Below are 144,179 nucleotides of genomic sequence, written 5' to 3' on the forward strand. Positions count from 1 at the left end.
CAATCTGCTCACCTTACCTTTGGTACTCCAGGGGAAGCAAAAAACATTGGCTGCCCTGGTACATTCATCATTGTTCTTGACTCCTTCTTTCTTTTCCCAAGAATTGTACCAGGATAACAATATTACATATGGGGCAGAATTGCTTGACACTGTATTAATAACAACTCCACAAATTAATCCTGAGTGCAATTGCCTGATAAAAGTACTGGGACGAGGAAACAAACCACTTGGTTACTCTTAATGATAATTTTGTCAATCCTAATATGGCCACTGCTTCTTTGAATATTGTCTGCCAACCTCAAAAGGGCTGCTTACCGCTCTGCCGCCACACCCAATATGGCCACCACTGCTAAGGATATTGAACGCCAACCTCAGGATGGCCACCACTGCTGGGGACGTTGACTGTCAATCTCAAAATGGCAGCCACTTCCTTGAGTGCCAATCAAGTGTACAGGTGGGCGTAGCAATCTCTGACGGGCCCATGATATTCAGAGCTTGCCACCCGGCACCTTAAAACAAGATAGCCACAACATGGAGAGGATGGGGTGCGGGATTCACTTACTCCAACACCAATCAATAAGGACAAGTCAACGGTTTATCAAAGGGAAGTCCGTTTAATGACAAGTACAAAAAATGGGGAAACAAATGGTAATCAACAGTGATGTGATCGCCTGTCTCGCTTCAACTCCCAAATTCTTCATGCAAACAGTAACTTTTAAAGCAATTTTACGTCATCATTGACGTGTGAAACTCATAAGTTTGACATACAATTCTATTGGTTGGAAAAGGTAACTTAAGTATAGGTGCTATATCTGTATAAGGTAACAGAGCATAGGGATTGGATAACTGTTATCGGGTGGACGTCTATGCCCATCCCTCTACATCACTCATGATAGACGTCACTACAACTACAACGTATAATGGTTCTACAGCTATAGGACCCTAGATTATTTGGCCCATTGTGATTGGGTGAGTTACACCCCTAGGCATAAATCTCCACTTTAATTAGCAGATTGCAGAATAGACACCCAGGTGCCTTGTGCCCCACGATTCACCCTACCTCCCTTCTATCAATCAGCACATTAAGGCTATGTGTCAATTAGTTGGCTGAGGGTGGCCTCGAAATGGTAGCTTCTTATCTGGGAAAGTTATGGCATCCTCGGGTTCTGGGTGACATCAGACATTGGTACCTCTTTGCCCTTGGCTGGTCACGTTTCTGTTCACCGTGAATCTGCTTCATTTTCCTGTTATTCGTGTATTTGATTCTTCCATAGCCTCGCCACCTGCCTGGGGCCTCTTTATCTCGACCTTGACTGGCTGGCTGCTATGCTCTGGGAGTCTCGATTCTCTGGAGCTGCCGCTCTCCTCCCCTCTTGCAGTTGACCTCGAATTCCCAAGCATGAGCTACTTCTCACTAAGTTTCGATTCCGCTCTTCCCTTTGGCTTTGGCTGGAATATGAATCTTGGACTTGTTAGCCCTTTGCAGCCTGGGCTTAATTCTGCTTTTACAAAATGGAGTCGCACTTGTATAGTTTGCTTTATTGAGGTAGATATATAGTTGGCGCTTGCCGCTCTATTCTTCTAGTAAGCATTGCAAGCAGTAACGTTTACTTAGCATCTTGCGTTCCGAGCCTATTTACATGCATTCAGCCAGTTGCACAATTCGATCATGGTTACGTTCTTCGTGCTGCAACATTGTATCTTCTTATAAGTCTATTACATCAACATTCTTTGCATTTTCACCCTTGTGTGTTATCTTTCGATCGTCGTTTATGTTTATTTGCACGTCTGTCTGGCTCTGATGTCGTCATCAATTACCTTCCATTAAGGCTCTGTGTGCCTTTTCGGGGACCGTCTGTAAGTAGTATTCATTTCGTGTCAGCTGCTGGTATGGTTGTCTCAATGGATATTGTGCTGCCCACGGTTGTCTGGTGATTGGTGCTTCAATAGGTATACAGGTCCTTCTGATGGGTACTGGACAGAGCCCCACTCTGGCTCTCTGTTGGTTTGTTTGCTTCTTATACGTCACATACCTTGGCAAGTATGCTTCAGCCACCTCGAAATGGGGGGCTGGGGTGCAGGCCATATCTGGGACCTCCTCTACACTCCCCCCTCTGGTCGGTTCATCGACCACTTCTGCTTCTTCCTTTGGATTCGTCTTACATGGCTCTTCTGTATCTTGTTCATCATCTTCTGGGGTTGTACATGATGGTGTGAACATATTTATCTTTGGTGTCCATATTTTTATCACTCCATTCAAACTTCCTGCTGTTTTTACATGTGGGTCTTTGTTCCAGGTCATGAGCTGACATTGTCCTTTTGGGCTGCAATAGATCTACTTTCCTTCGTACCTTTGTCATTTTCTGGGATACACAAACTTTGTTCCTTCTGGCGCGAATTCGCTAGCCCTCACACAGTCTCTTATTTCTTCATCAGTCAGGTCTCTGGGCTTCCATCCTGGTTTGACATCGACCATGATTTTCATCCCAATAGCTTTCTTCACAGTTTTCTGGCATTGTGTGATGATTAACTTGATAGCACAAAATCCTAGTAGTATCATTACTAGCAGGGCTCCCAAAATTTTGAATATGTCTGCCATCCATTGTGGGACCCATGAGAATAGTGCTCCAAACCAGCTGTCATCATCCACTTCATCAGTTTCATCAGTCATCTGGTTCTGCAGGTTTGTCAGCATACTTATGGCTTCTGTTAAGTTTTCATTTTCTTCGTCATGCGAAGGTATAAATGTGCAACATGATTCTCCTATTTTTGCGCAAACACCTCCATCCATCGCAGTGATCATGCCGATGCCGATTACATATCTGTTCTGGAGGGTCATCAATCGGATTGCTCTCAATTCTTCTTTGATTGGGTTAAATCCTTTTATGGTGGTGTTGATGGTCTGCGGTAACTCCCATCTGGTTATCTGCAACCATTTCGTATTTACTCCAACTTGGATGTGTGGCAAGAGCATTGTTGTGAATACTGATGAGGTGAGGCTGAACAGCCTGTGTTCGTAAGGTATCACATAAAATGCCTCTGATTTTGCAGAAAAGTCATTTTGTCTCTTCATTTGGGCTACCAGTTCCACAGACCTCCTCTTCCTCATGTGAGCATCTGCTTTCGGGAAACTGTCCATACTCAGGTCGCTTTTCGGGATCACTAGTGGAGGAACATGGATGTTCACTATTGTGTATATGTCTCCCCAGTTTTTCGGCAGTCTTATGTATGCCTTGGATCCACACGCCCAGTAATGATGCATAATTACTCCGGTTCCGTGAGTCATACCTGGAGCTTCAAAGATGTGTCCGCAGTTCTGATTCTCTCCCACCTTCCTAGAACCATTGTTTCTGAAGCATAATTTTGGGCTTTCCAGTGGTACTATCTGTAGGGGTCCTCCTCTGTCCTTGACCCATGTTAGTAATTTCACCAACTTTGGCCATAGAGGTTTGCACAATTTTTGTGAGTTTTCTATTGCTTCCTTGCAGGCTCCAAGGACCATCCATGCTTGGCATATCACTACTCCTACTTCCCATCCGTCTGGGAATAGCACTGTTCCCCAAATCTGCATTTGGCCTCTATTCTTCCAATTTTGGGCTTCTTCTGTAGTTTTATCTTGGACATTCAGTCTCGGGTTAATTTCCCATCTAGTTCCTGCTCCTTTTCCTTCTGGTTTTGCATACCTGATCACGTGGTTCCTGGATATGAGCTCGGTTTCTTGTCTTAATGTCCTGGACATAATCATCTTTATCGGGATATGCTGTTACTGTTGCCCATATTAGGGAGGCATCTTTTCCCATGAACTGTCCTCTAGTGTTACACATTGCTACGTGCGACAAACAGTGTGCTGTTGGGACATCAATTTCCACAGCCACGAAGATCTTGGATTTTCCCATGCTGTACGGTAGGAGTGCACAGACGTAGCATTCTCCTTCAGCTTTTCTTCTTCCAACCTCTTTCATGTGTTGGTACCAAATGTTGTTTCCTAGATGTGCTGTGCTGTCCAGGTAATCGTTTAGTTCGCTGCTATCTTCGTGTGGGCTTCTCTTGATTCTTAGTGTCTTGTTGTAGTTAGCTATAACTATATCTCTAAATGTGTCGATGTGACTTTTCCTTGCTGGAGGATTCTCGACCATTCTGGTCTGTAAAGCAGGCTTCATTATCTGCATTGCTGTGGGAGGAGAAGGTTTTGCGATTCTTTTCCTTTCTTCTTGTGTTCTCTCATAAAGCTCCTTCAACCACCATCCGTTTGTCATCCACCCAACGTATGGCCGTATTGTGGGCCTGGTGCTTGTCATCTTTGTGGGAACTGGTGTGCTTGTCACTCTAATCACTATAGTTTTATTCTTCAGCTCCTCGTGTAGTTTCTTTGCGTTAGCTATAAATGGGAATAACTAGTCTATTGGCATTTGTGTCTTTGCAGTGAATTCTCTCATAGCCGTTTCTGTCTTCTCTAGGGCTTTTGCTATATCTTCTTTAGTTGGTCTTTCACTTGCTTCTTTTCGGTTACCTTAATTGTTTCCGGGGACTGGTTGTTTGGGGGGCAGTCTCGTAATTTCTGTTGCCATTGTTCGAGGTTCTGCAGCCATTGACACTTGCCCTTGTTCGTGTGCATTCAGTGTTTGTGCTTGTTTAGTGGTCATTGCTACATTTTCATTCATTCCGTGCTGACCCTGTCTCCAGCTTTTCTCTTCCTTCGTCACCTCATGTGTGAATGAATCACTTCTAATTACATTCAATTTTTGTTTGTTTACCTTACCATCAGATTTTCTTGGGACTGGGATTATTATATAGGGTCTAGGGGCTTTAGTAGGACTCATGCGTACCTTGTCTGGTAGGTGCACTGAAATTAGAACGCTTCGTGCACCAATAAAGAATGCAGCGGTAAGATGGTCCAGACCCTCATTATCCTAAATACACAGAGAAAAGAATGCTGCGGTAAGATGGTCCCGACTCTCATTATCCTGGCTACACAGAGAAAAGAATGCAGCGGTAAGATGGTCTCGACCCTCATTATCCTGGCTACACCGAGAAAAGAATGCGGCGGTAAGATGGTCCCTACCCTCATTATCCTGAATACACAGAGAATGCAGCGGTAACATAGTCCCGACCCTCATTATCCTGAATACACAGAGAAAAGAATGTGGCGGAAAGATCGTCCCGACCCTCATTATCCTGAATACACAGAGAAAAGAATGCGGCGGTAAAATAGTCCCGATCCTAATTACGTACAATTTAGCTTTACCTAGTGAATTGTTCTTTACTTTTATATGTTTTTATTTTTCTAGGCGAGTGAGTAATGACAATCATGAATGGCTATTGTGTACTTTGGCTAACGCAGGTGAATTTATGGTTTCATGGCATTTGTATCCAAAGTGGTTAAAGTTTTCATGTATAGACCATGAGAGAATTAGGTAATTTCGCATTTTCTTTTTTTGTGTTGATAACAAGTCAACTCTTCATTTCTGCCTCCTTTTGTGCTGTGGTAATTCCCTCCACAGAAGTGTCACCTACGCTGTGTTACTACCTGCAGTAATACTGCATGACCCCAATGGAGTCCTATGCGATCCCAACATGGGGAGTAACGGAAGGGTTTGCATGACGTGGATCCTTCCTGGTACTGCCTTCTTACTGCTGCTGTTGATTGTAACCAAGTCTGGATGTTCCTGTAGGAAATACCACCAAACTCGTAATGAGGCTGAAAGAAGGTCAGTTGTAGCTGCAGGATGGTGAACTCAGAGCTCTAAGTACACACTGTGCCTCACTACGGGTCCAGCTGTAACCGTGCCAGTGATACCGGCCGGTAGTCGCATAGGGCTCTATGGGAGTGCGGACCATGGAAACACTGGCACCGGTAATAACGGTGCCGGTGCTTCCAGGAAACTCTGCGGGTGGGTGCCAGTCTGTCCAGCAGGCCTGACCTGTCGAGCGGGACGGCATTCGTCCGCAGACTTGTAATATGCCGGTCCGGAAATGTTTCCAGACCAGCATAATTGGAATGAGGCCCACTGTGTTCAAATTGGAGAACACAAGGCTTAAATGAAGTAGCGCAAAATGTATCTTCTGAACATGACACAATTGGGAAATATAAAATTAGTTAATTGCGATGAGTAAAAGTAACACCTGTCATTTACAGCATTAAGAAACTACAGTAGTATTATAGAAAAACACATTTTTGTGAAGGTTAACAGCGGCATGAAACAGAAGGCTTTGGGGGTAATTACGGGTTTGCCGGTAACCTGCCTGTACAACCAGTGGTTTACTTGCAAACCCGCCTTACCGTTACTGCCGCCCGATATACCGGTGTTACTGGGATATTACGGGTGCAGGCAATGGTGGTAAGTTCCCATTCCATGGAGTCCTATAGGACTCCATGGAATGCTTTTTGCCTCAATCATCGGCACCAGTAGTACTGGTGCGGTTGATTGTGGCAATTATTTGCTGGAAGGGGCTTGAACTCTCGGGATGTCAGGCCTGTCGGTAGTTTCCTGCCCCTACCAGAAAATTCAGAGTGTGTCGGTCCGGTAAAAATGACAGAGACGGAATTACCAGCATTTATTTCTGGCATTTTTACCGGACCAGCACAACTGTAATGACCCCCTTTAATTAAAGGCCTTATATTTATGCATTTACATTTGTTGCACTATAGCAATACTATGTAATGTTTCAGACTCAGTACAACATAGTAAAGAACAACAAAAAGTGTTGACACAATCACAACATTGTTTCATCGGGGGTCGTTACAAGGTTGGCGGTAGCCGGAGTCAAGCTTTTTCTGGCACCCGGGAAAGGGCATTACAGCCCCGGCGGACCCGGTAATTGCCCATTACCGGGCGCCGGAAACTATTACTCCCCATTCCCATCTGAGTCCCATTGGGCTCAATGGGAATGGGGAGGACGGATGCACCGGCACCATTCATGAATGGTGTCGGTGCATCCATTAAGGTCTGCGAGCGGGTGCCGTTCCGCCCGCAAGGTGAGATCTGGCGGGCTGAAAGGCACCCACTCACAGAACTCGTAGTTTGCCGGTCTGGAAACAACGTACCGGCAATCTTACCGGTACCGTTGTTTCCGGACCGGCAAACTTGTAATGAGGCCCATCGTCTCTCTTCAGGAGTTGCAAAAGAACTGTGCTATGGCTTCCTCTTGGCTTTAACAACTGGCATACATTGATGCATTGATCCAGGCTTTATTTTCAGTCTAATTCTGAATAAGGCATATGCGGAAAACAAACAGAAAATGGCTTTCGGCGGTGTGCATCTGCGTCGGCCTCATTTGCATGCCGGTGGTGCATGAGGGTGTCTTGCATGATGCAGGAAACACCTGCGGTAAATGCCCATAAGGGTTTCTGCAAGAGGTTCACACATTTGACAGAAACTCTTCAGGCACTGGTGGGGCCATCGCATTGATACCTTTACACTGGTACATTCCCAAAGAACTGTGATAATTTTCCCTGCGTTAGCAAATGGCGTATTGGTGGATGTGGATGTTGTTTCGGGCAAGGAGGTGTATAGATTGATGTTCACTGGGGAGAGGATGGAACTCTGCGGGACTCCACAGGTGACAGGTAGCACTGGCGATTTAGAGGAGTCCATCTGAGCACACTGCTGGCGGTTGACAATGAATGACTTAAACCAGCATGGGACAAGTTGCTGAGCCGTATCACCAATGTATGGTGTCTGTAAGCACCTGGCTTGAGAGTAGCGCAAAAGTAGCCGAGAGGTTGAGTAGAACGAGAAGGCAGGGGTGGCCATCGTCAAGGAGGCTGAGAGCATCGTCGACCACCTGTATGCTTGCTGTCTCCATGCTGCATCTGGTTCTGAACCCGGATTGGGAGGTTTGGAGGAGATTATTGATGTCGATGTGTTGCTGCAGTTGTGCGCCTACTGCTTTCTCAATGATTTTACCTAAGAAGGGAAAATGGGTGATGGGGCGATAGTTAGCTAGTTGTTGGGATCCAGAGTGGGTTTCTTTAGTAGGGTGCTTCTGACCCATCTTCCTCCATGTGCACCACCAATGGCAGAGAGGTCAGGGAAAAGCTCACCCTTCTCCTGTAGTCAGTTCCTCTGCCTTTTGTCCCTGGGCATCATGGAATAAGGGCTGTTTATGACTCTTTGGGGAACCTGAGAAAGATGTTCTTCTGAAGTGTCCACAGCTAGTGAGACTGCCCGGTAAATTGGCAAGCTTTGTTTTAATCTCCCATCCATTAAAATGTTGATGTTCCACAGTACACTGTGCAAGCAGTTTGTTCATATCGTGGTGTTCTCTTCGGTTATATAAGGGGATTCTGTTCCAGCAACGTGATTGCCTTTTGTCCATTCACAAAGCAGATTTGGAATCCCAACTTCCAAGTCCTGTAGCTATATAGATGGGGCTGGCCCAGTTATTTTGTATATGTCTGGATTGAGCAAGTGATTGAGCATTTCAATCGGAAATGAAGACGGAAACAGAGTTGTGCACACACCATGCGCAAGTAAAGAGAGTAGCATAAACCCTATGCATGAATACAGATAGTAGCGCAACCCCTATGCATAAATACAGAGAGTAGCGCAAATCTTAGGCACAAGTACAGACAGTACCACAAACCCTATTCAAGAGTACAGAGAGTAGTACAATCCCTATGCACAAATACATATAGTAGCGCAACCCCTATGCATAAGTAGAGAGAGTAGAGCAAATACTAGGCACAAGTACAAGCAGTACCACAAACCCTATTGAAGAGTACAGAAAGTAATGCAATCCCTATGGACAAGTACAGAGAGTAGTACATTCCCTATGCACGAATAAAGCGAGTAATGCTATACATGTGCATAAATCCAGAGATTAGCGCAATCCCTCTGAACGAGTACAGAAAGTAATACCAACCCCATTCATGAATCCAGAGAGTAGTGCAATCCTTTCAGACAAGTATACACAGTAGCACAATCCATGTGCATGAATACAGAAGGTACCACAAACCGTATGCATGAGTACAGAGAGTAGTGCATTCACTTTGCACAAATGCACAGAGTAGCACAATCCAAATGAATGCGTGCAGATAGTAGCACAATCACAGGGATGATGAATAGAGAATAGATTACAATCCATATGCACAAATACAGAGAGAAGTGCAAACCCTATGCACCAGTACAGAGAGCAGTACATTCCCAATGCACAAATGCGGAGAGTAGCGTAATACGTATACATGTAATATAGATTTATTTATTTATTGTGTATTTGTAAGGCACTTATACGTCAAGATATTAGCATAATCCCTATGTACGAGTACAGAGAGAAGCACAAACCTTATGAACCAGTACAGTGAGTAGTAGATGCCCTATGCACAAATACAGAGAGTAGCACAATCCATATGCATGAATATACCTAGTAGCATAATCCCGCTCTGAAACACTTGTGTATGAGTGAGAAATAACTCAAATATCATATCATATGCATGAATACAGAGAGTAGCACAATCCATATGCATGAATGCAGAGAGTAGTGCAAAGCCTGTGTACGGATAGAGTATCACATACCCTAAGCACAAGTACAGAGACTAGCGCAATGCCCATGCAGCGGAATTGACACACTGTTATAGTGACCATTGGTGGAGGGGGAACATTGTAGCGAGAAGAACATGCATAGGCTGACGACATAAGCAATGTACAATATTTACATAGAATTAGATGTTCATATGACTAGGAAGCCCAGCACATTGGCTTCCATGGAAAAAGCTTCGATCGGCAACAGAATATGGTATGTAATTCGGCCCGCCGTCGGCTGCCGCTATAGTAAATAGAAAGACACTGTGATTGAGACCATCTTGTTTTTTTTCACTGGAAATTGGGCTTGCGTAATATGTTTAGAGCCCATCTCCAGTAAAACAATAAAAACTATTTGCAGAGGACCCCAGTCCGGGGAATAGCTATCACCTCTTTTTCGGGGCGTGCATGCATGGCCTGAACCCTTGCCGAGGCCATTGCTTTGCTCGGGCCTGCCTAGACCCGTGCTGACGGGCTGTTACCGGGCATGTACGCCCCCTCCGACATGAGGGTGATTGCTAGCATTGTAAACTGTCTGGAAAGACACTTCTTAAAGGGAGAGTCCAACCTAAGATACAAATGTGCCTGCTAACTGAAAACATAATTATATATAACTTATATTTTCTCTCTGTTCATTGGGGTCATTTTGATGTGATCTGTAAATTGCATTGAGGAGTGCTTATGAATTTATTTATTCAGATTTGTAGAGCGCACATCAGCCCTAGGGCATCGTGGCGCTTGTTACATACATGGCTTAGTTACATTACATGAGGATACATATAGTTACAACAAATCTGCTATTTTACGTATTTACATGTGATGTTTTACATATTTCCAGATACAGTTACAGAGTACTGTGCAAGGAGTTGGGTCTTGCGGAGTTGGGTCTTGAAACCATTTGCGTGTAAGCAGTCCCCTTCATTCACTTTTGATTGTAATTGTCAACAGGTGTTAATTATTCACGGAAAACGGGGTGGACCTAGTCTCCATATTCAAATTGCACATTTACAAAAACAATTGAAAATCCTACTGCCACTTTCGTACATGGCATACGGTAATAACGGGTAACCCAGTGGAGTTTCACATGTATTTCCAGGTGCAAACACCAGTGGAATTCCATTTTGAATCCAGACTCTCCGCCCGCATTCAAATAAATGCAGATGGAGATGCCTGGGCATATTCTGCACGCATCAGATGGGGAGGGTGGGGGGCAGCGGTGGACTGTGAACCAAAAACGGCCCTGGAAATAATGTTCAAAGTGGGCCCATATTACATAATTTCATCAAACCCAAGACTTTAGATATCCATGAGAAAAGGTTAGAAAGAACGTTGGTTACCACTAAAAAGAGGATAGGGGTGCAGTGGCCCACTGGGAAATCTCCCAGAGTTCCCTACAGGCTAGTCCACCCATTGGGGAGGGGGCAGATGCATATTTTACGTACTGCCCCAAGCTCTGTGGGCAATTGCCTGTTTCATAATCTATCGCCAAGTGCAGGCTCTTTACCATTAAATTGCAAACTGCGCCCCCCCCATTAGCATCCGAATGCCCCCAACTCACTCGTTGTTTTTGCTTTCCAACCATCATCACTCGTGATTCATATTGTTCGTTGCACATGCTGTTGTAAACAAACTGAAACAAGTTTTACAGAAACTAGCGACAAAGGCAGACAACACACACAGGCTTATTCTGATAACCCCACCAGAATGCCTGGGGTAGGGCCGAATTAAAGGGTGTCCTTTGCTTTTTACCACACTATTACTCAAAATGGTGTACTGATCCCTGGCCACAAGATGTGTGTCAAGATCTGTGGCACCACCCACAACACACCAACAGTTCCCCAAAACAAATTAGGGTTGCCATCTTTTTTTAAGGAAAAACGCGACTTGAAGCCCCACCCACTTTGTGGAAGCCCATCCCACTGGACACGCCCCTTGTATAGATTTTAAAACTGTAGTTCAATGGCAAGAGACGAGAAAAAAATCATGTGTGCAGCTATTGTTTTTACTACACCTATATTCTTTTTTAAAAATAGTATTCTGCAATATTATAATAAATAATTATGTAGGCTGAAATGGCATTTCACTAAATTATACGCCACACATTTTTTGATCTGGTAAAGATGACAAGCTAAGCTGGTTCTGACAAAAGTGGATCCAGTGGCTGGCAAGCTGGCAAGATTTTAACAAGATGTGCATTAACACACTTGACCATTTTGCCAGATCATTTAATTTGTGAAAATGTTATTAATTCTAAAAGCAGCTGTTAAAACATTCATGTAAGAACTGTTTTAAGCCTTGGAAGCCTGTGATTCCTTGGTAGAGCTCTGTGGGTTACGAACCTGTTGCAGAGCTTTAGCTTCAGGTCTCACACAAATCACTGCAGCGGGCACATTAACCCACCAAACAAACATTCCAAAATATTCTCTCTCCTGGGATTAAAATTGAGAATGTTTCTTTAACCCTTATACACCAATTACACAATGGTCTGTTGCAATTTATATCAAACTTTGCTATTATTTCCCAAACAAATTAATTTGATGTAAGCACGAAACTTTAACAGCTACTATAGGCAAATCCAGCATTAAGATGGTTCTGCACAATCACTACCAAGCCTCTGGACACAGAAGTCAAAAAATCCAGCCTGAAAATATTATTAGTTACCAAAGCACTATTGTACACAGAATTAGCATGATCGTGTGTAACATGACAAAATAGCAACTCGAAAGTAAACGCTTGACTTCAGACGTCAAGACAACCCCCTTGTATTTCAAAAATATTTTCCACCTGAATCGTATTCGTCTTGTCAGACGAGATAAGAGGCTGAGTTTACTGTTTACTGACTTCTCACAGTTCCTCCTAGCCTTTCAAAGATACTGGCCCATTAATAAATCTCCCCATTTTATCTTTGCTGTTCCACTTGTTAAGCATACAACAATATGATAGATATCTTGCTCCCTTACCCCATAATCAGAACATCCATCTTTTGGCGATTTTGCAATCAATTAAAATACTGCAAAATCAACATTTTGAAAAAACACCCGCAAAATCAGCCGTTTTTGAAAAAACACACAGAGATCAATTTTTGCAAAAATTCCCATTTTTTCCAAAAAAGAAGCAATGTGCATTTTTTAAATTAAAATCTAATCACCACATCACCAGTGGGCCAGAGGAGGAGTGGTGAGCCAGCGGGGGTGGGGAGGATTGGGCCAGAAAGCACAGAGAGCAGTTGGCCGGAGAGGTGGGCCATAGAGGCAATGGTGGGCCAGAGAGGTTGGAGCTGTGTGCCAGAAAGCAGAAATCAAGCAGTTGGCCAGAGGGGGAGCTGTTGGCCAGAGGGGGAGTGGAGGGCCACAGTGCAGGGAGAGGGGGCCAGCAGGTGAGTGCTGGGCCAAAAAGAGAGGGAGCGGTGGGCAAGAACGAGGGAGAAAGCTGCCAATTGCGAGAAAGGATGGGGGAAGAGCATGACAGACTGGTAGAAACGTTGCAAAGGAGTTAAAGAGAATGAAGGACTGTAGACTGCAGGAGGAACTGGAGCATGTCACGTGTGAGTTGGGAGCAGGATTGAGAGTATAGCAGGGACCAGTGTGCACAGGATTGGCAGAGTGAGTAGTTTGGGAGAGTAAGTTATGATGCAGATGCAGAACTGGTGGATGAGAGAGGTGTTGGTGAGTGGGGAGAGTATCAGTGCTTGGGGATTGGAGGACATGGAAGGGGATTATTGGCACCATTAGCAATGATAACGATCAATAACGCTATTAATATAAAAAAGGCTCATACAATAAACCATAGACGTAGGGCACAACAAACAATGTTCAGCCAAGCCAGGGACATATGGGACTCTATTCGCTTGATAGCAGAAACTACATACAAAAGGTGAAAATCATTACAATCTGGCTCTTTTGCAGCCTCACACACACTACCTCTTTTGCAATCTCGTTGTCTAGCACCTCCCCATCAACACAAAATGTGAAGCAAAATTACTGCAACAAATTCAAATTTGAAAACTAACTTTTTTATTTTATGTCATAAAATGTTCAATTTCAAGCCGAATAAGGCCTGGCGGTCATGAATGCTTCAACTCTCAGCAGAAATTGGTTAGCTAGATAGATCTGAGAGGGGACTGCATTAAAACATTATTTAAATACAGCCGAGTGGCCCCATAACATGTCTGACACCTCCCATCCAGCCCTGGCTGTTCATTCAACTGCAGTCTTCAGTCCAGCTTTCCACAAATGTGTTTACTGCAAAGCGAACATGGACCACTAGTCAGCTTCTTCCACTCCACTTCCTCCTTCCACTATATGGTGACTGTGAAGCAGAGAGGTATATTCCCTGTCTCCATGTTGGTCAGGTGTGAGTGATTCATCCTGTGCCGAGTGTTTCTCTGCATTCTGGCATTCGTAGTTTTGCTTTTCATTCTCCATTGCAGAGCCGTAAGTGGCAGAATGCAAGTAAAGGAGACAAGCTTGAAAGCCCTACTCACAAGTGACACTAGAAGAACTTCATGGGTCTCATTACAAGTTTGGCAGTAGCCTTGCCCATTTGCAGGTTGCCGGAAAAATGATGCTCCCCATTCCCATTCAGCCCGATAGGGAGGTCGGATGCCCCGGCACAGTTTTTAATGGTGCCGGTGCATCCGGCATGCTGTGCTCGCGGGTGCCTTTCTGCCCGCCAGGTCAAACCTGGCGGGCAGGAAGGCACACGCGAGTACTACTTGTAGTTCACCGGTACGGGAACTACCGTACCAGTGAAAGTAAGTGTCCCCCAATATGGCAGTTAACCCCCCTCAACGAGAGGCAATAAAGGACACACCCCAGGAGCGAATGAGACCAGGACCAAGTGTGGTTGAAATTAAAAGGTTTTATCTAAATCAATTAAGGGCATGCAAAGGACTCTGCAAACTCCGAGAGCGCTCTGTCTGACAATAGCAAAGACAGTCAGTTATATTACAAAAACATGTCATGCATGAGCTAAGCTATAGGGGCCACATAGTCTTGGGGATTGGATGGCGACGTCTAGCTACTATGTTATCTATATGGTCGGTGCTCCATGATTGGCGGGGATCCACGTGGTGGCATCACGAATTGCTTGAGTCAGCTGGGCTCGTCAGGGTGGAGCTCCAGGCCACTGGCTGTCAATGGAGATTCACCACTTTGGTCCTAAAAACTTACTCATACACATTCATCACACTCGTCTATGCCAAGTTGTTATGTAAAACCTTTAACACATCAATCTAATGCCAGGGTGGGGACACAGGGAAACAGTAAATGCTACAAGGCTTCCTTCATACATCATCGTAAAGTTGTCATTAACAGAGGGTCCAGTCTCACGGGTCCAGGTGTCTTATCAGGGGGCACGGGTCAAGCCACCTTCATCATTTTATTCCGTTAGTGATAATGTCGAATCCAATAATGTCGACAGTCAAAATGTCAAAAAAAAATGTCAAAAAAAATAATGTAGAAAAGCAATAATGTCGAATTTTTTCTATATTTTTTCGAATTTTTAGAAAAAAATAAATACATAATTAAAATGTGTTGAATATGAGGGGTGAGAGGGTGGTGGGGGGTGGCAGGGGGGTGTTTTGTGAGGGGGGTTGGAATAAATAAATAAATAAATATATGATTAAAATGTGTTGAGTATGAGGGGTGAGAGGGTGGTGGGTGGGTGGGGGGGTTGCAGGGGGGTGTTGGGTGAGGGGGGTTGGGGGGGAACCCCCCTAGTAAATGTTACTCTTCTTGTTTATTTATTTATTGAATAAATAAATAAATAAATATATATATATATAATTAAATTGTGTTGAGTATGAGGGGTGAGAGGGTGGTGGGGGGCTGGGGGGGTGGCAGGGGGGTGTTGGGTGAGGGGGGTTGGGGGGACTCTTCTTGTTTATGTATTTATTGATAGTGCTAAAGGACATTTTTTTTCGACATTTTTTTTCTAAAAATTGACTCTTTTCATTATATGTATGGGTTTTCGACATTATTGTTTTCGACATTTTTATTTCGACATTTTTGTAAGTCGACATTTTTTTTTCGACATTATCACTATGAACCGTAGTAAATGATGGCTCTGGGGGATGTTTGTGTCCTTTGTGGTCTGCTGAATTTAGAGTGAACTAAAATACCATTAGGTCAGTGGGGGCACATAGCTGGCACCTCAAAGGCGGCAGGATTAGGGACTGGGTGGCTCGTAATTCACTTGGCCTGGCCATGGCAGTACACAGTGGTTGTATGCCAGCCTCTGACAAGGGGGAGGTCAATCCTTGATGCGGGTCCAGCAGGAATGCAGGGAGGTGAAGCTGTGCTGTTCGAACACAAGCAAGCCCCGGCGGGCCTTGGCGGGAGGAGGGGAGGATGGCCTTGTAACTTGGTGCAAGTCTCTATTCACTGGGCTGTACAAATACTATTAGAGAGGACGGATTGCTAGGGCTGGGGGGCATTATGTAAAGCACGCATTTCTACCGTTCCCATGTGCTCACATTACTAGGTTCATAAAATGGAAATTTATCATTGGCACATACATTACATGACGTTAGTCAGTCTGATGCTTGCATCTCATGAGGAAGGTGAACATACACAAAAGCATGAGGTAGTACCAGGTTGGGTTATATATTCAGAAGCAAGGAAACAACGTGTTAATCTAACATTTTGATTACAACAAAAACTGGCTCAGTGCCCTAGGTGGCTCACATGCAGTATAACATTTTCTATCACATCATATGCAAGCATTTTATATATTGCTTTTTCGTTACCCTTTTTACAATAGCAGCAAACATTGGTCAGTACAAGGCGGATTCTCGAGTGGCCATGCGTTAGGCACCAGAACACGAGGGTGTCCTGGGGCGGGCGGGGGTCAACCCGTTTTTAATACGAGTAACTGGCATTATAAGTTTTAACACTTTTTAGCACACATCTTTCAGCAGCATGGATAAGACTGAGAGACTCGAGTGTTTAACATTCATGGTTAACACTTCATCTGGGGGAACTGGGCTGAGGGTCATGAGCACCATATATCACAAGTGCAGGGTTAGGCGCAGGGTCGGGGAATGCTTGATAGGGACGGCTTTTGTTCTTTCCCAGACGCCAACTACAAGTCCGGTCACTTCTAGGGCAATGATGTACTGCGGAAGGTAAATGATACAGTGTTTGTTCTGTTACTTGTTCGCGTCTAGTTGCTTGTGAGAACGGGCTTTCAGCGGATCTACCATGGGGTGGAGGCTGGGGGGAAGTGCAGGACTCTCTGTGCGCGGTCGAGTGGGGGCCGAGCTGCAGCTTTTGCACACAGGCTATTCTACTGAGGCATGGGTTCAGTATACTCAAAATGGAGTCTTGGTGTGTTACAAAATGGTGTCTATGTTATGCTACAAGGCGAGCCGTGCAGCCGTGCAGCCTCACGTGTCGATCCGCAGCCACCCTGTGTCCCCGACCCAGGTGCATGGGGGCTGCCGACGAGTCATGAGCATCAAGTAGGTGGGCAATGTATGGGAGGGGGGGTCCTAGAGACATGTACTCCCATACACTTACTTACCGATACCGTAGTTCCCGGACCGGCAAACTTATAATGAGGCCCCATGTCTCTGAATTCTGTTGTTGGTTGGTTGTAATATTAATAAACCTAGCTTTCATTATTGAAAACAGTCATCCACTATATTGTTGGGCATAGGTGTACATAAAATGTGCAGGCAACTTTGAGAATTTCTTTAAATAAGCAGTCTATTTACTTTTACAAAATTACTATGGTGAGGCTAGTTGTTTGGTCTTCCCTTTAAAATGCCTGTGGGTCATCAGAAGGCACATCCCTAACATTAGCACTTTGCTTAAGGAGTTGGAATTTGGCACATGAAAGGGGCAATAAAAATGAATCAGCCCGTGACTCATTATCCATTAATTGCTGCCTACTGTGCAACCCATATCCACTCTGCACAAAGTGGAAACGGGCTGAAAAGCCACAGAATGCCGGTATTGAAGGGCCTGGGATCTGGGGATCTGCATTACTTTCTGTGCAGATGACTACTATATGCAGTGATCCGCGGTGTGATTTCTGCCTTGCGCGTGCCCGGTCATCAGATTTTGGCGGCGGTACCCACCATAGCAAAAATGGCAACTTTTATTGCTCTGTTGATTTCAATGGAATGCACCAGAATGTAGCTGGTAATGTGACTTCTTAGAGATGTCAGAGATGTGAGGAGAGAAGGAGAGTGTGGAGTCGAAGTTGGGAGCAGGAAGAGGGCCAAGAGAGGCCGGCCAGAGAGTGACAGGAAAGGAGGGAGCGAGTATGCCGATGTGGAGAATCTCAGTCTTACTGGCATTAAGGCAGAGATCATTGGCGGCACACCAATCCTGGAGAGATGGAGAAGAGGTGGCCGAAGAAGCCTTAAAATGAGCTGAGTGTCATCGGCATAGCACTGAGAGTTGGGGGCAGAGAGCAGCAATGCAGTGAGCAAGAAGTGACAGGTATTGTTTGAACAGCCAGGGAGAGAGGTTAGACCCCTGGGGGACACCACAGGTAGAGATAGAGATAGAGGAGAGGAAGGACCCAAGTTGGACCTGGGAGGGTCGATCAGAGAGGAAAGAAGTCAGCCATGCCAGGGCCTGTCCGGTGATACCCAAATTATCACGGAGACGGATGAGCAGGATGGCATGGTTGACCATGTCAAATGCAGAAGAGAGATCGAGTAAGATGAGGACACAGAGGGTGTTGGAATTAAGGTTTGAGAGCAGGTCTTCACGGATGTTCAGGAGAGCAGTTTCCATGCTTCTGGAAGCTCTAAAGCCAGACTGATGGTCATGAAGACAACCAACAGATTCAGTGTGAAGATGAAGCTGGGAGATGGCCATCTTTTTCAGGAGTTTGCCCAGGAAGGGAGTGATGGAGATTGGGCAATGGTTAGTCTGGCAGGACGGGTCGGCAGAGGGTTTTTTAAGAAGAGGGTGCACTATGGAGTGCTTCAGGGGGATGGGAAGACTCCAATGGCGAAGGAATGGTTGCAGAAGTCGGCCAGAGGAGCCAAGGAGTCAATGTGGTCCGTGATGGTTTTGTAGGAACAGGGAAGAACCTGTTTTGATGAGACTTTATAGATCAGACTTGCCTAGAAACACTGTCTGGGGAGAACAGGGGAAAGGCAGAGAAGGAGGGAGGAGAAGTGGCCAAAGAAGGGCCAGAGGAAGAGCAGGTAGTAGAGGGGGAAGGGCGACAGGAAGAGAGAGAGGACAGGAATCCTGAGTTTTAGAGATGAAATGAAAAGCCAGAGTCATGCAGAGGGCCTTGGAAGGGACAGGAGAGGTAAAGACAGCAGCAGGTTTGGCCAGTTCCTTGCCGATTTTAAAGAGTTTGGCCGAGTTGTTAGATGCCACAGAGACGCAGGCTTGGATGTGAGCTCACTTCTTGGTGCGGGCAGGGAGCCGGTATTGCCTTTGGAGCACGCGGCAGGCCAGTTTGTCAGAGGTTCTACCAGAAGCATCTTAAGATTGATTCCATAAAGGACATCCATAGGCTCAAAACCTGTCTCTCGCTGATCCAGTCTTGGATGGCCAGTGCATACTTGAAGCTCAGCCCCTCCAAGAGTGAATTCCTACTACTCACCAACAACACTGAACACCCAGACATTCAGACCCGACTATCAACCATAAACTCTCAGGACTTCACACTGGAGCTCAACTCCTGTGCCAAGCGCCTCGGGTTCAACATCGACAAACACATCTGCTTCAAGACACATATAGCTAATACAACTCAGACAGCTTTGTATCAGCTCTGCCTTCTGCAGAAAGTCAAGCCCTTCCCCCCTGCTGACAGCTTTAGCTCCATCATTCAAACAATGGGCCTCTATCACATGGATGGGTGCAATGCACTCCTCGAAGGCCTCCTGTTGTCCTCCCTTGTCCCCTGAGAAGTTTCCTACATGCGGCTGCATGACTTATCAAGGGTCTACACAGATATGACCACATCACACCGGCCCTCATCGACCTTCACTGGCTCCCACTGCATGCAAGAATCGCCTTCAAGTCTTGCTGCATCATCTATAAGGCTGTCGCCCTGAATTCATCCAGCTACTTCGCGGAAAAAACTCAGCATCTCCGTTGAACAGCACGCCACAGAAGCCAGGGAACATGCTGACTTGAAATTCACAGCTGCAAAAAGGAAAGGACCAGAAAACAATCCTTCTCTGCCTATGTCCCAAGCCCAAGACTATGGAACCTCCTCCCTGTCAGAATCAGACTTGCCCCCATGCTCTTACAATTCAGAAAAGAATTCAAGACCCACCTCTTCAAGGAGTCTCTCCTCAACACCTAGGCCATTACGTCAGCCTCTGCGCCTACGGCCTCGCTAGACACTGCCCACCGATCTTCTCCCTCCCACCCGGTACAGCTGTACCCCTCAGTTGTGCCCCTCTGTATCCCACACCCTGCTATATATCTGTTCTGTTGCCTCTGAAAGGTGCTCTGTTATGCATCTGTACTGTTTTATACCTCTGTAAAGTGCTCTGTTGCTTCTCGAAGCTAGATCCGTACTCAATAAATGCAATAATAAGAATAGTTAGTTGAAGCTGGGGGTAGTTGACAGCGTGCCTAGTGATGTGGAGGGGGGCATTGAGCGGCAACAGAGTGTTCCTTTACCTTGCACGCTTCATCAACCCTGCTGCCTCCAGGTGCGAGGCGGGGTACAAGTCAGGGTAGGGGAAACACAGGAGAGGCTGCAGAGCAAGGCATGGATGAAAGAAACACCGCCCTTACCAGCTACTGCTTTTGCCAGCAGGAGTAGGGCATGGAACCCATGCACTGCTCCTGCGTTGCTGCCAAGTTCATCTGCCCGGGTCCCACTGGCTTTGAAAGTAGGGCAGTGGAAGCAGGTAGGCAGGAATGGAACTGCTGGGGCCTGGTTTAGAAGGGATGGAGGAGATTAGGCAAGCAGTGCCAGTCTGATGCTACTATCACTGTGAGTAGATTGTGAGGTGTATGACACCCCTACACTCCCAAGGCCCCACACTCCCGAGACCCCACACTGTATGTTAACATAGACAGATGCATGGAGACCTGTTGCCCTCTAACGCTCTTCCTTCTCAGTGAAATACCTCGCTCGTGAGCCCGACGCTCCACCCCAAGCAGATGCAAAACTAAACACTGAGGCCAGAGAAGGCTGCAAAGCAAGGTTTCAGCTACTGCAGTGGATGGCAACATTCAGAACACCGAGGCTACCTCCTCTTTCTCGCCCAGTCTCTCCTTCAGTACATTCTGTCTGGGCTGAAGCTTGGTGGGTCTTCCAGACAGAAAAGAAACCTCTCGTCCGTGGCTTCCTTCCACTAGGTGCTTTGATTCCTCAATCCATCTGTGTGGCCACTCTGCCCTCTAGCCCCAGTCAGCGCCACACTCGCGCGCCTGATGCAGTCACACTTTCCCGCTGCCTCCTGCTCACCGGAAGCAAACACATCCTTGGAGTGACACGTCATGGCCATGCTTCCTGCACAGGAAGCTTTAGCCGAATACAGAAGGCTGCCAGAATTGTCCTCAGCAGAATTTTCAAACCTCCCACATTCCCAAGAATAACGTTCATGCTCCCGGGACCTACGTGGATATTTATCATCAGAAGAATAGCTGATTAAAACATTTACAGAGATCAGTGTACACACAGCAAACCTCAACAAACAGGACAACCAGCGCACACATCCTCGAAAAAATTACTTTGCTGTGACACCGCCCTTGAAGGGCTAGTGCAAGAATTTCCACCACGTTAAGAAATGTGATTTAGTTTCTGCTCCCTTGTCCATAGCAGCAGACAGGGATGCACCTGGGCTAAAATGTCGGGGTGAGGAGGGAGCTAACATTTCAAATGTTGGGAGAGGGGCGGTGGAGGAGGGCAAACGTACTTGTGTGGAGGCATCTAACTTCTTTACACATACTAGCAAGACTATTTTGGTGCAGCTTCAATGTTACAAGCAATGTATGCACTAGAATGCAGGCGCCGGTCCGTTGTTTACAGTGCAGCAGTGGGCGCCGTTTCTTGTCTCTGTCCTGCGCTGTCCTGCCATGGCTCTCTAGGTGAGCCAGCCAGGTCAAGTCAAGTTAACCCAAAATGTCAGGGGCTAGCTAAATCTCGATCTGCCCAATACTCAGTGCGCCACTGCCAACGGGGTGCGTATCTGCTGTTTGTGGCCAGTGGCATGTCCAGACTCTTTTAGCTGGGGTGCACCAAGTGGGGCACTGCCTTATGCAGGGGTGGCATGACGTATGAATGCACACACACATAATGATCATAGTTTAGGATAATGGGGTGGCACCTGGAGTGGCCCATCAGATTCCAGGGGTATCACGTGCCACCCCAGGCCTGTCCCTGGACACACCTATGTTTGTGGGGTCAACCCTTTGCCCCTAAACTACTGCCACAGCAACACTCCTGAGTGTTCACCACTACAGTTTTTGGCATTTCATAGAACTGTGAAGTGGTCTGTGGGGGCATTAATGCCGACCTATGCACAGTAATATTTTGGTACCCCAAGCTTCTGCTGGCAATGGGGCTGGGTTTGCTAATTATACTCCCAATGTTTTAACTGCATATGGGTGGGACACACCTGATTTAGCTTCATAGTAGAGTGGCTCAAAACTACAGTTGCTACAATAACCCGGTTTATCAACATACTGGCATTGGAAGGAGTAAGACTGAGTTGAACTTGATGCAAGTCAATGAAATATCGTTGCGTTGCGCACATAACTCACTGAGCTATCTGACCAGCTACAGAGAAATCTAAGAAACATTTATAAGAGATGTTTATTGTAACCAAACTCAATAGTACTTTTGTATTGACCTCAGGAAAGAGGACGAACATTGTGAACCTTCTGGGATTCGAACCTGCGACCCTGAGGTAAAACAGATGCCACTGGAATGGTGTTTCGAGGCATACATGGTCTTTCCACTTGTTTTGCTGGAATGCCACAATCACACTGTGGACACATTGGACCTCATTATGAGCTTGCTGCTATCCTGGCGGAAAATATGGCAGGATACCAGCTAACGGTGTATTACCGGTACCTGCACTCGGTCCGGCGGAATTACAGCCGGATTACGAGTGCCAGTAAAAGTAGTCACTCCCCATTCCATCGAGTCCCAAAGGACTCAATGGGTTCCGAGCTGGAGGTGAATCCGCCCACTCCACTGGCAAAATTGGATTTTGCTAGTGTGGTATTGTGCCGGTAAACTGAATTACTGCCACTTTTTTACCACAACGGCAAACTCCTATTGTCTCTAGAGGAGAGATAAGCGGGGCGCTCATAGGCTCTACTGTGGGTGCTGGGATTCTGACTGACTCTGTAAGAAATCAGAAAACATAACTGTAGGGTCTACAATAGCATATTTTCTTTTATATTGTAGATCATTATTCGTGTTAATACTAATCAGTGACCAGCATGCACAATTTAATTTTGTCTTGGTGCTCACAGAAGAAGCAGATCATTGGTTTGCATCAGAGTATGCCCCTTTCCAAGAAGAAAGAACATTTTGAGAGCCCACAATGATGTGTATTTCCAGGGAAAAAAAGCAATTGAAAAAGGAAAATGATTTAACACTGTCTCTTTTTAATATTTTTACAGTGTACATTTTTAATGATCACTTCTAGTATGTACTGTAGTCGTAAAAGGAACATTACACTTGTCTCACACAGCCAGGCACATTTCTATAACCTAGAATATCCATATAAATATATAACGATATAATTATACATCCTGTCATTCCAAAATGCACAGTCTGTTACACTCTTATTGTAATCTTTTTTAAATACCCATGTGAGAAAAGGGAGGGGACACCAATAAGGTTTCCTGGCTTTAAGTAAAATCAAAAACCAGATTTTAGATTTGTCAGATATGTCTGTGGAAAAAATGATGCTTTCTTAAATCACTAAGTTTATAATGCACACTGGACTTGGTGCTTATTTTATTTTCACATCCTTTTTTTAATGTTAAAGTGTTTGTAGCCATGAACAATTCATATTCATTCGGGCATCCTTAGGATTTGGATGTGAGCCTATAATGGCAGTGACGTTTGTGATGGGCTCGGTCGATGCTGGGCCTGCAAAGTAGATAACAATGGCCTCCGAACATAGAAATTTTCTCATCCAAATCGTTGTGGTCGAAGGGCATTGTACCACCAGCACTGACCCTCCAAAACACTTATAAACCTTCAAAAAATTAGGCTCCTCGTTGACGCATAGAATATAAGACTGCTCTTCCATAGACTAAAATGGGATCAGAGAAATTATGCTGAGGACAGTGATTTGCTAAAACTCAAATGTGTTGCGCTGTGAGCTGCAGTGTGTTTTCACTTATCCTGGTGAAATTGACTGCCTGCTGGAGTCTTTCGACACTACAGGGTCTTTTTAATCTTTCTACATGTGAAGGCGGCAGTGGCAGTACAAGACTATAAAAGCCTCTGCGAGGCGCGGAGCGCAGCGGTGTGCTGCAGTGTGTTTTCGCTTATCCCGGTAAAATTGACTCCCTGCTGGAGTCTTTCAACACTACAGAGTCTTTTCACTCTTTCTACATGTGAAGGTGGCACTGGCAGTGCAAGACTATAAAAGCCTCAGCGAGGAGTGGAGCACCGCGGTGTGCTGCAGTGTGTTTTTGCTTATCCTGATGAAAATGAGTGCCTGTTGGAATTTGTCGACACTACAGTGTCTTTTTACTCTTTCTACATGTGAAGGTGCCAGTGGCAGTGCAAGACTATAAAAGCCTCAGTGAGGCGTGGAGCGGAGCGGTGTGCTGCAGTGTGGTTTCACTTTACCCATTGAAATTGACTGCCTGCTGGAGTCTTTCAACAATACAGAGTATTTTTACTCTTTTTACATGTGTAGGTGGCGCTGGCAGTACAAGACTATAAAAGCCTCAGCGAGGCGCCCAGCGGTGTGCTGCATTGTGTTTTCGTATTTTCACGTTGAAGCTGGAGTTGCGGTCACTCTGTGGCTACGCTGCCTGGAAGCAGAAGTTGTAGCTGGAGATGGGCTTTTAAAGAACTACGCGCCTTACTCCACATGTTTGGAATAAGAACTGCCATGAGGTAAGGAAATGGTTGTGGTGTCGGCTTGAGCCCCACTCTGTTGATTAGCCTACTTGATCTGACTTCGGATTGTTGCTACGAAAGTGTCTCTGACGTCTATTCCGCCCACGTAGGCATTCGGTTGCTGAGCATCTGCTTCGCAACGCGTGGGTGTTTGTATCTGCTTTTTCTTCCTACGTGTCCAGTACTTGACTCTTTGCCATAATAAGCAGTTTGATAAGTGTTATATGCGCCACGACCGATTCGTCTTAAAGGCTGATCACATTTCTATGCCTGAGCCCTAATACATCATTGTTTCATAGTGGGGCATCTACTTAAGTTGTACATCACAGCGTAATTATCTTCAGGAACTGCTGCTGTCATTGGGGCAATTGCATTGGCATTGAGTTGTGGCCTGCTAACAACAAGTCTACAGGAAGCAGAAGCCTACATCCTGCCTGAGGCGGGGCCTATGCAGTGAGATGACCCTAAAAGGAAAGCGTCTAAGGAGTCCACCCCAAACAAAAGGAATCAAAGATGGTGGGCCTACTGGATGCGTGGGTCAGGGGGAACAAGACAGGATTACAGGCTACTTTGCAGGGAATGGTAATCTTGTAGCCAGTTCTTCATTAACTATGGGTATCCATAGTAACGATCCAGGTGAAATAGTTACTACAAATCCCCCATGTCAGTCTCACGCTCGTATTAAGGCTGTTCATGATCCATTACTCTCGTGGTCGCAGCTCTCACTAGATAATAATGGCTTTTTGCTGAACGTGTGTCAAAACATAAGACGTAAATCCCTGGGGATGTAACATGCAGAGAGGAATATCCGTTCATCCTCTAACTTGTCAGCTAGACCAAATCTAGAGGCACTGGTATCCATCAGGGACACGTTAGGGGGAAAGTAGCCCCAATTATGTTCATTCCTCATCCCTCAGGGAACCTGAATCAGGGGGCAACCAATTCGAATTATTAACTGGGTTATTAGCGAAGGTTGCAGCTGTGTTTGCCTTTTGCTCAGTAGTTGCCTCAGATCAACGTATACTCCACACAATGATGTGCAGACTGCTGGAGCCCAACGGCCAGGCCCACACGCTTCGAAACGCATCTTTACCTGCTGCGTCTCTTCCATTGATGAGTTTGCAAACAAAAGAAGACGCCCAATGTAGAAGTGCCTTGTTAAGAGATGCAGAGAGGATTACCCCACCCTGCGGAGGTTAAGACTGTCGTGCCTGTAAATGTTTCAAAAGAAGCAATCGAGGTCTCCAATGGATTGGATGTCTCGTGGAGGTCTCAAGACCCTGTAAATATTGCTGCTGTATCTCAAGAGGAGCCCCTGGAAGCATTATGTGCAGACATCTCAATGCTGAAAGAATTTTCCTCGGAGCCTGAGCCCATCGATTGAGATAAGGCCTTACGACCTGGGGAAAGGATGGGCCCCAGTAGTCTCAGTCGGCCGATCTCTGAATTTAGAGGGTTGCCACCGACTGGTGCTATTTTGAAAACGACTGTGATTACTAAAATGCAAGGTGATGGTTCAAGCCGCACAGTGGCACTTCACGGTCTGCTTGAAAAGTGGGCCCGACCTGAAGCCATTAAAACCGATTCATTTTTTTATGCAGAGTCTCTGATAGCCATCCCAGTCCAGGTACAAAGGCGTAGGGCCCATGGTGAAATTGCATCGAGGCAGCCCAAGATCAACACCACTGTTGCCACTTCTTGGAGTACACAGAGTAAAGGGAAGAGAGTGGGCTATCGTAGTATGGATACCTTAATGAAACCACCGGGGTCTGTTGGTCGTGTGGCCGTAAGTTCTCTATCGGCCTCTAATTGGGTGGCCTTGGTTGGCCCCTTGACCACCAACATTGGAGCCACTAAGAATGCACCCAAGCCCAAGCCGAGTGGTCAAAGTGCACCCATAGGCAGCAGTACAGAGACTCAACTAAGATTGGGGGACTCGGTAAGGCTTGACGAGATTAATACCACAGATTTAACCACATTTTTAAACTGATCCGCCTTGCCGAGTCTCTGGGCGGCTGTGCCTTGGCTGGCTGCTATTAGTTAGTTGAAGATAAAGCTCCCCAAGTGGGGGAGTATGATGAACTGGGTGCTGATTGAATTTGCTACCACCTCTGCAGTGTCGCTATTATGTGCTAAGGTATTACTTACACTGGGTTTGAAAGTCACAGTTTGTCACCAGAAGAGGTCACCCAAATCTCAGTTTTACCAACCACCAGTATCGATTCATAGTACGGGTTCCTTAAGTAAAGAGGGGGCCCAGTGGAAGGTCCCATTCAGAGAGGTGCAATCAGCCAGCAGGGGCCACTGGGAGAGAGACGTGCCCTGAGTATGAAGCTAGTAGATGGGGTGGGCGTACTGTGGTGGTGACTCCTGAGCATTTAAGCGACAGGGTTCATTGACCGATTAATATTGCTATTTGGAACACACAAGGTTTTAGCCACCTATTATGTAAGAAAGGCTCTATGGCTACCCTGACACAATTTGACATATTTATGTTACAGGAAACCTGGCTGGATAGTGCCCTGCAAGTGGAGGGATATGATACCTACCAAACTATGGCTAAAAAAGGTTTAAAGGTTAGGCCATTTGGAGGTGTTGTAATTGGAATGAATAACTGCTTCCACTCCTGTCAGTGGTGGGCACCTTGGCTGAGGATAATGTGATGGCAGTCGAAGTGTGGCGTGAGGGAAGCGAGAGTGACTGGAAAATGTTGCTGATTAACCTATACATACCCCCTAGTATTAAAATACTGGATGATGTCCAAATCGCTCCTAAGGAGCTCTTACTACTTGGAGATGGGAATGATGCCGAAAATATGATTATACTGGGAGGAGACTTAAATACAAAGTGTACAGATGAAAACATCTGTCTGGCACATTCTACATTTTTTATAAAGTGTGCACTGACTCATGGTAGTGGTAATCGCAAGGGTAACGAGTGGGTCGCCTTTCTGCGATAATGGGTTCTGTTTATGTTAAATGGCAGATCCGATAGAGATATTCCTGGGAGTTACACCTGGAGGGGTAACGAGTGTGAGACCACATTAGATTATTACTGTGGAACCAATGCTTGTTTACTTGCGACAAACGAACTAAGGGGCATCCCTATAGAACATAGTGACCATAAGATTGTATCACTGAGTATTAATCTTCAACATACCGGGCAAATCGGAAGCAGGTGCATTAACGTCCAGACTCAGCATGCGAGTAAAGCACCTACAAAAAAGGCATTCTTGGTTATCCAAACTGAGGGATACAGACCTTAATGCTTTGGGATAGATGCAAAGTGACGAAACAGAGAAGTGGATTAGCATACTTTCTATTAGCAAACCACGCACACATTTGATGGTGCGATCAGAGATGCAAAGAGAGCCATGCGAAAAGAAATAAACCTGATACAGAATTCTGTCCCGGCAGCCCAGCTGCTGGCCAGGCGTGTTTATGCCATCAAGAAACAGTATCATGGTTGGCATAGGAGGTGAAAGCATTCTGTCCGTAATGCCAACTTGCAAGACATTTCTGTTGCTCTTAGTAGTGCTGACCATAGGAAAATATGGGATGTGCTAGTCAAAGGTAAAGGGGACCGGAGCAAACATTTAGTAAACCGGATATGTGTAAAAGACTGGGTGGGCCACATCCAAAAGCAAGGAGGTGAAACTATAGTGGCCTCCCATCCAGTACATATTGCTGGGGGGTGGCCTTTGAAATTTGATGAAGATGATATCCACCTGATTATTAGTAAACTTAAAGATTCTAGGGCGCCTGGCCCTAATGGACATGCCAATATAGTTTTAAAACAGACTCCCGATGTATGGGTTCACATACCTAGGATTTTATTTGACAAAGTGTGCCTGACACAAAACATCCCGGTGTTGTGGCAGCAGCACATTCTCTTACTAGTGTATGAGAATGGGAATCGGCTCATGCCTGGAAATTAAAGACTCCTCTCATTATTAGAGGCTACAGGGAAGACTTTCTCCACCTTACTCTTAAGCGAGCTCCAGACCTGGGCAGACGGGTTTAATATATTACAACCCCTATAGGCTGAGCTTCGACCTAGCTGTGGTACTATACATAATTTAAGAATTCTAGATTCACTGATATGAGGTACACTTGACTCGTAGGATGCACAAGGGCCTGATCACAACTTTGGCGCTAACGCCGGTGGTATTACCGCTGGCGGTATTAGCCATACCGCTGAACTCCCCGGAGCTAATAGCACCGGATCACGAGTTCTGCGGTAATGTAATTACCCATTCCCCATTGAGCCCATTCGGGAATGCCCCATTCCCCATTGGGCTCAATGGGGAACATTTGCGCTCTTACCGCCGGCGGAGTTCCCGCCGGCGTTAATAGCGCGAATTTTCGGAGGATTTCCCCCCAGCCAAGAGCTGGGGCGAAATCCGCCGAAGTCCTGATTTGGCGCCCCCTTAAATCCGGCGGTAATAGCGCGACCGCTGGATTTAAGGGTTACCGCCAAAGTCGTGATGAGGCCCATATGATGTTCAAGGACTTTAAAGCGCCCTTCCATGGAGTGAATAGAACAATGCTGTGGGATAAACTGCTTGACCATGGCTGTGCAAATTGGATTGTTAATGCATTAAGAGGGCTACATTTTTATTCTCAGGCTTGTATACGCATGAAGGAGGAGGGTGTCCTATCCATGTCAATTCAATTCCTATTAAGAAAGCGGTGAAGCAGGTCTGCACTTGGGCACCCTCACTGTATAATTTATTCACATCTGATCTCCCAACTCGACTTACAGCAAATAGGGGGTGTTGGCCCAAGGTTGGTGGCAGTATTGTCCCCTGCATGTTGTATGCCGATGATTTGGTAATGATGAATTACACCTACATGGGGGCCAAAGCGATATTTGACTCTTTGATTGATTATGCAGCTGTAAATGAGATGTTCATAAACCTGGGTAAGACAAAGATTTTGGCAGTCTCATCTAGAAAAGTGAGGTTTGTAAGGTTGAATATGTGGTATTTTATCCCTATTTGGGTTTAGATATGAGAGGCAGCAGGACCTATGAGTATATTGTGGCCACTAAGAAGATCAAGGCCCTTCAAATGACTCAATGAATCTGTAACTTTGCAAAAAATACTGCTGGGTTCTCAAAGGGGGGGAATTATTCCCCTCTATAAACAATGCTTCTGTCCCATGGTGCTTTATTCATTAGAGGTGTTGACTATGAGAGATTTACGATGGGTGTGTCACATCGGAGGAGCCTTTTGGAAACGAATATTGAGGGTGAGCAAATCTACCCCCCATGGAATATTTACGGTTAGCGCTGAGGCTGGTCTCACTTAAAAGTGAGTTGCTTATTAGAAGAGGTTTACTACATATCAAAATGTATTTGCATCCAAAATGTCAATTGCTCTCCCTACTGGTTTAAGCTCCAATCTCGTGTGTGATACGGGCCAATTTGATGCTTTGGCCACCAGCCTACATAAGGGTATTGGTTGGTACCCTGAATTTTCTAGAGGGACAAGTTATCAATGCCTGAAATGTATCTTTAAACCCAGAGTTAAACCGTGGGATTGGGTTAGCAACTATACCCATTTGGCTACGATTAGAAGCTATGAGTATGTATCCAGAGTGGTGCATAAATATTTGAAACCCCAGAGGTACCTGAGGCAATGCCCGAATGTATCGATTCAGAGCTTCCGATTAAGATGGGGAATGAATCAACTACCAACATTTGTTGTTGTAGGTGCATATTTGGGGATTCCCCTTAAAGACAGATGTTGCCGCCTGTGTTAAAAACCTGGGATACTAGAGACGGCAAAACAACTATTCACGGAATGTTCGACTTTGAGCACTGAATGCATGAATATACTCGGACATATGGTGCATTGCTACGATTTCATAAAGGATGATACATTCTGGGACTATTGTCTTAATACGGACACTGAAAGTATGCACTTTGCATTGTACCACTTGTGGATTATTATAAGCAAACGATTGTTAACCGATAAGAGTTACTTATCAGTTTTTAAACGCCTCTATTTATTAAGGGAATTCTTAGTTTTTAGAATTCGTTTTTTAAAAATGTTTAGTATTTATTCTTTTAATGTAATTTGCTACAAGATAAGCTGGCTGAGGCTATTAGGGTTAGGCTTAAAAATCGAAACCCTGACCCACTGTTTTTTGTAAAGAGCTAGAGCACCATGCGTGAAAAGTTACACAGTACCAGTATTATTACTCGCCTTACTCAAGTGGGGAACCTTTGAATTAGAGAATTGCATGTTAGAATCTGAGTTTCTTTTTTATTACTATATCTTCTCAGCTGCGGCTAAGAAAATTGGCTCCCGGCCTTTTGTTGTCAACGTGGAAGGAAGCCGCAAGGCCGGGAGCCAATTACTTAGCCGCAACTGCGAAGACCATATAGACTTGTCAAACACTATACACTTTAGGCAAACCGCCAAATTGAGCACACATGGTACAGATGAGCCTTTAAGCCTCAGAGGAAGAGCACGGCTCGAAACACGTGTTAGGCTGATTTTCAATTGAATAAATCATATGCAATTACGCATAGAACAATCACATAACTCACCTCACCGCTCTCCGTGGGATGTTACTACTTTTATATTTTGGGGTGTAAAAAAGGACTGGGAATTTTGGTTCCAATGCCTTTTTTTTTACACCATAAAAAGAAAATACGTTTTTATGCTGGAGACCAAGTGTATTTCAGCTGACAAAACAATGCATCCCTATGGATTCCCTGTCAACCCTTATGGATTTCCATGTACTTCGAACAAATGTGAAAGCAAGCTGAATCCCTCTGCACATGCATCAAAACTAGAAGCGATTGGAGATGCTGTTGACAAAGACAGACCAGATTTTCCACTCCTTGCCTCATCTCCATCCAAGCCCACTTGCAAAATGGCACAGATCGTGAGGTATGGTGCCTAACTTGAAACAAGGCTCAAATGTCCATCTTACAGCACAATTGTTGCAAAGAATTAGATGAAAAGCCGCGCAATTTATATTTGGTTCTGTCAAATAAGACATGTAAAAACTTCAATAGCTGGATGCGAGGTCACCAACAGTGCACAAGAGCACTGTACAACATTTTTATGATGTGTTGTTCACAATATATGCTGCCACTACACAGCATATATGCATAATGCGTGTGTTCACAAAATATATCAGCGTAGCCCTGCAAAACTAGTTTTCAGTCAGTCAGTCAAAATTTTTTTATTCGGTGGAACGCCATCAAAGAGACATAACAACAAAAATACACACATTTAAGATTTATCCATATGGCAATACGCTTTTAGAAAAAAGATAGATAAAAGAACCATTTTTTAAAAAAATTATTAAAATGCATCAGGATCTTAAGCAGAGATCATTGTCAAGCATCTTTCTACCAATCAAATAATTAATTATTTTAAAACGTTAAAAACGTAACAAGCATGATGTGCAATACGCAAATTAGTATATCTTTCTTGTAAGACCAACATTCAAAATTTGTTTTAATGCTGCTAGTTCTCAAATATATACCAATATATCTTCTCCAAACCACTTCCATGATGGTGTTCACAATGTATGCTCGGATTGCCACTGTAAAGCTCCTGCTTGTGATGCTTGCATCCACAATATGTCATCATGGATCTAAAACATGATGTAATGCTGCCTATGCCTGAATGTATGCCAGTATTACCACCCCACAAAATGTTCATGATGATGGCCACAATGCACGCCAGCACTGCCACTGTAAAGCACTTGTTTATGATGGTTCACACATGCTCTTATATCCACTCGAAAACATGTTCATGATAGTGTCCTCAATATATGCCAGAATGTTGGCTGTAAAGCACATGTTCAGTATTCCTCAGTCCAAAATAAAAGAATGCTAAGCCATGCACTACTACCTGGCCAAAAACAAACACACAGACGCACACATGCACACATACTCTCGTTTTTAATAAAACAATCCTGTTCCCACACATTCTGTCTTCTTGACAGTCAGATGGTCGCAAGGGCTTTTGAAAGGTAGTGCTGCCAAAGATGGAGGGATATATGTGGAGCCCGATGCCAGAGACCTTGGTTTTCCACTGGGCCCGCACTATTCGCTGCCAAACAGGACTTTGGTGGGTACAGCAGGAAATGGTTGAGTGGCTAAGGAGGGCAGCTGCCCAGGGACATCATTTAGGGGTCGCCAGAGGTCGCAAATGCGACCTCTGAGGTCTCCCTTGCGACCTCTGTCATTAAAAAAAACGAAAAAATCAAACTTTGTTTTGTATTATTTTTTTGGGTAATGCAAGCTCCTGGGCTGTGGCCAGCACCATGTGGTAAAAAAAATAAGAAAAATAAGAACAGGAGGGCCACAAGTCTAACACTTTCAGCACTTACCCTAAATAAGAAAGAATAGGAATACCAAATAATGTGTCTTTCTGGAATTCTATACTATAATTGCTAGACTCATCAAAGGTTTATTTCAGGCACACTTCAGAGGGCGAGTCACTAATTTAGTCTGTCCTTAAATGCCTCAACTCAGTCTTTCATCCTTCTGAGGTCAATAAATGAGTACCAACACAGGTTGGGTGATATTTGGTGTACATTATTTCTATATAAAGCAATTAAGCATAAGTGCTATATAATAACACATCATTATCATTTGGTCATGGACGTCTGCTTGCATTCACAGTAATTTAGTAATATGGGCCTATATACACTGATCTTAATGATACATATGGCGATCCATTCTTGTAAAAAATGTACATCACATTATAGTGATTTCGTAACCATATTTTTCTTTTTTGTGAACGGGTGAAAGGTCGTGTTCCATCGCTTCCCGCAATATCACTTCGGGGCGTGGCAAATGACATCACTTCCTGTGGCAGGGTGGGTTAGTGAGCGAAGAGGTATAGAATGGAAGTTGTGCTCTTCTGGTGATGCTTGTGGAACCAGAAGAAACTGGTGTCCATGAAAATAGGTTTTCTAAGTGAGTGTGCTTTGATTGTGTGCACTGGGTTGTTGTATCCAGAGCGGTAAGGTACAGTGTCAGGGCGTGTTCTCCTGCTTCCGGATGATCTCTTCACACAGCTGACTGCCCAGCAGGACTATGGCATGTCACCAGCCAGCTGCATATCAGCTATGTCCAGTACAGGTGCTGTTCGGCTTAAGCCCGGGTCCATGCAACAGATGCATTCTTTGCACAGCTCTGCATGTAAGGCTGTGCTTGTTGGGTTATGGAGAGACAGACTATAGTCATACAGTTTCACACAACCCACAACATAGAGGTTATGGCATTTGTGCGGGGCAATAGATCAAAGTATATGTGCTGTACCACCCACTAGTTCATCTACATTTACTTGCAAATGTATATAGGAGGGGTGGGTTTAGGAATTTAATTATGGTGGGGTGGATGTGGAGGGCATGTGTGGGGGGTCCACCCAACATTTTATTTGCGAGGAAATGTGTTACAATAAAAAGAAAGTAGGAACACATCTGCCTCGAGCAAATTACCACACACAAACAACGTAGAACCCTTTCATTTACAGGCAAGCAAACGCTGCCACGAGTGGCTGATGAGGTGCTGGGAGGTGGCAGCAAAAGAATGCATTATATCTCAAAAATTTAGAATGCAAACCATTTGGAAATACAATATTATTACCATAAGAGCTGTAGAAAAACCTTTTCTAACCTCGAATTTATACCAACACATCACAATATGCGTCGCAGCACTAGTCATAGAGTTTCACACCACCCACAGCAAAGAGGTTATGGCATTTCTGCAGGGCAGTAGATCAAAGTACATGTGCTGTACCACCCACTAGTTCCATCGAAATTATAAAAAATAAAATTGCCAAATTACTATTACTTTGTTAATATTAAAGGGTCATTCAGAAAGAAGACATTGGTGGTGGTGAGTGACCAAGAAGGCTGTCCTTTTTACCCACCGCAGAGATGCTGGTGGCACACCCGCAAGCCACAGCAATTTTGATGAAGTCAGTGAACCATTTTACCATTTATTGAGTGTCAAATAGAATGTGGGATGTGGAACGTAGAGGAAGAGATGCAGATTCTTATTCAGTTGAAAGAGAGCCATCGGTGTATCCAATGGGGTGTATTTGAAGCTCATAATAAAGGACTAACAATCACTTGTTGAGTGCATGCGTGCGGCAGACTGGAGCGCGCAGGGCGGACTGGAATGCATGAGTGCGTGGAGCGGACCGGAGTGTATGGAGTAGAGTCGGGTACATGGAGTGGATAGGAGTGCATGGAACGGACTGGAGCGCATAGAATTGCATGACGTATATAGTATGGTTTGGAATGCAGAGAACGTTTGAAAGAACATATAACCCATCATATCACACCACCATGCTTACTCTCTCCTTTACATCACCACTCAACAAGAACACAGAGATACTATGACACCATTCGGTATAATTGTTCTCATACCAACATCCGCCGCTCACTCCACATCATTCTAACTAACCACTGCTGGTTACACACCCCCCAGCCAGGCGTTCTCCTCAGGCCTAACGCAGCCACATCTGGTCTGGATAAATCCTGCCAGAACAAACACATACTCCTGATCTCTCAACCACCACACCTACCGCTAAGAAGCAGCTATTACACGAATGCCACACCAGCTGCACACATATCCGGTGCTCACACGCACCTTTGGACTCCCTCTACTCTCTCTACTGATCTGAACTTTGGTTCCCAAGGGCGTTCAACCTACCAGCGCATTCAGACCATACCAATGGTATATAAGGCGCTATATAAATGCAAAATAACATAACATAAAATAACATAACATAACTTACTAGCGTCCCAGATCCTCAGGCCTGAGCTGTGCTGGAGCTGTGCTGGACCAGTCATACTTGTCTCCATTGACAAGTATGACTGGTCCGATATCACAGCGAGTAGAGCGCTTGCTTCAGCCTGCTGAAGCAGGTTCGAATCCCGGCAGGGCCAAACTCAGCCTTTCACCCTTCCGAGGTCGATAAATGAGCACCACACACCGTGGGTAATGATAATAAGCAGCGCTCAGATGCCTGAGGGTTCGTAGCGCTATATAAATGCTAAATTATTATTATTATTATTATTATTTTGAGGTGGGACCAGACGAACCAATGAGGGCACAGGGGGGATAGGGTGGACTGGTACCGGTAACAATGCAGTCGAAGTGCAAGTGCCCACAGAATGCCCAGAAAAGGTTACCACTCCCCAAGGAAGCCCTGTTATACCATGTATCATTCATTCGGAGACAATCACACTTTAATGCAAAGGGAGAGTATGTTCGTCCTGATTTCCAGAAGATATCACCATAGGGAGGTGACTATAAGTATTGCCCGCTACCGCCGGTGTTAAGCTGGTAGCCTGGCCCTCCTCCTTAAACTCTGCTTGGCTTCCACTAGCACTGGAGACCCACCCCTTGTGTTAAACCAATTTACAACAATTATGACCAAACACCCTTCTATATGAACTTGTGCGTAGAGGCCAAAATATATTTTGGCAAACTTTCCTTAACTCTACAATCTCAAAATTAGTGATGAGAAAAGGCTATTTCACTGGAGGCTGAGGTATGAAAACAATGACTCCCTGATAAGTCGATTCCTGCCGCGTGCTGCCTTCATCGAATGCCTCTTTCTAGGCCAATCAAAAGTCATCATTGGTATAAAAAAAAAATGGTTTGTTGGGCATCGTTGTTCAGAACTGAGTATCAACTCCGTTGGGTGATATTGGATGTATATATGTTCTATGTAAAGCGCTTTGGCGCAAGCGCTATATAAATATGACATCATTATCATTAATTAGATCTTACTAGGGCCAGTGACATTGAGAACGTGCAAGTGCATGGGAGAGGGGGAGGGAAACAGTGCATGGGAGAGGGGGAGGGAAACAGTTCATGGAAGGGGGAGAGTGGAAAATGCGGAGCTGAGGAGAACAGATAAATAATAACAAATACAAACATAGTGGAGGCAATAAACTGTGGTAGTGCAGCCAGAAATGTCTCAGGGGTTATTTAGGTCGGCCATAAAGCTCAGCCACCCCTTTCCCATCAGAATTCCCACCAACAGACCCCAAATGACAGCTTCCCTTTCAATTACATTTTATTTTTTATTTTACATCTATTTGTATCTATGAGGGTGATGGGATTCAATAAAACAAAAGAAGCACTCCCTGAAATCACACACATTTCTAAAACGTTAAAGCCTTCCCAAGTGGGGTCCCACTTGGCGAAAGTGGAATTCCAATAATTGGGTGTTCCGTCAGGGGTGCAGTGGGTAGTTTTGGTTTGCCGCCTGTGCTCGTTGAGCTACGGTGGCCTCGAGGGGACGAGTAGGTCTTCCAGCATCTGTTTGTCGCCTTGTGAAGTCCTCAGTGACCGGCGCGGTGACTCAGAGCAAGCTGCCCTGAAGCGCTGATGCTGACCAGTCGCTCATGCACAGCAACTTTGTATCTGAAAGGACAACTGGCAATGTTGCGGGTAGGTGACATCACTCCCATTTCACAAGAGGCGAGTGGGAGAGAGAAGCCAGGCCCTTTCAAATTCCACTCCTTCTCTGTGCGAAAGTTCATGGATTGCAGAGGGCTTAAGTTATTGCTTGTAGGGTGGACATATTCGCTACAAAAATCCTTGCTTTTCTGCCTACAGTACTTTGCACTATACTGTTGCCATTTATCCATTTCAAAATTCCTGGACTGCAAGTACAACGCATCTAAGTGATGAGGGCAAACGAAACGTGACTGACATATCAGGCACGCTCCTATACATCGAACCAGGGGCCTTACATCTTTGGCTCCCCAGATGTGTCGGACTACATTTCCCTTGATCCCTTGCCCTTGACTATGCAGGCTAGAGAAGATTTATTTATTTATTTATTTATTTGGTATTTATAATGCGCCTATACAGAAAGTGGTGTTTCAAGTTGCAACAAGACAAAAGAGAGGTTGGGGAGGGAAGGGATGGAGAATAAACAAAAACCTTCCCACTAGGCCTTCGTTCAAGTGCAAGTGCAGTAACAAGAAGTGCAGGGGAGTGGGGCAGTGGGGGGAAGTGCTGGTCAGAGCGGAATACGCTAATGCTATGGAGGGAAAGGAAGTGCGGGTCGGAGTGGAGAGTGCACAAGTGCTGGAGTGTGGTGGGGGAGGAGGAAGCGGAGGTAGAGGGCCACTGGGCTAGGCGGATGCTCAGGGGAGACCAGGTGGACAAGTGCCAGGGGAACACAGAGAGTGCAGGGGAATGAAGGTCCACATGCTAAGTACGTGGACGGGGCTGGATGGGCTCAATGGGGGTGCATGCCCAGCCAGACTAGTGCAGAGGAGGGAGCCCGGTAGGGCAAGCGCAGGTTAGGGGGGTTCAGGGGTGACCGAAGTGTTGCGCTAGACTGGGAGAGGAGGGCCTGGTGCCATGTAAGAATCACAACGCACCAGTCAGCCAGTCAATACAGCAGATGGGAGTTGTAGTCCTAAACATCCGGAGAGACTAAAGTTAGTGACCCCTGAAATCTAGGCCATGGCCTTGGCTGCTGGTGGATGTTTACACAGATCTTCCAACCCTGCCTGTCTGTGCATAATACTGTATGCATTGCAGTACCCTGCCTGTGCATAATACTGTATGCATTGTAGTACCCTGCCTGTGCATAATACTGCATGCATTGCAGTACCCTGCTTGTCCACAACACTGCATGCATTGCAGTTCCCTGTCTGCATAATACGGCATGCATTGCAGTACCCTGCCTGTGCATAATGCTGCATGCATTGCAGTACCCTGCCTGTGCATAATGCTGTATGCATTGCAGTACCCTGCCTGTACATAATACTGCATGCATTGCAGTACCCTGCTTGTACATAATGCTGCATGCATTGCAGTACCCTGCCTGTGCATGATACTGTATGCATTGTAGTACCCTGCCTGTGCATAATACTGCATGCATTGCAGTACCCTGCTTGTCCATAACACTGCATGCATTGCAGTACCCTGCCTGTGCATAACGCTGCATGCATTGCAGTACCCTGCCTGTGCATAATGCTGCATGCATTGCAGTACCCTGCCTGTGCATAATACTGCTTGCATTGCAGTACCCTGCCTGTGCATAATACCGCTTGCATTGCAGTACTGCCGAGAAGCATGGTCTCTCTCTGGGAGACAGCTATTATCTCCGTGAAAAATAATGAACTGCAACCCACTACTCACTGTGCAATATATAACCTTTTAAGTATTTAGTTGCAGCAGGGACTCTGCTGTACTACTAAAGACGTGACATGCGCATCATTATCACTAGAAAGGTGAAACGCCGGCATCAACAGGGTCACGCTTAATGCAAGAAAAACAAGCAGTGGCAAAGACAATAGGCCCGGCTTTGTTAATGCAGAGGGTCAGATTTTTCTCTTAGCCCCCAACAGCGGAAGAATAGCGTTCCCTCCACAACTGCAAAGCCTGAGCCATTGGTCCGGCAATGCTTATTATTGTAGATGAGTCCTCGAAGGGAATACTCAATGCTCCCACCTCTTTTGGTGCACCCGACCTCCAGCCTCTCTGTTTTCTCTGGAGCCTTATCTGTGTTTGAACTATCATGCATGCCACAGTCTGCTCTCCTGTTCCTACCACTGCCCCCCAGTTTGGATCAGGCAATGCTGCTTTCCTCTTGTAAATCCCACAGTGGATTACATTTGGGGTGAGTGGAATTGAGGTTGAAAGTGTTGTGATAAGAAACAGTGCAATGAAGTGATATGAACTATAACCTCACCCCGTCACCCTCTCCCCCTCGTCAGCAGTTTTGTAAGATCTGGATGTACTGTTTGCCCAAGATCACAAGGCTTCAAGGTAATACATTCCTCCAGCTTCATTTCTAACTGCCGTGCTGACTGACTACTTTCTTACTCCTGGCTGGAATGCAAGAGTTTAGGATATGCTCTTTGCCAGTGATCCGCAAGCTCCCCTGCATTGGCTGTCTTTATCCTTGTATTGTTTTATATTATTTATTTATGCCCATTTCACTGCAGGAACATTTGCTGCAGGCACATTTGTCCACAAATTTGTAACACATTTCTTCGCAAATATATATGGGGGGAGGTAGTTTTCGGTATTTATGGTGGGATGGATTGTGGCAGTTTATTACGCGGTCAGACTCAATTCAGGGAGTGACTTTCCCCCCAATGGATGTGGCGCACAACAAATCACTATGATGTTATTTGGTTCACTTTGGTAAGGTCTCCAACCTGTCTCACCACTTTGGTAAAGCCGTCCCACACACAACCCCAACAAATACCCGGTGCCACAATGGACTAGGAACCAGGCCGGAGTATTGAAAATATATTTATTAATTAATTTAATGAAATCAAACCGATTACATCCACCACCAAGTGGCACCACAAGAACAAAATGACTTTATAGTGCCTACACAGAGATATGCAGTCCCAATCAATTGTTTCCTTTTAAATCCCCCACCAATACAGAAATGAACAGTTCAATCCATGCAGTGATCTCTGATTAAAAACTCAATGTGACCTTTCCTCCCAGCAACCCTCACCCTCCAATCATCAATTATGCTTGACTCCTTAGATTGGAAGGCAGTGGTAGGGAGTGGGAACACAATGGGAACATAGGCCTTTGAGTATTAAGCACCGAAACAACATGGGAGACAGAAAAGCAATGGCAAAATGTGTTTTGCTACACCTAACAAGAATACATAGAGCTTTGGGGTTTCTGTCAGAACAGAATGGCAAAATCGTTTTTTGGGTCGGAATCACAGATGCAATATGAGAAAGAAAATGCAAGTGGGAACATTCATTTTGCCACATCTACAAAGAACAGGTGGGGCTTATGGGGTTTTGGTCAGAGCACAATGGATATAAAGGGGCAATTTTGTTTTGCACCTGGCATATGCAAAGGCACTACCAGGCTTCACACTTCTGATTGAAAATGAATGGGATCAATGGGGAATCTCGTTTTGCACCATGCGCACGCACGTGAAAGCAGGGCTATGGGATTAACTCTTTGGGCAAATCTTTATGTCTATACCGGCTCACAGCACACTGGGAAGAGTTTGTTAGTTTCAAATGCCAACAAACACCACCCGTGATTTCTATAGGGGAATTCATTGATATACTTTGGTTAAATATGCTAGGGATCTACACAGATAAACAAGATATGTTCAATGGGGAAATAATTAAAACAATGCTTGAAAAATATAGGGCCTACACAATCTATGGCTTTGGGGTAGTTCTAATTACAGGAGAGGCCTGGAACTGGGCATCAGGGAGCATCAGGGCACCACTGGGACAGCAAGGTCATTAGTCAATGGGCTCCTATCTTTCCTCCAAGGGGTCACAGTGAGCTTCTATGTCTCCTGGATCCTGTCTCCACTGCAAGATTTAGGCCTCTCTGCTGCGATGTTTTTCGCCAGATTTTAGCAGCCTCTCGGAATTATTGGAAGAAGTCCCAGCTCTAATGGAAACTAATCTACTTATGGGACAAATTGTCATGCGCCACCCTTGGACGCTTTGGCATCAATGGAAATACTTGTAGTCCGGTTCCTGTTCACTGTTAGGAACGGTCTAGACTCCTTCCAACATGGCCACCGCCTCGATATAGGGTGGGCGGAGCTTCCTGATCCTTGCGTTGTATCCGTCACTCTATGACAGACGCTTGCAGGATCTCGGTTTGCTTCTATTCTGAGTTCCAGCGCTCCTTGTCAGCCTTCAGTCCTACCCTTCCCCGCTCCGGTCCCTTCCCGTAGCCTGTTTTTCTGGTGTTCCATCTCTGCTGTCCGATTTCACTTTCCTCGTGTGCTTGCCACCAATGCCTCGGTTCTCCCCAGGCTATTTACGGCTTCCAGGATACTTTCGTTTTCTGAACCTTTCCTTCTTGGGACTTCCTGATCTAGTCTGCGTTTCCGTTTCTTTACCGGAACGTATTATGATTATCCTGCACTCGTGGTTAAGGTTTCTTTCTGTCAGAGTTTCGTTGCATCTCTGTGACTCTCACTCTTGTTTTCTTGTTTCTACAGCGTCCTCGCTGCTCTCTTCTGATACTGCAAAGCTTGCCTTTCCTCATCTTTTTCTCAGCTGTCTCTATAATCACTCTGCCCTTTCAAGACTCTCTCACTTTCCGTACATTTGTGTAGTCCCTGTCTTTATCTGTCCTTGCCTTTTTTCTCTTTCTCCATAGCGCTCATTCCTGTGCTTAACCGCTAACTACCTGTCTGCAGTGGGGGTTGCAAGATACTCTGGTCTTCTGAGTCTCTGGGTCTTCTGTGAAGAACTCTCTGCTCCTTACCTTTGCCAGACCAGTCACTCTTGCCGGACCAGTCTCTCTCGTCACCCAGAGACTCTGTTCGGTCCTCTTCTACTTACCCTCCAGCCGGACCAGTATTTCTTATCACTCAGAGACTCTGAATAGTTCTCTGCCCCTCACCTTCCAGCAGGACCAGACTCTCCGATCAAGACCAGAGGAGGAGGACATTGAATGCTTACTATCCAGGCTTTTTTTTATGCCTAGGAGGCTTTTTCCCTGCAACTTTTAGGGGCTTGCTCCTCGGAGTTCCCCTGGGTTTCGGTAACTCTTCAGGCCACGTGGCCTCCGAGGGAGCTCACCCTTACCTTCATCAAAAGAAGGAAAAGATGGTCAAAGAAACTCGGAAACCTCGTAAGAAGAAGGAGATTGACGCCCAGGACAGCTCTGTGGAAGACACAGGTGAGGAGGAAGCACGGGAGGGATCTCCAGGGCGGGACACAAATGACATCACAATCTTGTCATGATTCTCACGAAAGGGATTGGTTGATTATCACTACCCACCTCCCACCAGTGTGCTGATAAGACAAGGTGATGGCAGAGTGATTTGGGAGAGCTGTGAGAGGAGAAAGCTTCACCATCCTACTTTGACAGATGGTCTTGGTATGCTTTAGGATACAGAAATCTCACAACATGGCAATTACCCTAAATTTGCACATCTTTACATGTATGAATATATTTTTAAGAACTACATTTTAAGGCAAATCAAATGAGGCTAGTCTGCAGTCTGCATATCCTTCCTGTGCAGAGATACCATTTTTCTTCATTTACTCAGGAGCCATATTAGTCAAAAATATGTCACTCTATAATCTTCATACTAATTATTATCGGCATGCTCTTGCCAACTTTCGCATCTCTTGGAATCACGGTAAGGCGGTAATCACATTTTCATTAATAACTTTAGTTGTGTGTATCCCACCAAGATCGTTTTAGCACGGTTAGAAGGGAGTGCCTGTCACCTTTAATAAAAGTCTGGAATGAACGTTGTGGCATGTACGCTGCCTATGTTATGCGATAAATGGTATTTCTCCCATTTTAATCAAACTGTAGTTTCATAAGTCTCCTCCACTCCTGCCCCCACCTTTTTTTTAAGTTTCAATTCTCTTCAGAGATGTGACTTGGCAGAGCAGCTCATGTTTAGGTTAGCTCACCCCTTCAAGGCATGTGAGGGCCTGATAGCCCCTAATGGACACTTTATGGGACTTGTGACCTCAAGGTCACTCCTGCTTAACAAACCTGACTTTATCTGGTCTTCACCAGTGTTCTATCTAAGCCATGTAATTCTTGCTTGCATTTTTAAGGAATGGTTCTGATTTATGATGACAAGCAGGCCTGTCTTCAGGACAGCAGAGGGGAGGGCCTCTAGGTTAGTTTCATATTGGGAGAAATAACCAGCAGCACATGCCCTTTAAACTCACCCACAATTTCAATGATAAATGACATCTTATAAGGCACAGAAAGGCACACAGTTTCAGCATATATGTGTCGCTTCTAAATTGTCAATGAGAACATCATAGTCACATTCTGAAAGTCTGGTGAGCAGTTCGCTTAGCGGATTGTCAATTTGGAGGAGGGGAAAATGAAACTGACATTCTTTTATTTAATTTACATGCAATGCTCCATTTCATTTTAGCTGCTTGGAGCCCAATCTGGTATTCCATTGAAAATGCTGTTTCTTATGTGTGACTGCAGCTCTCCATGGATTTGTCAAAACATCCTTGCCACATGTCTTTCTTTTGCTTACTAAAATGCATTGGGCACATTTTAGCACTTTTTAGATTCTGGCCCACTTTCTTTCCTTAGATTTTTGGGGCCCATTTTAGTTCCATAGGCATCAGGTCTGGCATCATTTCTGTGCTGTCCTTATATTTCGGAGTGCATCCTCAAATGACTCTGGCCTCTGTATTTCTGCCACCCGGGGGTTATATTTCACCCACAGGATGTGGGGGAGTTGTGGGGTGTCTCCTGCCACCTATCACTTGCAAGGAAATGTTACAAAAAATGAAAACAAATCTGCCTCAAGCAAATTGTCACAAACAATCAATTTAGAACCATTTTATTTACAGGCAGGCAAACGGTGCCACGAGTGGCTGATGAAATGCTGTTCAGGCACAGAAAATGCATTATATCTCAAACATTTGGAATCAAAACTATTTTGAAAAACAATGTTATTACAATAAAAGCTGGAAATAAAACCTTTTCTAACCTCCAATCTATAACAACACATTACACTATACTACTTGATTGAGTGAGTTAGTGCCATTGCTTGCATAGTGCACACTCTGGGTCAAACCTCTTGGCGTTTGTTGTTCACTGATAGGGTGCATAACCACTTAGGCTGCGAAAAGAAAGGTTTTTAGTGAAGGGTAAGCTTGAAGGAGTCGCCGGATGCATTTTGTTTCACAGTGGACCCAAAATGCTAAAGTGTTTTCATCCCCTGGAGATACAGTTAAATCTAATCACCACAAGAGGATATGGACCACTCGATCTAATTGATCACAAAGGGGTGCAAATTTGAATTTTGTCAGACATATGAAAAGGGGCTGTGTGCAGGGGTGCCACCGAGAGATGGCTAAGCATGTCACGCCCCCGCTGATAAAACTGCTGCTCCCTCCACCAGCCCGCCTGCCTTTTAGGTGTTTGTTTTGGTGTGCCACCCCAAGATTTCCCGTGACTTCATCAGGCCACCCCTATGAAAAATGTCTTGGGGTCGCCCCTGGCTGAGTGAAGAAGGCATATGTAAACTAGGCAGAGGGTTTGAAAGATTGTACAACCTTTCATAGGAAGTTAGTGCATGGAAGCGTGAGCAGCTGAGATGGGTTGTTTTTAGATAGTTGCATGTTTTGGCCATATATTGGGAAAGGTGGATGTTCAAGTTGAGGCCGGGAGTCCAGAATAGGGTCAATTGGCAGAGTCAATTTGAAATTGATGCGGGCCCCTACCACAATATGTTTAAAGACCTGCAGGATGAATGCTGCAATCCTTTTGAGGTTTGTAAGCTTATACATGCAAAACATGGCCCAATTTTTTAGTTTTAATTATTTGTATCAGCAGCAACATGCCAGGGCCCACACACAAGCCATGATTACAGGCTGAATGAATAGTGAATAGACTGCAGAGAGTAAGTAAGGAGAAGGAAAGGAGAAATATTGCAGAGGGTTTTGGGTGGGCCAAAGAAGCACATTTCTGTTTAGTCTTGGTTGCGTTGTAGCCAATTGTCAGCCATCAAGTTTTTTGGGGGGCTATCGAATGAATTATCCAAAATGATGGATTGGTTTGAAAAGTATTGCCTGCATGACTGATAGCGGTCATCAAAAATATTAATGACAGAGAAGGGGGCCTGGGTAAAAGTTGAATAATTAGATTAGGGAGAGAGGCGATCCATGTGGAATTCTACAAATTATTTTAAAAGGCCTCATCACAATAAGCCTAATAGGATGTAGGGGGATCTTTCCGAAGGAAAGACATTTAGAAAAATTCCAAGAATTAGAAAGATTTGGATCGCAAACAACCCTAGTAGAGAAAGGAAAGACAGCAGTCCATTGCCTCAATCACTAAACATATTGGTCCAAACAGTGAGGAGGTTCGATAGCTGATGTGGTAGGAAGGTAACCAGCTGGGAAAGTTTTTGGATAAGAATGCGGATGGTGATGTGTTCAAAAGAGGCTGGACAGATCCCTTTTTTAAAAGGTGTATTGAGGAAATTGTGCAGATAAGGAGTGATAATAGGAGCATATCCTCTAATCACAGAAGAGGGGATAGGATTGGCAGTGGAAGCAGCCAATATTCTGGACTGAAAGGGAAGCACCACCTCTTCTATGGGGAGAGGTCTGAAGGAGAACGGTGCACCCAGTGGGTCAGCAGATCTATCATGCTGAACACATAGCGAGTCTCTGGCACTGACGCCATCTCTACTCTCCGGACCCATCCACATGCCTGACCACATGGGCTGCTTCTCTACCAGAGCCTCTCCAGCCTGCTAATCCTTTTTTGCCCAATGCACACAGGCATCTTAATGACACTTCATGACCTCCAACACTCTGGACTTCGGTCCTCCGAGGAGTACCCACTAACACTGCATTGAAACTACAATAATGGTAGAATTGGCGCTATACAAATGACAAGTACAAAACAATACAATACAATTCTGGACAAGTCCTCCTGGTTAATAGTAGCCGAGAAGGCTGCCCTTATGGTAAGGACTTTGTCAATAAAGATGAGATGGTACAACAAAGAGCCTGTGATTGCAGGGAGGCAGAGTTTACAGAAATTAAAGGGAGGAATATGTCTAGTTGAGTCTTCAAAAGGAGTTTTGCGGTGGCATTTTGGGCACTGATTTTATCTGTGAAAAAACTTATTTGGATGGGAGAAAGGAGGAGAAGCTTTTGGGATATACAATGAAACTATTCAGATCAATAAGTCTTCTGCACACTATGTATTTCTCCCTTTCGATTTTACAGCTCTGGTTATGGATTTTAGTTTGTTTCCAAATTATATTAACTTTGAATGAATTACAGCGCGCAATACAGGTGGACAGTAGATACACTAGCTAGAAATGAAAAAGGCTACATTTACTAATGGCAGAGTATGCTTTACCGCATAGGACCATTCTGTAAAGCCCCCAACTCAGATAGAATAAATAAGAAACCTTCCGGTTAATCCAAGGAAAAGCAAATTGATACTTGAAAAATGTGTGCAATCCAGTGCAGCAATGTCATTGGGGAAGCGGGTGATGGTGCAGAACCATAACTATGCATCATGTACCTGAGCCTGGATGGTGGGCAGGGAGATGTGCTGACGGACATGCCTCATGAGCGCCTTCCACACTTGCTCCAACACTATCGGGAAATGCCATGCCGCATCCCAACAGTGTGCTGAAATGCATCCATGGCACAGAGGTGGTGGCCAGACAACAGCTTTGTGTGGGTGGGGTGGCAGTTGTGATGGCGCTCTGAAGATCAGCCTGGATCTGGGTCAGCAGATCTGCAATGGTGTGCCGGTCCAAGCGATACAGTGTGACAAATTGTCAATCAGTGTCCATAGGGATGGACGGTTTGGGCGGCCTCTGGAACACTCTTCTCTGCCTTTGTGGTGACTCTATCCTTCCCTGCTGTGGCCGTCCATGCTGCTGGAGCTCAATGAACAGTAGCAGGTTGTGGATACTGTAGTTCATGTCTGGCTGCTTGGAAGTGTGTTTAGGGAGGGTGTGGGCATTAAATACCATTTTGGTGCCAATTATTGTCACCTGTGGAATAATTTTCATCCCCTGGATGCTTTTACCTCTGGTTTTTAGGTGGCCAGTGTTTTTGTTCGAATTACCACCAATTGTTGGTGGTATTTTGGGCGATATTTCCACTTGTAAGGCGGCTTAATTATCATTTTTGTTTCTGGCGGTACCGGAGAACTAATTCTGACAGTTTTTGGTGCTAATACCTCCGTACTAATTCTGCCAGACCTAATTCCACCAGAGGTATTGGCGCCCATTTTCTGGCATGTTTAATTTGGTGGAGTGGTAAAGGTGGCAGTAGTTACGTTACCGCTACTTTTTTAATTTAGCTCCAAACTTATACTGAGGCCCTATATGAGGAAAGGTGGAAACAGAGTTATACATACAAAAGAGCAAATCACTGGCGTATAGTGCTACCTTATGTTGTGAGTGGTCTAGTTCCTTTCCCTGTGTGGTTGTGTTATAATGGACCTATTAGGCCTAACAGCTCCATAGACAGAGCAAATAACAAAGGGGACAGAGGACATCTTTATTGGCTCTCTCATGAAAGGGGTATCAGATGTGATAAAGGCCCATTCAATTTTATGCAGTTAGAAGAGTGAGCATAGTTAGCAAATGCATAAGAGATAGAATTGCTTCCAACGCTATAGCTCTGCACCACCCTACGTAAAAATGGCCAGCTAATGCGATCAAATTCCTTCTTGGCATATACAGATAAAAGGGCTAGGACCTTATTCCATTGATTCGCAAAATTTTATTTTGACCCGTTGTACATTAATGTATGTTTGGCGATCCGGAATACGTCGGGTCAGTGTGAATGAGGCCTGGGAGACGTGCTGTCAGACGATTCGCTAATATATTTGAGAATATTTATTTATTTTGACATTTATAAAGCGCACAAAACCCACGGGCATCATAATATGTGGGTCTATATGAGTCGCATTTTGTGGACTCTTTCCTCGGCTTTGCTTTCAATGCCTACGTTGATTCTCCCATTGATGATTCTCCCATTGAGGGCATAGTCGCCCCAGTAGTTAAACAGCTATTAAAAAGAGTAACTAAATGGGGTGCATGGAGAACTGCATTTCTTTATACAAATCACCAGAAGGCCCATCAGGGCTTGGTGCTTTATTAATGGGGAGACTTTTTATCACCTGAGAAACGTCTTGCAGGCAAAGGGGGCTCCTACGGTATATTATTCCTGAGAAGATAGCGCTGGAAGATTGAAGTCTTGAATGAACGACTCTTGTAATGTATCATCTAGATGATGGTCAGCAGAGAATAGATTGGAGTAATTTATTTTTTTATTTTTTTTAATTCAACTGTTTTCACAGTTTTTACAAATGGTGTGAACATGAAAAGACTGTTTTTATCTTCTCTTTTGCGCTTCACCGCCTGGTCAAGTGGAGATTTATTTTTTTTCCAGGTTGCTCTCAGATTGCGTCTTCTTTCTTCAGGTTTATGTTCTGAAAGAACTGACCGACTGCAGATACTGATTTTACATTTGCCCCTGACATCAAGATGTTCCACCAGTATTCTTCCTCCCCGCACCTGCTGTTTTTGGATAAATGGCCCATGTGTGTCATTCTTTTTGCGGCCAGTTCCGGGCATGACAGCAAAAGGTGCCTCAGGGTTTCTACTGTTTCAGGTTTGTTGCAGAATCTGCAGAGGTTGTTAGGAGCAGAACCCCTGATGAATAGGATTTCTTTCGTATGTAAAAGATTCAGCCTAGCCCTTAGGAATGTATTTCTGATTTGCTTACTAGGCCCTTGTAGTAAATAGCTCATGGGTTCGTTTTGTTTTTGGTGGTTCACTGGTAGGTCTGCAGTCAGTTTGTATTTAGCGGCCTCTTCCAGCGTTTTAATCCAGTCCATTTGTTTGAATTTTTTTGTTGTTTTGGTGGGGTTACTTTCCAATTCTTCCCATGAGCTTCCGGTTTCATCGAGGGTTTCCGTGTTTCTTTGCTCCCAAGAGGCTAGAGTGTTATTCTCTCCTTTTTTGAGTTCTTCATTTATTACCTTGAAGATCTTCTCAGAGGATAGCCTGATTTTCCGGCTCAGCATTAAGGTGTTTAGCTTGACTCTTCCTTTTAAAGAGATGACATTGATTTCTCTGCGAATAGAAGCCATCGGGGTAGAATTTGGAAGTATTAGAATTTTCCTCCAAAATAAGCCTTCCAGCTTCAGCCAGATTCGCTCAGGAATCATGGGCATCGCCTCTGCACCATAAGTGATGGCAGGTACTGCTTTCGCTGTGTAGAAGTTCAGCACTGGTTTTAATGAGAATTTTCCATATTTTTTGTCCATGAGTCGAGCTTGTGTCATCATAATTTTAGTCTTGGCGATCAAGGATTCCTGCATGGGAGTTTCAAAGCGGTTTGCATTAATCGTGACTCCCAGGTATCGGAATGATTTTACTTTCTCCAATCTCTCTCCCGCCAGAGACCATTTTGATTTTTCTTTTTGTGTTATGGTTTTTTCAAGAGTCATTATTTTTGTTTTTGATGAATTTAGAGTCAGGTCGTTAGCCTCAAGATATTCTGAAAGCGAGGTAAGTTTTCGTTGTAGCCCTATGGCGGTTTGGTCCAATAATAAAATATCGTCGGTGTAGAGTAGTCTGCCAACCTTTTCATCTCCAATTTTGGGGGGGAATGTTCTAACAGTGAGGTCCCAGTTTTGGTAGTCGCCAATGAACGCATTGTACAATGCGGGGGCCAGTGGGCACCCTTGTTTTACGCCTCTGTAAGTGTTGATCTCCTCTGAAAGTTGGCCGTTTCCATTGAGTCTGACCCTCATAGATGTTCCGGAGTACAGCTCGATGATTGGGTTCAGGATTGGTGTCGGACAGTTCCGTGTCCTCAGTTTTGTCCAAAGTCGCTCTCTATTGACCGTGTCAAATGCATGAGAGAGGTCTATAAAAGCCAGGTATATCTTTGGTCGTCCCTCTAACACCTTGGCTTTCAGTACACTCAGTAGCATTATGTTGGCCAGTGTTCTGATATTTTTTACAAATCCTGTCTGAAAGTCATTGTGTAATTCAGAGGTGGCTACCCAGATCTTGAATTTATCCAGAAGAAAAGCTCCGAACAGTTTCCCAATGGTGTCCAGTAAGGCGATTGGCCGATAGTTTGATGGATTGGCTTTATCGCCTTTCTTGAAAAATGGGACCACGTTTGCTAACTTCCAAGATTTCGGGATAGATTGAGTGTCGGCGCATTGTTGGAATATTCGGGCTATAAGTGCGCCCCATACTTCGGTATTGTTTTTGAGATCCACGTTGGAGATTCCGTCGGGTCCAGGTGCCCGGGAGTTGTTCAGTTTCCTTATTTTTTCGCAGATTTCCTTTTCGTCCTTTTCAATATCCCATCGATTTTTTTGGAGCTGTATGGTTTCTTGGGTGTTACCCTTTGGTAAGGCAAACATATCCGAGAAAAAAGATCTCCAATTGAGTTGGCTAAAGCATTATTTGAGTTGTTTCCTTTCGGGTCAATCAGGGCCCAGAAGGTTTTGGATTGTTTCCCACTTAGGGTCTTCAGCATGTTCTCAGAGTCTTCTTGGTACAGAATGGCACGGTGTGATTTAAGCCAGTTTTTGTAGGATTTTTTCGCGAATACTGCTGCCTCCTCTGTTTGTTTTGAGGGGCGAGATTTCGCTTTGCGTAAGATTCTTCTCAATTCTCTTCTTTTCTCCACCAATGGCTTATTATGCGTGTGGTGTGGCTTTTTGGCTGAGGCTAGAGCATTCCTTTGTTGGTGATAGGGGATCAACAGGGGGTAATAGTCAGGTGTGTTTGCTTCCCCTGGAGCAACAATAATTCTTTCGTAGGACCTTGTGATGGTTCTTATTGCTTCAGCGGTGAGTCTTAGTCTAGTCCCTGCGCCGTTAGTAAGAATTGACGAGGTCATTTCCTGTCTGTTTGCCTCCGACTTCCGTTCTGGGGATGACCATATGGCCATCAGGAGGTTGTGGTCACTGTTTTTAGTTCTTATGACTTCGAATGCAGATGTCTTTGCGAGCAGGTTTCTGGATACGTATATGTGATCCAGAGAAGCCTTACGAGAGCTTTGTTCCCAAGTTGGAATGCAGTTTGGTGTGTGAGAGGTCAAGTAATGAAGATTATGAAGATCAAGTGCATCCATAAGGAATTCCCATCCTTTACCTCTCAGATCAGAGTCTCGAATTGTCGAAGAGTCTTTGGGTACCAATGCGGAGTATAGATCACAGTTTGGTGTAGTTTGGCCAATGTTGGGTAGTGTCAAGTTTAAGTCTCCGCATATTATGATGTGGTCTAATGCCATCATGTTTAGGCAGGACTCTATCGTTTGGCCGATGATTTCAAGGAGTACTGCTTCCTTCACGACTTTTGGATTCCAGTATGTGTTTATCACTAGATACGATGTTGGTTTGTTCCCGTTCTCCAACTCTCCAGACTTCGGTTCTGATATCAAGGAAGCCAGGATTGACACATTCGATAGTATTGTTTGTTTAAGTTGTAGGCCACTGCAGATTCTGACTGCTGTCAAGAGGTCTGCGGTGGGCCTTCCCAATGTTCCTTGTGTAGCTGGAGAGAAGTCGATTTCGAAGCCGTCTATTGTTGGCTTCTTAAGGAGCCACGTCTCCTGTAGACAAAGAAGGTCGAATGACCCCAGTTGCACGTCTGATTTGAGTGTCAAGTGGGAGAATCCTCTTGTGTTCCACGACCCCATTTTTAATTTGCTTGCAGTCTGATGAAGGTTACCGGATTCTTCGTTGACTCCTTTCGTGGTCGATCGTGGCTATCTTCTTATTTCTGTTAAGAGTCTTTCCTGCGTCCTGGACCCTCTTTTTTTTTTTCCGAATCTTGCCGATAGGGTCGTGAATGATTGTATAGTTCGCTTGTACTATTTCTGGAGTGTACTCGGTCCTTTGGTGACTTCCAGTTCTGCAGGGATCCCTTCAGGTCACGATCTGAAACCGTGTTACTCTGTTTTTCGTTGTGTTCGCTCCTGGTCCCGCTCGGAGCACTTTTATGCCATTGTTGGGTTTTAATTGGAGTGAACTGCAATTCCCATCTGTCTCTGTAGTTGACAGTTCTTCTCGTCTCCCAATTAGGTGCCCTTCCGTGCTGTTTTCCGAGTGGACTCTTATCTTCATGGTTCCAGGTTCTAGTTTCCTCGTCGTTTTTATAAGGTCTATAATGTGAGACCCGATGTCGTGCGGGATCGTCTTGGTTGGCCTCAAATGGCTTCCTTTCGCTCCTGACTTGAGCTTTAGTTCCTGGGTGAAAATTGGGAGAAGCGTAATGTGAAGCTCGGTCTCTTGGGGAAATGTCTGTCTTATATGGGGGCACACAGCCTCTAGTGGATATGTGATCTCTATCCTTTAGTCCAATCGATGTGTGGCTAGGATTCGCCCTGTCTCTGTGTAATTCTTCCAAGTAGTAGCCTAGTTCTTTGAGGGCTTTGGCCTCCGCCTTGAGTTTAAGTCTTGTGCTAGCTGAAGATATGTGGATATATACGCTGTCTATGCTGTGGGGACCCGAGAATTCAATGACGTCTAGACAGTCAGATGTTACTGATCTGAGCGCCGGGATTTGATGAAATAGGTCCAATATTACGGTTCTATTTAGAACCTGATTATGCTTTGATTTAAGGCAGGGCTGCAGGAAGAAAGAGCGCGTGTCTGTTGTTCTGTTGTTTCTCGTTAAACAGGTGCGTTTCCATTCTCTTTCACGGATTTTCGGAGGGATCTGCCAGGATCTTTCCCTTTTTTGACTACGTTCTATGGAGTCTCTTTTTTGATTCGTGTGCACTCGAGTTTTCCACCTATTGGGAGTGTGCTTGTTTTTCCCGTTAATGACTTACTCCCGTTTTTTGGGGCTCGAATAATGTCTTTGTTTGGTCCCGGCCGAGGACGTTTGCTTCACGTCTTCCGCCCTGTGTGGTGCTGAGGATTTGGGCTCCAACTGTCTGATTTTCTTTGGAGGTGTGTCGTTGTCATGGCTTCATTCAAAAGACACTGTTTTTCTTTTAGCTCCCCGGTTATTATCCGGTTTTGGATCTTTGGCCCGCCATTGAGACGCGAGTTCCAAGGCGTCTTCCATTAGGTCGCTTTCGGTGCAAGAGGGAGATCTGTTGATGTTTTGACTAGGAATAGTTTGCTGGGTGGCTTTTGGAGTCGGCGGTTTAGGGCAAATTTTGATATATTTTCTGTCAGGCGATGATGAGGATTTTTTCGAGATCTGGGGATGAGCCATAGCCGATTTAGGTTGCACAGGTGGTCCGCTTTTTACTTTCTTTGTTGGGACCAGAAGCGTAGGTGGGTCAACCGAGGAGACTCTGAGATCTTGGTCTTTCTCATTGATGATGCAACCATTAGTTTTTTTTATAGTCTTGCTCGATGAGAGTTTTGAGAATTTAAGAGTGCTTTGGTTTCCACTGTTGTGGCCTTCCTGTGCTTTCTTTGTTGGCTCAAAGTTAAGACTTAGGAGAGGTGTTTTTATGCTCCATTTGCCCATGGTCGTGGGCACTGCTGGGATGTTGGCGTGAGCCTCCAAGCCAGAGTTGCTAGTCTTGTCATCAGTGCCTGCTTTAAAGTAGAATATTTTCTCCGAAGAGAAGTCAGTCTGGGACTGAACTGCTTTAGTTTCTCGATGTTGTTGGTCCATTGTTTGTGTGCTGGCGTGTTTTGAAGTCTTCCTATTTTCAATTTTTGAAGTGATGAATCCTCTAGAAACGTAAGTTTTGTTTGAGCCAGTGCCGCCAATGATGCTTGGTCCTTTACAGAATCGTTCAATGATTCGTATAGTTTTGTGAATGGAGCTAAGGCTACGGTGATAGCTGACATTATCATCATTAAGTCTGGTTTTTTGTTTGGTGTTTCTTTTGTTGAATTTCCCACAATTTCGCTTTGTCTCCTGTTCTTTAGCGGAGGAGTTGACATGCGCGGGTTAGGAATTTGAGTTTCCGATTGTCGACTGGTCGTGGGCGTTTTAAGCGTTATCAAGTGCTCCGGATGAGCATTGGCTTGTATTTGCTTACAAAGCAAGGGTTGCGATGTAGGTCTCATCGAGTTAGGATTTGTTAGGTCCAAGTTCCTGGTTGGCGAACTGAGACTATCTGATTTGGTCACTGTGGGTGTTGATTCTAACACCCCCCCGTGTAAGGAATTTTCTTTAGGCAGATTTGCCTTGTTGAAATTGTATGATGGAGCTAAGGTCTGTACGGGGATGTTTAAAGCTGTGAGTTCCATGGTCTTTGCCGGCGGTTTCCCAAAATGCCATCTTTTATTGGTGTGAGGCTGAGGACTCGAGGTATTGGGGTTTGGGGGGTGTACGTTGAAAGTAAGTCTCATTGGAATAGCAGGAGAGTTGAAGTGAGCTGATTCTTCTAGGGACCCCTCCAGAAGGTCTGCGTCTGAAATCTCACTTTTCTCGTTCTGGTTTCTTTTTCCTTGTTTGCTAAAGAATTTGTCCAGAGTGCCCGCTAGGGGCTTCGGGACCTCTTTGCTCCACTTTGTGGGAGCTGGCAGCTGGTAATTCTTTAGTATCTTGTGCGTAAGGGGGTTTGTTATGGTCGTTTTGCCTGAGGTGGTTTCTTCTTCCTTCTCCGTCGCTTGTTTGTACTCCCTTGGGATTAGGACTTTCTGCGACATTCTGTCGATAGTGGATGAGGGGTCCTTCTCGAAGAGCTCCGATGGCGCTGCCTTTAAGATGACTGGCAGAAGTGCTGGGTCTTGGTTTAGCGTGGGATCGTTTTCTGAATCCTCTATTGATGAGCAAGAACAGTCGTCCAACCAGACTGTTTCCAAGTTTCCCAAGCTGGAGGGAGGGCTAGCTAAGTCCTCTCTTGCTACTATTGGATGAATCTCAAATTCGATTTTAATTTTATTGGCCCCGTCATTGGGGGCATCTTTGTTAATCACGTTTTTGGGGTCGGAGCCCTTGTTGAGCTCAGGTGTAGTGGTGCACTCCAAGTTCTTGGATGGGTCTTGTGGCGCCGCTAGATCTGGCACAGCGCCCCTTCCCTCCCATCCAGGGCTCTGGAGTCCCTGGCCCGCCCCTGTTGAGCCGGCCCGCGCCGGGGAGCTCACGCCCGCTGACCCCTCACTGGCGACTCCTGGGTCAGAGGGTCCGCCCGTAGGGCGACTCGCCACACCGGGAGAAACTTCACCCTCGGCGACTGTCTCCTTGAAATGGACCCCGCCCCCGTGGCCTGCCAGCAGCGGAGGGATCTGCACACATCCCGCGGGTGGGACCAGCGTGACCGCCCCTGCGACGATCGGGGGAGGTCGAGCCGGCGCATCCAGACCAATAGGTAGGTATGGGTAGGGCTTTGGGGGTGGGCGATCCTCTCTGTCTTCCCTTTTACCAGACGCTGCGGTTGGCGGTCGAGCCAACGCTCCCAGACCGTCTGTTATGATTGTGGCGTCCTGCTGCGGCTGGGTTGCCTCCGCGATCTCCTTGCCCAGCTCGTTGTCTCCAGGCAGTCGAGCTGAAGCGACCAGACCGACCAGGGGAAGGCTATAAGCTGGTGCTGTAGAGTTCATACCCTCCCCGGCTCGGTTTTGATCCTCTGTCCTTAGCGCACGAACCGCCACTCCCTGTCCCATCGAGGCTTGTGGGAAGACCGTGTGGGAATTGAGGGTATCGTCCAGAGACCCCCCCTGAACCTCCGGTCCTGGAGGTCGAGCAGACGCTCCCAGACCAACCAGGAGTTGAGGGGAGGTCCCGGCCTGCCTGACTTTCTCTGTCAAAGCGACCCCCAGCACCGCCGGCACTGTGTAAATGGCGGGCCTTTCCCGCCCTTCCGAGTGAGGCTGAGTGGCTTGCGGGGGCGCTTGCGGGATCACAGGCAAGCGGTATGTCTCCGACTTGGGGTCCCCAGTTGGTCGCACCAGTGACCCCCATTCCCCTTGACTTTGGAGGTTTGTCGAGTGTTTATACATCTGTTGAGAGGGGATAGGCGGCCTCGTATCCTGTGTTTTCTTATTTCTTGGCAAATGTTTGTGAGGGCTACGGTGCTCAAGCCTGCTATCTTCACTGCGGGTTCTCTGACTTCTTAGCCAGTGTGCTTCTACTTCTGGTACGCGAACCGCATGATTCATCTTGTCTGGACGTGGGGACCGCCCCTGGCCTGACTCGGACTGCCACGGACTGCCTTGACTCTGCAGCCTTGACTCCGCGGCCCGCTCCGCGGTAAGGTTGATGTTTTGTAGACACGCCTTGCTGAAACAGCAACTGTAGAGAGACTGCCACGGACTGCCTTGACTCTGCAGCCTTGACTCCGCGGCCCGCTCCGCGGTAAGGTTGATGTTTTGTAGACACGCCTTGCTGAAACAGCAACTGTAGAGAGATTGGAGTAATATAGAGAGTATTTCGACTGAATAAAGAGGTTTCCTTCCCTGTCCTGCAGTTTAACTATCACAGTCCTTCGGCGAATATGCCAAATGCATTGTGGCTTCATTTGATGTCCTAACATGATACTTTCTAGTCTTTAACAATTTAAATCAAATTTCGGAAGCCCATAGTGCCTTTATCTCTGTTCTGGCAGTTTGCGGTGACCTATAGATTTTACGATAGCCGCTAAGTTTATATTGATTTTCAACTGAATTCAATCATTGCGCAACCTTGGTATGTTTGGCCATGACTACTTTTTTCCTATTAGAGGCTTCGATAGAGGTTTCCAGATCTGTATTTTCATAAAAAAATACTTTTCATTCTGGTAGCTAAGGAGGTTTGGATAGCCAGGTCACAAAGGAGGAAGCCATTGATCCACCATTGGAATATCCAATGGGTGTAGTGTCCCTCGATATTGAGGCGTTTTTTTTTTAGGCGCAATTGGTGCATGATCTGAAACAGTAGTGAGTTCAATTGTGCACATGGACATCGATGATGTTAACTATTGCAAGACTAGGAAATAATCAAGTCTAGAAAGGCATTGGTGTATGTGTGTAAAGTGGGTATAGTCTTCCATAGAAGGGCTACAACTACCTGGAGGTCCCATGCAATGATCCCCTCCTATTCCCAGAATTAGTTTATGCTAGGGAAATTTCTAGAGTAAAAATTAACTTGCTGTTGATTATGGCCATAAATCAAAAATATTGTTAATTCATTTTCCCCATAGCATATGTTGACCCCATACACATATTTCCTGATCATCCTTAGTCTCTGCATGCCACTTACAATTTATGTATTTATTTATTTATTTATTTATGTATGTATTTATTTATTTATTTATTTATTTATTTATGTGCCTAAACATGAAACGAGTTACAACATAAAAAGATACGGACAGGCCTAATCTGTTTAGGTACTCTACCTAAAAGTCAGGTTCATTACTTGAACAGGTATGTTTTTAAGCTCTTTCTGAAAGCCACGTAACTGAGTTCTAATCTCATGGCTAGAAAAAGACTATTCCATTCTTTTGCAGCCAGTACAGGGAAAGCCCTGCCTAGCCCTGTCACACGATTGTGAGTTGGTACTATGATCATACCTAGTGCCTCCGATCTCAGGGCTCGGTTGGGTGTATATCGAACGATTTTTCCTTCAGATATTCGGGTGCCCTACCATGCAACCACTTGTGGACCAAGGTTAGAGATGTAAATTGGATCCTGTCTTCGATCCTTAACCAATGGAGAGCTCTTCTATCCATGGTGTGTGTTCATTTTTCCTCTTTCTTCTTATTATGCGAACCGCGTTGTTTTCCATTGACCATTTAGTTAATGAAGATAGCTACTCCTGCTTTACTTGTCTCCTGATGAAGCGAGAAATTGATGTGGAAACCATTTTGGCATAAGACAGGGCCAGCCTGATCTGAGAAGGGTTCTTGTAAGAAAGCAATACCTGCCTCTTACTGCAAGCTTACTGAGTACTCATTTCCACTTCATAGTGGAGTTTAGCCCCTGCACATTCAAGGAGATGAGCTTACGGGTGGACATGTGTTTGGAGAGAGTACAGTAAGCCCCCAGGGATGAGATCTTGAAACACAGAGATGAGGGGGGAGGCCTGTTTAGATGAGTGTAGGTGGGTACTGGATCTTAACCAATGACCAAGGAATGGAGCGTTGATCCTACCTGCCAGCCTTGGCAATAAAGTCCTAGAGTTGTACATAGCGTAGCCACGGAAATAAAGCAGATCTTGAAAACTTGCATTAACTAGTCTAGCACTGTGGGAACTTCGGGGCTAGAACCCACGAAAGATATGCAAAATATCATGTGCCATGTCAGAATCTAATCACCTCTACAGGTTAATCCAAATTTCAAAAACTAGAGTGCCCTTTATATATCTTCCCTGATCAATTTAACCATTGTATTGAACTCAGAATTAGCTGGTGGGAAATTACTGAGAATGCCAACAGATAACCAACTCAATGATCAGAATGAAGTCTGTGCGGTGGATGTGCTTCATTCATATTTGTCCAGCAAGGGTCTCCAAAGGACGCTGGATTCGCTAGTTCAGGTAACTGTAACTGACTTCGAGGTATATTAACTGTATTCAAGATTTCATGAAGCAAAGCAAATTGGTGTTGAATGTCCTCATATGAAAAGATTATCTTTAAGAGGTATCCCCAACAGTAGAGGATATTCTTCTGCTGAAGCCACGCTGTGAGAGGTCTCATAAGAGGGCATTGTGTGATAGTGCTTGGAGCTAGATCCTGGAGAAGTTTAATCGTAGCCGCTTTAAAGGAGATAATGTTGTGCGACCTAGCTGACTGAAGAATGAGTTGCTTGGATTTTAAATAATGCAAGCTTGGAAGAACTTCTGGAAGCAAATCATTGCATTTTTGGATGTTTTCAATATCCATATGATTTTGGTCTACGGTCATATCAATTTTCTGATGGTTTTCCAACGACTGGAGTGAACAGTGCTTGGATAAATTGTTCCAGACCAGGATACCTCAATAGGAATCCCACTAAATCTGATGCTGTTCGACCGTGATATATATTTGCAGTGCTCCTGCTTTTCCTCATCCAGCAATGGCGGTCTTCCAGCTCAAGGACTCTCTTCTCCAGGGTGGCTTGATTAAACCAATGATCGCTGAATGCTGTTTATAGCTCACCCACTCATTGCTTTACATCTTGGACATTTTGGTTGAGTTTCCACAAAGATACCTTCAATTCCAGCATACAAGAATCTAAATCTTGCTTCAAGAACTGCAGTAGGTGGGCAATATCTCCTTGTTGGATGAGATTCCTTCTCAGGATTAGGGCCTGTGATGGTGGATGGTGCTCAACCTTCAAGGCTTGTTCTAGTAGGTTGTAACATGCCTTTAATAGCAGATGATGCACTTGTGTGGTTCATGATTACATACCAGTACACTGTAAGAGACTTTGAGAACCTACTTCTCGGCAGGATGGCCAGTGGCATAAGCACATGTATCATCGATAGCAGAACCAAGTAGATGTGTGAATGGCTCCCTGTTCAGATGAAAAAGAGAAAGCACTGAGGAAATCCATAGGGTCATCGGGCAGATGAAAACCTCTTGATGATCTTGACAATAGATACTCTGTTCAACCGGGGACACTAGTTTGTCTTTAAATCTGCAGAACTATTTGGTGCTGTGACCGTATTATGTGTGTTTCACCAGTCATGTGCGAAGTACTATTCTGGTAGACGCTGGGGTTGAGTAATTTTCGTAAATTGAGATGAAGGATAGGTACACGCTTGCAATATTGAAGTACTAAGAAGCAGTACTCCCTGAGTGGTGCCCCAATATGTTGTGTGAGCCTCCTCACCCCCATCCAAAATGATTGACATGGATTCTGTGGTGGCCCCCAGGTTGAAGTACAGGCTTTTGACCAGGGAGGTTGGCCGATCTGCCCAGATACATGTGCACAATAGAACCAGGATGTGCCGAGCATGGAGGTGTTTGTGGTGCTGCAAGCACTGAAGCACCAGTATTCCTCACGATCAGGGGCACAAATCGGTTGAATGGTTGCTCTTACGAGAAGAGTCAATTGGAGCCTCTAAAGAATTATTATGGTAGTCCTACAATTCATTGCCAACAATTCTTACTTCAAGCATAATGAAACATTCTACCCACAGACCTTGGGCACTGCCATGGGAGCCACAATGGCCCCAGACTTCGCAAATAGCTTCATGTTCAAATTTGAAGATACACACATCCTTAACTATCCCGTATGGTCCAAGAACATCAAGTCATGGGTTCGCTACATAGATGACATTTTTGGGGTATGGAAAGGAGAGCTTGAACAACTCGAGTAATTTTCCGTCTATATGAACACGATTGATCCTAGGATCCAGTTTACTGCAGAAATTGAGTACCCAGGAATACATTACCTTGATGTACAAATCAACGCACAGGACCATAACATATCCACAACACTGTGTACCAAACCAACCGACAGAAATAACCTACTACATCGGTCGAGCTTTCATCCACAGCAAACACTTAAGAATTTACCCTACGGGCAGATGCTGAGAATCAAACGAATTGTGAGTGACCCAACATAATGTGATGCACAACTAGCTAATGGGTGCACCAAACTCAGGGAAATGGGGTGTCCAGAGACTGACCTAACCGCAGAGATATTGAAAACAGCTACCTAAAGACGAGCTAATCTGTGGGAAAAAAAAATTGAAAGAACCACACCCCCAATGGTGTACGTTTCAAAATTCTCAACCTAGAGTCAACAAATAAAAAAATTCATTATTAAACATTGGAGTATTCTGACCAGCAATGAGAGGACAAACACCATATTCATTAATCCCCCCACCTTTGCTTATCAAAGGAGTAATAATTTAAGGAAAATACTCGTCAACACAAGAACCAGTACCAAACATTGATCGAAAGCCAAGAACATAGGGACATTTCCATGTCTGAACTGTGGCAACTGTAACAATATAATCAAAGGACGAGTGGTATTTCATCCAAACACAAGTGAAAAAATACAATTGAGGTCATATGCCACTTGCCTCACGGTAAACATAATATATTGCATATGTTGCCCATGTGGCATTTACTATGTAGGTGAAACAAGAAGAAAGATCTGCATACGAATGAATGAGCACAAATCGTGCATCAGGAATAGAAATTCCACCACATCGGCTGTAGCAAGACTTTTCAATGAGAAAGGACATAGCATCTCTCAATTAAAGTTCCAGGTATTGGAAACCATTGACAAAAAACGCCAAAGAAGAGACTTTAAAAGATTGAGGGCACAAAAGAAAGAGGCCTATTGGGAATTCTGACTAGACGCCTTATGTCCCAACGGAATCAATGAAGAGTAGGATCTCAATTGTTTACTCTAAATATTCTATTGATATACTTTCCCGGATGACAATAGATCCAACTGACTCACAGCTTGAATATAAGTTTGTATTTCTTGAGTGGACTCGATAAGAGTTTGGTTTAACAGCATTATTAGTTTGGTTGTTTTTCATTTTTGAGTAATATGTACAAGGTGAGTTGGTATGACTAACAAATTGTCCAATATTAGCTGACAGGAACATTTCTTTAGGTACAGCGAGGCTCAAAACTGTCAGATTCCTGGGAACTAGCCTCTGAAACTCGAGCGATATAATTTAACTCCACCTAGAATGGTTAGCCCTATCTCTGGGTTACTGATGTCATAAGCGCATGTCCAAACTCTTGCTGTATAGGAGCTTACCCTCCTTGTTATTTCAATGCATAGGCAGTTTTATTTTTGCTGCTTAGCGATGATGATTGTTCCCTGATTGACAGTGTTCAACTCCATTCTTATGATTTACCTCTTCCCGGATTCAGATTAACACAAGCAGTACTTTATTCATCAACAGATCTTCTATCGGCTACATTGTGCACATACCATTCCAATATGGCCACCCTGACTTTCTGTCTTAACATTGAACGGGACACGCTTTTTGTTGAGTGGGGTTACCATAGTAACATTCTTTGTACACAGGAGAACGTGCGGGCACTCTACCGGCATCCCGCTCACATCACTGCGATCGAGCTATAGCTTGTACCACAGCAATCAAGCAGGAAAGTTTTAGCACCTTTCTAGAAACAGCACGGCATGATCCTGACAGTGCGTGTATGAGGTAAGATGTTATGTTACAAAGTTATATCATTTCTTTAAACATGAAGATCGTTTCAATATTAATGACAACAGTGGTACCAATTCATAGTCTGTATGGTTGCAGAATACGCTTCTTACGATACCTAACCAGTCTAGTAGTTCAAGTGACTGCATTGCAGAAAGGTCAGTAAAACGAGGGTAGGTGAGCTTCTCACTGTCTCCACACGTCGGACCACAATGGTGATACAGAGGTTGAGTAAACTAACTTGGCATAAAGTGGTTTCATCCCAATGGAGCTTCCATCTAGGAGGGATTCACTCAGTATGGAACTGACACTACTGTTTGGTGGTGATCAAACGAAATAGAAATGCCCTGATCAAGGACTAAGTAGTCCGAAATGCATTGGCAGTCATTTATTTGCACCCGCAAATAAATCATTTTAGGTTTGAAAGTACATTGAACCCTTTATTTAGAGTTTGCTTATGAAGTAGTAACAAATTAATAGACCATGTCTAATACAATTGATTTACGGACCTTTGAAAGTTTCAAGAAATCACTGGAGTGGTATTAAGGGTGTGCAGCCCACACCGAAGGCCACTTAACCAAGGTCAATTTTTCACTATTAATACTTCTACCGTCATGCCAAGTTGTTTTCTTGCCTCCATATTAAGACCAGTGACTCACATCACTCTAACTGCCAAAGTTCCCAAGGATACATTGTTATGAGTGTCTATCTCCAAATACTTTTTTCTGTTCCCTTCTAGTGTCTTTGTGTTTTTCCAGAATCGTGGGGCTGCACTGTAAGGAAGCAATCCACCTCCAAGTTCATATTGTTTCCCTTTCCATCCCAGGAATACAAGAACTCTGACTGTAGGATTTACCCAAGATCACAAGTCGCTACATGCTACAGTTCGCAACAACATTCACTCTGTGACACCACTTTATTTTAACAACTGTCGTATGCTTTACATGCAAATGACACTTTTTATTGTAAAATAATAAAATCCGAGTTCTCTTTTGACTATCACTATTATTGATTGATTATATTTTTAAGAAGTTTTATTAAAGGAGATTGCATTACATTGATGTTTGTCTTAACCAATACCATGTCCCATGTTAACATTGTGTTATGATTTTCCTGGAGTAAACTCAATTAAACGTTTACATTTGTTGAACCATTTGTGTATGGGCGTCCGAAGCGAAGGGCAGACAGAGAAAAGGGCATTTCCTGTTTGGACCTGTTTGGACCAGGAGGACCCCGGGCCCAACCTCATGCTCAGATACCAGGTAAGCATGCACCAACATGTATTTATTCCCTCTGTCCCCACAGGCCATCCCCATCCCTCTGGTCCCCCCCGTGATGTTCCCTTGTGCCCCCCCTTCTCGCACACGGGTGTTGCCTGTTTTGCTTGATTCTTTTACCCTAACTCCCTCCCCCAATCCCTCCAGCCTACTTTTGCAGGAGTCTGTCCTGACACATTCTGGTTTCACCATCACAGTCTTGTGGCCAATGCTGGATTTGACTTTTATGGACTTCAATGATTCACGGTGTGTCACCCTTTCTCATGGTGGCCCTGAATCATGCTGTTCCCATCTTGTATCCTGGCTTGCAACATTATGTGTTACTAATGACTTCTGCAATTGTATTCGCTCTCCCCTCTTGCTTCTTCACTCTTTTTGACTGCTTACTCTCTGTTCTCTCCCTTTCAGGCCTAGCATGAGAGTCGGTTGTTTTGTCCCTCCCTTTCTGCACCACACTCCCTCGCCTTTTGTTTTTTTCCAGCTGTACCAGTAATGTCGTCAGCCCTAGTATGATAAACACCAATCTGTTTGCATTTCCTTCCCACTCTCCACCTCCCTTATCTATGTCTTACCTCTTACACTATCTGAAATGTCATCAGGCTGAGTACAATAGTTAATTTCACATTCTTACTGTTGCTGACCTGTAAGAATGTCATTGTATTTTCCCTTGTTCCCTCCCTTGCCTTGAAGCGCTTTGAAAAACGTTGTGAATAGGCACTATATAAATAAACTATTATATCCTATCATATGTTGGAGGTGCTCAGTTTCCCATAAAGCCACATTAATGCACTGTAATTGTGTTGCTTATGTTACTATGGAATTACCTATTTCTTTATACACAGGAGGAACAATGCTCTTTTTATCACAAAAGAACATACAATTTATAAGAAAAAAGATTTGACGGGAAGCAGTGAGCTTCTTACAATGGGGTGAGTGAGACACATTCGACCAGGTTGTGTAGGGGAGTAAATGAAGCTGTCACTGGGGACAACAAATAAGTGGACGTGCATAGATCAAGGACATCCAACATTGGACATTTTTAAGGGCAGGTAGGCAGTACAGCCAGTTATGCTTGGCATATGACCAGTGGTCGAAGTGTACGAAAAGAAGTAGTGGAACTATGTTCCGTGCTGGCTTGCCCCTGCTCCCCATAAACCCTGTTGCGACAACCCCTCCCACACATAATGCACCCCCCCAAACACGTGTACCTGCTGTTTTACGGAATGTTCAGTGCAGTGCACTGAAAGTGAAGGTTTCAACTTCTTCCTACACTTTTATTTTAAAACAAAACCATTCCGGAACGGTTTCTTTTTAAAATAAAAGTATAGGAGCTGTACAAGGTAATTTAAAAAAGTATAGGAGCACCGCTCCCGACTGCTCCCGCTCACTTTGACCACTGAATATGACCATGACAAGTGAAATTCTAGAGTGGATGCAGCGGAAGTGAGGGACAGAGGCAGGTTAGCAGCGAGGGAAAAATGTTAGCTAACAGGCAGACGAGAGGTAGGTTGAGAGGTTTACTCAGAGGTGAGGAGGTAGGCCTTTAGTTTGGTTTTGAACAAATCTGTGTGGACTGTTTCTCAGATGTCCGGGGGAAGAGAATTCCATGCAAGTGGAGCAAGAAGAGAAAAAGAACGGAAGTGAGAGGAAGCATAGGGAGGGCGAGGAGTCACACGCGTAGTCTAGGAGGTGTTAGTGACTTCAATTCAGCACTCCAACTAAGTCAATGCCTAGTCTGGGATGCCCAAGGGAAGCCCTTATTTATATATTGTTATGACAAGTTCATAAATCTGGATGACAAACCCTTGTATAACGTCCCTCTTTTTGAATCCCCCTAACCTCACTGAGCCAAGAAGTAGGTTTGTTTTGCAAATTAAAAGATTTATTGGAAAAATGAAACAATATATATATATATATATATATATATATATATATATATATATATATATATATATATATATATATCACACTTTTATGAATAAATTAATATGTGATAGCACACTTATGAATATAATGATGATCAACATTGGGTAATGTTACAATTGCACACTCTTTTCAGTGAGGAGTTAGTATACAAAGGATAAGGTAGCAGAGAATACTTTTATGGTTTCAAGGAAAAGCAATGATGGAAAGAATGCAGCACAGAAATAAACTGATATGGTTTTAACAAGAGAAAATATGATCACTTTTCCTTGTGACAATTCACTCTCCCCCCCTATGCAATATAAAGAGATGGAAAAGAAAGCACACAGTTTTCAGGAATACAAACAAAATGCAATACAAATTCCAGTTCCCCCCTAGCAAGCCTAGAGCAACCGGTATGCTTTTATACAGTCAAAAATACTTTTACATGTGATTTGCAATGAAGTGAAAAATATGCTAAACACTAGCAACTATTCAGGAATGATTATCAGATTGAAAATGAATTTCAGCAGTTGCAAGCAGAAGACAGCTATTTTTGACAGGTGGAGAAATTGAGTCAAATTGCAATTCGTGGCACTTTTCCCGAGTGCGTCGATCGCGATTACGGAAAAACTATAAGGAGTTGGAATGTCTTAGTTTTAAAATGAAAGTTAAATCTCGCTTCTAGGACATGCGGTTCAAAAGATACGGATGATTTAGTGGAGGTAGATTCTCCGAAATAAAGTAAGATTCAAATGACAAATGACACTTTCACAGGTTTGAAATCACAGAAAGGACACACAATTTCTATGCAGTTCTAAATAGGTTGAAATGGATGGGATGAGATTATTTTAGACTAAGAGATTGGTTCTGCACAGTTCTGGCTGGATACTCACACTATAAATTTGAAATAGGCCGTCAAGATCTGGTCGCCAGGTTTAGACTGGACCTCTAGCGGGTGTTTCTGAAGTCACAGCTATCTGGGTCAGCTCTGCTCTGCTGGTCTCGATCTCTGGTTCTGGCAAAGGTTCTTGGCACTCCTCAGCGGCCTGGTCTGGTCTGCGGTTCTGGATACAGCTCTGCTTTCTGGGTTTGGTTCTGATTCTAGCCAGAATCAAACAGCTCGCCCAGCTGTTCAATAGGTGGCTGGATTCTGAGGACTGCTGAGAGGATCCATGCTTTTGGTTCAGGCCTCTCTGCTTCAAGTTCTGGAATTTATCTGGAGTCTATGGTCCTTCTGCATATTCTCTAGTTCGGCAAAGTGCTGCGCAAGAAAGTGGAAAGAGCAGGCCCTACCTGGGTCTCAGTGGCTCTTTTTATGTCTTTTGAAAATGGGTGGGAAGGCTAACTTTCTATGCCCAACCCTCTGAGGATCCTGATAGGGTAAATGATTCTCTGTCCTTTAACTGGATAACTGAGTTGTGAGTCAGAGTGATGCTACCCTTTTACAATCTATTGAAGAAACGCCCCTTTGCTTTTACTAAGAACCCAATTTTTCATAATCAAACACGTTTCCCATATACACAAGTGGTTCATAATACATGTACACATCACAGATGAATGTAGACAGGTCTCTGTTCAAGCCCCATGTTCCTGTGAGCTTGGGTTCAGAAACAACAACATTTTGCGCTTTTAGTGGGTTTTGCCCTGGTCGTTCGGCATCAAATCTTCCCCGGAGGTACACCCCCTCTCTGGGCACATTACAATAAGTTTTAAATTTTCTGAGATAACCACAGTGTCTGTAATATTAATAATCGCGGGGTTCGGTCTCAGAACATCACACAGAGTTGAGCTTAGTCTCAAATTGTGGGTACATTATTCATATTAAGAATCTCCTAATCGTACATTTCTGTCAGCTTGATGTAATATTTTATAAGCAATTTAATAAAACATATATTTGCTCGGCTCTCTGAATCCACAATGGTTTGTCTCTGCCCCTAGCTGGCTGAGTCAGATGTCACATGGCCTGTCTCTCCCAAAGCAGTTGTTGTTGACAGTTCACATCCAAAATCAGCATACCCCATTCAGCTGAAGGCATCCTTTGTCTGGTTTTTCCTGCTAGCAGGGCATCAGTCCAGGGTGCCACTCTCCATTTGATTAACAGAAACTTGTGATTTCCTGCCTTCTGGTGTGGAGTTCTGAGATGTGACAGCTTCACATGGACAGAGGCCTCTTGAACTTTTATTTAAATCAGACTGCCTTCTGGTATAGGGCCTGGGAACAGTAGGTGTGAAGAATTCTCATTGGCCAGCAAGGCTTTGAAGTCCCTGCTGACTCAGGTTCCTTTTCAGCTCCTGAAATACATGTCTCCTGCCAGAGTTTAGATCGCTAGCGCCGGTCAGTGTCAAACACCGCCACTGCACCCATTTTTTTGGCAGCTGTCTTGAATTAATGCATTTCAAAAAGGGGATTTTACTTGATGGCATATGACCCTTGCTAACATTGTATTGATGTAGATTCTGCAGTAGAGTACTGTAGAGCACCCAACCAGAAGTTGGATTTTTGTTTGGTGGTTTTGTGCCCATGATTTTAGCAATTTTTGACATCAATTAAAACGGATTTTGAACAGCACCATATTCCTTTGCACTGATTATGCTCTGTGTGCAGCCAAAGGATAGGGTCTGGCAATGGTCTCCTGTATTGTAATATGTAATATGTAATATGCATTTTGAGCTTGCATTCAGAGAAACAAAAGTGATTTCAAAGCGCTTTTTGAGCTAACAGGCACTGCTGTTTTTCCTTTGGCACCACGCTTCACTCATGGTGCTTCTGGCCCATCATGCTCGCACTAGTGGGTGGCAGGTCAGGCGACCATTTTGGTGTGCGGAAAACTGCGTGGTTTTCCTGGATTCTGGCACCAATGTGGGCTTTTCTGCCATTTTGGATTTTTTAAGCCCACAGCACCAAATGTTGCAGCATAATAACTCCAACATGGGTCAATACACCTGACAACGCGCTGGGATGTCCGCATCATCTTCCGATTCCGCAGATGGCACAGTTCAGCATCTTTTCCTCCATCAGGGTGGATCAGTCGGTTCTCCTCGCCGGTCCTGAAGGGAGTTTTGGGCGGTACCCCGGCCCCCTCGGATCTTTGCTCTTGGTCCCTGGGTCATCCTCCTTGGTCAGTCTCCATGGTTTATCTCTCCTAGGATGACTAAGCAAAGCGGCACAAACATATTCGTAGACATTTCCCCACCACTATTAATGGTGGGGCGAACATATACATTTTATACATCAGGAGACTTGGGCATTTTTATCATAATATTTTAGAGACTATATGTATGATATTTTAGGGTTGGAAATGTATTACTCTGGAGTGGCCCCCTCTGGGATTGCAGAGGACTCCTCCAGTTGCTGCAGAGTGTGCCTGGGATGGCACACTTTAGCTGATTAATATGGACCCACTTGTCTTCCCCTTCCGCCAAACTACCCTTGGGGATGCGAATCTTGTAGGCCACTGGTGAGATCTTGTCTACAATTTCAAAAGGTCCCTTCCATGTAGGCAGAAATTTCCGCTGTTTGGCCTGGTTCCGTTGGAAATTGTATAGATAGACCCCGTTCCCACATTGTATTATTTCCTAGTAGTCTTCAAATCATAATGAGTCTTCATGCAATCGACTGATCTTTCTAGGTTTCGCTGAGCATAGGCAAAAGCATGTTGAAGGTGTTTCCTCAATTTTCAACATACTCATGCATGGTGGAGGCATTGATCAATGTTTGCTCTTGGGTCCTGTAAAGCAAATGCTGGGAAAGCACCATCCTGCGTCCAGTCATCAGCTCAAACTGTGACATTTTAGTTGTAGATGAAGGGGTAGATCTGATGGCCATTAGCACCAGAGGTATTCGGATATCCCAACTTGGCCCAGAATCTGCCACAAACTTTTTTAATATGCTCACAATGGTTCGGTTGTAACGTTCTACTGCCCCAGAAGAAGCTGGTCGGTAAGCAATGTGTATCTTCCTTTTAACCCCCAGTATCTCCCACATCTTTGTCATTACTTTGCTAGTGAAATGGCTACCTCTGTCTGACTCAATCCTTTGGGGTAGACCAAAACGGGAAAAGATGTGGTTGATCATCAGGGCAGCTGCTGTTTCTGCCTTGCAGTTTGGGGCCGAGAGACATTCCACCCATTTAGTAAATAAGCATGTCACCATCAACTTGTGCTTATTCCCCCTAGAGGAGCGAATCATGGCCCTATGTAGTTGACTTGCAAATCTGACCATGGCAGTGTCATCCCCCTCTTTTGGAGAGGCGCACAGTGTGTGAGGGATGTTGGCTGAAATTGTGCACACACAAGACACCCTTTCAAGTAATGGTCGAGGTCCTGCCCCATGTGTGGCCAGTATACAACCTCTCTTAAGATTTCAAGTATTGTATGAAACCCCCTATGACTGTCGGTGGCCGCATCATGGGCGTGACTTAACATCAGGCTTCGGAATGAGGTAGGAACCACCCACTGATCATGGCCAGCTTGAGATTTCCTTACCAACAAACCGTCTTGGATTCTGAACATTTGTGGACATTTCATCAACACTATAAGGTCCTCTTTCCCAATGTAATCAATATCTGTCAGAGGAAAGTTCTCAGGGTCCTCAATGTGTTGGTAAAACTTACCAACTATTGGATCCCCCTTCTGAGCAGTAATCAAATCAGCATCTGGGTTCTCCTTACTCCATTGTGCGGTTGAAAATCATTGTGGGCAGTGGTCTGGGACCTAGTGATAGCAGTGACCTGGATTTCCCCCAACAGGGACTCGATCTCTATTGGATCCCCTTGGATGGCCCTGGTTTTGGCCAGCTGATCAGCCAAGTTATTTCCAGTTTTGTCTGGTCCTTCTACTTTGGAATGGCCCTTAATCTTCTTCCAGTAGATGGTCATCCCATTCACGGTGACCAGATCATCAATGTTTTGAATTAACTTGCCATGTTTCAAGGATTTGTTATTAGCATATAACATGCCTCTGATTTTCCAATTAACGGGTGCTCCACAAACCCGTTCCGTACATAGTCTGAATCTTTGATTATGACCAGTTCGTGGAGTTGATGTTGGACAGCAGTGAGGATGGCTTGATGCACAGCCATCAACTCTGCCACCTGACTACTTTGGGGACCAATTTTGTACCCAGCGGAGGGTTCTGGGGACTCATTCACCCATGCATTCCCTATGCCGGCCACAAGTTCGTTTTCCCCGTTGTTGTCAACATGGTAAGAGCATCCATCCACATAGACAGTGGTCATTCCCTCACACTTGTCTTCTTCAAAGATTTTGTGTGGGAATTAAGGTATGCCTACATGTTGTCCTTGATTTTTAGACTTTCGTCCTCGAGACAGTTTCCTCTGGCACAATCATGCAAGTCAGCCAGGCCTCTTCTTGTTTTGGCCGTATCTGACCTCCACAGGAAAGCCTTACATTGACAGAATCCAGGAAGTAATTCAGGAAATACTCACATTTCCGGCCCGGATTCTGTCACTTTGGAGGCTGGTGTGGAGTCTCCACTATGATGTGTTCCCTCTGGATAAACGGGTGGTAATTCTTCAATGCCCACACCGTTGCCAGGAGTGCCTTCTCACAATCGTTAAATGTTTCCTCCACAGAGGATAAAATTTTGCTTGCATTGGAGATTACTTTATTGACCTTGTCATGCTTTTGATATAATACTGCAGTCAAACATGTATTAGAGAACCCTGTCTCCAAGAAAAACTCCTTGTTTCTGACAGGGTAAGCTAGGCAAGGTGCTTGTGAGAGGCTTCTTTCGAGCTGTCTTACTGCCTCAGATTGTTCTGGACCCCGTTCCCACTTGACCCCCCCCTTCAAGAGATGAATCAGGGGTCTGGTGATCTCTGCATAGCCCTCAATGAACTTTCTGCTGTAATTAGTCAGTCCAAGGAGGCTCCTTAGTTCCCGCAGAGTTGTGGGGTCTTTCAGTTTCTGAAGTGCTTCCACTTTCTTTCCTGGGGACAGAGACCCAGGGGAGTAATCTCATGCCCCAAGAAATTAACAAGGGTTCTACACCACTGTGCTTTCTGAAAGGAAAGTTTTGCTCCGGCGGCCCTCAACTGGGTCAGAACATAACGGATCTCCGCTTTGTGTTCCTCCACAGATGAACTTTTGATGAGGACATCATCTACATAAGCCAGGTTACCTCTTGCACCCAGGTCGGGCATGGCCTTGTGTAGGAAAATGTTGAATTCATTGCCGGAGTTGAGGTATCTGAAGGGAGTCCGGGTCCATGTGTACTGCTGGCCCCCAAAGGTGAAAGCCAGCTTGTATTGGTCCTCCCTACTGACAGGCACAGTCCAGTATCCATTGGTCAGGTCTATTGCAGTGATCACCTGTGACCCCTGGATCTGGGCCAGCCCTTGGTCAATGTAGGGAAGAGTCCATCGGGAAGTATGGACCCGTTTGTTGCGCTCCCTAAGGTCGGCACAGAGTCTCCATTGGCCGTTTGACTTCAATATTCCCAGCACCGAATTATTGAAGGTGCTGTGTAGTGGACGGATTATCCCCCGGGACTCAAGGTTCTTAATTATTTCAGTAAGGGACTCCATGGATGCGAGAGGCAAGCGATATTGCTTCACAAACACTGGAGTCATGCCAGGGTCCATGGGAATTGTTGTTGTGTGGATGTCGGTGCGACCACAGTCATATGAGTCCGCCGCAAAGAGATCTTGGAAATCCAAGAAAACTTGTTTCAACTTTTGCTTCTGCTCCAGAGTCACACAGGCATCAGTTCGGTTGACTCTCTCTTCAACCATCTGCCTGAAGCCTGGAAAGACTTCTGGTTTTGCTATCTCAGCGGCCTCCTCCAGCCGGGTGGAGAAGTCCCTGGTCAGAGTGCTGATTTGGACTGGAGGCTTCAGCTGGGAAAGGCAGTCCTCATGGAACTGGAAAATCACCTCGTCCCCTCTGAAATCACAAGTCACATCTTCCTTACCATAAGGGCAGGAAGTGTACACCAGGAAGTTCCCCCCATGCCGGGTAAAGATCCTGTCTGGTGTTGTGTTGTCATCACTGTCACTGTCAAAACAGTCGTTGGGGATTGGTCCTAACAGTTCATTTCCTAAATCAATGGAAAAATGTCGGTCATCAACCGCCATTCCAATAATGGTGCCTGCGGCTAGAGTAATACTCTTTAAGTCGCTGTTATCCACCTCTATTGGAATGGTGTCATGTTCTATGTTGACTAATGGTGTTGGGTTTACCCCCAACCCTTGCTGTGGAGAGAAGCATTTAGATGAATATAAGCATCAGGGTTTTTAAATGTTTGTCCTCTTTTAACTTTCACTTCCAGGGAGAATCGTTGGGTACTTTCTGGGATGGTGACTTCCTCTTTAATCTGAATTTCAACTGCATAAGGTAGCAATTGAGCTGACCTAAATGCTTTTTCTGGATCATCAAAGCCCATGGGATTATCCGCTAATCAGGACCACGCTTTGAAGTTTAATAGGTCTAAACTAATGGCAAAGCGATTGAGAATGTCACTGCCTAAGTAAAATGTGGCAGTGACGTCTTGCACGACCCAACAATTATGGACTATGCTCTTGTTGCCAATGGAGATTTTGAGCATACACCTGCTTGGCAGGAGATGTTTGGAATTGGGTGTTTCCAGATCCATTTCCCATTTGTCTATCAGTTTGAATGTGGGAATGGCTGGATCTTTTGGGAGTTGGGGGAACATGGCTTCGCTGATGAAGCTCTTACCGTTGTTCACACACACTCGGGCGAGAACAGAGTCCTTCCCATCAATTAACTGAACAGGGATGAACAACTGTTCTCCAATTTGGTGAATATCAGCCAGGCTCTGAGCTGATTTCACATCTTTCTGGACTATTGGAGTGGGAATGTCTGTTTGTGGATTAGTAAAGAATTTCAGAGTGTTTCCTTCCAGTGTGGAATACCACCTTAAACTGGAAGGAAGGTTGATTTGCAGAAATAGAGAGGACCCCCCATCACCGGTCTGTTGTCCTACTGCTATTACTGTCACGTCTGGAATTTGGTCGTTCTGGAAGTGAAATTCTACTTGGTCAGATTTTTGTTCAACAATGTGGCATGTGCCGTTTAAACTATCATGGTTGACACTTTGTTTTAATTTTATTGGTCGGCTAGTCTGTGTCCAGAGGACCTTGTTTACGCAATCTATTAGGGGTGAGAACCTTCTCAGGAGGTCGTTCCCTAGAAAACAAGGGGTGCCCTCTGGAGTCACTATTATGACCCGGTGTTTCACCTTGTGTCACCCAATTTTGATGTCCAAATCTGCAGTTCCCTCGACGGGAATTTCCTTCCCGTCAAAGTTCTGAAGTTGTCCAGGAAGAGAGGTGAGAGGAATACAGTAATTCTCCCCCCTTCCTGCATTTAGTTCATCAAAGGCCCTTTTGGACAGAAGGGTAGCTTGGGATCCAGTGTCCACTAGTGCCAAAATTGTACCCTGCCCCTGCACTTGAACCGGGGCATAGTAGCTTCCCTCCTTCTCCTCAAGGGGGCACAGATAATGCACATTTTTGGACAACTGGTGGGCTAATTTTTTAGTTTTAGACATTGCGAGAGAAGAGATCTGGGCAGAATTCTGTGGAGAGTCATGGGAATCTGCAAGAAAAAATTGGTAACTGGAAATCAGAGCTGTTGTGGTTTCCCCTGGTTCCGGTTCTGGGCTACCCACCCTTTTTGGAGGCAGTCACCAGAATGGGTTTGAACCAGGGGATTTTGATGCTGTTGGTTCTGGGATGAGATGATGGGCGGCGCTAGCTCAGTCCCCACATCTACCCAGTCTGGATTTGGATCCCTTGGGACCCATTTGTCTTTGGGAGGAGTTCCCCCATCTCTGAAGGAGAAGATCCTTTTCCCAGGATCCTCTGAGGATCCCTCTCCCTCAAATTGGAAGATCTGTACCTCCTCCACAAAATGGGTCTGTTTGGGTCCTTTGTTTCTCCTATCTCCTCTCTGATCCTTGGTGGCAGACTTTCAGGCGTAGGAGATTTTGTTTCTGGTTCCTGGGTTTTCAGGGGCTGTTTACAAGTGGGGAAGGAAGCTTCCTCCAAGGCTTTACACCCCCCTTCCCCTAGTGCCTCCTCCCTGGGATCCGGTGGGTTATCGGGGTGCTGCCCCCGTCATTGTTCTGGAGCACCAGGCCCAGAGTTTGGGGCATTCTGCACCGGCATGCTCATCTTAGGGTTCTGTTCAGCCCTCAGCATGTGACCCAGATCCCGTGCCATATTTTGGACCTGGCGCTCTAACTGTGAAACCTGCTCAGGCTGATACAGGGTTCTGTTTTCTCCCCTGGGCTGATCCCGGGAAGTGTAGCTATCCCTTCTCTGGTAGTACCCCGGGTTGGGAAGATTTGGGTACCCCTCCACCCTTGGCCTCCCCTCTCCCGGATTAAGTGGTCTGGGCTCAGGGAATTTGGGGAAGAAGGATGGATGATTTTGGGGTTGGAAATTGGGTGGATACCTGGGAAAACAGTTCTGCCCAGTATTTGGGGAATGTGTGCCCTCCTGTGGGAAGTTAGGAGGGGAGTTCCCTGGCTTAGGTGCTTGGCTGGATCCCCCCCTTGGGCTGGAGGAGTCCACACATAACACAGGATGGGTCGGTTTCCATTGTAACGGGGATTCACATAACCAGCGGAGCGAGGGATCCCATTTGTGGGACTACCTCCTTGACTCCCTGTTTATGACTGGCCCGAGGGCCTACTGGGCTTAGAATTATTCTGCGCAGGCAAGTTTTTAGGCCCCCCCATCTCCAAATCTAAAATGGGGGCAACCTTTACCTCTGCCACCTTAGCAGCAGCAGAGGTGCTGGTTGGTTTAGGGCTCTACTGAGCATTATTTTTATTTTCTATGGGTTTCTGCACCTAATAGATCTGGGTGGCATGTTCAATGACCCAGTCTAGTGACCTTTTCTCATGAAAATCTCTCACTAACTGGGTCATGATGTATTTCGGCAAGGCATGGAAAAAAGTGTTAACAAATTCTTTGCTGTCCGTGTGCACCCTTCTGGTAGTCTGCGCAAAGGCACGCTTCAATTCCTGCACACATTCTGTGGGGCCTGATCCTCCCCACATTGCAAATTGTAGGCTGCCTTGCGAGCCTCTTGAGGATTTCTGTGAACAGAAAAATGTTTAAAGATGGCCGCCCTATATGTGGACCATCATGAATGGTTTTGGTCCTCCAGTCCCGCAAAGAAACTGGAATATTCTGAGGAGAATGTCCATTTTACATACTGAATGCAGCTACTGCTGTCTTTCAAATGGAAAGTCTCCATCATTTGCTCGTAAAGCTCCAAATGTTCCCAAACAGCATACCTGGCGTTCTTGTGATAAGGGGTGATGACACTCCTTATTGCCTTAATCTGTTTTAAGGGGTCCTTGAGCAAGGCCCTTTTTGCCTTATTGGCCTTCTTGGTTCGGGCAACCCTGGTCCATTCATCCTCTGACTCAGAAGCACTGCTCCCAGAGATGCCCGTCTGATCTTCCAGGTTTTCCCGGATTCTGCGAGCCTGGGAATGGCTGGCAGAATGTGGGGACCTGGTCTCCTGTCCTGTGACGTTCAGAGGAGTCTCATACCCGGATGCCCGCCCATCCATTCCTGGGTGGTACTGGCCTATGAGCCCCATACTTTTGGCTGGATAATAATCTGCCATCCCTGTGGCCCTGTGCTCATGTGCGCCAGGGGACATGTGGGTGGCAGAGTCCAGGGTCTGGGAGAGATGAAGGCCTCTGGCACTAGGGCTCCTGAGGTTATGCTCAGGCGTTTCCCTTTCCCAGCAAACCTCATCTCTATCAGCCCCTGCTCCCTGTTGCCATGCAAGAGCCTGTGCTTTCAGTTCCTCAGTCAAGGCCTTACTAGACTCTATCAGTCTCTACTGCATGGCTACCTGTTGCTGAAGCCTATCATTGTGCTGGCAGAGAGCCTCATTCTCTCTCTGTGCTTCCTGGTTAGTCTTGGAGTACTGGGCCAGTCTTTGCTGCAGGAGGGTGACCTCCTGCGTTCCATCCCTACTGGCCTGCTCCTTTCTTGCCAGAGCATCTTCCACCCACCTGGTGTGCTCCAACAAGTGTTGATGCTCTTTTTGGAGGTCACCCAGTCCCTGCGGGGCCTTGTGATTTTCTTCCATTTTTCACTAAGAGCCTGCCTCTGTGCTGCCAGGTCGTCCCTCTGCCTTTGAAGGGCACCAGCTTTCTGGCGCTCTTCCTCAAATTCTGTCTGGGTATCCAGGTCTTTCAGAATCAGTTTGTTGCTCTCTGCCTTCTCCCTATCTAGGTGGCTTTGCAGGGTGACTACCTGCTCTGCGCATGCCCTATTGAAGTCCAGTTGTTGCTCCAGCTTCTTCTGGCTCTGCAGTAGGGAGTCCAAACCTTCTTGGTACTCCTTCTGCAAAGCCAGAAATCTGGTATCCAGGTCTGTCTTTTCCTGTTGCAGTATCCTCATATCCCCTTTTATTTTAATGAGATACTGTCTACTCTCATTTTCCTACTCCTGGCTCTTGTGCAGCCTCTGCTCAGAAGAGACCATGTCAGATTGGGCCTTCTCTAATGCAATCTGTTGCCTATTTGCCAGATCCTGGCCTTCAGCACATTTGTCCTGTATGGCTCCCATATATAAATATAAATATGCTGCTATCCTGACAATCTTGTTGTGCTCATATTTGGCTTTAGGGGCCATATATAGTTCACTCAGGGCCACATGTAATGGACCCTGATCTCTCCATATGTCTGACCCTGTTGCAGTGATCTGGGGTGCGATTGCCTGCAACCAGACCGTTTGGTCCTGTTCCATCCATTTGCCTCTCACAAAAAGCTTATGTAAGAGGTGCTCTCTGGCTATTTTGATATCTACCAAGGTTGTCATTCTGGAAATGGATTTCCTTCCCGATTTACAGAAGTTAGTATTTTATTTTGCTAAACAGACCATTTCCTTAAAGCGTCCTTCTTTTGAGGGGTGCTTTTACAGTGTAACACAGTGTGGTGATCCAACAGGATTTATGTATCCTGTCAGTTAGCACACTGTATTAAGCCGCACAAGTGGTAGATCTAATCCAGATGTCCCGGATCGAGCCCTCACTCTGTTAGTGACTTCAATTCAGCACTCCAACTAAGTCAATGCCTAGTCTGGGATGCCCAAGGGATGCCCTTATTTATATATTTTTATGATAAGTTAATAAATCTGGATGATAAACTCTTGTATAACGCCCCTCTCTTTGAATCCCTCTGACCTCACTGAGCCAAGAAGTAGGTTTGTTTTGCAAATTAAAAGATTTATTTGAAAAATTAAACAATATATATATCACACTTTTATGAATAAATTAATATTTGATAGCACACTTATGAATATAATCTTGATCAACAATGGGTAATGTCACAATTGCACACTCTTTTCAATCAGTGAGGAGTTAGTATAGAAAGGATAAGGTCGCAGAGAATACTTTTATGGTTTCAAGGAAAAGCAATGATGGAAAGAATGCAGCACAGAAATAAACTGATATGGTTTCAACAAGAGAAAATATGATCACTTTTCCTTGTGACAATTCACTCCCCCCTATGCAATATAAAGAGATGGAAAAAAGAGCACACAGTTTTCAGGAATGCAAACAAAATGCAATACAATATCCAGTTTCCCCCTAGCAAGCCTAGAGCAACCGGTATGATTTTTAAACAGTCAGAAATACTTTTAAATGTGATTTGCAATGAAGTGAAAAATATGCTAAACATGATTTTAATTCCCTGTAGTTGATTCAGGGTAGGTGACAGCTACTTTTAATTAGTTCAAGTCAACACTAGCAACTATTCACGAATGATTATCAGATTGAAAATGAATTTCAGCAGTTGCAAGCAAAAGACAGCTATTTTTGACAGGTGGAGAAATTGAGTCAAATTGCAATTTGCGGCACTTTTTCCAAGTGCGTCGATTGCGATTCCGGAAAAACGATAGGAGTAGGAATGTCGTTCTGGATTTGGAAAGCTTAGGATCTTAGCTTTAAAATGAAAGTTAAATCTCGCTTCTAGGACATGCGGTTCAAAAGATAAGGCCGATTTAGTGGAGGTAGATTCTCAGAAATAAAGTAATATTCAAATGACAAATGACACTTTCACAGGTTTGAAATCATAGAATGGACACACGATTTCTATGCAGTTCTAAATAGGTTGAAATGGATAGGATGAGGTTATTTTAGACTAAGAGATTGGTTCTGCACAGTTCTGGCTGGATACTCACACTATAAATTTGAAATAGGCCATCAAGATCTGGTCAACAGGTTTAGACTGGACTTCTAGCGGGTGGTTCTGAAGTCACAGCTAACTGGGTCATCTCTGCTCTGCTGGTCTGGATCTCTGGTTCTGGAAAAAGTTCTTGGCACTGCACAGCAGTCTGGTCTGGTCTGAGGTTCTGGATACAGCTCTGGGTCTGGTTCTGGTTCTAGCCAGAATCAAACAGCTTGCCCGGCTGTTGAATAGTTTGGTTAGGTGGCTGGATTCTGAGGCCTGCTGAGAAGGATTCAGCTTTTGGTTCAGGCCTCTCTTCTTCAAGTTCTTCAGTCTATCTGGAGTCTATGGTCCTTCTGGATATTGTCTGGTCCGGCAAAGTGCTGCGCAAGAAAGTGGAAAGAGCAGGCCCTACCTGGGTCTCAGTGGCTCTTTTTATGTCTTTTGAAAATGGGTGGGAAGGCTAACTTTCTATGCCCAATCCTCTGAGGATCATGATAGGCTAGAGGATTCTCTGTCCTTTAACTAGATAACTGAGTTGTGAGTCAGAGTGATGCTACCCTTTTACAATCTATTGAAGAAACGCCCCTTTGCTTTTACTTAGAACCCAATTTTTCATAATCAAACATGTTTCCCAGATACACAAGTGGTTCCTGCCTTGAACTCTGTTGCAGGAGCTGCAAAGTGTCCTGGAACCGACTTGACGGTGTTGAGCATCAAGTTCATCTCAAACACCAGGTACTTTGTGGTTGTGTCCCCCAGGTCTTTCTCCAAAGGCTCCTAGTGACATTTACAACTCCGTGCTCCCTTGTTGCTGAAACCAAAAAACCTTGAACAGTTAAGACTGATCGCTTTACCGACTATCTCCTGTCAGTATCCAAACTGCATCCCTTTAATCGTGAAACTGTCTGTCCTCTGTGTTGCTTTACAGGGTGGGTTGTATTTTGTAGTGTGCTAGAACTGTCTATTGTAATTATAACTAATTAGATATTTTATACAACCTTGACTAGACAGTCCCTTTTATCATTGGGTAATAATCGTATTTTCGTTGTATTGCAACTAGCCAATGATCCACGACCTTGCAGAGATAAGCCTGCCATTCTGTCCACGTTACAAAAATACAGGTTTATAATTTACTTGTATTGCAATCTGTTTGGATCCCTTCTGTTGTTCTAGAGGTGTGGGGTTAATTGATGGTTTAGAAACAAATGTTCATCCCTAGACCACTGGTGCTCTGGAAGTTGATTTGTCACATTGGTGGAAAGCGGTCGGGTCAGTTGGATCATTGCGCATAGCTTAGTCACCCAACAATAAATGTACTGTTTTAGGCAACGTTTAGTCACTGCTAGGAATTAGTTATAGTCATACATCTTGACATGGAGACTAAAAGGCATGACCAAGGATGTCCTGCATTTCTTATGTCAAGAGAGGGGACTTCCCCACAGCACTAAGGTTGATAAACCTGAGTTGCTGAACAAGCCTCCAAGCTTGGGTAGAAACGAGGGCGGTTGGAGAGAAGACTCCAGAGGACGGGCTAGGCCTTGTCTATCTGAACCGACAATGCCTTCCGGAGGGGAAAAATGATGAGGATGACCCCATTAGCAGTGTTTCTAGCCAATTATCCCCAGAGGGGCAAGTGTGGTTTCTCAACACTCAAGAGTGTCAGTGAGGACAGGGGCTAGTGCAGCATCCGGCATGTCCCAGGCCTCAACACAGTGTCTAAGTGGCCCATTTTTTGTCCCAGCTGTTAATGAGGTAGCAGCTAGAAAGCCCCTGCTCGAGGAGAGGAGACTGGTGATAGAGGAACAGAAACAGTGGGACAAGGTCACCATAGAACGGGACGGGGCCACCACAGATCTGCGTAAGCTTGCACTTGAAGAGAAGGAGGCCAACAGATCCACCTCTACCGAAAGCAGCAGCAGTGGCTCAAACCAGAGTGCCAGAGACAAGGCCTGGCGGCACATCCCTAAGACTTGGTGGAGGCTTATGAATTGGGGAAGGATTTTTTGAGGTATCAGGTAATATTATCCCCATAAATAATGTCCTCATACATATAGTCGCCGGGAAGCGACATAGGTGACATTATTTATGGGGACATTATATGGGGTAAATGGGAGCGAGGGTTGAGGGGGTGCTCCCCACCCCCTTTAAAAAAATATGGGGGATTAGGGGGGGTGTCGCCCACAGGTTCCATAGGGTAATATTGCTACAAAAAAACAGCGCCATGCAAGTATGGTGACATTTTAGCGAGGATATTATCACATGGAACCATTTTTGACTGGTTTGAAGTGCTCGAGTTGGCTTTCCAGCTTCAGGAGGTGGATGAGGTACTGAAGGGCCTGCCCAAGCTGGATGAGTTTGCATCTGCTGGGGGCCCAGGTCAAACTGACTTCTTCACAGCTCAGAAAGCGTGTCCCACTCTGGTGGGTCTGTGGAAGCAGGTGGAGGAGCAGGCTAAGGGCGAGGCCCGTGGCCTGTTCAGAGTGTACTGGGAGGATGGACTCCTGTACAGTGTGTCAAAAGACTCTGAGGGCTAGGGCATCAGGAGGTTGGAGATTCCCCAATGCCACAGAAAGTTCCTTTTGGATTTGGCTCATCAAATTCCTTTAGCGGGTCAGTTGCAAGTGATCAAGACATCAGAACGGGTGTCTGTGCGCTTTTACTGGCCTGAGTTTGGTGTAAAGTTTAAAGAATTTCTCAGGTCCTGCCCGTGAAGCTTCTGGTAAGTCAGGTGGTGCCACAAAGGCCCCCTTAATTCCACTACCCATGGTTGGGCGCCCTTTCGAGAGAATAGCCACGGATATTATGGGTCATTTGGATCCTCAAACCAGCTCAGGGAACAGATATATCTCGGTGATATTAGACCATGCCACAAGATACCCTGAGGCTGCCCCTCTGAGGAGTATCAAAGCCCCTGTGGGTCTGAAGGCTATGATTGGGATATTCTCCTGTGTTGGATACCGGAAGGAAGTCATTTCTGACAGGGGACCAAACTTCATATCAGCGTACATGAAGGCCATGTGGGAAGAGTGTGGAGTCACTTATAGGTTCTCTACATCCTTCCATCCACAAACAAATGGGATTGTTGAGCGGTTCATCTAGAACATGAAAGGCACAGGAGAACACCTGAGGAGGAAATGGGATATTAGCCATGCCTTCTGTTCGCCTACAGCCCCTTTAATCATCGTGTAATAATTGTATTTTCGCTGTGTTGCTACTAACCAATGATCCAAGACCTAGCTGAGATAAACCTGCCTTTCCGTCCACGTTACCAAAATTGGACAAGGAGGTTTGTAATTGACTTGTGTTTCCAATCTGTTCGGATGCCTTCTGGTGTACTAGAGGTGTGGGGCTGATTGATGGTTTAGAAACCGATATTAATCCTTGGACCACTGGTGCCCCGGAGGTTGCTTCCTCACAGTGGTAATGACAGTTGGTGATTGGATTTTCTGCCTATTGTACAATTACGGCACAACTTGTAATGAGGCCCTTCGAGCCACAATCGTTGGGCAATACAGGGGAGGCGGTACTACCTCGACTCCCATTAGAGGGGAGCATTAGACGAAGCAATGGGACTTAGTAATCTGATAATTTCGGGTCCATGTCTGAGTAGAAAATCTTTCAAAATAAGAAGGTCATGAGAGAGTTGCATAGTGTGTGAGATTGTTATTTTAGATTGTCTTTCACGGGGATTATTGAATCTGAGTAAAATATGTCCTGGCAACATGCACAAAAACAGGTATCACAAAGATGTGGAAATTCTCCATCACAAAGGAAGTGCTTGAAAAGGTGGACATGTTTACAGTCTGAGAAATGAATTTTGCCCATTTGCACACATAGGGCCTGGAAATAAGGTGGATGTAGCAGTAAGAGGCACCCCCTGCTTCACTGAATTCTTGGCTCGGGGCAGAATTTCTCTCGAAATGTGAAAGTAGAATAATCCATTTGAGCCAAGCATGCACTACACGACCAAGAAACCATCAGTGGAAGTTCACTTCTAGCTCACAGCTACATCAGCTTTCCTCTTAAATAAAATCACTTGACTAACTCCCTCGATTAACATTATGCTGCTGTCTATTCTGTCCCGGCATACGTGTTGTGTACCATGACCACTGTTTTGTCTTTCTCTACCAGTCCTTGTCTTAGTGTATACGCCCTGACGCCTGCGGGCTTTGGCGCATTATAAATAAACAAATAAATAAATTTAAAAAATCAGCAAGGCATTGTGGATATGCAAATCAGCCGAAATGCAAGACTTTTGCTCCAGAAAATTGCCATTGTTTTAAAGGGCAGTGCTACGTTAATGGACCCAAGACAGACATATCTCAAGACTGCCAACCACTACTTACCTGGTTTCACCCTTATTAGGGTGCTGCAAGGTAGCATGGCCTGATAGTGGTCTTTATGACACAGATATCTGGACAGAGAAGGCCTGTGAGAATGCACCATGGGTAAATAAATGAAAATGATTTAAAACGCTATCCAGCTCCCTTACGCAATCGCACTGGGGTCCTTGAAAGCACCGTGTGGCATTGCCCTGATGGAACTTCAAATAAGGAAAACATTAAAGGCCTATGACACTCTTCTCTAACCAATCACTTGGCAGATAAAACCTGGCATGAGCTGGTACACCAATCAGGAAAAGCAACCTCCATGCTCTGAACAGCAATTGCCTCAGACGGAAGTGACGCTGTCGAGCGGAAGTTACTTTTAATATGAAGAGGTTCGCGAAAATGAATTTAGAGAGCACCGTTGAAAAGTGTGATTAGAAGATGTCGTCCCGACAGGTTCCTGAAGTCCTGGCTTCACAGGATATGTACTATGCTAGCTGAGAGCGCATAAGACAATATTAAACAGTATTGTGTCAGGACACCTGAGGAGTGAGCGAAGGAGGATTTAGCCCAGGGAGTATGTTTTTTGTCAGAACAGCAGAACTATTTTTATGATTCTCAATTAAGGACGAAACAGCCAATAGAGAGAAGGACCACTTCACATCCACCGCCCGAGAAGTGCTAAAAAAGGCAATCACGGTTTAACAAAGGGCGAGCTTTACATCTGTTTACAGTTTCAAATGAATAATTCCTGAACGGCTCTGAATAGCTTTCAAGTCTAATCTAGGGCAATGTTTTATCTCTTGGAGAAAGCTACAGTTGCTTGCCGTTGAAGGATCCCGCGTGATAAATGCACTCTTTGTTCGTTTTAAAAGCAGCCATTATTTTTTTCTAATCAGTCGGCGGAGGAGCAAACCAGCAAATTGGCGCTTTCGCTCATTTTTTTGGATCTTATTCAAATCCCTTTATTTCCGTTACAGAAATAAAAAAAAACATGGAAGGTCGAGGGACTCTGAAGAAGTGTATAAAGGAAGATTAAAGGCACTGCGTCAAGGCTCGAATCTAAACAGAGTGTTGCAGCTCCATAAAGTCTCTCTACGGGTTTATACAAAAGGGTCAACCTGGAGGCAAAACCAAGGGGCAGGTGGATTCCCAGAGCATCTTTGAATTGTATGTATGTATGCAAAGGGTTTAATATATAACAAGGTAGCTTGGACGCCACAGAGTGCTGTACACAAAGGAACAGTAATACCTATACAATTAGAAGAATAGGCTTTAGTTTTATTGTATTTACTGTGCATTTGTAAGGCGCTTATACATCAAGAAATTGTGTTTCAGAGCACCCACAGAGCAAAGGGGAGGAACACAGGCATGAGAGAACAGATGAACAGGGAAGAAGTGCTGCCCTACTAGGCCTTGTGAGCATTCAGAAAGCGCAAGTGCAGGGAGAGAGAGAAGAAACACAAAGAGGTGGGGGGGGGTCGGTAAGTGCTAAGTGCCAAGGAGTCCGTTCAGTGCAACAAGTGCTTGGCAGAGGTCGCTTGGTACAGAGTGGTCACCTGCCAATAATAAGTGCAGGCCTGTGAGAACACAGGACAGTGTGGGTGCCCGAAGGCAAGTACTGAGATAGGACAGAAGTCTGAGGGCGATTGGGCAGAAGGCTGGGATCCAGAAGGACTCATAGGTCCCAGTCCACCAATCTCAGCAACTGCTCAGCAACTCATGGGAGTGAGATGGGAAAGGAAGTGGTGAAGAAGAAAGTCTTGAGGAGCTTCTGGAAATTGAGTAGATCTGTCTCAAGACGGAGAGGAAGGGGGGAGGCTGTTCCAGAGGAGGGAGCCAGCCGCAAAGAGAGATCGGCCACCAGCTCGCTGCTTAGAAAAGCACCTGACACGCGGAGAGTTGTAGCCGGGGGAGCGTAAAGAACTGGAAGGACAGTGTTTGGTGAGAGCAGGTTATAGATACATTGGTCCTTGGCCCCAGACAGCCTTATGGATGATGCAGAGGGACAAGTTATATGGACTGCAAGAGAAGAGAGACAACGGGTTAAAGACAGGAGACACAGGTTAAGAAGGGTAGCCCCAATGCAGTCTTGAGGAGGTTCCACAGATGTGGTCCCATGCAGCAATATTCCCTTGTGTTTCACTGATATGATCCCGAGGCCATTGACTCAGCGATTCCTTCAGTTCCTTCGATGCATTCTCCTGCCATGGCTTTCTTGCTCCCACTGTAAACTCGTTCCTATATGAATTTATATATACATACAATTCAAAGATGCTCTGGGAATTCTATGTGGTCCTGACGCCATTGACTCAGCGAATCCTTCCGTTCCTTCGATGCAGTCTCCTGCCATGGCTTTCTTGCTCCCTCTGTAAATTCATTCCAATATGAATTTATTTAGAGTGACATGTTCTAAACGTTACAATTGCGTCCATAACAGGCATCACTTTGGGTGCCTTTCTGGGTTGCGAGCCATTCCGCGGGTGTCAGAGCTATGATATGACAAAGACTCTCATCAGTAGCGATGGAGGAAGAGTGGGAGTTTGAGGTGCTGTATGACATCATTGCTGTGAGGGTGATTGATCTACAATGGTTCTATGTGGTCCTGAGGCAGGGGCGACTAGGCTGAAGATGCCGGCCATTCTCTGCAAGAGAGCCTGGTTTGCAGAAGAATGTGCAGTATGAGCCAGTGTATAAACCTTGGCTATGGAATTGGAATGCCAAAGAATGCAGGGGAATTGGGTAGAAATGTATATGGTACAGCGAGAAGCCCCTGAAACTATCATCAGCAAACCAGCAAGATACAGTGATGCCAGAATGCTTCAGGCTGCTGTGATACACATTTACGACTCCTGCGCCATCTCTCAGACCCTGCATCTTTCATGGGCACTGGTGGGCCCCAAGACGTTTATGATAGCTACTGCGGCCAGGGACTCACAAGTCCAGAAAGCAAACCTTTCTCGACAGACAACTTGACACCTTGCTTCCTGGACTCCCAGGTTGACGGTTTGGTCATACCAATCTGATTAACCACATTCTTTTTTTGAGGAATTTGCTTGTTAGGCCTGAATAACCTATTGCTGTTCGGCACAGGAACCTGACCAATACTATATTGCAGCTAATGTCCAGTGCATTGTCATTTTCTATTGATTCAAAGGTGACTTACATTTTCTGGAACAAAAAGTATGCAAGTGATATGACCTGGAGGTGTTCTACCAGGCATGGCTGGTGGGTTTTCTTTGTCTTAAAGGAGAATGCTATTTTATAGATAGCTTTATGAACCCAAGACAGATAGCTCTCAATGAGGCAGACAACCACATACTCGTTTTGCCCTTCTTTGGCATCATTAGTGGAGTAAGGGTTAACGGCACACAACGATTGCTAAAAGGCATCTTAGTGCTCAGAGCAATATGCACAAGACAGGAACATGCTGCCAATAACTACTAAGAAATGCCTCACAGAGTTCGAGTTTGGCATGAGTGCCTGGCCAAGAGTGATCAGCCAACCCTCCTGGTTTTCAAAGACTACAGGGATGACAGGAGTAAAATGAAAGGATACAGAATGTGCTGACAATAAAAGTTGCATGAAAACATTTAAGCAATAATCCCTGAATGCCCCGGGGACCATAGTTACTGGCCCAAGCGAAGTGAGGGCCTTAGCACAGGCTCCGGGGGACATTACCTGAAGCAGTAATGTCCCCCCAGCTCAGGGCTTATTTTTATTAATATTCTGGGCCGTGAGAGTACTAACAGTAAAATGTTTCAGTTGCAAGATGCTCCGGCCTTTCGCAACCAAAAAAAGAACAGAAGACAAAAAAAGATGGCTGCCACAGAAGGGGACATTAAGTCCCTTGTCTCTTTCCATGGTGGCCATTTAAAACATGAAAAAAGTAAATAAAGAAGATAGCCGCCATGGAACGCGAGAAAGGACTACAAGTAGTCCCTTCTCGCGTTCCATGGTTGCCATTAAAAGATCGAGAAAAAAAAGTGAACAAAGAAAATGGCCCCATGGAAAGGAGAGAAGGGGCAACACATAGTCCCTTCTCCCTTTCCATGGTGGCCAGTTGTGGAAGGGACCCAAGAGTTGCGGCTGGGCCCGGAGCCATCCTGGGCAGGTAAGGACCCTGCGAGGGCTAATCAGATTGTTTGTTACAATCTATCTCTTGCCACTTTACAAATTGCTTCATGGATAGCTCTTTTCCTTACTGAATAAATCTTCATCCAAAAGATGGATGCGGATAGACCCCTTCGTCCTAAGTGTTATCATGTCATGTCAAAAGGAAATTGCCATAAATTGGAAAGTCATTTCGTAGCCCTTCGTAATCAAGCTGATGAAACAAAAAGCAGGGCCCAAATCCGTACCAACCCCCAAAAGAGTTTAATTTCATTTTAGTACATTGCGTGATGACAAAGAAATTCTGTTCTCATAGTTGTTGCACAGAAAGGTCAATAGTAAGCGATAAAAAGACATGATCGCTTAGGGACAATTCATCAGTAGAAATAGAAACTACAGTGGGTAAAAGGGAGAACAACAAGATATGTAATCTATGGTGGAACATGAAGAGGCCCATCTCCACGTTGGATGGCTAGGAATATCCCCCGGAGGAGCAGAAGCAATTAAAGTCTCCCGCAATAATGACTGATTGAGAACCAGTCTGGCTAGACCATGTAGATAAAAGGGTATTAATTTCATCATGAAGCAAGGCTTCCTTTAGTTTCTAATTCCAAAGAAGAAGGCCATTCAGAAATTGCATAGCCAAGGAAATTGTCAATACCTATAATTTGACTTTTAGGAGCCTTCTCTAAAATGATTGTGTAATCATCTAAACGAGGGGTCCTAGGTAACCATACCACTTGGAATATATGATAGATGTAGGGCAGGAAATACATCGTGGGATTCCAGAGACGATTGTAAAACGCAGTTTAATACAGAGAACTAGAGATGGATTGCTGTCCATCAGCAAGAATGGGGGCTAAGCCTTTGTCTATTGTTAAGGAATTATTGAATAGGGCCGGAGATATAATTGAAGCGTTCTCCATATGCGGGGCTGCCTCTTTTAAACGAAGACTCAATTTTCTCAAGTGGTCTAGTCATGGGGTCCCATGCGCACGCTTAAGCCAGAGCAGCCAAAGTGGGTTGCGGGTAAACTCTCTGTTGATAGAGAAACAAGCTTGGCACAAGTTGGAGCAGTGTGCTGTATTCTTGTCATGCAATCAGGCATAGTTCTCAAGTGATACAGATGTTTAAATGATACAGTACACTTTGTAAGGACTATACAAATATTTTAAATGGCTCTTTTTAAATGTTTCTTTAGATCCAGCGGCGCAGAAATAAGAAATGTTCACAGTGTGGAGTGTGGCTACCCCTTTTGGTCAAATCTAAAACTTCTGGTGTATTGGGACTGATTCAAGACATATACAATGACTAAAAGAACGCACACCAGCATTCCTTGGTTTGTCTTTTTTGTGCTATGGTGTGTTTAACCTAACTAAGTGTTTCTTCATTGGGGTTTGGGGCATTCCTGAACCTATTCCCTTTCCTGACCCAATACTTATCTCAGTAATCCAGGAACTCAGGTAAGCAGGGGGCGCAGGAGACCGTTAAGAAGCAGGAAAGACAGTGTAGTATTTTACTATGCACACCTATACCTGCTCTGCCAAGTGCGAGTAGAATCATCTCCCCGCTCCACAATAGTGTGTGGGGTTACTAAGTGTGAGTGAGTCGTTGTATAGGATGGCAATGCCACCGCCTATTTGTTGTGGCCCGTTTCTGTGGTGGATAAAGTAGTGTGGATGAACATGTCGGGGATGATTGGTGTGTGGTGTGGTTTCAGCAATATATGTGTGAGAAGGATCATGCCTAGGGTGTGTGCGGGGATGAGGTTGTTGATTTCATTGGTGTGAGCTGGTGCAGAGTGGCAGTTGAGAATAATGTATGTGTATGTAAACAGTTTTCTCAGTGGAGCAGTGTGATGGAGTTCATCAGAATGTTGTTTGTGCCATTTTTGTGGTACCCAGTGGCAAACAGGGGCTAACCGTGTGCACGTGAGTCCAGGCATGGATTTAAAAAGGACTGCTATTGAATTTAATTGAATTGAATTGTTTATTTATATAGCGCCCCTAACCCTCAGGTATCTTGGCGCATTACATAGGTTACATTTCTACAAGTTTACAGTAGCAGGTTACAGCAAAATACAAAGATAATAATATGGGGTTATATACAGGCATAGGGATTATAGGAGTGGATACATCAAATAGAGGTGGCATATATACATTGTACGTACAGTCAAATAGGTAGGAGATTAACAGATAAATAAGGAAAGCGAGAAGTACATGCTTTCAAGCTGCAAAACAGTGGCTTTGCTTGTGTGTGTGTGTGCGTGTGTGTGTGGTGTGTGCGTGTGTGTGGTGTGTGTGTGGAAGTTACGATTCTAATCTCACCAGAAAGAAAAACATTGAAAATATGGGTGGGCAGCAGAAGATTGGAGTTAGTTCGATCATACGATAACCTGTTTTGTTTGTTTGTTTTGTTTATTGATTTTGTATAGCGCGCCACACCCAATGGTAGCTGGGCGCAACAGAGAACAGAAAGGCATGAAAACTTAAAAACTTAGTTACAGGGTAAGGCACAATAAGAATATGATACATTGCATTTGACAAATCAGATAAAGGAATATACATATATACAGTCATATTAGGTAGCCAGGATAAGAGTTGAGGCATGGTTAAGAGTTGAGGCATGGTTAAGAGTTGAGGCATGGTTAAGCCTGGGTTTGACATATACCGAGAATGGCTGCTGGAATCCTCACTTAGCAAAAGCTAGTACTACCCTCAGCAAGAACAGAGGGTCCATCAGAAGATTTGCCCAGAGGCAAGGTGGCTGTGCAGTGCTACCGGCAATGCAAGTATACCAAGCCCAAGCCCTGCCTGCAGCAACTTATGGGGCTGAACTATGAGGGTACTCTAACGTTCAGACCCATCTTAAAGCTGAGATCCACTTTCTAAAGAAGCGTTTAGTGCTCTCTTTAAGTACTCCTAATTCTCTGCTCCACCTGGAGACGGATATCAAACCCATTGTGGAAAATCCTATGCTCAGACCCGTCCTGTGTTGGGTTTGGATTTGGGGGTCTCCAGGCTTAGTAGAGTATACAGAGGCATTGTTACATGTTATGAGCATCGAGGGAGGGAGGTCGCTTCCATGGTTCGCACATATTTGAGGATGTCTGATTACCCTGGGGCTTAGGTCTTAGTGTTTGCGCTGGGGCAAAAGCCATTGTGAAAGAAGCAACTGTTGTCCTAGCATGTACTAGGATGAGTGAGGCACGTTCTTGGCTATCAATAAAGCCGCAATATCATGAACGATGCTAGATTTTGGCCTTGAAATATTCTTGGACGTAGGTAACCCCCTTTTTGCACACGCACTTTGTTTAAAACTCAGGATGGGTACCGTCGCTGTGGCTAACTCCACGTTCTATTTGAAAATGAATGGATCTAGTCTTTGTCAAATATGTGATTTAGGGGAGGAGACGATTAAACATTTTATGTTTTTATGTGTTGGTTTTAAAGACTTGAGAATTAGATGTTTGTAGCCGGTCTTCAACCTTCATGATGTTCTAAGCCTTGCACAATCTGTGAGTCTTTGCAAATCATCGGATGATTTGTAAAATACCGACATCGAGCGCGGCTCTGAAGGTCTCAATCGTTGACAAGTGTTTCTTAGGTCTTGAGGCCCAGTTTGAATGCATTGATATGCACTCGCCTCAAGTGATGTTGCGTGATAAAGATTGATAACATTCTGTAACGCTGGTGTCTGGATTCACGTGGATTTGGCATCCATTTTATGAAATGCGTAACTGTGGATTTTAGATGGATGTCTATTTCGTAGATGTTTCATTATAGTGATTATTTTGTTTTCTTGGCATGGCTTATTTTGTACTTGTTGATGAAATGTTGTGCCCAATGACTTTCATGTGGAATAAAGGCTTGCTGAATTTGAACTGTTATGTCATATGGCATGTGTTTAGTGCCTAATGCCATTGGTATGGCCTCAAAGCGCTGTGGGTTGAACGTCCTTGGATCTAAAATGAGGGACCAGTCTGTCCTGCAGGGTGGCCCGCCTTTGCCTTCTTGCAGAGCTTCAGTGTGTCTGCATTGCTCACAGGGGGAGGGTGCCACATTTTGTGTTATGCCACTGACTGTGAATGGTAATTCCACCAATTAAATTCGATCATTTTTTGGTCTTAAAGTGGGATATTTACCTACAACATCAAGCTGGAGGTAAATTCTGTTTTTGTAACTGTTTACATCAGCATTAACAACGACTATTTATTCATTTATAGGATAGTCATTTTATCCTAAAGGGTTGCCATTTACAAAAAATGACATCAAAAGTATTATTTGTGTCACGGGTTCCACAAAGTCTTTCAGTAGTATATTGTATTGTATTTGGTTATTTATATGGCGCACGTATGGCATCAATGCGCTTCGTACTTGGAACGCCCTCGGTGACCGTAGTTAATGGGGGTCATTATAAGTGAGGCGGTACACGGTAATTCCCATTCGCCGGGTGCCGGTAAAAATTACTCCCCATTCCCATTGAGTCGCACAGGACTCAATGGGAATGGGGAGGCCAGTAGCACTGGTACCGTTATTAATGATACTGGTGCTACTGTGCAGGTCTGCTCGGACTGAAAGGCACCCATGAGTAGACCTAATAGTTTGCCGGTCCAGTAACAACGGTCCCGGCAAGATTACCGGTACTGTTGTTACCGGACCGGTGAAAGTGCTCACTCCCCAAATAATCAATACAAACCCAGAATAAAAGACACATCCCAGTAGGAAATGAGACAAAGAGAACAGGTTGCAAGGTTGACAAAGTTTTATATAGAATTCAGCATCCAGAGAACTCTGCTCCCCTGTTTGCGCTCTGGCAAACAATACACTTACAATGGATTATAAAACAGAAAAACGTCATCAGTGAGGTCAGATATACAGGTTACAAAAATACAGTACTAATGGCTACAAGGCGACGATGTATAGGGGCCTGCAGGTGCTGCTTCTTCAGGATTGGCTCCTCCTTTGGCGGGAGGGTGAGCCTCACGTGATTTGGCTGCACTTGTCTGGGTGGGGTGAATGTCGGGTCACGCTGCTGATGCGGTTGAAACTGGCTAAGCTGGCATAGATACTAAATCTTGGCATGCAATAAACAATACCTTTGAGTAAATCTTGGAGGCTTACAGGTTATACATACAAAACTACATAACTTCACATTAGGTCATTAGTGAGGTGAAGGGTGCTGGGGTCTTTACTTTCTGCGATAACCTGGGGACTGGGCTGGTCTGAAACATCTGTGCGAAACGGGGTTGGAGTGACAGGACAGGATATATTGTGGCAGAGGTTCGAGTTTATTGGGCGCACTCAGGGGGTGGTCAGCGTAGTGGGATCACACTTCTGTTACATCAAGAGAATACCTTAGGGGGGCACAGGGTTACACATGCAGTAATTTTCCAACAGCAGGGGTGAGGGGTGAGGGAGCAGGTTTGTGGAGATGGATGAGCTACACGGCATGGTTCAGGCGGGTTCACACACAGGACAGTGATCTCAGAGGGAGAATAATATGATACATAGTATTAATTGTTGCAGTTAGCTTCAGCGCATCCGTGAAAAAGTGACTCGGGCTGTGCAGAAAAGGTGGGGGCGGTTGGTGCTCGTTGTGCGCGACACTGCTGAGGGGAGAGGAGACTTCGTAGTGCTGAATCGTGGCCTAGTCCAATTATGGAGTCGAGGGTACACAAAATGGAGCCCAAGTGTGTCTTGCAATAGTCCCACCTCTGCTCCGACTGAGGCCTCATTCCTCATGGTAGCAGAAAGGCACTGAGGCGTTCCTCACTATTGCAAGAGCAAGAGGTTCATCTTGTGTAGAATGTATGGGGGGGCTATTTCTTTCCTTACACCGGCAACCTTGTAATGAGGCCCAAGTGTTGGAAGTTCTAAGAGTTTTAGATTAGCAGATTAGCAGATTCGTGTGTGCATTTTCCCCGGACTAATAATTAGGTGGCTGGCTAGGCTTGTGTGAATAAAGTAGATTGTGTGTGGAAGCAGTGTGTGGGTGACCGGAAGTACCTACACTGACAGTGGCTGCTGTGATGGCTGCTGTGATGTCCTGTTGCAGAATCAAGCGATTATTTGTTTTATTAAAAGGGTAAACGAATGTAAGTGGTTACATGATATATTTTCGGGGACCTTATTTAATTATTTATCAATTTTCTCTGCGTGTTTTAAGATATGTTATTCTCTAAGGTTCGTTCTCAGTGTAAGCCTTTCTATGATGCTTGCCCGTGTTAATGTTATGGAAGAGCCACAAGGACGACTGCAAGGCGTCTCCGAGGCGCCATTTAATCAGATCTAAAATATGACTCCCGACAATCTTTTCAGTTGCAGGGACACCCCTTATTTTAACCTCCTCCCTCAATTTTCAATGTTTTCGTTTTTTTAATCCCCACCTTTAAACTCAATTTCCTTATATAATACTGTTGGAATATGGCCCATTTTCCTACCCCAAATGATCATCATTTCAACTTTCAAACTTTGGGGGGGAATGAGGGACCATGACAGGTGGAATAAAGACATTGTACATCTTGGATGTGTCAGTTTGGCAGGACAGGCCCTGTTAGTATTTATTACCATGATTGACTTTTGTTTCATTTTGCTTAGAAAAGTTGGTATTTGTGTTATTTGACAAGTATCCATAGACAGGTAGTTTACATACAATTTGGGAGATACTCACTTGAGCTGTAGAGGTGTGAGACACATAGCGGACCCAATGTGCTACACAAGTGCTCCCACAACCCCTGGATTGGTTTAGTTTCGTTTTTTTATTTGTATAGCGCTCCAAGGCCACAGGAATCTGGGTGCATGGTGATGCCAGAATGTCACTATGGGGTAGCCCTACAGCCTATGTAGTTGTATCTGGACACTGATTCCTATAAACTAAGGAAGATACATTTAACTGCAGTGTTTACTTGAGCGCACTGCTATATAGCAGGGATTGGGCCAGCCAGCCAAAGTTATGGTTTCTCTGAGCCATGCCCTGATAAATTGATGCTAGTCCCAAAACTAGTCTGAAGACGTGTCAACATCTTAGGGTCTCCTCGCCGGGCGCTCCCACTCATAATGTATGCTAGCGTAGAGGATGAGCTTGGAGAGAGTAGATTTAGGGAGTCCCCACTGAAGGACTGAGGAAGCAGTTACTGTAGTTCAGTTATTTTGGGGTGCAGGAATACTTCAGACTGGTCACCGGCACATGTGATAGAGAGCAACGAGCAAACAGACTTGGTTTGGCCTCACATGGTGCTCTTTGTTCAATATTGGGGAGATGGTCAGTCATATGTCTGGTGACTTGTATGGAACCTTTGGTTTTGCTAGATACACCCGGCAGGGCTCTGGTTCCCAGAGGATCAGTTAGAGGCAAGCCCCTCAGAGTTGGGTTTTGGCCAAACTCTGGCATCTGCATGTTTGCCCATAGGTGACTGGGTAGAGCCCTATGGGGCAGAAATGGGAATGGGGAAGGGCAATGGCGGAAGGGGGATTTACCGCCCCACCAACCTTGGAATGGGGCGGTAAATCCCCTTTCCGCCAAGGCGGTGCCGGTATTTTCCACTCCATACCTTTCCCTTCGCACCACTTATAATTGGTTGTGGCTTGCAGGTTCTCCTATACGCAGATGACACCCACATGTGTACTTCCTTTTCTTCATTTGACGACTCTATTCACCAGCATCTCTCCTCTTGCCTCACTGTGGTGAAATCCTGGATGGTTTCTGGTTTTCTCGTCCTTCACCCTTAAAAAAACAAATACTGATCTTCCCCACTTCTCCCTCTCTTCTCGTCAAACTATTTATGTTCCTTCTCTTGAGCTTCCTATTGGCCTTAAAGCATGTTGTCTTGGCTTACTTTTTGACCCTTCTTTTTCACCAGCTCTAGATTGCATCTATTGCCCAATCTTGCCAGTTCACCTCTTTAACATTAAGAAGATTCGTCACCTTCTAGCTTTTTCTTCCACTAAACTTCTTCTGCAAATATTGCTGTTTCTCAACTTAACCACTGTTGTTCATTATGTGTTGGTCTTTTTAACTACGTCATCCTTCATTTGCGGTCAGGCTTTTATTCTGCTGTTAGAATTCTGTTGAACCCTCCCCTCATCTTCCCAAATCTCCCCTTATCTGACCCGTCTTCATTGGCTTCCAATTCACATTCGGTTTGACTTTCCTTTTCTTTTTCTGGTCTTTAGGAGTATTCACGCCCTGGGCCCACCTAATCTGTCTTCCCTAGTCTCTCTGTACCACACTGTCTGCGAGCTTCAATCTTCCTCTTAGTTTCTTCTTTCTGTTCCTTGCCCTCCTTGTGCTGCTTCCTCTTTTCATTCTTTCCAAATCTTTGTCCCCCGTCTTTGGAATGCCCTCCCACTGGATATTCTCCTGCCCCTCTCTTAATCAATTCAAGAAGCGGCACAGATCCAATTTTCTTCAGTCTGTGCCGTCTTAATTTATGACTGTATCTAAAGTTTGCACTGTGGGCTGAGCTAATACTAGATTTGTGACTTTTTTTCTCATTTACCTTTTGTGTACCATCTTTTATTATGTTCAGTGCTTTAGATAAAACCACCATATAAGCTTTATAGTTAAATAAAATAAATCAATATTTTACTGCAAGGAGCTGGAGCAAGCTGACTGAACGAGGTGGTAGTACCAGCATGAAGGCCTGCCTGGTTCCCGGGCCATGCGTGGAAACAAATTGTATGTCATGGGAAGCTAAGCAAGTTCCCGTGGACTTGCTATTGGTGCAGCAAGCTCAGGGTATTGCTTCAGGCAGGATTAAGAGAATGGGCCACACGAGTATCGGTCCGTCCCCGCTTTGACCATGGCACTTTGCCACTGTCATTCTTTACATCACGGGGCGCAGGGCAGAACCATGCATCCATGCTCTGCAGGTCTTTTCTAGGCCGCTATTGACTGTACCTTTCTGTGATGCTTTACAACCATCAGTCTTAATTTTGAAAACTAACAAGACATTTTTTAATTTTTTTATTTATGGTTTGGTTAAAATGTAAACCTTTCACAAAACGTATATCAACACTAGAGCATAAACATACAAAAAACAAGCCATGATTATTTTCCTGACACACACTGTCTGTATCATATGACCCTCTGGCTCCTTCTCGCTGTTGACACCGCAGGGATTCCGGATGTTTCTGCATCTTCTCAGTAAACAAGTGTTTATAGGTTTAGCTCTCGTTGATTATTTTGTCTCCTGCTTTAGGGTCAGTGTTAGAACCACATTTGGAGGTCAGGCTCTACCCTTCAAGCTCTTACCTGTTAATGACTTACTAAGTCATGTCCTGGGAGTATCAGGACCACAACTCCCAACATGCAATTTTCATCTGCATACCTTCACAATCAACACCTTGCATTTGTAAAATATTCAAGTCACACTTATCAATCGTTAGTCTTCCTTGTGTTTCTTAGTGTGTTAGCCCCACTATACTAAGTGTGTGGATTGTTTGACCCACCACTCACAACAGATAGAGCGTTTCTGGTTGAATTGACTCTGTTGCGTCTTTGATTGGTGGCACCGCAATCCTCACAGTGCAGTTATTTTTTCGATCTCCTGGCTTTGTCAGCTCCACTGCTCTGGAAAGTCAGAGAGTAAGAACCACAACTTCCACAATGCAATTCTCCATTGGCTCACTTGACTTTGTCTGCACCAGTAATAGACCTTTAGAGTGAGTGTAAGAAGCACATCTTGAACAATACAAGTTCTCTTTGGCCTTCTAGGTTTCTTCAGCACCACTGCAACCCCACAATGCAATTCTTCTCTGCCATGCACCTCTGGTTTTATGATGCAGATCAGCCTCTTGCTATTGAGCATGCTGAGTAGCTGCCGTGTGGAGCATGAACTCCACTTTTTGATGATAGCCTGCACAGGATTTCATGCGCAGGGATCCTCCACTGTTCAGGAACTACTCATGCCGCTGTCTGGGGATTAGAAGCATGATCTCTACGTACCGGCATGCTTGTAGAAGAGTGTGCCTGCTTTTCCAGAGGCTGGAAGAAACAGCACTATCGGTTGGATTCATTGGGTAACGGAGGACATCAAGTTTATCATGGTGGCTGCCATTGCAGATCTCCAGTCCCACTGAAGGTGAAAGACAGAGTAAGCCAGGAGAGTTATGGCTTCCTGCGCCATTTACCTCATCTGTCTCCAAAATGGGGTGAAGCAGCCAGATGGCCCAGACAACGTAAATGAAACAAAGTGACCAATGGGAGATACAGTGTGACCATGAACACCCGCGGTGAAGGCATGGCAAAAAGTAAGAGGTCGGGTGATAATTTGATGAAACAGGGTGATAACCGAGTCGATCAGCATTGATGAAAGCATGTTGGTGCTATCAAGAACCCTGGGTGGTCAAAGAGTCAGGAGGGGATGCTATTAAGAGTGTTTAGGATGGCCAGTAAATTAGAGATGGCGATAAGTTAATTGGTCAGTAAGCAGGAACTGAGATCTAGAGGAAGGAGTTTGTGTGAAGTAAAAATGAACACTTACCAGGCATTAAGGTATTGAGTCAGTGAACAGGGAATGAACAAGTGAAGTATGCAGGCCTAGTGATACATGATGCAGTGACAAGTGAATGAAACACCGAGGAGTGAATGATGCAGGGGCATCAGTCAATGAGATAGAACGACCCAGGAATCCCTTGAAGAGTCTAACTGCAACTTTCCCTCACCAGATAAATTGGTGCATATCTCCAAGTTTGGTAAATGAATTTCAGAGAGCTGGCAGTAGAAATGCGTTAATAGCCACCTTATAGAGGACTGTCCACCAGGGGGCACAAGGATGGAGGTATCCACAGTGTGAGCTCCGTTACTCGCACCCAAAAAAGCAGCATGAGCCCCTGCTGAAGGACCCCCCACCCCGTGATTGTAGGAGAGAATCCAGTGTGTGATGGTGGCCCCCGCCACATACTGAAAACCCGAACGAAATCCGTGGAGGTATCGTGAAGATCTGTACTCCAGTGACTTGGCAGGAGCATATGCAGTAACACTGGGCCCTTGTCACCCAAACTGAACACTCAAGAGCTTCCGCAACCGCCAGAAAACCTCTGCTGCCACGCCGGCCCCCAGCCGACACTCCACCTCGCACATGCGGGGAATCAGTGCGACCCCCCCTCCGACTATCTGTGGAAGGTACAGCGGTAGCCACCCGGATTGACGAGAGGTGAAACGCAATCTTCAAGAGGAACCTGCCCTCTCTGGTGCGCTTGTGGAGGCCTCCTCTTAACCCCATCCCGCGTGTTGTTGAGCAACAAGGAGAAGTATACGTGACCGACGGAGCAATCTCCAGGATACACGGCGTGCCGAGAGACACCAGACCAGCAGGTCGGAGACGCCTCGACAAACGGGTTAGTGCCTCCCAACTTGGATGGAGTAGCCCGTACGACAGCCCTAACCCTGTTGGACGTTTAAACTTAGGGTGCCCTCTCCTGCACACTAAAGAATAACAACAATGTTTGCGAACAAAGGGATACAAAACAGTGGAAATGAAACCACGCAGGTGTGCCTTACTCCTAGAGATGCGACTTACCCACCGGATCCGGCCAGAAATCCAAGTCAGTAGAAGAGAAGGGGGTAGATAATGGGGAATCAAAGGACCAAGGCGAAGGAAGATATCAGGTTCTAGAAAAGTTAGGAGGATAAACGCTTCCCCGGACATGGAACATTGAGGCCCTCCCATGGTGCATTGATGCTTTCAGGGTTGAGGCCAGGACCGAGAGCCCAGTCAGCCGTTTTAGGCCGAGGGCTCCAATGTGAAGGTCACCAAACATTACAAAATGGATGATCACGATTGCGGTACTGAGGATGGCGGAAAGGGTGACTATGACTGAGTCATGGTAAAGGGGGAAGGGGGAAACAGAGGGCTCAAAGTTTTTGAGGTGTTATGATTTGGGGCTGTGAGTTCCACGATCCTTACTGGTGGTCTGAGACTACTTGGGTGAAGATAACCCAGTTAGACTGGCACTGCATGGGGAGGGAACGAGGGAGGGAGGAATTTGGATGGGGAGGGAGAGGTACAGACACAGGATTTCATGTAGGTAAACACAAAGTCGTATTGAGTAAAATGAGATGTGGTTTGTTGAGGCCACTTGATAAGCGACTAGACTATAGACATGGCCAAAGCAACAACTACAACAATGGGTAGATCCGGATTGCTCAGGGCTGGCACACTTAATGTGAAAGGACTCAATTCTCCCACTAAACAGTACTGGTTTCCCGGAAATTCAGAAAGGCTAATTTGGATGTCCTCTTTCTCCAGGAGAATAAATATATGTAAGGGGAGGAGCGCAAGGTTCTCTACTCCAGGGTTGGTCTTGAAAATTGGTGTTCTGGTCCCTTGCATAAAGCAGGAGTGGGTATTCTCATCCGGATGGGACTTAACCTTGAAGTCACTAAGGTTTGGTCAGATGTAGAGGGGTGGGCCATTGTATTAGTGGGTAGAATGCACTGCACCACCCTCACCCTTGCTACTTTATATGCTCCTAACGCTGGGCAATCCCATTTCCTTCAGCGCATGGTCCCAAAGACAATGCTTGAGGCAGCAGGGGATGTCACACTTGGCAGGGATTTCAATATGTGGGCAGACCCTTCCCTTGACAGACATGCGGGTAACCTGGTGGCAATTGTACCTTCTGATAGTGGCCGCTCTGAGGTGGCTACGATGATGAATGTACATGGACTGCGGGACATATGGCGGTCCCTCCACCCCTAACAACTGGGTTATACATTTTACTCCGCCCGCACTCCACATTCACCAGAATTTACTACATATACCTCACTGCGGGTTTGTATGAGGCCGCGGCATCCGCAGTAATTACCCCAATCTCATAGTCAGACCACGATATGGTCACCACTGACATGAATCTACTTGTGTTCCCATGTGTGAACTCAAAATGGCGCTGTAATGAAACATTATGGAAGGACCCTGTCTTCTGTGAATAAATGGCTGACAGGATCACAGAATACTTCAAAACGAATGACACAGGTGAGGTACCCAAAAACAGTATAGGAGGTGGGGAAGGCAACATGGAGGAGTATATTGATAAAAGAGGGAGCCAACAAGAAAAGGGAGAGAACCCTGATAGAAAATAGACTGAGTTGTGAAATAACATGCCTGGACCGTGCTGCACAAGCCAACAGTGAAGGGAGAAGGGAGAGGATTGCCGATGCTACCCAAAAGAGGGAGGAATTACGTCAGTTGGAGTAGGGGTTGACCATAAGCAAGCTCCAATTCCTCACACAAAAACAATATGGAAAGGGGGACAAAGCAGATTTGCTCCTAGCTGCTCGATTAGGGGGACAGAGGACTGAGAGGTGGGTAATGGCTATTGAAGGGGGTGGCGACCCCCAATCGGAGCACCCAGAGGGCATCCCCAAATTCTTTGCTGACTTCTATGAGCAGCTCTACAAATCTGAGACTGCCCAAGGTGAGGTAAATATGGAACCGTATTTGGAAGATATAGAGATGCTGAGACTTTCCCGAGATGAGACAGAGTATTAGATTCTCCAATATCCGCTGACGAGGTCAAGAGGGCAATTAGGAGTTTACCGACAGGAAAAGCACCTGGAAATGATGGGTACAGCGCTGGCTTTTATAAGACTTTCCTTAAAACCCTCCTCCCATTTATGGACAAGCTGTTTAATGCTATTCTACAAATTGGTGTTGCTCCTGAATCATTCTCACAGTCGGTAATCTCAGTTATCCCTATAGAAGGCAAAGATCCCAAACAATGTGCATCATACCGCCCGATCTACCTCCTCAATATAGATGCGAAAATTTACACCCGCATATTGGCGGCCAGGCTGGAGGCCCATATGCCTTTTCTGATACACCCCGACCAGGTCGGATTCATTCTGGGACGGCAAGGCGCTGACACAACACGCAAAACTCTCCACCTAATAGAGTCAAAGAAAATGTCAGATCACCCTTCACTATTGTCCATTGATGCTGAGAAAGTGTTTGATAGGGTGCAGTGGGGCTTTCTTGAGGCAGTGCTATGTAAGGTAGGAATAGGCCCAACATTCAGAGAAAGAGTCAGGGAGGTCTATACATCCCCTCAGGCATCCGCCATCGTCAATTCGGAATACTCAAGATGGTTTCATCTTGAGAGAGGAACAAGGCAAGGTTTCCCCCTCTCGGCAATATTGTTTGCACTTTCCCTAGAGCCCCTAGCTCAAACACTCAGAGTCGATTATCGAGTAGAGGGTCTCTGAATAGATGGAAAGGAATATAAATTAGCTCTTTACGCAGATGATATCTTACTACATGTCATGAACCCTATGACCTTGATACCTAGAGCTATACAACTAATAGAAGCGTATGGGACGTTATCGGGTTTTAAAAACAATGGGTCCAAATCTAAACTTTTTCCTTTATTTGATCCCACTTTGGAACTTTCCCAGCTGGGTCTTGTCCTAGGGGGTTCGTTTCTCCGCTACCTGGGGATCAACTTGACGAGAAACATGGAAGACATGTATGAGGCAAACTTCCCCCACACCCTTGCCTCATTCTGCGCAGACCTAGCGAGATGGCAGCCTCTTGCACTCTCTTCGGTGTGGCGACTCAACGCAATCAAAATGGTATGCCTCCCACGATTTCTGTACCCCTTCCGGGTACTCCCTTAAAAATTCCAGAGGTTTTCTTCCGAGACATAAAAAATGTCATACTATGCTTCTTATAGCAGGGGAAGAAAGCCCAAATATCATATGGAGTACTCAAAATGCCTAAAGATAAGGGTAAGGTGGGCCTCCCGGACATTAAATGATATTACCAGGCTGTCCAGTTGTGCGTCCTGATCCCCCACCTGAGAGGTAGGAAAGACCTGCAATGGGTCCATCTCGATAATCATAATTTAGCTCCCGCCACGATCACGGAATGGTTGTGGGTCCCCAGTGCTCAACTCTTGAGGAGACTCCTAGACCACCCCATATAAGGTATTCTGTGGGACAAATTGTAGGAAGGGCCAGACATGAAGGGAGCCACTATGTGGCCATCCCCCTTAAGCCATATATGGGCCCCTGGGGTCTGTGAAGAGATTCCGTCCACCCACGATACTAGTCCTGGTTTGATGTGGGCCTGGAGAGGGTCGGACAGCTGTGGAGAGGAGGGACCTTCATTCGATCCCAGAACTAGAAGATGGGCTGCAGATAAGTCTGATCCCGGTTTTCCTCAATCTGCGACTTAAGGGGGTACTCACGAGATAGGAATGGCGGGTGAAAATACAGAGGGAGCTCACACCTTTTGAAAAGCTGCTTGATACGGTTACTGAACTCAAGGGCCTGATCAGGGGCATGTACAGGGCGCTGTTAAATAATGGAAAGAGATCATCCGCTAAACTCAAACGTAGGTGGGAGTTAGATTCAGGCCGAGATTTAGATGATCATACATGGACCAAGATATGTAGGGTACCTTCACAGGTTTCGATTGCTGCACAATACAAACTCCATGCTATTAAGTTGTTATATAGGTGGCAATACGATCTCTATAGGTTGTCAAAAATGTATCAAACCACCAGCCCCCTGTGTTGGTGGTTATGTGGAGAAAGGGCCGTTTACTGGCACGTGTGCTGGGCATGTCCTCAAGTCCAAATATATTGGCATGAGGTCCTGGGCTGGATTAAGCAGATTGATGGGATCTCCCTGGATGCAGCACCACTTCTCATATTGTTTGGGTTAGCAGAATGTGATGATGAGATAACGAGAGCAAATGGAATTGTGTCCCCCTTATTAATCGCAGCCTGCGCCTGCCTGGTGATCAGAAGCGGAACAACTTCCATCTAAGAAAGAGTGGATTGGTGTGGCAACAAATATATATTCCATGGAAAAGATTACAGCAGCTCTACATGAGATGGCTATCCAACATGAGATAGTGCGGCATGACTTCGCAAACTTGTATATCTCCAATCCCACAGGAAGCCCAGCACAAAGGGAAGATGAGGAAAATGAAGGATAGTGCCGAATAAGGAGATTGACATGGAGTGCGAACCCGGGTGGTCTGGGAGAAAACCTATTAATAAAACTGAAATGTTTCGTCTAAACATGTTGGTTGGACAAACCTCACGAGTGATCTTCAAATGACTTCAATATGCATGTATATTATAGCGAATTCATAAGGGGGAAAGGTTGAGCAGACATTAAGTAGTGGGTTATGTAACTACTTTTGGCGGGTGGGAGAGATGGATATCACAGAGCTCTATTTTGACTTGATTGCCAAATGTAAAATGTATGTTTTCACTGTTTAAAACTAAAAAAAATGTTTAAAAAAAAAAAATCAATAGTCACCTTATAATTAATGATTTGTTTTTATAACGTTCTTCAAATCAAAGACCAGTCTTTAAGCCAGAGCGGATATTTCAACCTGTGCGGCTCTACATTGTTATGCTTCCAAGAAAAAGGTGTTGCCCCCGAGTTGTCATCCTATAGTGTAGCCCTTTCTAAATGCATTGCTCATTACTTTACTGTCTTACCATTTTAGGAAAGTGTGAGGAAAATGTGCGGAGAGGAAAGTAGTGTCCTAAATTGGAGGACACTCGCGTCCCCTGCACACCATCTACACTGAGGAATGACTCAGTCAAAACATTGTGTTTTGTTGCGAACAATTTTCATACATTTAGGTACACTTTCAGTGGTATATAATATGCTGACAAGTGTCTGTCTTTTATTAGTACACAAATAATAAGCAAGCAATCATATATATGATTGAGCACTATGCCTGCACTCAAACACACCATTCACACACACACCCTCAGACCTCCCTGTCCACACAGTTTCACACAATCAGCACTGAGCACTGTTACACACACCATTCATGCACACCCTCAGACCCTCCGGTCCACACAGTTTCACACAAACAGCACTGAGCACTGCTACGCACACCATTCACACACACACCCTCAGACCATCCTGTCCACACAGCTTCACACAATCAACACTGAACACTGTTACACACACCATTCACACACACACCCTGAAACCCCTGTGTCCACACAGCTTCACACAATCAGCACTGAGCACAGTTACACACGCCTTTCACACACACACCCTCAGACCCTCCTGGCCACACAGTTTCACACAATCAGCATTCAGCACTATTACACACACCATTCACACACACACACCCTCAGACCCTCCTGTCCACACAGTTTCACACAAACAGTACTGAGCACTGCTACACACACCATTCACACCACCGTCAGACCGTCCTGTCTACACAGCTTCACACAATCAGCACTGATCACTGTTACACACATCATTCACACACACCCTCAGACCATCCTGTCCACACAGCTTTACACAATCAGCACTGAGTACTGTTACACACACCATTCACACACACACCCTCAGACCGTCCTGTCCACACAGCCTCACATAATCAGCACTGATCACTGTTACACACACCATTCACCCACACCCACAGACACTCCTGTCCACACAGCTTCACACAATCAGCACTGAACACTGTTACACACACCATTCACACAAACACACTCAGACCGTCCTGTCCACACAGCTTTACACAATCAGCACTGAGTACTGTTACACACACCATTCACACACACACACCCTCAGACCGTCCTGTCCACACAGCCTCACATAATCAGCACTGATCACTGTTACACACACCATTCACCCACACCCACAGACACTCCTGTCCACACAGCTTCACACATTCAGCACTGAACACTGTTACACACACCATTCACACAAACACACTCAGACCGTCCTGTCCACACAGCTTCACACAATCAGCATTGATCACTGTTACACACACCATTCACCCACACCCTCAGACACTCCTGTCCACACAGCTTCACACAATCAGCACTGAACACTGTTAAATGCAGGTGCCACATTTACACAATTCTGTGGCATTTCTCAAGGAAAGAGTTATCTCCACTGGGAAATGAACCTGTAGCCTGCCCAGAATAGTCCACTGAGCTATGTTAGCAACCTTTCACATATCTGCAACACAATATAGAATACATAACATACACAGGGCATTGAGCAGACAATATTGGCTTTACTGTCCTTTATTGGAGGCAGGATGCAGCTTATATAGCCACTGTTTCTGTTGCTTCTGGTTGTTCTATATCATACACACTTTAGTTCACTGTTTGAGCGCTGGAGCACACTACGTTTTCAGGGCTACAGAAAACAAACCACAATCGTAATGAGTCTATGTTTGGTCTCAGAGTTGCAGGTCGAATCCAAGCAATTAGGCGCATTATTTAATTTTTAAGAAATTGGTGATAAAATTAGTATGACGTCGTTAGGTAACAATATCTGTTACCAGAAAAATGATGCCCAATGCGTTGGCCTACAAATACCCCCCTTATGTTATATCTTCCTGACCGGTGTTATTGTCAGGCAGTCACATGAGAAGAAATTCGGATGTGAATGACTGTGCCCCAGCCCTGCCGTCCTTTCAGAGACAGAGGCCTCTTTTCAGATCTCCCATTTTCAATAAAACCCAGCAGCACTCGGAGTTTGAGGAGGTAGCCCCCCCTGTTTATTTCATAGTTGCCTGGTGAATGGAGACTGGGCTTGTATCTGTGTTGCCCTGAGGGACCCAGGGCTCAGTGCTGGGTCTGGGTGTATGAAGGGAGGCGGGGCTGTGATTGGACCCAGCTGTGCCTCTGCTGGCCCCTCCCTTCTACTCCCCCCAGCCAGCAGCATCAGGGGAAGGAGCAGATCAACTGTACAAAAGGGTATATAAGATCGGACACAGAAATAAGTCTAATTGTAGCTCAGTGGTTCCAGGCATAGATTGTATGCCCATTTAGAGGGCTTCTGAAGGCCATATTTCTCCTTGGCTTGGATGAGAGCTTTATCCCTCTCTAATGTCCCCTACAGTATGGTAGGGGGTGGAAAAGAGTTGATTGTGTAGCGGGTGAAATGCATAATTTGTATCACATTTGTCAAAAGTGTTGTGTTTATGTAATGTGACGAACTGTTTGTGAAAAAAAAAATGAGACTGGCAACGGCAGTTGAGCTGCTTTACCTCGGTATCACTTCTTTTAAAAGTTTCTATGTGTGCAATTACGTTTTTTAACAAATAGTAAACGCTCCCACACCCCTGCAGGTACAGTTCTCACTCTATAAATACACGGAATAAATAAACAGCCGCAGCAAACTGTGATCGCTCGAGTCACTGCATCCACACAACGTCCACACGAGGTAAGCGCTGTCATCCAGGTTGGAGGGACCCAGGCTTCGTGCCACAGAAGCAGGGCGCCTCACAAGAGCACAGGCAGCATTTTAATAACCATTATGTTAGAAAAATCGTGCTGGAAAAAATAATGACCTGCTTTTATGTGGCACGAGCCACCACAGTGCTACAGGGTGATGCTGCTAGAAATAGCACTTTATTTTGGAGCCCTGCCACTCCACATCATTGTATTTGCTGAAATGTATTTCAATGAACACATTTAATTGCAAAACCCATTCCACCGAAAATACAGTGCAACAAAGTCGGTAATTTGTTTTATTTTGTTTAAATCTATTAAGCAGGGAGCAAGCTTCAGGAAGCAGTGGATTGCTGCACGAAAATGGGTTAATGGGAATACACACACGCATTGGCAATGCCAACAGTTTTGGATTTTGGGTAGGCATGGGAAAGGGCATTTGCCAGCTGGCAAAAGCCTAATAATTATACACAAGCCCAAATTGTTGGCTTTGCCAATATGTATTAACAGGACTTTGGTGAAGGACAACGACAGTGCTTATAAATCGCATGGCTGAATTCAGACCTAGTTATGACATTTGTATTACACCAGTAACGTGTTTACAGCTCCAATGAAGTCATTAACACTCAGAAGGCTGCTTTGAGAAAACACAGGCAGGCTCTTTGAGTCCAAAGTTTGATAGTAAGGCTTGATAAACCTAGCTCGCAGAGATCCCACGAGGATGTGTTTTGGGCAGGGAGTGGCTGAAAGTGGGTGGGAATGGGTATAGGAATTAGCATAACCATGGGCGGGTAAATACCCAAACAAAAGCTACACGCTTTGTATTCCTCCTCGTATGCCATTTCTCCCTTAGATGTACTCTAATGCAATCGTTTTGACTTATAGGCGGTGCTTAGACGCCACCTAATAGCTAAAACTAACAATGGGGCACAAGTTACAGCAGGGCTGTATTGCGTTATAGATAAGCAACATGAGCCGTAATTAAGGATGAGGTGTTGTGGGCTAGAAAGAGATGATCAAATCTCAGTCTTTTTAGTTGCCAGCGAAGGTAAAAACAGGATTTCTCTGTGTGGCGGGTGGGAGCCCATTGATGTCTATGGACATCTATGGGTCATGTCATGGCAGCTACGTGAACTGACTCCATGGCAGGTGACACCTGCCAATGCTGCATGCGTTCGGAGGTATGAATTTTCTAGGTACACGAGGAAGGTGCCCCTTGAAGAGGAGGGTCATGACAAAGTTTAGGTGCAAAGGCAGGGTAAAGTATAAGGTTGGGGATAGGTTAGGGTCATTATAGGTTACTGTCAGAGTAAGAGTTCAGACCAGGATTAGGTTTATGCCAGGATCAGTGTAAGAGCTAATGTCAACATTGGGATTCAGATTACGTTGAGGCCGGGGAGAATGTAAGGGTCAGAATTAAGTGTTGGATAGAGCTCTCTTCAAGGTATGTGTGTGTTATGATAAGGGTTATACTCAGGGTCACAGAGTCATAGTAATATTTGGTAACACTGTATAGGGTTGTCGAACTCCAGGCCTCATGGACCGGATCCATGTCGGATTTCCAGGATGACCCTCATTAATATACATGAGATAGATTTGCATACAATGATTCTAAATGTATGCACATTTTTACTCATGAATATTAATGAGGGATATTGGAAAACCCCTCAGGTTTCCGGCCCTCGATGCCTGGAGTTGGATAATGGGTATTTGTACTTTGTATTTATTTAATGAACAGGACAATCACTTACATGAAAAATGCTTTACATGTGAATAATAGCAGTGAGCCAGACACTCCTTTAGGGGGTAGTGCACCCAATATATTTAGTGGTGAGAGATGAGGTTGGGTCAGTTGGTGGATGGGGGAGATCCCATGGAAATATGGTCTGGATGCATCACTGACAGACGTTACATTATATATCTTAAATATGTGTAGTTTACTTTACACATATTTGCATTTATGTGATTGGAAGGGATTGGAAAGCTTGGGAGTAACAGGTGTATAACCAGAACTCTCAACTCACCCGCATTTAGCAGGCGTCACCCGCTGTGCACTCAGTAAACACTAACAGCCAGGGCCCTTACCCATCTAGAGAATTGAATTGGCTCTTACCCACTCCAAGCAAAAATATCTCCTTTCACCCACTTTGGGGCCCCAGAAGGTTGAGAAGTAGGTATCAAGGAAGGAGTCTGATGGCTCCACCCTAGTAAGGAACAGCCGATTGAGCACTGTCAATAAATTACAGCGTTGCAGCGGCTGTGTGCAATAGTAGAGGCTTGGAGCACGGTGGGTGGAGCGGACGCAGGACTTCAGCATAGACAGCCAATCCACATTTGGGACGTCAGATGCAACAGTGTGAGATGTTGTGGTGAGTCGCAAGTTGCAAAGTGAGGAATATTGCTCAAGGAGGGAAACGAGTAGAGAGCAAGGCCCGCAGGGAGAGTATTTCTTTGAAGCCATATGCTGTGGGATGTATTTACCCATGCATCCGAGCCCTACCTCAAAACTGTGCAGTATTGACATGGAAAACATCATGATGGCCAGAGCTTCCCAGAAAATGCACAGGGAAATGCATGAAGAATAGGCTGCCACTCATTTTTGCCGATGTTATGGGCACAGAAGGACACTGCCTAAAACCACCAGTGGACTACCCACACAGTAGTCTGAAACCATTGGGAGTGGCAATGCTGATTGCCAAAAGCAAACCCATAACTGTTGGGAATTCATTTTCTTAAATCCCAAAAAGGGGTGCAGTACCAGTACTCACCACTATCCAAAAGCCGGCGTTTTAAAACCACCAGATTTTGTAGAAAACTGAATAAATGAACCCAAAACATGCCAAAGAAAGACATTTTAAGAGGTGGATCCAATGTAAAGTTATATTCTGAAGTGACTTGAAGGTTTATAACAAGACTGGCTGAGCTGTGGATTTCAGCAGTTTAAGTAAATTTGGACTGAAAGACACTAAAACAATCTAAATGTTTAAATTGAATGAGTGACCTATTTCTGAGTGTCACATAGGTTGCAATTGTTTAAATGTCATAGTTTTGAACTTAGAATCAGCATTCTAGCTGCATATGTAAAAATGTTTAGTTTTATTTGAATGCAGAAAACTGGGGAACAGAAATGACATGTAGCTAAAAACTGGCTTAAAGAGATTCCAATTTTGCCTGGCAACTACCCCCCATCAGGAGTGAAACTTGAGTCACAGCTGTGTTCCCAGGCCTATCTGCCTTTTGCTGGCCACACTAAGGATATGCCATCTCTCTGATAATTGAATTAAGGGGAGCCCCCACAGAATACAGGAGCTCTGAACAAAGCCCTGTCCTGACTCAGGCAAATGTTTTATTGGCGGGAGTCGTAAATGGAGCTTCCTCTTGGCAGAAGCTGGGAGGGGCAGGGTCTCTGAGCTTGGCAGAAACTGGAAAGACTGGTTTCTGTACCATGTGACATGAAAAGACACACCTCTATAGCCAGAATATGGTTTTAGAAAAAGATGGATAACTCATAGTACGGACTTGTGAAAATTATTTAAATGACACCATAATTCTTGTGATTTTTCTGCCCACATTTTAAGAGGTTTTTAGAACCGGTGGCATGTTCAGGGGGGTTTTAGCAGAAAAGAGGATATTACTCAAAATGTGTGCATGTGAAAAATCTGACACTTCATCAACTAATGTCCATACTCCTTGCGCACATGTGTGTAAATTAGGGGTAATGTCCGGGATTGCAAACCAGTTAAAAAGTGCAAAATATCGCCATTTCTGAATGCAAGCCCCCAGGAAGAGCAGAGTTTGAACAGGGTATACCTCCTGTGATATGTGATGGGTGCATATGATTTTAAAACAATATGTACCTCTGCAAATATGTATTTGGTTCAAATCTAGATTTGTGTGCAAGTTGACAGGAGGAGTGGACTTTCTGCAGGCTGTAAAATGACATCACTCTGACACAACTTAGCTCCCCCAATCAGGGGAGAAATGAAAGCTTGGCCAATGATAAGTGGAGAGGGGCTGGCTAGTGATGCTGCTCACACACACCCATTTCAAAACACATAAAAGCAGAGAGACAGGACAGATAGGGACCTTCAAATCCATTTGCAGCTGGAAGCTCTGCCGGGAAAATCCATACTTTACCTCCATCAACCTTCAGAGACCCAGACCAGACCAGCAGAGTAGAGCTGACCTGTTAACAGAACCAGAGAGAGCTGAACCGGAGTCCAGTCCAAAACCTGACCAGATCCGTGGCGAGGCATATTTCTAAATATAGTGTGAGTACATAGTAAAACTGTGCAGAACCAATCTCTTAGTTAAAATAATATAATTCAATCTATTTAATCTAAGTAGAACTGCCTCCTAACTGTCACCTGTCATTTGTAAAGCTGTCACCTGTCATTTTCTAGTTGCAAGCTGCATTTGTCTTTTTTTAACTTTAAAATTTCAAATCTGAAAAACGACCTTTATTTAATCGCTCATATCTCCGTGACCGTTTGTGCTAGAGACTTGCAGTAACTTTCATCTGGAAGCTGAGATCCTAGGCTTTCCTGGGACCCCAAAAGGATAGTGATAGTCCTTGTAGTTCCTCTGTAATCGCGCTCTGCGCATTCGCAAATTTAGCCGCGATTTGACATTTCACCGCAATTTGCAAATTTCTTCACGTGTAAAAATCTGCTGCTGCTTGCCTTTCAGTTGCCAAAAATTCGTTTAACCTGCTAGTTACACCCTAGATCCTTGCTAAAGTGAGCCTGGACTAATATTAACTAGATACCACTCACCCTGAACCTCCAGAGGGAATTAAAAGCATTTTAACATATTTTCACTCCATTGCCAGCACATATCAAAGCATTTTGCCTGTGTTTTCAACTTCTGTAGTCTAAGTTGCTGGGTGAACTGAATTACATTTGAATTGCATTTCTGAGAATTGTGTGCCCTCCTTCCATTTCCATATGAAAGACCTGGATACCCAGGCAGAGTTTGATGAAGAACGCCAGAAAGCTGGTGCCTTTCAAAGGCAGAGGGACGACCTGGCGGCACAAATGCAGGCTCTTAGTCAGGAAAGAGACGCCTTAGGCCAGGAAGTCTGCCATTTAAAAAGAAAAATGGAAGAAAATCACCTGGCCCACCAGGGACTGGGTGACCTCCAAAAAGAACACCAGAACTTGTTAGAGCACACCAGGAGGGTGGAGGATGCTCTAGCAAGAAAGGAGCAGGCCAATAGGGACACAGCTCAGGAGGTAACCCTCCTGCAGCAAAGACTGGCCCAGTGCTCCAGGAAACACAGAGAGAGAATGAGGCTCTCTGCCAGCACAATGATAGGCTCCAGCAACAGGTAGCGATGCAGGAGAGACTGATAGAGTCTAGTAAGGCCTTAACTGAGGAACTGAAGGCACAAATGCAGGCTCTTGCATTGCAACAGGGAGCAGGGGCGGATAGAGATGAGGTTCGCTGGGAAAGGGAAGCTCCGGAGCATAACCTCAGGAGCCCTAGTACCAGAGGCCCTCATACCTCTCAGTCACTGGACTCTGCCACCCCCATATTCCCTGGCGCACATGAGCACCGGGCCACAGGGATGGCAGACTACTATCCAGACAAAAGTATGGGGCTCATAGGCCAGTACCACCCAGGTATGGAGGGGCGGGCATCAGGGTATGGGCACCCAAGCACAGTGCAATTTAATGGGGAACCCCAGGAGAGTAGGCCCATTAAGGGCATCCTGAAAACCTCTGCCCAGTTAGGTCAGTGGGGGGGGTACCCATCAAATCCTGGCAGCAAGGAGGAATCTGAAGACTCCTCTGAACTGCGCAGGACACAGGAGACCAGGTCCCCACATTCGGCCAGCCATTCCCAGGCTCGCAGAATCCGGGAAAACCTGGAAGAGCAGACAGGAACCTCTGGGAGCAGTGCCTCTGAGTCAGAGGATGAATGGACAAGGGTTACCCGAACCAAAAAGGCCAATAAGGCAAAAAGGGCCTTGCTTAAGGACCCCTTAAAGCAGATTAAGGCGATCAGGAGTGTCATCACGCCTTACCATAAGAACGCTAAGTATTCTGTTTGGGAGCACTTAGAGTTGTTTGAGCAAATGATGGCGACTTTCCATTTGAAGGACAGCCAAAGCTGTATTCAATATGTAAAGTGGACCTTCTCCCCGGAATACTCCAGTTTCTTTGCGGGGCTGGAGGACCAAAATCATTTAAGATGGTCCACCTATAAGGCGGCCATCTTGAAACATTTTTCTGTTCACAGAAATCCTCAAGAGGCTCGCAAGGCAGCCTACAATTTGCAATGCGGGGAGGATCAGGCCCCACAAGAATTTGTGCAAGAACTGAAACGTGCTTTTGCGCAGACCACCAGAAGGGTGCGCACAGACAGTAGAGAATTCATTAATACATTTTTTCATGCCTTGCCCAAATACACAATGACCCAGCTTGTGAGGGATTTTCATGAGAAAAGATCTTTAGACTGGGTCATTGAACAGGCTACCCGGATCTATGAGGTGCAGAAACCGGTAGATAGCAAAAGTAATGCCCAGAAAAACCCCAAAGCCAACAGCACCCCTGCTGCTGCCAAGGTGGCAGAGGTAAAGGTCACCCCCGTTTTGGATTTGGAGATGGGGGGGCCTAAAAACCTACCTGCACCTAATAATCCTAAACCCAGAAATCCCTCGGGACAGTCACAGGCAGGGAGTGAAAGAGGTAGTCCCCCCAATGGGGTCCCTCGCTCTCCTGACTATGTAGGTTCTCGCTACAAAGGTAACACTCCAATACTGGGTTATGTGTGGACTCCCCCAGCCCAAGGGGGGGGATCCAACCGAGCACCGAACCCAGGGAACTTCCCTCCAAACTTCCCACAGGAGGGCAGAAATTTACCAAACCCTGGGCAGAACTTTTTCCCCAGGTATCCACCCAATTTCCAACCCCAAAATCATCCATCCTTCTTTCCCCAATTCCCTGAGCCCAGACAACCTAATCCGGGAGAGGGGAGGCCAAGGGTGGAGGGGTACCCAAATCTTCCCAATCCGGGGTATTACCAGAGAAGGGACAGCTACCCTCCCGGGATCAGCCCAGGGGAGAAAACAGGGCCCCGTATCAGCCTGAGCGGGTTTCCCAGTTAGAGCGCCAGGTTCAAAACATGGCGCGGGATCTGGGTCACATACTGAGGGCTCAGCAGAACCCTCAGAACGGCATGCCGGCGCAGAACGCACCCAACTCTGGACCTGGTGCCCCAGAACAATGACGGGGGCAGCACCCCGATAACTCACCGGTTCCCAGGGAGGAGGCACAAGGGGAAGGGGGGTGTAAAGCCTTGGAGGAAGCTTCCTTCCTCACTTGTAAACAGCCCCTGGAAACCCAGGAACCGGAAACAAAATCTCTTGCCCCTGAAAGTCTGCCTCCTAAGGAGCAGAGGGGGGGTAGGAGAAACAAAAGACCCAAACAGACTCAGTTTGAGGAGGAGGTACAGATCTTCCAATTTGAGGGAGAGGGATCCTCAGAGGATCCTGGGAAAAGGATCTTCTCCTTCAGAGAGGGGGGAACTCCTCCCAAAGAAAAATGGGTCCCTAGGGATGCAAATCCAGACTGGGGAGATGTGGAGACTGAGCTACCGCCGCCCACCATCTCATCCCAGAACCAACAGCAAGAAAATCCCCTGGTTCAAACCCATCCTGGTGACTGCCTCCAAAAAGGGGGAGGCGGCCCGGAACCGGAGCCAGGGGAACCCACAATGGCTCTGATCTCCAGTTGCCAACTTTTTCTTTCAGATTCCCAAGGCTCTCCACAGAATTCTGCCCAAATCTCTTCGCTAGCGATGTCCAAAACCAGAAAGCTAGCCCACCAGTTGTCCAAAAATGTGCATTATCTGTGCCCCCTTGAGGAGAAGGAGGGAAGATATTATGCCCCGGTACAAGTACAGGGGCAGGGTACAATTTTGGCACTGGTGGACACTGGATCTCAAGCTACCCTTCTGTCCAGAAGGGCCTTTGACAAACTGAATGCAGGAAGGGGAGGGAATTACCAAATTCCTCTCACCTCTCTTCCTGGACAACTCCAGAACTTTGACGGGAAGGAAATTCCCGTCGAGGGGATGGCAGACTTGGACATTAAAATTGGGCGACACAAGTTGAAACACCCGGTCATAGTTGTGACCCCAGAGGGCACCCCTTGTTTACTAGGGAATGACCTCCTGAGAAGGTTGTCACCCCTAATAGATTGCGTAAACAAGGTCCTCTGGACCCAGACTAGCCGACCAATAAAATTAAAACAGAGTGTCAACCATGTTAGTTTAAACGGCACCTGCCACATGGTTGAACAAAAATCTGACCAAGTAGAATTTCACTTCCAGAACAACCAGATTCCAGACGTGACAGTAATAGCAGTAGGACAACAGACTGGTGATGGGGGGTCCTCTCTATTTCTGAAAATCAACCTTCCTTCCAGTCTAAAGTGGTACTCCACGCTGGAAGGAAACACTCTGAAATTCTTTACTAATCCACAATCAGAAACTCCCACTCCTATAGTCCAGGAAGATGTGAAATCAGCTCAGAGCCTGGCTGGGATTCAGCAAATTGGAGAGCAGTTGTTCATCCCTGTTCAGTTAAATGGTGGGAAGGACTCTGTTCTCGCTCGAGTGTGTGTGAACAACGGTAAGAGCTTCATCAGCGAAGCCATGTTCCGCCAACTCCCAAAAGATCCAGCCATTCCCACATTCAAACTGATGGACAAATGGGAAATGGACCTGGAAGCGCCCAATTTAGAACATCTCCTGCCAAGCAGGTGTATCCTCAAAATCTCCATTGGCAACAAGAGCATAGTCCATAATTGTTGGGTCGTGCGAGACGTCACTGCCGCCTTTTACTTAGGCAGTGACATTCTCAATCGCTTTGCCATTAGTTTGGACCTAATAAACTTCAAAGCTTGGTCCCGATTAGCGGATAATCCCATGGGCTTTGATGATCCAGAAAAAGCATTTAGGTCAGCTCAATTGCTACCTTATGCAGTTGAAATTCAGATTAAAGAGGAAGTCACCATCCCAGAAAGGACCCGACAATTCTCCCTGGAAGTGAAAGCTAAAAGAGGACAATATTTGCAAAACCCTGATGCTTACATACATCTAAACGCTTCTCTCCAACAGCAAGGGTTGGGGGTAAACCCAACTCCATTAGTCAACATAGAACATGACACCATTCCAATAGAGGTGGATAACAGCGACTTAAAGAGTATTACTCTAGCCGCAGGCACCATTATTGGAATGGCGGTTGATGACCGACATTTCTCCATGGATCTTGGAAATGAACTGTTAGGGCCAATCCCCAAGGACTGCTTTGACAGTGACAGTGATGACAATACAACACCAGACAGGATTTTTACCCGGCATGGGTGGAACTTCCTGGTGTACACTTCCTGCCCCTATGGTAAGGAAGATGTGACTTGTGACTTCAGGAGGGATGAGGTGATTTTCCAGGTCCATGAGGGCTGCCTTTCCCACCTGAAGCCTCCGGTCCAAATCAGCACTCTGACCAGGGACTTCTCCACCCAGCTGGAGGAGGCCGCTGAGATAGCCAAACCAGAAGTCTTTCCAGGCTTCAGGCAGATGGTGGAAGAGAGAGTCAACCTAGCTGATGCCTGTGTGACTCTGGAACAAAAGCAAAAGTTGAAACAAGTTTTCTTGGATTTCCAAGATCTCTTTGCGGTAGACTCATATTACTGTGGCCGCACCGACATCCACACAACAACAATCCCCACGGACCCTGGCATGACTCCAGTGTTTGTGAAGCAATATCGCTTGCCTCTCGCATCAATGGAGTCCCTTACTGAAATAATTAAGAACCTTGAGTCCCGGGGAATAATCCGTCCAGTCCACAGCACTTTTAATAATCTGGTGCTGGGAATATTGAAGCCAAACGGCCAGTGGAGACTCTGCGCCGACCTTAGGGAGCTCAACAAACGGGTCCATACTTCCCGATGGCCTCTGCCCTACATTGACCAAGGGCTGGCCCAGATCCAGGGGTCACAGGTATTCACTGCAATAGACCTGACCAATGGGTACTGGACCGTGCCTGTCAGTAGGGAGGACCAATACAAACTGGCTTTTACCTTTGGGGGCCAGCAGTACCCCTGGACCCGGACTCCCTTCGGATACCTCAACTCCGGCAATGAATTCAACATTTTTCTACACAAGGCCATGCCCGACTTGGGTGCAAGGGGTAACCTGGCTTATGTAGATGATGTCCTCATTAAAAGTTCATCTGTAGAGGAACACATAGCGGAGATCCGTTATGTTCTGACACAGTTGAGGGCCGCCGGAGCAAAACTTTCCTTTCAGAAAGCACAGTGGTGTAGAACCCGTGTTAATTTCTTGGGGCATGAGATTACTCCTCAGGGTCTCTGTCCCCAGGAAAAGAAAGTGGAAGCACTTCAGAAACTGAAAGACCCCACAACTCTGCGAGAACTAAGGAGCCTCCTTGGACTGACTAATTACAGCAGAAAGTTCATTGAGGGCTACGCAGAGATCACCAGACCCCTGATTCATCTCCTGAAGGGGGGGGTCAAGTGGGAATGGGGTCCAGAACAAGCCAAGGCAGTAAGACAACTCAAGAGAAGCCTCTCACAAGCGCCTTGCCTAGCTTACCCTGTCAGAAACAAGGAGTTCTTCCTGGAGACAGGGTTCTCTAATACGTGCTTGACGGCAGTATTATACCAAAAGCATGACAAGGTCAATAAAGTAATCTCCTATGCGAGCAAAACTTTATCATCTGTGGAGGAAAAATTCAACGATTGTGAGAAGGCACTCCTGGCAACGGTGTGGGCATTGAAGAATTACCGCCCGTTTATCCAGGGGGAACACATCATAGTGGAGACTCCACACCAGCCTCTGCAGTATCTCCAAAGTGACAGAATCCGGGCCGGAAATGTGAGTAATTCCCGAATTACTTCCTGGATTCTGTCAATGCAAGGCTTTCCTGTGGAGGTCAGATATGGCCAAAACAAGAAGAGTCCCCTCGCGCAAGGTCTGGCTGACTTGCATGATTGTGCCAGAGAAAACTGTCTCGAGGACGAAAGTCTGAAAATCAAGGACAACATGGAGGCATACCTTAATTCCCCCCACAAAGTCTTTGAAGAGGACAAGTGTGAGGGAATGCCCACTGTCTATGTGGATGGATGCTCTTACCATGTTGACAACGACGGGGAGAAAGAACTGGTGGCTGGCGTAGGGAATGCATGGGTGAATGAGTCCCCAGAACCCTCCGCTGGATACAAAATTGGTCCCCGAAGTAGTCAGGTGGCAGAATTGATGGCTGTGCATCAGGCCATCCTCACTGCTGTCCAGCATCAACTCCGCGAACTGGTCATAATCACAGATTCGGATTATGTACGGAACGGGTTCGTGGAGCACCTGGTTAATTGGAAAACCAGAGGCATGTTATGTGCTAACAACAAACCCTTGAAACATGGGAAGTTGATCCAAAACATTGATGATCTGGTCACCTCGAATGAGATGACCATCTATTGGAAAAAGATCAAGGGTCATTCCAAAGTAGAGGGACCAGACAAAACTGGAAATGACTTAGCTGATCAGCTGGCCAAAACCGGGGCCATCCAAGGGGATCTAATTGAGATCGAGTCCCTGTTGGGGGAAATCCAGGTCACTGCTATCACTAGGTCCCAGACAAATGCTCACAATGACCTTCCAATTGCACAATGGAGTAAGGAGACCCCTGATGCTGATTTAATTACCGCTCAGAAGGGGGATCCAATAATTGGTAAATTTTACCAACACCTTGAGGACCCTGAGAACTTTCCCCTGACGGATACCGATTACATTGGGAAAGAGGACCTAAGAGTGTTGATGAAATGTCCAAAAATGTTCCGAATCCAAGACGGTTTGCTGGTAAGGAAATCCAAAGCTGGCCACGATCAGTGGGTGGTTCCTACCTCATTCCGAAGCCTGATGTTAAGTCACGCCCATGATGCGGCCACCGCCGGTCATAGGGGGTTTCACACAACATTGGAAATCTTAAGAGAGGTTGCATACTGGCCACACATGGGGCAGGACCTCGACCAATACTTGAAGGGGTGTCTTGTGTGTGCACAATTTCAGCCATCATCCCTCACGCACCGTGCGCCTCTCCAAAAGAGGGGGATGACACTGCCATGGTCAGATTTACAAATCGACTTTGTAGGCCCCGTGATTCGCTCTGCTAGGGGGAATAAGTACATGTTGACTGTGACATGCTTGTTTACCAAGTGGGTGGAATGTCTCCCAGCCCCAAATTGCAAGGCAGAAACCGCAGCTGCCCTGATGATTAACCACATCTTTTCCCGTTTTGGTCTACCTCAAAGGATTGAGTCAGACAGGGGTAGCCACTTCACCAGTGAAGTAATGACAAAGATGTGGGAGATACTGGGGGTCAAAAGGAAGTTGCATATTGCTTATAGACCAGCTTCTTCTGGGGCAGTAGAGAGATATAACCGGACAATTGTGAGCATATTAAAGAAGTTTGTGGCAGATTCTGGGCCAAGTTGGGATATCCGATTACCTCTGGTCCTAATGGCCATCAGATCTACCCCTTCATCTGCAACCAAAATGTCACCATTTGAGTTGATGACTGGGCGCAAGATGGTGCTTCCTCAGCATTTGCTCTATAGGACCCAAGAGCAGACACTGATAAATGCCTCCACAACTCATGAGTATGTGGAGAATTTAAGGAAACACCTTCAACATGCTTTTGCTTATGCTCAGCGGAATCTAGAAAGATCGGCTGATAGCATGAAGACCCATTATGACCTGAAAACTTCCAGGAAGGAATATCAGGTGGGGGACCGGGTCTATCTATACAACTTCCAAAGAAACCAGGCAAAACAGCGGAAATTCTTGCCTACATGGAAGGGACCCTTTGAGATCATCGACAAGATCTCCCCTGTGGCCTACAAAATCCACATCCCCAAAGGTCCTTTGGCAGCGGGGGAAGACAAGTGGGTCCACATAAACCAGTTGAAATGTTGCCATCCCAGGCACACTCTGCAACAACTGGAGGAATCCTCTGGAATCCTAGCGGGTACTGTCTCAGACTAATTCAGTTCCAACCATAAAACATACAACATCTAGTCTCTAAAATATTGTGATTTGCATGAAACTGTATCTTAGTTATACTGTTTTTTTTTCAAAATAAGAATGTAATGTTTCGTTATGATGAAATGCATATGCTGCCCCACTATCTCAACAGTGGTGGAAAAAACGTCTATGAATGGGTATTGCCGCTCTTCCTTTGTCGTCCTAGGAGAAAGAAAACCTGGAGACGGGACAAGGAGGACGATCCGGAGACCGGGAGCAGAGACGCAACGGGCCCGGGGTACCGCCCAATCTTCCCATCAGGACCGGCGAGGAGGACCGATCGATCCACCGGATGAAGGAAGAGATGCTGAACTGTGCCATCTATTGGAAGAAGATGAGGAAACATCCCAGGTCTTGCGAGTCCCATTCGTGAAATAGAATGGCCATCGCAAGAGGGGGGCTTGTGGGATGTATTTACCCATGCATCCGAGCCCTACCTCAAAACTGTGCAGTATTGACATGGAAAACATCATGATGGCCAGAGCTTCCCAGAAAATGCACAGGGAAATGCATGAAGAATAGGCTGCCACTCATTTTTGCCGATGTTATGGGCACAGAAGGACACTGCCTAAAACCACCAGTGGACTACCCACACAGTAGTCTGAAACCATTGGGAGTGGCAATGCTGATTGCCAAAAGCAAACCCATAACTGTTGGGAATTCATTTTCTTAAATCCCAAAAAGGGGTGCAGTACCAGTACTCACCACTATCCAAAAGCCGGCGTTTTAAAACCACCAGATTTTGTAGAAAACTGAATAAATGAACCCAAAACATGCCAAAGAAAGACATTTTAAGAGGTGGATCCAATGTAAAGTTATATTCTGAAGTGACTTGAAGGTTTATAACAAGACTGGCTGAGCTGTGGATTTCAGCAGTTTAAGTAAATTTGGACTGAAAGACACTAAAAAAATCTAAATGTTTAAATTGAATGAGTGACCTATTTCTGAGTGTCATATAGGTTGCAATTGTTTAAATGTCATAGTTTTGAACTTAGAATCAGCATTCTAGCTGCATATGTAAAAATGTTTAGTTTTATTTGAATGCAGAAAACTGGGGAACAGAAATGACATGTAGCTAAAAACTGGCTTAAAGAGATTCCAATTTTGCCTGGCAACTACCCCCCATCAGGAGTGAAACTTGAGTCACAGCTGTGTTCCCAGGCCTATCTGCCTTTTGCTGGCCACACTAAGGATATGCCATCTCTCTGATAATTGAATTAAGGGGAGCCCCCACAGAATACAGGAGCTCTGAACAAAGCCCTGTCCTGACTCAGGCAAATGTTTTATTGGCGGGAGTCGTAAATGGAGCTTCCTCTTGGCAGAAGCTGGGAGGGGCAGGGTCTCTGAGCTTGGCAGAAACTGGAAAGACTGGTTTCTGTACCATGTGACATGAAAAGACACACCTCTATAGCCAGAATATGGTTTTAGAAAAAGATGGATAACTCATAGTACGGACTTGTGAAAATTATTTAAATGACACCATAATTCTTGTGATTTTTCTGCCCACATTTTAAGAGGTTTTTAGAACCGGTGGCATGTTCAGGGGGGTTTTAGCGGAAAAGAGGATATTACTCAAAATGTGTGCATGTGAAAAATCTGACACTTCATCAACTAATGTCCATACTCCTTGCGCACATGTGTGTAAATTTGGGGTAATGTCCGGGATTGCAAACCAGTTAAAGAGTGCAAAATATCGCCATTTCTGAATGCAAGCCCCAAGGAAGAGCAGAGTTTGAACAGGGTATACCTCCTGTGATATGTGATGGGTGCATATGATTTTAAAACAATATGTACCTCTGAAAATATGTATTTGGTTCAAATCTAGATTTGTGTGCAAGTTGACAGGAGGAGTGGACTTTCTGCAGGCTGTAAAATGACATCACTCTGACACAACTTAGCTCCCCCAATCAGGGGAGAAATGAAAGCTTGGCCAATGATAAGTGGAGAGGGGCTGTCTAGTGATGCTGCTCACACACACCCATTTCAAAACACATAAAAGCAGAGAGACAGGACAGATAGGGACCTTCAAATCCATTTGCAGCTGGAAACTCTGCCGGGAAAATCCATACTTTACCTCCATCAACCTTCAGAGACCCAGACCAGACCAGCAGAGTAGAGCTGACCTGTTAACAGAACCAGAGAGAGCTGAACCGGAGTCCAGTCCAAAACCTGACCAGATCCGTGGCGAGGCATATTTCTAAATATAGTGTGAGTACATAGTAAAACTGTGCAGAACCAATCTCTTAGATTAAATAGATTGAATTATATTATTTTAACTAAGTAGAACTGCCTCCTAACTGTCACCTGTCATTTGTAAAGCTGTCACCTGTCATTTTCTAGTTGCAAGGTGCACTTGTCTTTTTTAACTTTAAAATTTCAAATCTGAAAAACGACCTTTATTTAATCGCTCATATCTCCGTGACCGTTTGTGCTAGAGACTTGCAGTAACTTTCATCTGGAAGCTGAGATCCTAGGCTTTCCTAGGACCCCAAAACGATAGTGATAGTCCCTGTAGTTCCTCTGTAATCGCGCTCGGCGCATTCGCAAATTTAGCCGCGATTTGACATTTTACCGCGATTTGCAAATTTCTTCACGTGTAAAAATCTGCTGCTGCTTGCCTTTCAGTTGCCAAAAATTCGTTTAACCTGCTAGTTACACCCTAGATCCTTGCTAAAGTGAGCCTGGACTAATATTAACTAGATACCACTCACCCTGAACCTCCAGAGGGAATTAAAAGCATTTTAACATATTTTCACTCCATTGCCAGCACACATCAAAGCATTTTGCCTGTGTTTTCAACTTCTGTAGTCTAAGTTGCTGGGTGAACTGAATTACATTTGAATTGCATTTCTGAGAATTGTGTGCCTTCCTTCCATTTCCTTGCATTGCATAAAACGGGGGGTGAATTGTACAAGAAAGTGATTACATTGTCTTTGCTGAAATTCTATCAAGTTATTTTCTTTACTGCAATTCATTCCACATTGCATCCATTTGAAACCATAAAAGTATTGTTGCTATCTTATCCATCCTATAACCACTCATCATTGATTATAAAGAAACCATAGAAGTATTGTTGCTATCTTATCCATTTCATGTCAACTCCTTAGTGATTATCAAGAAGTGTGCTAGTGCCAGATTCTCCGTTGTTAATCTTGATCATCTCAGATTAAGTGTGATATTCAATTATTAATCTATTATAAAGCGTGATATATATATATATATATATTGTTTAAATTATCAATTAAACCTTTTAACTTGCAAAACAGAACTACTTCTTGGCTCAGTGGGGTCAGGAGGATTCCAAGAGAGGGGTGTTATATCGGGGTAGTCATCCAGAACGCATGAACCGGACATTAAGATATATCAATAAGGGTTTTCATTCAGTATTCTAGACTAGGCGTTGACTTGGCTGTAGTGCTGAATTGAATCCTCTTACAATGCATGGATTTGCATCTGTCTTTTTGTCCCTTTTGTAATTGTTTGTGACTCTAACTTTACATTTGTGTACATATGTAGTTAGTCAATTTTACACCTAAGAAGGTGTTGCTGTGTAGTTGTATGACTCTGTATTTTGGTGGTCTATGTCAATGAATTTGTACATATTCGCTTTATTTATAAATACATCCGCAAGTATATCTTTTTGATTTTTACCATGGAACCAAATGTTCTGTATGTACCTACATGAAGACTAGAGCAGGAATCAAGAGGGCTGAGAACAAGATTGAAAATCAGGGGTCGTGATAATAGGTGGGTGGGGATATTTCTTTGTATCCCAGTCAGTGACGGTCTGCAGTTGCACACTGCCACCACATCTAGGATTCTCTTGTTGCTGTTGAACCTAAAAACGGTGAGAGAGATCATTTTGGGCTGATCAAGTGAAAGAGCATTCCAAGTAGTGGCTGCCTGAAGAGAAAACCTTCTTTCCCTTCAGAAGGGAGTCTGGCTTTGGGGCAAACTAACAGATGGTGCACGCCACTATGTAAAGCATGGGACGGGGTGCACCGTGAGGCCACGTTGACAGTTCGGGGCGATACAGGTGGCGATTTTAACTGAATGATACTTTTGACCAGCACCGGAAGTGGGAAACTTCAAACCGTTGAAATACAGCCTCTTCCGGGGCAGCAACCTTCTGAACTCTCTGCAGCCAGATGATGAGGTAAGCAGGGAGCCAGTGCAAAAGCCATTGGTCTTAGCCAGGTGAGTGCTTATGGCTTCTAGGAAGGGAGAGGGGGGACAACTTTTCCTAAAACGAGGCAATGAAAGGCATTGCATCACAGCAAAAATCCAAATTTCTTAACTTGTTTAGGGAGGGGAGTGGTTTGCTGAAGGGGGCGGGCACAGGAGGATAATTTCGCGGATGCCTGCCCTTCATTTAAAGCCAAACTGGTTGATCTCACTCTCCTCGTGGAGTTGTAGAACATTTTTCTGTATCCAGGCTTTGTTTGTCTGGGAGATAGAGTAGGAGTTCGGAAAAGCTGTCGCATTCCCCTATTATTTAAATGCACATGCATGTTTGTGTTGTCATTATGTTTTATTCCGATGTAGTCTTGAAGAAAGAGTGCATAGCCAGTGTTGTGTGCGGAAGCGCTGGAACACCAGTGTTTAGAATTCCTGCATGAATATACCTATTAGCTTTCTTTTCAACAAGCAGTCGCTGGCCGCTGACTGAGTCCGCTGCTGGAGTCTGTGAAGTGAGAGGTCTCGTCTTTGCACCATTCTGTCATGTTGTGACGTGACCAACCTCGTCCGCCCACATCATTATGTGGGTGGCCCACAGTTCGGGCCAAGTTACTGGGGGAAGTGACGTATGGCTAGGGACATTCCTGGCCCTCTTTGACCTGTCATTGGTTGAATGAGCAGAACTGCAGAATCATCTCCCACAGGGATCTTATGATGAGGACAGAGTAGACGCATTTCAGGACAAACGTTGATATATCACCTGCAACTGGTTCGCTAAGTAGGCCCTTCTTCAGCTTTTGGCAGCTCAGGGGGGGGGTGCTCTACTGGCAGATGGATACTTTGGTTTGGATGCTTTGCTGTCTATCGGGCTACTGCTGGCTTGACACAGAGGAGGCTTTGTCTGGCATGTGGGGTGTGAACTGGATGGTGGGCTAGGAAGTATCACCCTTTCTGGTTCTTTCATGGTATGTGTAACCTTTGAACACTTATCGATGTGACTAGAGATCTACTCAGTTTAACTATTTCTCAATTGGCACCTGACCGGCCTCTTCTATTGTACTGTGTTGCCACCTACCATTGTGATTCCTTTTAGTATTTTTTCCTTTTTTTGTACTTTACTTTGTTACCATTTTAATATTCCTACTATTGATATCAACAAATCAACTCATTGCCCACTCATGCTCATAACTCTTTCTTTCAATCTTGCTCTTTTTTCTTCTCCCCTCTTGATGTTACCTTTGCTTCTACAGATAGCTTATGCACTAATTCGCTAAAAATGATCTGTGTACCTCTTGCAGATTAGATTATTTTTGTATTCCTTTTTGACTTCCTTAAAAGCTTTAACTCTAATGGTCAAATCTTCTACCATCTATTGTCCCCGTAACTATCCACCTCTATCCCCTTCTATACTTCTGAAACTATTGCTGCTAAATTATCTTGTTTTGATAGTGTTAGAGATTCTGATTGTAATTCATTTATTTAAATGTTCCACTGTTTTAGATCTCTGAGCACTAGTGATCTTTAACCTAAAAGTACTTCTCCTCCCCGCCATGTTTTCTAGCTCATTAAAGAACACTTGCTTATTTCTTTATCAAGCGGAAGAAAAGTGGCAAAAGTACATAACCATGGTTAATCATTCAAAAGTTTATTTTTCTTCAAACCTCCTAATCTAGGTCTATATCTACAGCAAAACCGCTATATTATCATTCTCTTATTTCACTCTATGCCTTTTCTCCATATAATGTTTTCTTATTTTAATAAAATATTAGTTTCTTCATCCCCGATCCATCTTTGTACTTTATACTTTCAGTCATACTATTTTGTTGATAAAATTGCAAATGTATTAGTTCATGTATTTCCTTATTGTTTTTTAAGGTTTACAACCAAGCTTACACAATTAGAGTTAACAGCTTAAAATTTATTTGAAACAGCACATAAATATAAATAGAATCTTAAAATGTATTGTAATTAGTAGGAAAAAGTGTCAGTAAAAACCAAATAAAAGCTAAAATCCATTAAAAAAGCTGTGCCAAAATTCATTTGATGTTAAAAAGCAATGTTTGGGGAAATTACCATTTTTCTTTATTTCAAACCTGCCAGCTTGTTTTAACCAACTCATGCAGACCGGATTGTTCCTATGTTTTTTTGATGGACAGCAGTGATGTACGTGAGCGCTGCTACCACAGTGAGACGACATTCCCACATACTTCATGAGGTCAAGGATTTCTGTTCACAAATCATGATATATTTGCCTCCCTCCATCGGCACGTCACCTAGCAACGAAGGTTTGGGATAGTCAGTAAAGTCAAATGCGCTTCCTCCTTATCCTCCAGTGCAACCTCAAAAATCATATGCCCAATTCCTGAGGTGACATGGCAGACACGGCTTGTCATGCTTTGTCGAGGTTTGACCCTGCCCATTGGGCCTGCTCATTGACGACACCTAATGTACGCAATAAATATTCCACTCTGTAGCTCTTCCATCTAAAGAGACGTTCACCTATCACATAAGATTACATGCTCCTATTTAAGCATCTTTATTCATTATGGCTGACACTAAAATTGAAGGAACCAAAACAGCTACCTTTGAACTCACTTCCTTAAGTCTGGGAATGGACAAAATTCTGAACAAATTGTCTAATATTTGCTCATCCATCTTTATGTCGCTCGTCATCTATACAAGAAGAATAGTATGCCTCTAAAAATGAAAAAGTTTTTCTCAGGAAAGCTGCGGAGGAAGGCACATCCAATGTCGAAGATAGAATGGAAAGTTTGGAGAATTTAAAAAAAGAGTTTTCCAACTAGAAACAAAGGTTACATAATTGTAGGAATAGAAACAGAAGAGACAATGGGCCTCATTACAACCCTGGCGTTAAGGGGTTAACAGCGCCGTAAAAGACTGCAGCGCCGTTAAACCCTTAATGCCAGATTCACACTTTAACACCTGCTTTTTGCAGGCGTTAAAGTCCAAGGCGCTTACCAACCTTGGTGCTAATTACGGCACTGTAATTTACGGTGCCGTAATTAGCGCCTTCCCCATTCCCATTGTGCCCTATGGGCCAAAAATGTGAATGGGGAAGGGGCCATGGTGAATGGGGAATTACCGCCCCGCCAACTTTGTAATGGGTCGGTAATTCCGCCATCCACCATGGCTAATGGCACCATGGTCCAACGCCAGGGTCGTAATGAGGCCCAATGTCCACTTTCATGGACTACAAGAACATTCTGAACTGAATGACCCGATTAAATTGATGCCCTTGCATTTCCTTCTCACCTCCACTTGAACTTCAAAGAGCTCATAGAATGAATCTAGGCTCTAGACCCAACAACTCTCTTACGAGAACATGGATTGCTTGCTTCCTACAACAATAACAAGCACGTCAAGTGTTACTGCTACTAAAAAATGTATGCCATTAATTTTGCTGGGGATAAAATATACATATCACCAGACTTTTCTAAAGCTAAGAGGAAGAGTTCCCTAGAAATGAGACCTGCTTGGAATAAGATATGGCTTGCTTGAACCTGGCAAAATGATTATCACCATTCTTTATGGACCCACCAAAAAACCTTTGGAGCCTGCCGACCTTCATACCTTCATACAATCTCTTGATTCATACAATCCATGCATCATTGGAAATATCTTCTACTAACTATTCCACTCCATCCTCTGCATCTGCTCAAGATGATGAATCTTTTATGATTCCTACATTTAAATGTCTTTTAAACATAATATTGGTTAATTCATTACATCTCAGAATAGAGGTGAAACTATGACTTCTTACAACTCATCAGATTACAATGACAGACCAAGAGACAAATCGAGATCCCTGATCAAAACAGGAGACTCGACTTTAGCCTCTTTACAGGAATAACTTGAACCTTCTTGTTCACTTTTCTGAAATATGTGTTTCCCTATTTCTAATTCAATCAAATCGCCTCTAATTATGTGTTCCTAATTACTCAAGTTTTTGTCTCTTCTCAGTATTAACAATAATTCTTATGTTCCAATTGTAGCTTGATGCCCTCTGTGTCAGGGTTCGGTTGATCTGCAGTGTGCCTCCTTTCTGTCCTTCTTCTTGCAACCTCAAGAAATTCTAATATTTCTATATCTTTTTCCTTTACCTCAGCGTACACATTTTTCTCATCTTTTTGAAGCCTTTAAATATTACTCACTTCTTCATTTCATGATGTTCTATTTATATCCTTTTCTGATCAATGTAACCTTATAGTACCCTTCATCTTCTTATTCTGTATGTTGCCCCTCCCTTAGGTTTTTTCCTTACATTTTTATAAGATCATATGTTTTTGCAATATGTTATGAAAGCTTTGTATACTAGGCACACTACGGAATTTATGGTGTGAATATTCTAAATCTCCAATTATTTCTATATTTGCCTTTACTCATCAGATTTTGACAATTTGCCTTATATTAATTCATGAGTTTTAAATTTGTAGCATGGAATGTTAAAGGCCTCAATCAGCCAGTCAAGCATCAATATTTGTTATCTCAATTATCCAACCTTAAAATGGACATTGCCTGCATGCAAGAAACCCATCTAGAAAATAACAAACTTAAAAACCTATGGATAGCAATGTCTTGTTCTCTAGGGCCTTTCAGATAAAAGGTCGAGTTGCAATTCTTATGAATAAAAAGACAAAGTTCCATTAATTAATGAAGAGAGGGATATCAAGGGAGCTGGATTGTTATAAATACTATCATTAATAATTTATCGGCTACTATTGTAAATATGTATCAGCCACAAGCTCCTAATCCTTGCACCTGGAGTAATTGTAAACAAAGATTAATTAAGAAAAGCTCAAATTGTTTAATCATCTGTGGTGATTGTATTAAAATATCTGATTTTATAATAGATTGTAAATCTGACGCGAAATTGGTTACCGCTTGGAGTTTTTGTCATCCTGACTAACAAATGTATGTTCTTCTCCCCACCGCACAAACTTTCAAAATGCTTGACTGTTTTGTATTTAATTCTAAATGGTCTCTGCTATTCAGAATTCCGATAAAGTACCCCTAACCAGTCCGGATCATGTTCCAGTCCTTCTTTCCATTTATTTTTAAAGCGCCTCAGCCCGAAGTCATCAGGGCGCTGGTGTGGCAAAACAGTTACATGTAAGTATAGAGGCAGGCAAATTAGTGTCAGTATCTCCTTGGGGTCATAGATCTTTGATCTGCTTTCTGGCATGAGTTTGATGTTGAGAACAGATCGGTCTTGGCCCAGGTACTACTCAACACAAAGCGACTTAGCTAGGTTTTTAGGGCTTTGCAGAGTGGCCAGTAGGATGCTTCTGCTCTTAAGGAAAGGGGAAGGGCATTCCAGTTGATCGTTGCAACAGCTGGGAAGCTTCCACCTCCACCCCTTGATCTTTTTACTCTTGTTAGGGATGGTATGCATAGGCCATTCTGGTTGATCCAGCGAATTTGCATCTCACAATTTTATGGGACAGGGTTTGTGGTGCTGTGTTCAATAGACATTTGTGTGTGTTTGAGAGCATTTTGAAAATGATTCTTTGTGATTTGGGATTTGTGTGTCGTCAGCATAGTTAGTGTAGGATATGCCGATGCTGTCTAAGATGTCAAAGAGGGGCTTGGTAAATATGTTGTATAGGGCGGGGGAGGTACAGTAGCTTTGTGGGACCCCGCATGGGGTGGGTATATATGGTGTGCTGGCCAGGTCAAAGAAAACTCTGGATCCGCCCTCTAGAAAGGATGCTATCCATGACGTTGCCTCTGGTGAGAAGTTGACTGCGTCTAGGAGGTGGCGGCATAGGGTTTCGTGATTGACCAGAACAAAGGTGGATGAGAGGTCTAGTAAGAGGAGTAGAGCAGGCTTTCCCTCATCTTTGATCATGTCTAGCTGGTTTTTTAAATCAAGGAGCGCTGTTTCCGTGTCATGGCCCGGTCTGAAACCTGATTGGCACATCCCCAGGATATGGTTTTCTTCTAGGTAAGATTGGATCTTGATGTAAGCTGCTCTATCTAGGATTTCTAGTAGGAATGGCACCATGGTGATGGGGCGGCAGTTGTTCGGGATGGACGGTCGAGGGTTGTTTTTTTAGTAGTGGGAGGACCCAGGATTCTTTGAGGCTTTGTGGGACTCGGTTACCTCTGAGATCTCAAACCCAGTTGCGCCCAAAGATGATCTATCTCAGAACCCCTGTTTTCCTGCATGCTACCCGAACACTCACAGATACTCTTTTCCACATCCCTCTGGTTATTCTTTCCTGAAACCCTGTCTACTTGGACTAAACAATACCCTTCCCACAATTCCCCCTGTTCCTTTCATGATAACAATCCCGGTCATTCCTGTCTGTCTAACAATCCCTATCAATCGGACCATTTTAAGTACATCAAACACGAATGTAGTGATGAAGGGTAATATGGCTTCTGCACAGTCTTTAATGATATCGGCTGGGCAGATGTCTTCTTTATACCTGGGTGGTTTTAGGTTTTTGATGATGTTGGCCGTTTCTAGTTGCAAGATTTCTTTAAAGTGGAAGGGAGGGGTTTTGGGTGGTTTAGCTAGGGGAGAGTGATGGGGAGTGCTTTGATCGGGGCTTCTTTCTTTTCTATTTTCTGCTGGAGAGTGCTGATTTTCAGGCACATGACGTCTTGGAAGTTGCAGCATCAATTTTCATCTTTGGGGATGGTGTCTGGGGCCGAGGATCCTTCTAGTTTCCTAAGGATTTTAAATAGTTCTTGGGAGTTGGAGCTGGCGATGGCTATTCTGGAGTTATAGCTTTGGTGATGATAATGGCCTGCTTGTATTGTGTGGCTATCTTATTGAAATGCACTGGCATTCACATATCATGCAAATTCTTAATAACATTAAGGACTTAACTACTAGATGATCACTGTAATTTTTTATTTACTGGGGTCAGCATGACTTCATCCAAATAACTGTCAGTCCTATTGTATTATAAATGGTTTCTACGATCCCAATTTCCTTTCCTTGTTAATTAAACTCGAAAGCTTATTATCCAAATTCCTATGGAACAAGAAGACACCTAGAATTGCGTTAAATAAACTTAAACTATCAAAAAACTTTGGAGGTATTAAGTTTCCAGATTTCAAAACATATCATAAAGCCTTCATCTTCTGCCAGATGGCCTTTTTCTTTTGTAATGAGATTCATCTGAATAATACCCCCATCTGTATTGCGATAGAAACACATTTGATTTCCCCATAATCCCTCTCTCCGAATTTTCACCAAACCGCCTCTTGGCCGAATATCGAAAAACATAAAATTATCTGGAACAATCTCCTTGATACTGCATTTTATAGGGCTGATAGTAACAATATATTTCTTGGCTTCAATAAATACTTCCCGTTAAAACTCAATTCTACAATTTTTCGTTGATGATATTCAAATGGCATATACCAAATCATACACTTATTTAGCAATTGTAATACCATTCCATTTTGCTTATTGTGTTTAAAATTCAATCAAATCCCTTTCGATTATGCCTTGTACCATACTGTCATTGGAGCCCTAACTAAAGCGTTACCCACTATTTTACAAAAACTTCCAAAAACTTCCAAATGTATTACTTCAACAGTGAATAATCAGTCGACTAAAGCAGCTAAACCATATTCTATTTTAAATGAAACAGAGGACAGAAATGTATTTAATACTAATACTATTAATAGTTTGGAGGTTGACTGGGATATGCACCCATCAACTGACGTTTGGAGAACATTTGCAAACAATCTCACACTATTTCTGTGGACAACAGTGCAATATTTGTTATCTTACATTGCGCTTATTTAACTCATGTAAGAATGTCTAAATGATCTAGTGGCAACTCCCAAACTTTGTTGATCTTGCCCAACTCCAAACGCTGATTTTTGTATTTCATTTACAAGTGTTCATTTTTAAATAACTTTTTGGAAGAAAGTATGGATTTGTATCCAAACCATGTTTATATTTAATGAACCGTTAACACCGTAATATAATGATTGGTACCATTGTCAATCTCTTTCTGAGCATAAATTCCTCCCTGAATGTATTTAATTGCTTTATTTGTATTGGTTATTATCTTATTTCATCTAATTGGAAATATTTAGACAAACCTACTTATATGTTATTGGTGGATTTATAATTAGTCTATGCATAGAATTTAGAAATGTCATGCTTACTCTAATAACACTCACCTACATTAGTTAGAAAAATTGGATCCATTTACTTGTTATATCAGTAGTAGATCATAGCTTTTCATGTTAATTACTAACCATTTACTATGCATTTTATTTATCTTTCCCCTTTCGCTTCCCTACAACCACGTTTTTGTCTCGTCTGCCTACCCTGTCTGTTCGAACATCACTAAATTTTGAATTATGTTACATCTTAAACTAATTGTTAAATATGTGGGTATCAATTTACCTGATTTTGAAATATTTCTGTGTCATCTGTAATGGATTGTATCGTTCATAATTATTAATTAGAATAGTAACAAATAAAAGCAATTTCATATACAAAACCCTTAAAATACAGTAATCCCATTGAATTCAACCTTTCACAATGGACTGATAAATTAAAAATATCCACACATCCTTACTACCCTCAATCCCTGAGGTCCCTTTTGATGTAACCTCAGGAACTAGAGGTTTTTCAGTTTCTCTTCTGTATCCGAACTGGACAATGCCCAGCAATTAGCTCAAACTAATCCCACTTCAGTGTTTTCATATCCTCTTTCTGCACTAGTGTCTAGGCTCAGCCGATGACTGCTTCTGTTCACTCTCTTAGATACATGATTATTTTAATGATGGGGTGCAGAGAGTTCAGCAGTGGAGTCTCTGGTTTCAGGTTTATCTATGAAATCCCTAATAGGATCGTCTTTAACAAGCTATACAATGAATTGGGCACTATCCTTAGGAAGGGACCGGCAAAGGTGGAACATTTGAGGACGGATGCTGCTGCTAGGATTTTGTTGTGCTTTCTTTGTTTTTTTTCTTTGGCTCTTAATTGAATTAAGGGCCATGTGGGTTTGAATTCTCGATGGGCAAGAGGATGACCTTTCATTCAAGACATCAATTTCAATTTCAACCTTTATTTCGGATTTGTCTCCCTGAAAGCAATGCAATTATCTACAATAAATACATTAATACCAATGCAAACAATACATAAACACAAAGTTAATTTGACCATCATCATGGGCCAATAAATAGTATATTCATCCCAATTGGACCAAATGTGAATACGTTCATATATGATTAAAAAGATGATCAACTTTGTATCAATTATATTTGACACATTAAAATGTTGTTAATTAACTTTAAAAACAAATTTAAAACAGATTTACTACTGGATAGATGATTCATCCACTTTGTCCATGCTCTTATATATAAATGTAGAGACAGCATTAACAACACAATTACAGTAGATGGATTTACACAGAACAATTGCATCACTTAAACAATAGACAAATAGCTTGCTTAATTTATTGATCTTTTAAAACATGCTTAACACTGGATACCAGTCTCTAAGGCGGGAGCGTGATTTGAACCTGTGCTCCTCGGAGTTGTCTTGCCCCCAAGACAAACGCATTGCCCATGAGCTATCCTACCACCTCTTTAAAGCTAGCTTTATATATAGTTTCACAAAGCTTTGTAAAACGTGCGAAGAAAGAGAAAGTCTAAAATATTTACTTTAAAGACAGAGCATGTAGGGCATGTATCAAAATCAATCATATGCCAAGCATACTGGAGGGCCGCAAGAGGTTTAATGCCTAAGCGAAATCTCACATAAAGTGACCATGCATAGGATGGAATTATCAAATCAAGGTAATTTTCATTTGCACTAGTAGGTTTGCAGCTATAATATGCAGCCACCTGAGTGAATGAGTGTCACAGCATGTGAATCCCATCTTCAAGAACGTTTTCAGGGGCCTTTTGTAATGATGTCTTTGTGTTGCTGTGTATTACTTAAGTATTATACCATAGATCCTCATGGCCCATAGACATGAGCAGTGACTTGACATGCTTACACCATGGTAAGCTTAGTCCACCACTTTGTGATAACTGGACCAATAGCACCTCCCTGTATTTACCCAGAGGGGACGAGGTCCACAGAAGATAAAAGAAAACCCTTTGAAGCACATGGCCTAGATTGATTGGAACCCACAAGTAGGCTACAGAGTGATCTTATGTCATTCACTGATAATGTTGACTTCAATCTTTTCTTGCTTGCTAAGGAGTGTCCTTCAGGTTTGTCATTGTAAGGATTGCAATGAATGTAGAAAGTAATCATGAAATGATCAGACCAAATAATAGGGGAAATTCAGGATCTTATAACATTGGATAAATAGAGTGGGTGACACACAGGGTAGGTCCTTTGAAATGGTACAAGATGTAAAAAATTGCCTAGGGTCCAGTGAATAATGGCCATTCTGAAACTAACACCTTTAATATCTGCTAGGGAGTGATCCCAACATGGTCGGCATGGGAACAGGAACTATCAGAGTGGTATGCCTCTATAAGAACTCCTGAATTTGTTACGTGTTACCTACTAGGTGTCTATAGCAGAGATGTCACAGAGAATTGATTTTAGAAGAGAGGGGGAGGGGAGGAAATACCTATCTGAACTACTCCCAAGGCTATCATGAGATGTATTGGTCTACAGAAGGGTAAAATTGGAAGAAGAGGTGGAGACTTGAGACTTTTGTTAAGTCAACTGGAATCCAGACAAATCTGCAGACTAATAAGTACTCATGTTGGATTGAACAAAGAACGTATTCTTGTAGTAGATGGACTTGGAATGTTACACCACTATACATGTGTTATTAGTAGGTACTGTCGGAACACAATATGGTCAGAAATACCATTGAATGTATGCTCAATTTGAACAGCATAATGACACTCATTTTTTATAAAGGCATTCACAATTAGTGCTGTTTCTATTGTGGGGCATTACTGTTCATGGAGGGGTTATGCTGACGGACTGTGGATTGTTGGGAAGAACTCCCAGGTATGCCAGAGAGACACAAGGAGTCCGCAGCCTCTTGGAAGGCACAACACCTTCCACAGGATAAATGGAGGACTCAGTCAACGGCAAGTTCAAACTGTGGATTATTACAGACAAAACAAACAGGTGTCAGTACAGGAACAGAAGAAATCCACGTACGTCTCATTCGTTCTCGGCTCGGAGCTGGTTTTACTCTACTGTGGTGTCAGCGCCACATCACACCTTGGGCCCTTGTCCAGAAAACCTATCGACCCTCCTAATTGGGTACTGAGTACTTTACCACCTATAGTGGACACTCTATATGTTATTCTACTGGCCCTCACATGTCAGGTATCTGGCCTGGTCCATCCCCAAGTCACTATCTATAACAACGTTGCAGTGTGGTGGACTTACCATTGGTTCTTGCCCATTGCTACCCACACCTAGGATACTAAACTGTGATTGGCTAGAGCCAACTCCCCAGGCCTGAGATCTGCAAAGATTCTCAGCTCTTTGTGTACCTCTTCAAGGTAATAAGAATGACTTTTTTCTGCATTGTAACTTGAGTGTACCACCTTAATCTATGAGAGTGCTCCTCTGCTTGCCACAACACTTGTCTCACATTGTGTCATATTAATTGCAGTCTCCTGTCTGGCAGCCTGAGACCGGCCCTTTCCCACCACTGGTTGCTGTTCATTGTATGCTTTGGCCGCCTCACGTGTTCAGAGACCACAAATTGGAGCTGTGCAGCTCTGAAGTATGAGGAATTATTTGCATTTACTTAAGTTGATGACTTTGTTGTCTGAAGATTGGAATGTCACACAAATCTCATGGCCTTGGCAGTGGGTCCTGTCCCACACATCTTGTTCTCGGTCCAACCAGATTTCAGCTCAGCTCAGCTCTTGCTGAGAGGCCAGTTGCTTGCTGAAATTTTCCTAAACGATTATTAGGTGGTTTCTACAATGTCCGTGCTATGCTACATGCTCCATAGGTTAGTCGCACTTGGTTCTGTCAGGTCCCGTAGGTGCTCCTGCAGTTCCATAGGGGAGCTTTGCTCAGGATCACTTGCTTCGTTGCGGTTTCTGCGTTGCTGCGTTTGCTAATGACAAAATAATAAAAGCAATGATTGTATGCATATGTGTCTATAGAACTGTACGCTCATGTTTTTCATGTATTCAAGTGCATGTTTGGGTCCCGACGTGCGGATGGCACATGTGCTACATGTCTAATGCTAATGCTAATACGTGTCTAATGCTGCTATGTCGTGGTGGCTCTAAAGATGTCAGCAACATGGCTTCTTGGTGCTTTTAGTCTAGACTGTCAATGGAGTTACCTTTGATCATGGTCTGTGGCTCTTCATTCACATGTGGATCTGTAATGTCCCTCAATCGGTATGGCTGGCTGAGGAGGCTACCTCTCTACATATTTATCAAACATGGGTCAGTTGGGAATTCGTCCAAAATAGAATGGGTGATTACAGTCTTTCCTTGTCATGAATTTCCCGGGAGCAGGAGGGGGTGCAAGCATTCCCCATCCCTCTTCAGTATAATGTTACAAAGATGGCATTTCAAGATGTACATTATGTACATATTAGTTGGATATTTCTATCTTGACATGTACATAGCTCAATATTTATTAACAGTAGTTGAGGTAATATCTCTGAGTCTATGTAACTGCGAGGGGGCACTCTGGGACTATGTGTGATACCAATACATACGTATAGGTTTACAATACCAAAATAGGTATTAAGTACTGCTGACATCTTATGAGTAATGTGTTCAAATAGTAGTCTCTGGAAGCTACCACAGGTAGATATGGGTGATCTAACACTCAGATCAGATTATGATTAGAATGCAAAGAGGATAATAGTGGCCGCTGAACTGGCAAGACTATGAGTGATCATATAACAATTGTAGCCATTTGGGAGGACTATCATTAGTATAGCCCTATGGCAGTGAATTATCCAGACTGCTGAACATTACTACATTAGTGTGGGCTTAACCTACACAAATCAAAGACTTTGTATATGGTGAATCCTCATCCGTGTTATGCTTATGTTTCAAGATTAGCCCTGATACCTTACAGATAATTTTAAATCTGTTAGCAGAGTTGGCTATTTAGATGACGCAACAAGCGTTTTTTGTTTATTTTGAATCCAAGCGGATGCATGTCACATGTCATTGGAAAGCATTTAAATAGAAACAAGATGGTGGCCTCGTTGCTACTGCACACGGATGCAGATTTCGGACCGGATGGTTCCAAACTGGACATTCCAGGCTCATTCTGATTCTGTACGCATTATCGACTTTGTTTTAGAATCATTGAGTTATTAAAGACATCATCATTGATAGACTAATGGATCTATAGGATCCAAGTGTTTGGCTATACTTATATACTAGTCATATACTTTTATTTATTTTCAGTATTAAGGAACAAAAACCATCAATTTTTTCAGAGGGAATCTTATACAAATAGCACCTAACAGAGTACATATAATATTTGTGAGGCAAATTAGTTAGAAAATACTAAAATGGTGTCTGAGTTCATGAAACTGGCTTAATGATAGCCACATTATGATACTATCCAGGATATACAGTGAGTGCTTTCAATAAGCCCATAATGCAACTGGTTAATGGGCACGGCATGCAGGTCACTGGTAATAGTTTTTGGTATCAACAAACACCACAAACACAATTTTAGGGATTATGGCAATACTTAATGATTTTCTAATGATACTTTTGGTGTTATTCACATTGGAGTGCGGGTGTTTCGTACACTATAGGACTTTGTGGTACTGTAAGGTGAATGTTATAAGTTATGAGAATATGTACTAACTAATTTGTTTTATTATTTATTTTTGTGATCCCTTTTTCTTCCCCAATCTGTATCTATATGTTTATTGATTTATTATACCACAGACAACTGTCTCTAATGTTGAACAGACAATGTTGTTGTTTATGTTATGCCAAATATTAGCCTTGAGAAAGACTGTGATGGTCGCAACACACGTTGGCTAGGATGAGGCATCTATTGTTTTGTTTCTTTTAGTTCAGTGTTTCAATTGACACTGTTCCATTGTATTTTATTTGATTTGTATTTTACCTAGATGTAATAAATCAGCCACCCAGACACCATTGGATAAGCGTCATTTTTGTTTCTGCTATTTTTCACTAAAATAAGAGTATAATTAGAATCTCTAACCTAAGTGTACTTCAAACCTGGACTGCCTCAAATTGTTTCTTCTAGATAAATGAATATGCCTCTGTGTTTGTGGCCCCGGTGCATTGAGCTGTCGAATCCCTTTTGCACTTGAGTTACTCTGGGCAAGCTAGCTCATGTAGTCCCAGAGTGCATCAGGTCCGCTGCTGACTGTGGCCTGTAGTAAAAACAAGGAGGAGCTTGGTACAGGCCCATAACTCCGGGCTTCCCTACTCCCCCTTGGAAGGCAGTGCAGCAGTTTTTCTACTCCTAAACCACTGCAAAATACTTAAGAAGTTTCAGTTCAACTGTACCACTGCATCAATGAATGCTACTGGGATTTCTGACTGCTTCCAATCAGGATTCGCAGAATGCACTCTACGGAAACAAAACTCACTCATTTCTCCAATTTCCTTGGCACTACTCAGCACTCGAAACACTCCTCAATTCTCATCCGCCTCAATCTCTCTACTGCCTTCAACACTGTTGACCATACCTCTATTTATTCTCATTAATATTGGTATTCAGGGCTATGCTCTTGCATGTATATCCTGCTAGCTGTTAAATCAATCTTTTTCCATCCATTGGAACATTAGCTCCACCTCACCTACACGCTCCTTGCAGGGCCTCAAGGAATGGTTCTCAATCCACTTCTCTTCTAACTTTACACCTCTTTCTGTGTAAACTAACGCATTCCTTTGGCTTGTGTTGCCAGCTTCACTCCAATGATGCACATCTACTCTTCTTTCCCATCCTGCATCCATGGACTACACTCCCAGCTACCTAGCTGTGTCTATGCTGTCTGTCACTGCAAGGTTCTAAGGTGTCTCATAGCCAACGCTTTTAAGAACAAAGTTATCTAACTCTGAGCACACAATTCCCCCATAGAGCACCCCCCTCTTATAATAGTTCCGACCTACCGCCTCACCACAGCTCAAAGTTTTCTCAACGTTGGTGTCCATTTTTGCAGCAAATTAAAGTTTCAACATACATTATCTCTTATACCCTGGTGCCCAGAATAAACACACTGAACATGCATTCCGCCTGCATCTATTACCATTATGAACCAGCTGGTGCCCGCAGAGTATAATGCCTAACATGACAACTGCCCAAATGGGAAGCAGTTATGTCTACAGCATCCTACTATTCACTCTGGTACCTACATGAAATGGTACATCCCCCACTCTTGCATAAAAACCTTCCCTTGAGTGACATATTTAGGAATCTTATTTTTATCTTTGACAAAGATAAGATTCTGACCCCTCAGTTGAAAGAATTAACATGTAGCTGGTTAATCCAAATTATTTAGGAATGCGGAGTTAAGGCCATCGCAAGGACAACTGAGATGTTAGGAAGTTAGCAAAGGCATTAGACATCGCCAAATAACTTGTTCTGGGGGTAGGTTCCTTCTCAGGAGAGTAAACAACCATGTCTTAGCTCACTGCACCTTTCTCAGAGGCGACACATTCATGAGCATATCAGTCTGGTCCCATCCACCAGGGCAGTGGCGTACCAAAATTCTAGGTAATACGTAATACTATTCTGAAGAGGAATCCCAAACCCCAGGCACGCGTTTCAGCCTTAACCTGTTATAGGGGTAGGTTCCCAATGAGGAGGGTCTACAAGCACATTTTAGCTCACTTTACCTTTCATAGAGGGGAAATATCAGTATGCATATCAGGTGGGTCCCGTGAACTTGGACAGTCCAGCAACGACTGGGAGAGTGCAGTGAATATGAGAGTGTGGATTGTAAGCTGCATTGTAAAGCGTTCTCAGTGGCTATCATAGTGGTAGGACCCTTATTGGCCTGCAAGGGAGTGCATGTTAATAAAACTGGCTGGGAGGAAGCTAAAGGAAGAACATTTTCAGGAAGTGACTAAAGAAAATTAAGTTCAAGGACATTGATACTGATGAAAGAAAATCACGACAAATGTTGGGGGCAACCAAAACAATCACAGCACAGGCCAGTAAAGACCAAAAAATATTACATTGAAGGCATTTAGCACCTAGAAAATTACAACATATAATAGGCCAGTAACAACCAAATAATTCTAACCAGCCAGAAGGACCAAGACATATAAAACTACAGACCGATTGGGACCAATATCAATTACTAGCTGGGGTACCTGGAGGTGCCCGTGTCCTGATTGAGTGGTGTCTCATGTGCCCTGGAGGATGTAGCTCTTGTCCTCTTGTCGGCAAGTCTTGCTGCAGTTTGCTCTGGTGTTTCATGTGCCCTGGAGGATGTTGCTCTTGTCCTCATGTCAGCAAGCCTTGCTTTAGTTTTCTCTGGCATCTCATTTGCCCTCGAGAAATGTGCTCTTGTCCTCTGGTCAGTAGGTCGTGTTGCTGTTTGTTGTTGTGTTTCAGAAGATCTTGATATTGATTTTCGCTTTGCATCGGATGGAGCTTTTCCAAGTGATGTTCGTTTTTTGTGCAGCATGTTTCAGTCACTGAATGGCTTGAGCACATTTGAGAAAATGTCCAAGAAATATTGATTGACTGTGCTCTCTTCTCATGAATGAACTTAAGTAAACTGTAACCTTGCCATTTCCCATATTTGGAGTGCATGATAAAAAAAAAAAACATTGTAATTATTTTTTTTTTAGTTCCCTTTAAAAACGCTTTAATAAACACTTTCGAACTGTATACAGTAGTAATACGTTTCAAAGGAATAACTAACACATCTAACAAGTTGCTTCAGACACTGTTCAAATGTTGCCTCCCTTACTACCTACTGTAGTGAATCGGGGTGAGCATCAGTAAATGAGGGTGTCTAGGCAGTTCATTTTTGCATCCAAACATAGACTACAATCTTGCAAAATATGGTAGCAGTGGGTTCAACAGTGTGTATTTGTGTAGCCGGACACACATACACGCACACACATGCATATAGTCCTCTTTATATATAAAGATATACAGGTTTCACCAAACCAGTTGGGGTTGACCAAGATGAATGTCCAAAATGATAAAATAACATTTTTCAGTTTCCATGAACAGACTGATTTTAATGAGGGGAAGAATTTAGATGTCGGCCAGGGTCGGTACGCCCGTGTGAGGCTACAACCATTACTGGCAATCCTCCATGCCTAAGACCCCAGATAGAGAGCTTGAATTGCTAGGAGACTAGTGAAGAGAAACACGCAGCGGGTGCTGCAGTAATGGATTGGAGGCAGAGAGAAGGACGGCCATGGTGCTCTCCACACCGAGGTGCCACTGTAATGGAAGGTGATCCTGTAGGCTCTGCAGTAGTGTTCAGGTGTGTCTGCTGATGCTGGCAAGGTGGCTGAGGGGAAATACTGCATCAATCCAACAGTTGCAATCAAAGATAGCCTCCTCCGAACAGTGCTGAATGGAGACCTGCATGCATGGAAACCGGGAACACCAGTGATGAGGTGAGGCCACATGGGATCATGACAAAACGAGCGTGCCATGTAGGGTGCTCAAGCCCCACTGGGCGCTGATGTGGTTGTGATATCCTCATGGCACGCTAGGGGGAAGTTTGCCCCTCCATTTAAATCAAGCAGAACTTCCAATAAGCAATCAAATAGTATTGACTCTACAATGTCCACCCTACTCAATCTTGCTGGACTTCGGTGCTACAGCAGGTTGCCTATTTAGCAACCACATGTGTGACCCTTTTGACATGTACAGCATGTGGATATTACACTGCAAATCTGTTCCAATTTTGAGCCATTTGAGAGATTGTTGTTTGAAAATCATTACTTGTCATACGCTGACCTGCTTGAAGGAATCTGATGCTTCCTTATGTGGTTCAGTGAGGAGGAACATAACAGGATGATACGTGTCTTCTGGTCTTCTGGAGTCTTTTTGATCTTCTCCCTTAGGGCTTATGTTTACCAATGAGCATAGCATCCAAAAAATCGCGAAAGGGGGTATGGGCCTGCATCTGCACACTGCCCGGCATTCTCCATCCCAACCAGCCATGCCCAGCATCCCCAATTTAGACAACCAGACACAGACAACGATTACCTTCATGAAGGAATATCCCACGGTGTACCTCCAGGGTCTGCAGGATACATTGTTCCAGTGAATGGCCAATTTAAAGCCAGAATTCTCTAAGAATGTAACAGAATTGGAAACAGTAGATGCCTTCTTGGAGAACACACTAAATATAGGAAAGCAGGTGAAACCAGCACATTTCAAAGGCACATTAACAAGGCTACTCGAGCCTTTCATGCCTTGTCTGGCTGTGGAGGCAGGGTCGTCTGGGAGAAATGCTGCGGATCTCTGGCCCTTCGGATCTGCCACCCCACAGTTGATCCTGCTACTTTGCCACCCATGCAAGCGGATCATCAGATGCTTAGCACAGGTAAGAGGTACTTCGGCATCTAGTTCACACACATCAGTATGCCCACACATGATACTATGGCTTCCCTTGATTGCCTCCACCCAACTCCGATGTATATATCACCTGCACTGTGCAGCATTGGGTTGGCGGAGGTCTGCGCTGGTCAGAACTTGTCTCTTTGTATGTATCGATACTCTCCTGATGGTCCCTGCCCACCTCCATTCCTTTCCACTTTGCAGTGGAATGGTGCTACGGCACACTATGGTGCAAATACCTCGACCACTGATATGAGCCGTGCCTCTCCTGGTTGGTCTCTGCCCACCTCTGCACTATTCTTGCCCGCTTTGCAGTGGAATGGTGCTACGGCACACTATGGTGCACATACCTCGACCACTGATTTGAGCCGTGCCTCTACTGATGGCCCCCGCCCGCTTCCGGCATCATTATTGCCTGAAATGTATTATAATGACGATGCAGCGCATTGTATTGCCACATTCTCCACATATAACTTGAGCCATGTATCCCAGGATAGACCCCGTACCGCCTCTACACCTTGTTTGCCTGAAATGTATTGTAAATGGTGGTGCGGCACACTGTGGTGCACAGACCTCGACCACTGATATGAGCCAGGCCTTTCCTAATGTCCCCCTCTCGCCTCCAACACCATTCCTGCCTGCATTGTACTGGATTGGCATTGCGGCGCACTGTGTTGCACCATCCTTGACTCCTGGTAGTCATTGAGATCTTCCTGATGACCCCCTCCCACCACAACCACACTGGATCTGCGGAGCATCATTGCGCACCAATCCTGATACCTGACTGGTGCGGTGGCATTCCTGGAGGCAAACCACCTCCACCGGTGGTTAGTGCATCCATTATTCAATGCACATACTCACCTGCTACATCTGTACTTACCATGACTGTTAGCCTAGGTGCCATACCTCGCCGCAACATTTCCTCACAGAGCACAGTCACTTTCAATCACCTCAATACACTAGCCACACACGCCCATAGCCTTCCACCCTCCTCCAGCAGCCTGATCTTTGCCAGCACCCTGCAATGCCTGGCCATATCCCACCAACGTGGACTATGGTATAGAACATTCATTACTGCTAGCATCACTTGTCGTCCGGGGAGGATAGCTCAGCTGCAACGTGCTTCCCTTTCGGAACAAGACGACACAAAAGCAACACTGCTTCGATCCCGGGTCCTCGCTTAGAAACCTCTGGGTATTAAGCGTGTTATAAATACGCAACTAAGACATATTCCTGTAACAGCGCCTCAATGGCCCTGGGCTGTGTGAGCGCTTTAAAAATGCAAATAAATAAAAATAACAAAAAACTTGCCACCCACTTCTAGGAGCCACCAGATTAGCTAGATGAGGAACGCGGACAAACTCTCCCTCACCACCGACGACCCCCTGATATGACACAACAGACCCCCTGCTCATCACCCCTGCAACACCCTCTAAGCAAACAGAATCCCTCAAATGCAGACTAATTCATGATAGATCCTTAGGTGCTCATGCTGTTGAAATCCTTGATGTTATCATTAGACTTTACAAAGGCATCCAAGCCACCACACCTCTGGCTCCCTGACATCCAAGCTTCTCGACACCTCTAGCCCCCTGCTTTCCCTGGCCATCCCACCCAACTATTCTATTTACAGAACAGACCACATAGCACTCATAGCTACATTCTCCCTACAAATCAGGTCTGCCCCCTACCTACCAACCCAGGGTAAGAAATGTTGCTCCTGAAGCTGACCACCAACCCTCAAACCACATTCAACCTGCTCTTGATCTATAGGCAACCTAACAGACCCAGCTGCCCAGACCTTGACATCCCGCTCCTTATCACTCCCTTCATGAAACCCTCTACTAAATGCATCAACTTGGGAGACCTTAACCTTGGCTACTATGATGCCACTGACCCCAAAGCCTCCGCGCTCTTAGAGACATGAGCTTCACCCAACTTTTAACTGCCCTCACTCCTTCTAGAGGGTGCATCCTTGACTGCATTGTTACGGCCAATGCTACCATTAACATCTCTGCCATCGACACAGTTCTTAGGACTGACTATTTTCACCTCCGCTCTAATCTTTACCTGACTAAGTTCCTCAAAACCTGAGCTGTGCCATTGACTCGATTCAAGTCCGCAATACTCGTAATCTGAAGTATAAGGATCTTATGCCTTCAGTCTGCGCTTCGCTCAGCACAAATGCCCGAGCTCAGACCCACTCTGCACATGACCTTGTGCTACGTCCAATGATCATACCAAAGTCAAAACTATTGGCTTTGGCCATGCTTGTTTGTAAATACATCCGCCGTATTCACATTCGTCTGCGAATAGTCATTTCCTAACTC

This window comes from Ambystoma mexicanum, chromosome 5p (assembly GCF_040938575.1).
Source record: "Ambystoma mexicanum isolate Mex_15411 chromosome 5p, UKY_AmexF1_1, whole genome shotgun sequence".
NCBI lineage: Eukaryota > Metazoa > Chordata > Amphibia > Caudata > Ambystomatidae > Ambystoma > Ambystoma mexicanum.